At 29.8% G+C, this 144179-nt stretch overlaps 2 protein-coding genes and 1 long non-coding RNA gene across 14 annotated transcripts; 2 read left to right on the forward strand and 1 right to left on the reverse strand.

Moving 5' to 3' along the window:
* Positions 1–3903: 3903 nt before the first annotated feature.
* LOC142320432 (cyclin-L1) lies at positions 3904–110839 on the forward strand. 12 transcript variants are annotated; one of them, XM_075358646.1, is made up of 15 exons: positions 3904–4443; positions 15344–15528; positions 35519–35639; positions 36590–36654; positions 37942–38146; positions 39321–39451; positions 48295–48387; positions 49153–49266; positions 59756–59773; positions 66017–66194; positions 73448–73537; positions 75546–75671; positions 80709–80811; positions 86487–86628; positions 101385–101980. In XM_075358646.1, the coding sequence occupies exons 1-10, from the start codon at positions 4216–4218 to the stop codon at positions 66027–66029; spliced, it is 1173 nt and encodes a 390-aa protein (XP_075214761.1). In that variant the 5' UTR covers positions 3904–4215; the 3' UTR covers positions 66030–66194; positions 73448–73537; positions 75546–75671; positions 80709–80811; positions 86487–86628; positions 101385–101980. The 12 variants fall into 12 exon arrangements, with proteins under 12 accessions (XP_075214761.1, XP_075214979.1, XP_075214590.1 ...); XM_075358864.1 differs by having other exon boundaries at positions 73452–73537; XM_075358475.1 differs by lacking the exons at positions 73448–73537; positions 75546–75671 and adding exons at positions 90724–90863; positions 93288–93466.
* Positions 82136–94339, reverse strand: LOC142318559 (leucine-rich repeat-containing protein 51-like). Its single transcript, XM_075355115.1, has 4 exons — positions 94246–94339; positions 90819–90828; positions 88295–88499; positions 82136–82432 (listed from the first exon to the last, which is right to left on the reverse strand). Exons 1-4 carry the CDS (start codon positions 94337–94339, stop codon positions 82136–82138), a joined length of 606 nt encoding a protein of 201 aa, XP_075211230.1.
* Positions 110840–115213: 4374 nt separating the features above from the next.
* Positions 115214–123309, forward strand: LOC142318023 (uncharacterized). Its single transcript, XR_012754776.1, has 3 exons — positions 115214–115435; positions 120287–120427; positions 123126–123309. It is a non-coding gene; the product is annotated as an uncharacterized LOC142318023 (long non-coding RNA).
* Positions 123310–144179: the final 20870 nt, after the last annotated feature.

Here is a 144179-nt window from a genome sequence, read left to right on the forward strand (position 1 = left end):
AATTGGTGGTTTTTTCAGATGGACCACCAACCATCATAGTGTTTGTTATTGGAACTGAAATTTTGGTCCCACGAGTACCGGCGAAAAATGGACCACTCCAGCAGAGCGCACGCGTACTGGAGCTAGAGCTAAATACAACTGGGTTCGCCCTGGTGCCCAGAGGACATCGTTCGAGACTCACTACGTAGAGCCATTCACCCATCGGCACGATTTGTTCCCACCTTGGGTTACGGTTGCGTTTCGTAAGATGTCGCAGCACCACCGAGTGTAAATGTAAGAAATATCAGTGTAGGTTGTTGTTGTGTAGTTGTGTATGTGTGTATTTTGTAATTTATGTAGTGTTCTTGGTGTAGTATATGTGTAAAATGTAAAGTGTTCCGCAGCTCATTGTATAGTGGGAAGAAAAGCTGCGGAGGCTAGGCCCGTGGGGACGCCAACCCCCAAAGTCTTAAAGAATAAGACTCCCCGTCGGGGGTTGTTGGTTTGTGGGACGCCTCTTGGGTGCACCTTAATAAATATGTGACGCAATCTCTTTCCGGCCATGGTGATTTTAGGGACAGACTGCAGAAATTCAGCCTGGTAGATGTGTGGAAATTTTGGGATGTGGCTTCAGTGTGAACAATTGGACGACACCTATCATGTTCTTTATGTGTGCTCGAAGTATGAGTTAATGTGAACGGAGACCATCTGTGAGCTTGATCTTATCAGGTCGGCATTGGATCTCCATGTAAACTGGAGGAGCCAGGCTGAATGGACAATAGTGGAGAATTTTATAATGTACTTAGCAAAGGAAAGGATTGCTGAGGGGATCTAGAGCTCTGCTTGGATTTGTTTTTTATACTATTTTTGATGATGTTTTGTTTTATAAATTATGTTTTTGTTGTTATTCTCGTCCTTTGTTTTGTTTCAATGTTACTGTGTTGCTGTTGTTGTTCCGTATAGTATTTTTATGTTTCGTGTTGAACTCACTTTTACCTTCTACGGGTAGGTAGTTCAATTCCTTTGTTTAGTTAGGTATTTTCAGTCTTGCTTAAGACTCAGTGAGATGTGTTTTGTTTTTAGTTCATTAAGTAGTATTACACCAATGGGAATGTCACTTGTGACATTTGCATTGGCGGCATCCTGACCAAGGCGGACTGGAATATGTCAAAAGCCGAGGTTTCGAAGATGACCTCCAGTAAAGCACATAAGGGCTCAGAACAGAGGGGGTGACAGAGGGTGTCTTCCCCTACAGGGTCAGGATGGTTCTGTTGGAAAAGACCTGTATCACTCAGGATTAGACTTACATCCAGCAAACCAGTAATGGAAAAGAAGTGATCAAGGATAAGTAAAAGGGATGGAGAGTAAGAAAGCACTACCCATATTATTGATCTATCCAACAAGGGTTGACGGCAATTAATTTTATATCCAGGTATATAATACAAGATATTTATATTTTATACAAGATATGCCTACAGTAACCCCTTTATAAGTTTCATCCATCTGAAATCAGTAATACATTTTTTAAACATAAAATTAGTAGTGTCATAGGTAATTTGAATGTACATTTTATTTATTTTTGATCATCATTACTTAGTATTGGATTGGATGTTGTTGAAATCAATATGATAAGTATTTTTACCCAAAACTTTAAAAAATTTAACTAGAACACTAAAGATAAAAAAGTAGTAGTACATTTCCCAAATTTCTGTCTAGTTTTTTAAGAATGTTCCTTAAATCTGTCTTGAATTCAATTGAATTTTCTTGCATTTATATCAAATACAAATTTCTTGCCTTCTATATTTTTTGTGAATTACTTTTTATGCAGTTTTCTTACTCTTTCTAAATAATTATAGTCCTATCCTTAGTTTAAATAAAACTAAAAAATCTTAACTAAAATAAACTATAAACAAAATAATAAAACTAAGAATGTATTCAATTTAAAAACTTTCAGTTCTTTTAAAATGTGTAATTTTTCAACTTTGCACCAGCTTAAAATCCAAGTTTTAGCAACTTATTAACCCTTAATTTGACAGAAGTAAATTTTATTCTGTTTAGTGCTTTTTCTTTTGAAAATAGTTTATGATTATTATCAAGTTTATTTCATATAGCAGAATACAAAACTAACTGTTATTGTCAAAATTACTTTTCATGCATCATAAAAATTTACTACTTAGTAGCAATTTTACTTTCTGAAGAAATATAAATGCATATCGTTGGAAAAGCATGGTTATGGGCCATGCACAAGTACCCCAATGTTTGGTGCTGAGTGAGTGGGACTATTTTGGGAGCATCACAAAACTGGCATGGCGCACTCAGTGAATGATGTCGATAGCATGAGCACCTCTACTGTTGCTTATTATGACTTATGTCTCTTACTTCTCATATCACAGACCAGTGTTGAACAAAATTGTCGTTGAAATAAATATCAAGTAACATTTAGTGCTTTATGTTAAAATTAGATTTAGTACACAGTTAATGTCTCATTTTTATTTCAATCCAATACACTAGAATTGACTCGCTTACATACAGACCAACCAATTTATCTGTAGAGTTGGACAAATGAAGGAACTAAAATTTTCCATTGGAAATATTCAGTTTTGTTAAAAAAATACAATGGTGGCTCTTCCATTTAACTCTACAGATAAGTTGGGTGGTCTGTAACTCGGAGAAACTTCATCCAAGTTCTGTAACATTTCACGTTAAACCAATGGACATTATCTTATTCCAGCCCCACCAAATTTTTGGTTTGAAAACACCCCTAGTTTAAACAATTAAAAAATATAGTATATCATGAGAAGATAAATAGTATTTAATTTTTATATCAAATTACTTTAATTTGGCATTCTATCCAGATCACATTTATGAAGTACATCATCTCAACATCCACTAATCTGATTAAAGTTATACAAATTTGAACAGTGCAGTCCACATACATGTGGAAATTCTTATATTATCACCACAAAAGAAAAGGAACTTATAAAATGGTGTGCTGATTCAAATATCGAGTATCTTGATAAAAGCATGATTTAATTTGACAAAATGGAATTTCAAAAAATTACAAAATGTCACAAATATTATATTTTATTCTCTATAAGTATGGTGTGGTAATTTTTTGATCATTTATTTCAAATTAATCGCTAGTTCTTATTTTTTATTAATTTAAACATAACTGTAAAAGTCTTATAAAAGCAAGCTTTTCAGTAGCAAATCTTCTTATCTGAATAAGAAACTTGTTTATGTTTATGTATTTAGCAATAATTAAAATAACCGGTAGTTCTAAATAGAAAGGTATTAAGAATTGCACAAAAAAAATTAAATACATCGTAAACTGTAAAATATGATTTTATAAAATTAAACAGATAATATACAATAGTGGTTTATGCTTACATATTTTTAATTAATATATGCCACGTTTTAATTGTAGCAATATTTTATTTTATTCCATTAAATAATAGATAAAGAATGGTTTGACTGTTTGAATACTAAATTGAAGTTGAATGTTTTAATTTACGTAATGCCTACACAATAGCTTCTTGATCGATAAAAGTAGTCAAAAAAATTATGTAGGCATGTATTTATTAACGAAAAAACCAATGATTATATATATAATTATTATATGTAAAAATGTAATTTTATACAAACATTCTTATAATCGCTAAACAACAGCTGAAATACAGTTGCATATATATAATATCATACTTACATTATTTTTTTCATTTTTTGACATTAAAAGGAAGCTTTGATAATATATTACATTACAGTCTTATAGTTACAAAAAAATTAATTATTTAATTAATTTTGGGGATTCCGAAATATATGTTTTCATTTTGCGATGATGAAAAATACTTTTTTCATTTTTGCAATGCTTTGTAGCTGGTCATGAGTCAGTCGCATGCATTTGATGACGTCACGTGAGTTTTATTTAGAATTTCCAGCTAGCGCTGTGATGTTGAGTGTGGTATGAAATAGTGCTCTAATTTATTAATTGCATACTGCCAGCCGGGTTATCTGCACGGTTATGAATAGTTTTCTGTTTATTTGCAAAAATCTTTTACCTACAAACAGTGATTGATTGTATGAAGAAAATATTGGTTGAGAAAGGGTATTAACTTTGTAATATTCTTACGCTTGTGTATGAGGCAGAAGAGGCCATTTTGTTGTGATTGTGTTGTGATGTGCTGATGTTTCATATTGAACTCGTGGGTTAAATTGTGTATTGTATTGCGTTTTTCAATGGGTTCACAGAAACCTGAAAATAATAATGTTTCAAACAGCAACAAAACAACTGCAAAACCTTATGGTAAAATTATTTTATCGTTAAAAAATTGTCTTCTTCCTGAAGAAAAGTTATCGCCCACTCCGTCCAAATTAGATGGCTTGGATGGCGAAACTGAACTAGATTTAAGAATGCTTGGTTGTGAATTAATACAAACGGGAGGGATCCTTTTAAAACTTCCTCAAGTAAGTATTACTATTTCCTTTTTTTTAATGTTACTTATTCTTAATTTAGTGTTATGGAATCGTGTAGTACCAAAACTTCTGTAACGTAATATTGGTGCGTAGGATAACGAGTACAAATTTTGTTAATTTTAGTTTATTTATAAGGTTAGAATTATTATACAATTCTGTAATTTCGCCTAGCCGTGAAGTTATAAGGGTTCGTTTAGTAGACTTCGCTTTTTGTATTAAGTGAGTCAATTAAAACTTATGTAACCGAAAATTTATGCATCGAACTTTAATTTCTTTTAACTTTTTTTATTTCTTTGTTCGGTGTATGAAATGATTTACCGCCAAAATTATACCTCCTGCAAAGTTACAGTTAACATAAATTTTAATTTATGTTGCAGTTAATTTTTCACTTTTTGCGTTAGATCGTGTTCTAAACCCTTTAATAGCATTGAATGCTTTAGAGAGAATAAATTAATATTGTAATTATTAATATGGGGCAAGATATTTTATTCAAATGAGAAAACAGTTTTCTTTAAGAAGGAAAACTTGAAACTCTTTGAAATAAGCATTTTTTTAATATCAATGTTTATAAAAGAGCACTGCACAGTTTGTGTAAAATGTTTTCAATTTATTTATTTATTAAAAACATTTTGTTTCTGGTTTGATAAGATTTGTACTTTATAGCTTGTTGTAAAATACATTTTACTGTTCTTGTGAACTAAGTTATGCAAGAATAATGTCGAATAAAAAGTTTCTATGTTGCATAGACTTATAATAATAAAAATACAGCTCTGTGAAAGTATTACTTGTCAAAAAAAGCTCAATTGATGCACAGAGTGGGGTGGGTGGGTTGCTGGATAGGTCATTTTTTTGTTTGTATGCTTCTTCATACTTGTGATATCCTATTGCATTCATTATTTCCTCTGCTTTACTGTTATTAGTGCCAACATTATTTAAGATACTCCAGGTAGAATTATTGTTTGTGTGTCTGTTTATGCTTTTTAAAATTATAAAAGTAATAACTTAAATACATTTTTTCCAAAACAATCTTATTCTTAAAAGTAAGTTGTACTTGAGACTACCAGTAAAAATAAAATTGGGAATAATGACCTTATTTTTAATTTGTTTTTTTGACTATCAGGGACAAAACTGAGAAAGAGCTCTCAAGTACCATAATTTGTCAATAAAATTACCAACAACGAACAAAAATGTATGAGATTCCTTCAGAATGCATTTATCATTGCATATTGAGTAAGAAGTAAATAGCTTGGCCATCAAAAGCCCCAGAAATTATTATTTGTGGATGAAAAGGACCAAAAGCAAGTCTTGTTAAGTAAAAATCATCAGCATTTTCATTGTACAATTAGAATATATTAGGCATCTATATAGCAAGGGACTATTATTTGATCAAGCAACTACTGTTACATTTTTTCTGAATAGTAAAGAAAGAAAAATAGTAAAGATTGATTAATGAGTACCTTTTTTTTGTTTGTTGTTTTTTCAGAAAAATAAGTGAAGTAAATGGATAGATTTTAGAGCATATGGTTTTTGTGTATAGGTCTGTGGGGAAGGATGGTAGTGGGGGTTTCTTGGTTTAAAAGTAGCTAGCCCCTTTGCTATTATTTTGTTACCTATTACTTCAAATGAGATTTTCTCAAAAGTCTTTTGTTGAGTCTCTTGCTGCACAGAACGCTGAGATTTAGGTTGAAAAATTCTAAAAACGTTTTTATATAAATTGTTAATAGCTGCCTTAAAACAGCAAGTCAATAAAAATTGATAGTGCATGTCATGTATGCTGCCAGCAGAAAAGTATCTTACCACTTGTTTTATAGGCTGGTTGAGATAAGCATAAGTATATATTATGCATTCAAACATGACATATAGGCAATCTATTTCCCATTAGTCTTAAAATAATGGTATATTTATCTTAATTCCTTGAATGAAAACTTACAATTTTGAAAAACTCCCAAAGATTTGGTTTATTAACTTTGACATTTTCAGTGTTGTGTCCAAATTAGATATTTGCAGTATGTTTCTACCAATTTTCTACTTACTATGAGAATAAAGGAATGTGTTGAGTATTTATGTTTTATATATAATAGTTATTTGTAATTTTTAAGTCTCAGTTATTTTATGTTGGCTGTTACAGTTGAAAATATTTTAGAATAACTGGTTGTTCTTTAACATGTGGAGTAGTAGTAATTTGTGAATATTCATTGATAGCCAATTAACTCTTTTTATATTTAAAACATTCCTGTGGAATTTGAAACTGTTGCCTAATTAAAAAGTGTAAAATGTGATTGCCATCTGCCTTCATGGAACACACATAGTATCATTATTGTGATCATATTGGTAATTTTATGGCTTCAATCGTGTTATTAACACAAGTAAATCATATAGATTACATTTTCATTTAATAATTATGTTTGTAATATGATAATAATTATAATTGTCATTTAATAATTATGAAGCGTATTACAGAACAGTTATTCTTGTTATGTAAATGCTCTGCTTAATCTGTTAGATTGTAATCCAATTCTTAGTATGAATGTTCTCTCTATTCATTATAATAAATAATTGTACAAGCTTCAATTTGTGTATATAGAATGCTATAGAATGTCTAAAAAAAACCAATTTATGGGTTATTGACATTTATTAATGAAGTATGCAATAAATAAAATATAACATTCTCTGTTAAGTGACTAAGTTGACATGTAACAGTAATTTATAATCATAAATATGACTGTGGTTTAATAATATGTACATACTCAAATTTTGTTAAGGAATGTTATGTTTTATTTTGGAAGTGGCGTGGTGTATCTTTGCATTTCAACTATTCTAGATATGGTTTCTTAAAACTATACTGCCATATGTCTAGAGTTGCCCTAAAATATTCTCAGATGCAGTGTACACATTTTAGGTGTTAAAGCCAAATAGTCTTTTACTTGATATCCACTTAGAAAGTATAACAATCTCCAGAGTTTTGTCTAATCAATGTAGACTTACTTTTGAATTGGACACAGGTAGAGAATCCTGAGTTTATTTTCTTTAGTGAATAACAGCCTCCACAAAAAGGTTGAGAAGCTAAATATGATACTCCATAAGAGCTACTGATCTGTTTAACATAAGTTTGGAGGAAATTTAACTCACACTATTTATGTAGCATAAATTATGAAGTTAACATTCATTTGAGGTAGGTAAAAGAAAATTGTGAATGGTAGTGCGTCATATCTATATGTAAATACCTAGTTGATTTTAGAATTTGTTAAATTTTGCTCACATTACAGAGCAGAGTTTCTGAAAGAATATAGTTCTTTAAAATTTGGTTAAATTTTCATTTGTATTGTATGTGATAATGCGAATATAACTTGAGCTGAACTGAGTCAAAGAAAAAAATAGTTACAAAAAAAATATTTGAATACTAGATCATGGATACTGATGGTCTTCATCTAAGAATGGTCGACCTGAGACTGTACAACACTACACTTCATTTACATTCATACATATCATCCTCATTCATCCTGTGAAATAATACCTTATGGTGGTTCTGAAGGATAAACAGAAGAAGAAAGAACTAAGTCAAACAATAAATAATAGAATAATTGGCTCTTTTTACAACTTTTGAAATTGAAGATATAACGGAAGTGGTTCGTGGTATTTGCGGCTGGTTATAATCACAAATGTTTTGTAACTTATTAATCGTAAATTAAAAAAAATTTGGCTACTAATTTTTTTTTTATATGAATTCTTTTAACTTAATGCTGATTGAGTTGTAGCTTATCTCAGCTGAAAGCACTGGGTATTTGTTCTGTAAAAGCCAAATTTTTGGACTTGTGATTCAAACAAATAATAGAGACTGAGGTCTTCTGTTGGCATATTCAGCAATTACTTTTACTCATAATGCATTCATGAAGAAATTTTATATTAAAATATCAGTTTCTTTTACTTGTAAAATCTATTTTCTCCCATATGAAAGCAACAGTAATATTGATAATATAAATTACTTAAACAAATTCTTTGAACCTCTCCCTATTAACTGTATATACACTACCTTGTTATATGTTATTACAGTATGTTTTTAAATATAGTTAGTTGCATACAATTATATACTTAAATGTCTTTTAACATTTTGAAAAATGAGACGTTTGAAGGAGAGCCGTATTTATTTATACTATTATAGATATATATATTAATACATATATGTATTTATGTATAAACACGTATTTAAGTGTGCATGTGTACATACAATCACATGTGCATAGATCTACTTATTCATAAGCTATAAAAATAATGAATATAATAAAATTCTGTTAAGTATTTTATTATTACCTCAACTATAAAGGATTCTGCAATACTAAAATTGTTTGTTAATAAATAAAACACTCCCTGTGGTTATAAATCGATAACTTGTGGTATGAAACTGTCAGTTTTAAGTAGGCTCTTTGATTAGTAAAAAAACAAAATAATTTTATAAGTTTGATATGATTTTTACATTAGACTAATTCCTGTTGTTTCTCACATCATCCAAGTAGTTTAACTTGTGTAGTTAGATTTATCTTCAGGATATGCACTTGGTCTGTGAGAATGTTTTAGTATGACAACTGTCCCCTTAAAACCATTGACTTGAAGTTAATGGCATCTATAATGGCTATATATTTATTTATTTTGTATTTATTTTTTCAGTCCAATTTGTATGAAAATAATTAGAAAATTGTTTGTGCTTAACTTATTGACATGCCACTTCGAATGTGACTTTTTTGTGAAAGTGAATTTAAATATATTAATAATTTTTTTTTGGTTCCTCTGCATCACAAAAATAATTTCATATGTAGTAATACAATTTATATTCTTCAAAAGCCAATCGTAATACCTGTATTTTCATTTTCCCAACAAAACCTGCAGTATAATACTAATGGGTATCATTTTAAATGTCAGGTGAAAATTTGACATTTTTTTCTTTTTACTACCTTAAGAGTGTTTGACATTCACTGTCATTACTACTCTCATAGTGTTTGACTAACAGTATTATGTATATGATTGTAAATCTGCAAGGTATCATAATGTTATTGATTTATTGGTTTCTTGTCTCAGTCCTATGATACTATAGGTGTGTAATGAAATTTAAAAAAAATTCTTTTATTGCTTAACTTGTCAGAATGGTAAGGGCATGTTTTATACATTACAGCTTATTTTAATTTTTGCATATAATTAAAGATTATAGTAGACATTTTTTTTTTTTTTTTAATATGTTTTATTCCCAAAGTATTTGATTCAGTATAACAGAATTCTTATTACACTTTGTTAAAAAAGAGGCATTTCATCATTTTTGTAAATAAATGATGTTTTATGTTTGGTTTGACACAAATATTGTATCTTTTCCTATTATATTGTTTCTTTTATTATGCATTTAAATTAATTATGTAACTAAAGATTATACTTTAATTTATATGTAGAACGTGTGCATTTCTGTCAAAATTTTTGGGATTACTTGTTTTCTACATAAATTTTTATGTTGGGAGATTTTGTAACTTTGGGTAAAAGATTACCAGACTTTTCACTATGTTGTTAATAATTGTGTTAATTCATTAAAGAGAAGCAGGATCTCTGAGAAAAAATGACTTAACCCTGTTTATACAATATCCTAAACTTAATATTTGAGGTAGGCTGTTTTCCTTGAATATTTAATATTCATAAAATAATCCTTTCCATAAAATGGATTCCTCCTCTATATTGACCCAGTTGAGAAGCTTTTCAGTGGTTTTGTTTTTATCCCCCAGATATAGATACTTGTAAAAAGTTTATTATATTTTTTTGATATTTGTTGTGAAGTCCATACCGAAGTAAATAATTGTATGCTACGTTATGCATATACAGTTATCACATTTTAATCTTATAAAAGTGGGATTCAATGCTTTACAAAAGGATATTCACACGTGTATTTGCAAATACATGTGTGTGCGCACACACAAAAAGAAAAACCTGTTTAGGTCTTTGTGAACAATAGTTTTCTCTTGAATGAGAATATGGGAGATATATAAATATATAGCTTGTTTTTTTTATTATTATTTTTTGTGGGATTAATGATGAAAAGTTTCATCAGAAAATAGTTTGCAAAAGAAATGGCCAAAATGCAATAAAAGGTCGGTGGTGAAATATCACGTTTAAGAGTAAGTGGGCAAGTGCAAAGTTGTGAAAGTGTTATTGACAAAACATTTAATTGGTGATTGTCATACATAGCAATAACATGTATGTATGATTGTTTCATATTTTCCTGCTTATAATGTAGTGAATATTAGCCCGCTAATAATTATTACATAATTACACTGATTTATGAGACTGTATAAGTGACTTCATTTCTTTCAAGTAAAAATAAATGCACGTGGCATTGAATTAATTAAAAAGTACATGAATTAATTAAAAAGTACAGTTCATCGGTTCTTTATTTTAATGTTTTTATTAAAAATTAAAGAGAAAATATGGGAGGAGCAAAGTTCTTAAATATGTAATCCCAGCAGACATCTTATCTTGGCAGATTTTATTTCCCTTTAAAAATTAATAGTAATGATATTTTTTATTGTTTACTTGTGTTCAGTTACTATTGAGATTTTAAGAATAATAGTAGAAAAACTGACTAAGTTAGTCAGTGAGCATGAGATTAATAATTAATTAAAACTTTTTATTACTTGTAGATTTTGAAGGACAAAATTGTAACATTCAATTGTTTTTTCCATTACTAGAATTCTCTATGTTGGCACCTGAGCACAATTCAAGTTATTATTTTATTTCAGAAATGCCGCAAAATTAATGTTAATACTGTGTATAACAAATTATATACTGTGGTGGTGGTGAATGTCTGGTTGTGTGTACAACATAAATACATACAAGCAGCGTGATTATCCAAATTGCACAGCAATCTCTCTGGAGATGATTGTATAATCAAAGATAAGAAAAAAGTTCATCTAAACATAAGTCACAAAATGCTTCATAGCAAGTTTCAGTTTGTGAAACATTTAGCTCTGCTTTCTGCTCTCTCTGAGAAATTAAACTGTACTAAAATTCTTTGGGTAAAAATTGATAGGTAAATTTGGTGCTTCCTTATGAATTTCGATCTAAGAAATTGAATGAAAGTGTTCCCAGACATTTATCTCCCTTAGTTTTATGAAAAACGGGATAAAACATAAAAACATTTTCTCGGAAAATACACTTTTTAAATTTGGAATAAAATAACTGTTAATTTACCAGTAGACTAACAAAAATTTCTGGTTGAACTTTTCAAACGAAAATTTGAGAAATTCAACTTCAGTGGAAACAAAACACACAGATCTGAAGAGATCACGAAAAGTTAGATCAGAAAGGTGATATGATTTTATAAAGAACAATTTTTTAACAATCTTTGAACATTATAATGTAAATAAAAATGAATAAAAAATAGATTTAAAAAAATAATCGTACACCGTTTTAGTTTTTTCTAAAAATTATTAAATGTCAAAACAATAATTTTATCTATTATATAATGTCAAAATTCTTCCTGTGTTCCAATACAAGTGGAATAGACTAATAATGAATGACTTCTTCCAATTCCAATGGAAAAAGTCCTCTGGCATAAGATCGAGATGTCCATTTTAGTGGTCTGTTTCAACCAATCCATTGCTTACTAAACATTATTTAAATAATTCATCACATCCGACAGTAGTAAGCAGTTCACCATCATTGAAAAAACACCTGCAAGTAGAATATCTTCAAAGAGTTCCATCAGATTTATTTGAAAAAAATGTATTTACTGCCCTCCATTGAGCCTTGGTGGTAAAAAAGGGTCTATAAGATCACACAAAAGGGTCACAAAGAAGACCACACCATACATTCAACAAAAAAAGTATGTTGGAAATGACTTGTAGCAGTCTCATGGAGATATTTTCTTCTGCCCAAGTGTGAGTGTTTGGATAATTTACAATTCCATTTCTGGTAAAACAGAATTTATCAGTAATTAGACTATTACTTAGGAAATGATGTTCACATTTTCTTATTAACAATTGACAGAATTCTTCTGTTTATCAAGATCAGGTGGTAATAACTCTTATACATGTGTTTTATGAATTGTTGCTACCATAATGTTTTCCAATACTTATTGCAAAACATGGAAGCGATGTGACAGCCTTCTGGTATTTGAGGTAGAAGATAACTGTACTGCATTCAATATTACTTCTTCAGCGTTGACATTTCTCACAAAACATTTATGACCAGCATTGAATTATTGTGGTTTAAGCATACCTGTTTCTTGAATTCGCCACTCCAAAGCCCCAAATATTTTCAATCTGGATAATTTTCCCACATTTATGCACAGCAGCCAATCTATTTTTATTTACTTACCATAAATTAACTACATGTCCATCAACTCTAAATGAAAACAAATTTGTGTTATTGCCCATTGTAAATGACTGACCGAACAATAATAACACAAAGACTGTTAAAATGATTATTCAAATGCTAGACACTAAACTTAATTGTTGATCAGCTATTTTGCCAACCTTTGAAAAAATTTATTTTTATAATTTTTAGCACTTCTGGGTGAAGATTGTTCTGTTTAAAATCCAATCACTTTTCCTCTCCAGTTTGTGTTTTGTTTCTAATTAAAGTTGAACTTTTCAAATTTATGTTGATTTTAATATATTTTATTTTCATCAATTTTCATAGAATTAAATTCTAAACAAAGTTAACTAGAAACTTTTTTGTTTATTTGAAAATTAACACAGTTATTTTAATCCAAACCTATCAAACTTTTTTATGAGGTTGAGGTCTGGGACCAAATTTCTTAGATCAAAAACCATAAGGAAACCAAACTTACTCCTCAATTTATACCCCAGTTGTGTTTTTTAGCACAGTTTAATTTCACAGAAGGAGTGAAAAGCAAGACTAAATGTTTTGTGAGCCAAAACTCGCCAACAAACTGTTTTCTGACCTGTTTATATGAACTTTTTTCTTATTTTTAGCTATAGCATCAGCTCCCGAGAGGTAGTTGTGCAATTTGTAATCGCCAGGATAATTCATGAGAAAAGGGAAATAATTTGGGAACTGATTCTAGAACTTAAAATTAAGGGAAAAAATTCTTAGAAATACGTTATAGTTATGGCTAGCAAAATATTTTACCCAGATTTCAGTCCCCCATGGTGAAATTTTATCATACTGAAATTTTTAAGATGTTTTATAAAATCTGATTAAAACAGGTTCCACAAATTTTATTCTCCATAGTTTTCCTGTTAATGTAAAACAGAAAAATTAAATGATGAAATGCACTATTTTTTAGGTTTGAAGTACAATAACTTTGATAAATGACCAGTCAAAAAAATACTATTGTACTCTAAACTGTATCTACATTCGTCCAATTGAATCTGAATTTAAAAGTTAAATTTTCCCGTTAAGAATTCTCAACAATAATTACACTTAATTTCCACCATTCATACTATTTTTGGACAAAGCTACTTTTACCCGTAATTGCAGAAATAACACACAGAATTTAACATCATGGGTCTGAAGAAAACATGCTGCAGTCGAATCGAATTTTCGGTGAACATTTGGTGTGGGATGATCAACAACCAAGTAATAGGTCCTTTCAAACTAGAACATGTAATAATAATAATGATTATGTAAATGTTAAAGGTACAAATTTTATTATTAAAATTTGTAGAGAAAATTATTATTAAAACAGCGAAGAACAAAACGTAACAGAAATATGTTATGAATTTGTAAAAATTAAAAATGGCTTTAGTATAATAGATTTAGATCTTTGAAAAATTAAAATACTTTTTTACTCTCGTTTTTTTACATTTTTTTGTCATTAACCTAGCGATTGATATCTTCATGTTCCTTGATGAGGGCAGAGAATCATTGAGAATGCTGAGCGATCAGTTCATCATGTGTTTGTGCTCCATCAAGCTGATTACACATTTCAGTTTCACCAATGAGAAATTTCAAGTACTATAAGAAATTAATTAATTGTTATAAAATTCCAGATAATTTCTTCCCATGACATGTTCTATTTTGAAAGGTCCTATTTCACTTTTAAATTCAGATTCAATTGAAAAAAATGTAAATACAGTTTAGAGTACAACAAACAAAACATAACTTGATTCTCAAAAATAATTAAATATCAAAATTATGTCAAATACAATAAACTGCTTCGTGTTTATTATTAATTCACAACCACAAATTTATGATAACAATGAGTAGTATTCAAATTTTTCAAAGGTCTAAACTTATTGTAATAAAAAAACCTATTTTTAATTTTTAAATATTCATAACATTTTCTTTTTGTTCTGTTTTATTCTTAATAATAAAAGTTAATTTTCCTTGTTTTTCATAGACTTTATTACATCAGTTTTTTCAGAATTGAATTTTCTATGAGTTTTGATAATAAAATTTACGCATTTATTAGTCATTTAACAGTTGTACTTCAAACATAAAAAAATTTGTTCTTTTGTCATTGAATTTTTATGTTTTACATTGGATATCATGAAAACTACGGGAGATACAGTTGTATGATTTGTTTTATTCAATTTCTCAGGTCAAAAAACAAACTGTAAAGTTTACACCTTATATAATGCCTTAAAAATTTCAGTCAGACCTTATTTCACTGGGGGAACTGAAAGCAATGTGAAATTTTACTCTGTAAAGAAAAATAATGAATTAGGGCAGAATTACATTACTGAGTTTGTAATAAAATGAATATTTGATGTAACATTTGAGAATGAGTTCCTATATAATACTAAATGTACTATGACTGCTAATTTTATCATTGTTTGTTAATGTTTCCTATCATATTTATTTTTTTATATATTTATTATCTGACTGTGTATTGAATTTAGTGACATATTTTGTACATCGCACTGATATTGTTTGCTGCTGAAAAATGTTTCAGGTTGCAATGGCAACAGGACAAGTATTATTTCAAAGATTTTATTATTCTAAATCTTTTGTACGGCATCCCATGGAACCTACAGCCATGGGATGTCTTTACCTTGCCTCAAAAATTGAGGAAGCACCAAGAAGGATACGGGATGTTATTAATGTGTTTCATCACATTCGACAAGTGAAAAGTCAAAAGTGAGTATATTTCTGTTTTAGTATCATTAGTTTTATAATGTCTGCGCTGTAGAATGGAGTGTTAGTGTACTTTTTATGCCGCTTAAATTTAATCTAAATTTTACAGAATTTACTCGTTTAAAGATAGCTGACAGAATTGTAATTTAATGGTATTATTTTATTTCCTGTTTCTATATTGCTGTTGTAGCCACTGTATTCTTTGCTTTCATATTTTCTTTTAACTTTCTCAGAGATAGGTCTCTCATTGAACTTTTGTGTTAAAATATACCTATCCTCTTATTATTTTAACTGCAACCAGCTTTTGTGATCCACAGGAACTTGTTTATTAAATACGCCTTTGCCATCAGTTGTATTTTTACGAGTGAATGCTTCATAGCTTTGTTTCCTCGATTTTACTTTCAGAGAAAATCCTTGTGGAACCATCATTTTGTAAATAGATACGTCATTAAATTTTTCCAGTTTGTATACGCTGTTGTAAGATTTTTTTGGGATTGTCGTCTCTTATGCTAGTCATGTTATAGTAAATTATTTGTACTTTTTGTAAGCCATTTCTGTTTGGAGAATTAGTCTAATATTACTTATTTTATATGATAAAAGATATTAACAGGAGTATTACTTACATTATCTATTCTGCCTAAGTATTTTGTTGTTATTGGAGGTGCGTTATAGGCAAAAATGGCTAAAAAAAAGAAAAGAAAAAATGCTAAGGAAAAAGAAAGAGGAAATAAATCTTTTATTTTGAATTTTTATGTTTATGATTATTAGTCGCATGATTTCTGGCAGTTTTTTGCTTAACGGTAATAATCATTTACCATTAGTTCATTAAAAATTGTAACAAAAAAAAATTACATAGAAAACTGACTAACATTAGGTTTGTTTTTGGGTAAGCGTTATGATATTGCATTCCCTTTATTCTGGAATGTGATTTTGAGTAATTATAATGATTACTAGAACTAAAGTTTTCTAGTTTTTACAATTGACAAACCTGAATGAATGTAATGTATTCTGTACCGATTCCATTCTACAGCTAGACTTCACCATAAAGAAGGCTTTGAAAATTATCATGATTATTATTTTAACTTGCATGGATATTTTTTAATCAACATGTTATTGCTAAAAATGCTGATCTTAATGGCTTGTGAAATATATTACTGTAGTTCAAAATATGTTGTATCGATACCCTTTTAATCAGCATTCAATTGAAATTGAATTTTTTTACTGCAGTAAATTATTTTTGAGGATCACTTGTTCCAAATATCCAACAGCTGCTGCTATTAGAAAACGTGCATCGTGCGTTTAAAATACATGTTTAGTTCTTTGTAAAGGTTTTTTCAAATAGAACACTTTGCGGACAAGATTTTGATTTTTTTTTTTATATATACCCACACACTTATATTAGGGTTTCAGTAAACATATTAAAAACATGAACTTAATTTTTCATTTATAGTCACAAATAAGGGAATGAAAGTGTAACTTTTTTTTATTATAGTAGTTTCTGATGATTGATTTGGAGAATATTCTCTATTTATTTACAGCATGTGCACTTAATCTTTGCATTTTTTTTACGATTTTGTTAGGGTTATAGGTCTTTTTCATTATAATTTATTACAAAACTTTTATTTGAATTATTTTTCTGAAAGAAGCTTATTTATCTTAACTTCACCATTGTTTCAGAATTTTCCCCTGTAATGATAATGGTAGATAGGTTTATTATTATTTTTTTTTTTTTAGACTTTAGTATTAATCTCGAAGAATTCTTTCCTTTATCAATCAAACTTCTGTTATCTGTGGCAGTTATTAACTCATTGGTATCAACATATTATTTATTGTTACTTTTATAATATTTTTTCTTTTGTCACTTAATTTCAGTTAAGTTTGATGTGTGTATTGTGTGGTAATTTAGTACAGGTGTTAAATGGACGTTATCCCTTATCTAATGGCTTAAAATACAATTTATTATAGATGAAGTAATTGTATTAGTGCAGATGCTCTGACATTCAGTTTGATTGAAAATGATGTATAATTTTTACATATTTGTTCATGGTATGTAAATTAATCCAAAGGTCTGTATTAGTTTAGTTTAGTACCTGTACAGTTCATGAATACCTAAAACAGCTTAATGATATAATTTCATATTCGACATTCAGTTAATACAAAAGATGGGTTTTTCTATTTTCCTTAAAACTGTATGATACGGTGTTAAATCGTATTGGAACATTGTTTTCTTGTGAAACGTTTTTGAAGCCTGCTGTTTTGTCATATGGACTGTTTGTTGTTTTGTAATTTCTTATCTTTCTAATTTATGCAACTCTTCATCTCAGCTATCTCTTCTATCATTAGCTTCAGTAGTTTTTTATTTATAAATTAAATCTGTCTTTTGCAAACTAAGATAAAATGAACCAGTTTTTTTGAATTGTTTTAAAGTAGTTTGTGTAATATATATATATATATATTTGTAAAAGCTTTATTTGAATTCAACATAGAGGAAAAATTTGTCAGTTTAACATTATACATGTAATTATTAAATGAACCAAGAATGAATGCTGTGTCGCATTTCTATAAAAGTAGAGAATTTTAAATTGTCTTTATTAGGATATCAGCCAGGTTTAATTTTTTATTACGACAGCTGGAATAACCTAATATATTCCTGATCTTTAAACGTGTATAGAAATTTTTCATAACAGTGTAAGTTATGGAAGTATATGTTAATGTTATGTTTTTAAAACTTTTTCATGTTATAAGTGTAAAAATGTCAGGCCCTTGTCGAGAATCAAAATTAGAAGTCCAAGACAGTATGTTAACTACTGGTCAACCAAGATGGATATGTTCAAGCAGTATAGTTAGGAAGAAACTAAACATTCTTCTTGTTTGGATTAATTTGCATGCTATTGTAGTCTGATGCAAGTATCTGTATTTATTAAGAATAATTTCATATCAGATAATGTTTTTTATAAAAGATAATATAGATATTTATTTTTAGTTTTACTTTTTTTAATATTAAACTATTCCCATTTTGTTTTTATGTTTTAGTTTCAAATAATTTTTCCTTTTAATTGTTAAACAGTTTTACATATATTAAATTATATCTTTGCTTTACAGTTTCTGTCATTTAAATAATCTTCTAACTGTTGCTCTCTCATTAGTCGTTAAAATGATCATAAAGAAATTATAATTGTTTAAAAGTGACTTTATTTGAAAAGATGTAAAAATGATTATTTTTGTGGAAACAGTTAAATATAACATCAACTTGACCCTTTATATTAAAATAAATATTATCACTTTTAAAATAATAATTTTTGAAGTTTAGAGTTGGCCTGAGGAAAAACTTTATTATATGTAATCTGTGAGTAAATGAAAATAAAATTAGTAGTAGAAGATTGGTTTCACAAGAAGCATATTTTCGTTTAAACTATTTTTTTTTTCTTATGTTAAATAATCCACTGGTACTTCTATGATCCTCGCATTTTTTTTTAAAAATATAATAATTTCCTTAGTAGAAAATGTGTCTTGAAAGTCATTGGAAATGCAAAATAAGGGATTAAAAATAGTCATTCTAAAATCCATAGTACTTAGTGATACCAATGGGTTATTTATAAAGTTAAAAATGATTAGCTAGTTTTTTCATTTACTATTTCCTATAGTATCAACCAAGATTGTTAAGCTATTGAAGGCTTTTTTTTAGCAACATTTCCACTTTATGTGTTAATTAACACACTTTGTTTGATTTAAGTAAATATAATACAAAAAACCTTATCTGTTGCATAATCAAGTTTTTTAGGAGATCAGTAGGCTTATTGGAACTTCATGCTTTCTTCTGAATAAGTATGGATTGGTTTTGCATTGGCGTATCTTGAACTTTGATGAGTCATGGCAAAGGTAGGGTCATATTAGCTCGTATTATAATTTCTACTGATTGTTGCTTGACTTCCTCTGATGGTTTGAAATCAGATGATCAAATGTTACTGTTTGCTGTAATCTGAAACCAGAATATTCAGATGATATGAGAATGAAGTTTATCTGAAATTACCTTTAATATAGGAAAATTCAGTGTTACAAGTATAAAACCATTTATCGTAACTATACGATAAGTGGTTTTATTGCATCCAGTAGTAATTTATGTTTTAAGTTTTCAAGAAAAAAACCAGAGCAAAATTATTTACAACAGAATGTGCAGTTTTGCCCGATGGTGTTGTCAGAATCTTAATGCTGTTAAGATTTAAAAAAAGAATCTTTTTGTTCTTTTCTAAAAATACAGTTTATTTTTCTGATTGCTTTTTATGTATTTACACTGGTTGGTGAAAGAAAACACTGCAGATGTTAATTTCGTTTGTAACAGCCATTGCTAGTCATTAATGTTTTGAAATGTGAACAATTTTAAATCCTTCTGATTAATCATATTTTCTGGAGTTATTTCTCTTTTTTTTCATTAGCCGTGAAAGAGAATAATATTATAAATTCTTTAAAATCATTTATTGTTACTGTCATCTTATTGGAAACATATATAAGATATAGGAATGTTATATATGCTGTTTGTTAATTTTTTCATACGATAACATTTTTTAGAAGTTTTATGTTTAGTGCTTTGTATACCTAATTTATGTTTAATTTATTGGCTCATTATTTATTATTGCATTTCTGTATTAAAATGGGCATTGGTTCTCATTGGATTTTGTTTAAATTAAACAATTTTTAATTCTATTGTTCATATCCTCAAAATTTCTTATTTTACCTACTATTGATGATTGGAAATATATTTTTTATGTGTGTTTTGAGAACCAGTGCTCATGTTATAATAAAGATAATTGTTACATATTGAAATTTTTGCTCAAAGCCGTTTTTGCCCTTCCATTTTCACAGATGCTTTCCACAGCCGACAACCACGTAGTGGCTGACAACCCGATGGGTTTAGTCGGGTTTGGGGAGACGTGGGAATGGACCACTCCAACCCGGACTCTACCCGGACCTCTGTACTGTTTTCATTCTGTACTTCACTAAGAAGTATGGCTTGTGCCCATTCTCCTACCCCTTTGTTTAAACTCTTTACCTCTGCTATGGCTGATGCCATATTTTATTATTATGATCTAGTCATAATGAAGAATCTATTTTTAAGTTGAGTTTTATGCACTAATAAAGTTTTATCAGATTCTAAAGAAATGTTATTTTCATTTTCAAAATAATTTGCATAAATTTTTTGTGTTAATATAGTAGTATTAAATATAAATTGAACATTGTTTAATGGGCATACTTATATGCAAAATTGTTTTATTACGGAGTTTTATTTTGATGGCTGGAAAATGAAGATATAAGTAAGTTTTAATATAAGAACATAATTTTTTTATAAATATTTATTACTTTTATCATTAAACTGAAAATTTTATGTATATAAAACTGATGAATTTTCTACTATTAGTGCATAAATTATATAAGAATTTGAAAATCTATTTTCAAATATATTTGATGAAGTAAGTTAAAATAGGCATCCATTTTGTTAATACATTGTCATCCTATAGCCATGATATAATTGTGTATTAATCTTGCACTACAAGCTGGGTACGTATTGTTTAGGGATCAAATGTGTGATACTTTATTTTCTAGTATAGGTTATTGATGTTGTTTTAGTTTACTAATTTATTTTTAAGTTAATTTTATGATTTTTATCTGGTTTTTTTTAGAATCTGAGTTTTTTTAAATTAATTAGTTTTAGTTGGTATCTGCATTGTAGATATCGGTTAAATTTTTTATTTGTTTAATTTTTATGATTATGATCATTGTATAAAATCATTTGTTTTCAAATCAGGAATAATGAGATAGAACTAATTAGAAAAAAGTGAAAGCAACTTGTTTGGTGGAACAATGTTTATCGTTAATATAATTAATTATCAATATGATTAATATAATTTATGAATTAGGTTAAAATATAATATTGTTTCTTTCTATTATGCTTTTTGTATGCTATATTGATCATCGGTTTCATATGTATATGTAAGGTATACATATATTTGTGTTATGAAAACATTTTTTCTCATTTATTCTATATTTTATACTTAATTTTTTTATGCAGTATGTTATAATAATTTTGATGTTGTGTCAAGATTGTGTACCAAATCCATATTATCTTCTTTTATTAAGGTAATAAAAATTTGTTTCCATGGAAGGCTGTTAAAATGAACAAACAAATTAAATTATTTTCAGCTGTGTTTGTTAATTCACTTCATTTCTTCATGTTTTCATTTTAGACGTCAAGAATTTTAGGAAGAAATTGGTTGACCTTAATAGTGGAATGTAAAATATTATTTATTTAAAATCTATCAAAGAATGACATTTTTTGTTTATCCCTTTTTCTTCTAATACATTCCTAGTTGTAATTTTATTGCTTTTGTCTTTTATGATTTATTATATAAGAAAATTCAGTTGATAAATATTCGAACTCTGATTTCATATAATTGATTTATATGAATTTCTTATCACTGCAGTTATGGAAAATTGTTTTATATTTTTAATAGATCTAATTTTTTTATATGTATAAAAATATAAAGTTTAATCTTTAAAGTTTTAGTTCAAAATAGAATCTCGCATATAATATGAAGGATTCCTTTTGCAATTGGTTTATGTTGGTAGTTTCTATAATAGTATCGGTTTAAAATATCAGAAATTTTGTGTTTCACTAGACATTATGTTTTAGTTCTTCCTATTAATAATTGTATTCTTTTTAATTAATTAGCCGGTGAGAAGTTTAACTTTTAATACATCTATTTATGATTGTAGGGTCCCATATTTGTAGGTGGTCTCTTTCATTACTTATGCAAATATTTGAAATTGCAGTTATGCATTTTTGTATTACTTGCTGTTCTTTCATAACAAATGTCTTTTTCTCACAATCTATCCTTCTCTCTCCCTTTCTCTAACCCTCCCATCAACAAACAAAACCTTCTATATGTATTAATGTTTATATATTATTGTACATTAAAGCACATACCATTAGTCTTTATGTCTACCTATCTACTTATAAAATTTTAATTGCCTATGATTTATGATTGTGCAGAGTCTGTGTGTAAAATAATGTTTTATTTATTTACCTATTACTATTTGACATTAAGGTCAATTTGTAAACAGTGTATTTTCTTAATAATCGTATTTCTTAATAATCGTAATGTAATAAAGAAATATATATAATTAACATAATTAACTTTGCCTTGTAGGAAGTAATGCATTATTATTGAACATCAATAATATTAAAATATTTGGAATTTTTACTAAAAACAACTTCAGTTTTTCCTGTTTGGTTATAGAATTAGCTTTTCTTTTCTTTTTTACTTTACATGAATTAATTTCTGTGGTTTTTAATTCGTTCATAGTTAGAGAATTATTTGTCTTTAAATAAAAGTTTTGATTCTTGATATCATAGTATCTTCAAAGGTTATTTATTTTATGTTATTTGATATTTTTATTTTTTTGGAAACTAATAAATTTTTGTGAACTAAGTAGTTCTTTATGTTATTTGCCTGCACATGTGTTTTAAAAGCACATTGATTTATTGCACTAATGTGTGTAATGATGTTAATTAACTTTAAAGAATTACATCGAAATAGAATGTTAAATCCACTTCTTTATTAAAAATATTTTTAATTCCATAATCGGAGGCCAAGTTACCTTACCCCAAAAATGCTGTATTTTATAGCACAGTTATTTAATGATATCTTGAGTTGTTAATAAATTCGTGTGTTCTTAAAAAAATCAAATTTAAAAGAGACATTTATATTTTCTTATATATACATATATATTTTATTAATTTATCAAAATAAGATATTAATAAAATATGTTAATTGTTTTTTGTATTTAGGAAAGTAACATCATTTTTTGCAGCCATCTCTATGTAAACAACATTGAATTTATATTCTTTATAGCAGTTGTCTTTTGTTGGTGGAAATACTATTTTTATAACATTTTTAATGTTATGTATATCTTATGTTGCAGTTAATACATAACACATTTTTTTTTTATTTCATATATGTGAAAACCTTTTTGTTAGTGTAATTTTATTTATATATATTTGTGTATGTTTGTGTGGACTAATTGTAATAGTAATGAATACATAAACAAAAATTATTGATCTATATGTATTTAATAATAGCATATTTAACTCAAATTCAGTTTCATGCATACATTTTCTTAATTATACATCTTTGTAAATATTTCTCTTAAATGTTTGTAACTTATTAATTTCTTGCTAATATTCTAAAGTTTGAAAAAGTTTTTCACTTTATTATTGAAAGAATTAGTAACTAAAGTTAAAAATAGAACTGTTTTCTTTTAAGAATTTATTACTATTTTTTGTTGTATATTGTGTACAACATTGTAAAAACTGATTATACAGAATAGATCAGAGCAAACCAAACCTCCTATTTAATTATTAATTTTTTTACATTATAATCTAAGATTAGATTATTAATTTTTTATGTTGTAATATTATTCTGTTGTAGTTATATTCTGCAATAGGCTTATCGTTGAAAAATACTCTTGTACAGATTGGTATACAGTTTTCAAGTTCTAAATAAACTCAGTGATTAACAGCAGTTTATACATAAAGATTTATAAATAAAAAATGATTAAAAATTCAATTCGTAACTATATTTACAGAAGTAAATCTGACATTCTTCCCACAACATTTTTTAGGACTAGCAGGTATACCATGATGATACTCAATTACCCAGATACATACTTGCCATGAAATTCTATCTCATCAGTAGGATTAATCATTTCAATAATCAGAATCATAATATTTATGTTTATTATATGAGAAACGCCATGTTTTTATTTTTACTATTATCACACAAATACAAATTTCTTAATCAAGTTTCTCCCTTTGTTGCAATTATAAATTATTTGCCACATGAAATTGACTAATTGATAATTGTCAACATTATTACTTATTATTTTATTTCTGGCTGTGTAATTGACACCTATTTAAATATTCTTTCAGACAATTCAGTACATTCATGCCTTCAGCTAGTTACTGTACACTTCTCTATTGTTTGGAATTTTCTTCTACAACCTCTTCATGGCTTCAGTAGGTAAACAACATTATATGAATGCTGTGCATTCATTGTTATTCAGTTAATGCATTATCATTGAATGCATATCATTTTGTTATGGTTTGACTATCATGTCCTGTACTGTATAGCCAACTGGTCTGACAGCATCACAGAATATAATCTCATTAGTTGTTTATTTGCCTGCCCTGTTCCGCTACCTCAGTAGTTGTGCATTTTGTCTGGCCTGTTCTGCATTCTGGCCCAACTGGCAACCAGCTGTTATCCAACGTCAGTTTGGTTAATGATCCCATTGTCTACTCAAATCACTTTTTCACAGTTGAATATTATCTGCTCTTTACAATGATGTTGGCAAACTTTCATAAACCAGAAAGTAAATTTTACTGATTCTGATTTTTGGAAATGTGTAATTAATATACACTAAACAAATTTGAAAATTAAAATTGTGTATGGCTGTCTGTTAGATAATATATTAAACGGGTGGGCTTATTGAACAGATTTTCTTCAACAATTCTCAGGTACACTTCTATTCTTCTGTTATATTATTTCTTGTTTGCGTGACATTGATTTTTATTAACTAAATATTCTGCAGTCATAAGCCTTAAAACTAAAATGAGTTCTTTTATTTTTATAAGATCTAGCAATAAACATATATGCAGGATAATTAGTTACCTTACATATATATATATAATTTTTTTTATTGTGTATGTTCTGTTACGCACTAAATAGAAGCTCTTCAAATCCTTCTGCAGGTTTAGAATTCAATATATACTTTCTAGCCTGTAAAAATAATTTTATTTAGATTTTAATAAACTCATAGTGTAAATTATTGATTTCCTCAGTTAAATATTCTATTTTTGTAGTATATTCTATGTTAGGTACAGGAAGACACCAATATAAAAATTAAAAATATGGTATATAACAGTCTCAGTTTTTCGCATGTAAAAATACTGGATGTGTATATAGACAAAGTAAGTGCATAATAAAGTAGTTTAAGCTCAATAGACCTGATGAACACAGTTATTATAATGTATATCCAGTTTCTTAACTACATTATATTACAAAACCATCATATTTATTTACAATATATTAATTTCCCCATTTACATATTAAGAGACAAACTGGTCTATTAGAACTAATTGTGTTACGAAGTAGTTTAACAAAGAAACCAGAATTTATAAATTATTCTATTTTCAGTTCTTACAATATTCTTTTTTAAAATTAAAATTGTTTTACTTAAAAACCATATAAATTATATAATACTTAAAACTATTTAAATTTCTGTTTATAAATGTGTTTTTGAAAATTAAAATCATTTCTGTAAAAAAAAAAAAATATAAATTATGAAATTATTCTATTTTTGATTTTAATTATTTCACTGCACAAACAACAACACCGTTTAGGCTTTGATTGGGTGACCCTCATTAATTTTTTTCTTCTTATGAGATTATTTTCTATCCGGCAAAGGCACAATCATTTTGAATCTTATTGCCAATCCCATGTTGTTTTTTCAAATAATTTTTTTTAACTGTAAGCAGTCACATATATAATTAATCCACTGATTTGTCCTATGAAACTGCTTGGTGAAACATTGGCAAAATTTACAGACGAGAATATTTTAAATTGAGAAATTGTAGTGTTTTTTCAGTCTACTGGATCCCTTCTTTGACAGATGTGTTAACTGTGCATCTGCGTAATTATATACATCTTGTTATGCACGTGTCAATGTCTTCAGTTTATGTACTGAACAGGCCTATTATACACCATGTCTATTATCTACTGAACATAGTTAATTTTTATTGATCAAAATAGAATATGATTTCAATTTAAAGACAGGAAATAAAAATTCATTAATATAAATAGTTGACATTAACTAATAACAACTGATTGTTATCAGTATATTATCACTTTGCTAAGCATAAACTATCGATACTTTGCACATTGTAAAATGAAAATATACTGTGGAGGTAAATATCACCTATATTTTTTGTAAGTGGAATATTACTTTTATTTCATTTTATAAAGTATTCTCTGCCAAGTAAAGTTATACAAAGATAAATACATTATCTCAATATTAATTACAGTACATCTAACTGTATTTGTTCATTTAACAATGCACACCCAGTGGTGCATTGTGCATGTGCTGATTTTACTGGAAAGGCATACATTGCCAGGAATTTACAAACAAAAAACACACTAAAAGCTTTTGTACATGCAAATTCAATAAAATTTATAAAATCTCTAACATTATTACATCCCAATTTTATTATTTTTTTTATCAAAATCCAATTCAATACACTTTAAAAATCTTATCGCCCAATAATCTAATGGATTCAGATCTATTAACAAAACATTAAGAGGCTTCTTGTAACTCTTCCACAAATCTGAAACACCATCAGCTTGTTAAACCAAAAGTTGTTGAATTGTCAAATATTTTGATACAAATTGTTTTTATTTTAATATAATCGTTATACAATTCCGCATTTACAAAGTAGTTTTTAATTGTTTGTATTTTATTAAATCCATTTACTTATTCCAAGTTCACTTAAAATTCTGGAAGTGATCTTTATTGATTTATTTTTATTTGTACCACTTTTAAAAGATACATGGTTATGTCAGTTCATCAACACACTCAATCAGGTGTATAGTAGCAACAGACGTACATTCTTGCCCACCTTCGTCATGGATGTCTGTTCACCCTACTTTAATTTTCCTACACCGTCCGTTCCTGTACACTATCATCACAAGTTTTCAACATGCACTAGGCCCATTCTACGATGGATTTCAGTAGCGCTACATCCTTCTGCTTGCAGAAAACTTATCACATTTCGCAACTCACACTTGGCAGGAAATTTGATCATAGCAGCCATGTTCAGTTACCTGTAGTTCGTCTCAGAATAGAGCTGGCAATGGCAGATGGCAGAGCTTATGGGGAGGGGGAAAAGCAATCGCCCAACACGCAAATCTGGGCGTGTCAAATCCCACCTATCTCTTGTTCACTTAGATGCACGATCGGAGGTTGAAAAAAAAAGCAGCCCTTGTATTTATATAGTTAAATAGTTTTTTTTTTTTTTAACTTAATCCAATACTTTGTAATTTCTTATTAAAATTACTGTAAAAACTAACAAAACTGTTAAGAAAAAATATTTATTCAAGAAATGCATATGCCATTACACTTACATTAAAGAAATTTATTATTTGTAATTTGTTTGTTTTTAATACAAATTTTTGCTGTTTTGTCTGCAGCTTAAGTAAATTACTATAAAAGCAGTCAAACTTTATTTTATTGTAAATGATATTTACTTGAATAAAATCTGACTGACTGTGTAACACTGATGTCAGTGGGTTGTGTTATGATGCATTCTCATAAGATTTGGAGTTACACCAAAAACCTTATAAAAATTACAAAGGGAGCAGATTTCATCAATGTTTTCGTTAGTGTGCAACACATCTGAATGTTCATCTATAAAATTAGAGGGGTAAAATGTGTGAGCACAAGATGGTTTAAAGAATTTTAAATATGTTTTAATATTCAGTTTTAATTGTTATACTATTGTATTTGATTTTAATTTATTATCTCTGATAATTTTCCTTAATTTAGCAATAAATTAAAAGCTTTTCTCCCAATTTTAAAAAAATTTGATTATGAATTATGAAATAGATTATAATTTTTTTTTTCAAGTGAATTTTATGGCCACTTTCTTCATAACAGTATTAGTTGGATGTACTTATAACGTGTCTATTTTGGAATTGTTTTTCATTTCATTTTATATTTTGTTACTGTATTGATGGGAAAGAAGATGAGAGAGAAGAGAGTGTGAGGGAAGAAGGGAGTAGTAGTAAAGCAGAAATTAAATTTTTTTTCATTGGCTCTTTATAATCGTAATACAATATTGGATGTAGTTAGTTTCTTTATTAACTTTTTTTACCTTTGGTGCTTAGTTAATTTGAAAATTTATTTACAGAAGATAATATGGAAAGGTATGTTGGCATTATGACATCTTTTTCCTTTTAGTATTTTGCTACTGCTATTTAAAGTTAATTTTGTATTTTGGCAAATTTCTGACTTTTTGTACATTATTTCGTGATTTACATTTCAAACACAGCAAGAAAGCAGCTGCATTATTAGTGATACTATGAAAATTATGTAATTTCTGGTAATTATAATCTGGATAAATACTCATAAAATTATTTTTAAGGCTATAAATAAAATTTTGTTTTAAAGACAGTTTTGGAGTGTAATAATTGCCATTAGTGATTGTTGTGGACTGGTAATAAATTATATTATTAGATGTAATACTGACAGATATTCTTGCAACATTTGGTGTATTTAAAAAAAACTTATTTTTAATAGTGAAATTCATACTTTGGTATGTGTCAATGCTTCTTCATATGTGTTTTGTTAAAGAAAAATGTTTATTAGAACTGCATCATAAAAACAATAGCATCTATTTGATTTATGTTGATCATTTATTTTTTTAATTAATCAAAGTGTTATAGACATTAGTGAGATTTATAGTTTTGTGAACAATAGTGTTAAGAAATTAGAAACTGCTAAGAGTTACTATAATTTTTACATATGTAGGACAATTAATTAGTTTCCTGTTTCAGAACTGAATAGAACTCCTGCAGCTCCATAATTAGATTGTGTAATAGATTCCAATGTTATTTATTTATTTGGGGCTTATTTTTTGTGTTAACGATTCTATTTCAGCTTTTTTTCAGCCGATGAAGAATTGTCTACTGTGAAAACATTGAGTCGCTGAAATAAATATTTATCTATAAAAATGTGTGCGATTTTATGCTGCTAATTGTGAATGAGGAATTATTCTCCTTCAAGATCTTCATTTGAGGTAAAGTGTGGTAGAACTGTAAATATAATTGACACTGTAAACTGTTGTACACGGACTAAGTGAAATGGTATTATATACTGGTTTTTTGACTAAACAATGAATAAACATTTTCTTATATGACTTTTGTATATTTGAGATTAAATAAATTGAATAGCTTCTAATCAGCATAAATCTGTTAAAAATGTTGAGCAAGACACAAAAATCCTATTTAAGTAATTCTTACACTTTTACTAATACAGGCTTTTTAATTACATGAATTAAATAATTTATTATCTCTTGTTGAAGTTAGTAGTTCTGTTGTATTTAATGAATAAAATGCATGAATATATTTAATGAATAAAGTAAATCAGCACTAATTATAATTTGCACAGAATGTAAAATCTGTGTAATTTTAATTATATACTGCAGTCGACCTGGAAATCTCTGCCTGATTTTATTGAAGTTGAAGTAAAATAAAAGTCAAGGTATTGATGTATCATCAAATTACAGTTTTCATTTAATCGATTCTGTTTTCTATAATTTTTGTTCTGTTAAGAGAACATCGCCCATTTAAATTTATTCATTTACTACTTTTCAAGCAATTTTTAAACCCATTGGATCGGTTAGAGTTAAAGGATTTTTGCCAATAAGTCGTGACAGCTTCTCAATGGGGGTGCCAAGCCAAAGCAAAAAAGACTAGTTAATTATGATATGAATTGGAAGTGGTAACTTTAGTGATCTGTTTGACCATCTGAGTTTAACTAATGCCAGTAACTGTAAATTTTTGTATCTATTTTAAGCAGAAAGAATTATAAGAATAAATTTTTAACACCTACCTATCTTTAATTTATCTTTTATATTTAGGCCGCTGAACGCTTATCTTTAATTTATTGTTAGCATTTTCACAATGACCAGTGATTTTTCTAAACGTTTGCCAGAATGATAAAAATAAATGTATTTATTCTTACAAATAAATTTATGAGAACTGCATTTGTCATTCAGTTATCTTAGGGAATAATTAAATAATTAATTTTAAATATGTTACAGACAGTATAATCAAGCTGATCAAAACTTTCCTATGTTCTGAGTTTAGATGAGGTTTGCTGTTGTATTATTCCAACCAGAATGGATTTCTTAAATTCTGCTTGCCAAATTATTAGCCATCAAGTAAAAAAATGAATTCTTTTTTTTTTTTTAATTTTTATTTTAAAGAAAAGAAAAAAAAAATTTTAGGATTCACAAACTAATCAATACCTTGCATAAATAAAATTGGTGGTTACTATTTTGTAAATGACAGATTGGTGAGAAGGATTCATCAGTACAACTGTATTACCAATTGAATCAGCAACTTCAATTGTTTGTTTTGTTTTTTGTTTTTTTTTTTAACTGAATTTTTACGGGCATCGACTGCTAAGGTCATTAGCCCTCGTCACATTCTTTAAAAGAAATTATTATCTCCATCAGGATCGTCATATGTAAGGGTGTAAAGGGCCCTTACATTTTATTTAAAAACACAAACTTCACAATAAACATTAAAACATAAAAGACAAGGACAATCACAAACACTAACGGGGTGTAAAATTGTTTTGTTATTCCCATCTGTATGATTGATAGTTATGTGTTTGTTAAGTATCTGTGTTTTTATAACTTATAATAGTAATGTGAACAGAGTTTCTAAATGATATCATTTTTGGGCTAAAAAGCATACGTATAATTTTTAATTATATTATAGGTTTTTTTTGTAGTTACAGTGAAACTTGTTTAAATGGGTTATTTAAACCACATTAGCCCATATTTCAAGGTTCTAATGTGATACTATTGGTATCCTACTTTAATTCTGAAATATTAGATTCCATTCTGTAGATACTGTATTGATGAATTAGTTTCTTATTATGGTAGATAATTTGGAAATGAAAATAATTAAAAAAAAAAATTGTATTCAAAAACTGATGTGCGTAACCTAATTATTTCATGTAAGTTTCATTAATTGTATTCTGTTCATTCAAAGTTTTAAAGTTTCTTATTTACTTATTACTCATTATTATTTAGTTATTTCTTATTATTATGTATAAATTTACCCTTTATATTTCATCTTAGCATTATTTTGTACAAAATTGAACTCTAGTGATGAACAAATTTATTAAAAAAAATTATTTATTTAAACCAAAAACATTAATAAATTAATGGTATTAATTTTAGCCAGAATTTTTATAATATTAAAAAAATTGTCTTTAAAACATTGTTAAAATAGTAATTATGAAGACAAAAATCTGTCGAATCAAAAATTATTATGAGGAATTTAATATGAAACAACTTTTTTTCAAGTAGTGTCCTTTGAATTATAAAAGTTCATTTTCTCATGCGATTGATATATGTTTTTATTTTAAATTTTGTTCGGTAACTGTTTGTTGATTCTATAATTGTCATTGAACTCAAGATATTTTTTTTTGTTCAAATTGTTGATATGTCAACTACAATTTCTGTGTCCCATATTTTCAGATTTCATGAAGTATTGTCATGGCAAAAAATCTCAGATTTCAACGGTAATATCCATTTCAACTTGTTTCAGCATAATGTCTGTACGTAAATATGTATCTCGCATAACTCAAAAACGATTAGCCGTAGAATGTTGTTGAAATTTTGGATTTAGGGCTGTTGTAACAAAAAGTTGTGTACCTTCCCTTTTGATTGCAATTGACTGAACCAAAAATGCCCAAAATCCAAAACAAATATGGATTTTGGACTTTTTCTTAATTGTAGTAGTAAGCCCTCATTGAGAGCTTTTCAATGATATATCATAAGAGGTACTTATTTTCGTTAGTTCCAGAGTTATGGCCAAATAAAATTTTAATTAAATATTTGGATCTTACAAGTAGAAGGCACATCGATTCGAAAGACTTCATACAGTAAATTAAACAGTACAGTATCGACTTCAAACAGTAAATATACTGTTTTTTAACTTTTTTTTTTTAATTTATACTTATTAATAGTTAGTTATTAACCTATGATTGTAAAACTTTTTATAGTAAAAAAATAATTCAATAATAACAATAAAAAAAAAAAAATATGAAAAAATATCTAAGTTAATGAAATTAAATTTTATGTACTTTTCAATTTAAAATAATGTGTATATGCAATTTAATAGGCGTACAAGGAAGTTATATGGTGTCAACATCAGATTTTTTTTAAAGGCACTTCCTTTTGGCATATTTCTTTTTTATTTATTCAGAAGATATTGCCCTTAGTTTACCATTTTAATTATTTTATATTCCTTTTGTTTATGATTCAATTTTTAGTTTTTATTATTATTTCTATTTTGATTACAATTGTAAGATTATCTTTGGTTATTGTAAAATATTGTACCTAATAAATTATCTTGAAGAATTAATATTAATAAAGATCCATTCTACAGAATCTGTGCAGCAAACCAAAACATAACAGTCTGTGCTTCTAATCTAATTTAGCGCAGTCCATCTGAGAAAAAAAACCACTTAACATAAACATGAATTAAAATAACTTGTAATAGAAAAATTAGAAACGTGAGTTAAGTGATACATAAAAATTATAAATTATATATAAAAATTATAAATGATATATAAAAATTTTAAGTATGCTATATTAAAATTTCAAGTAAAACAAAAAATATTTGTTACCTCATTGTATTTCATCAATACCCGATCAATCAATTTTTTTTTGCAATTTCATCTACTTGATAATGAATATATATTTGTTAAACTGATTTTACCATTTTTAAAAGTTCTACTTATAAAATGTTTTTCAGTGTACACAATTTTAAACATTCGGCAATTCCGATTTTCAGGTCAAAGTGTTTGGAATTTTTTCAGTTTTCAGGCAGTGGTATGATAGTACTATGGTATTATATATTACTGTGATGGATACTTCAACAATTTCGACAATTTTTTTAAACCACAGCATAAAATAGTCACCATTTATTTCATCATAATACTCTTAGGAAGATCTGGATTCACATACCCATAACCCACCGTTCAAAAACCCATTTTCACTTCCTACTTGTATTACTATTAATAGTTTACCTTTCCAGCCAGGGTTTTCACCCCAGTTGACAAACCTTTCATAAAAGTGTCTTTTGCATTAATCTAAGTAGATAATAAACTGTCTTACCTCGTCACAAAATCGCATAATTCCTCTTAAGTATCTCCTATGCCATGAATTTAATATCTTCACCTTCATCAATAAACAATTATTTTTTCTGAACTTGAAACGAAAACTCATTGATTGTAAAACACTATATAATGTACTTCTAGAAAGATTTGGCAGTTCAGAATCTATATTTGTAACATTTAATATTTTGTTCAAGTTAGGAAGCTTGTTATTGAAATAAAATGATTGAAATTTTTTCTGATAGAAGTTTTAGTAAAATTCCCTGACTTTTCCAATTGTTTTCACATGCTTTTTCGAGTCTTTAGGGCTAACCCTCTAACATATTTACAATAAGTTTTGTGTGTCTATTATATTAAAAATTGTTCTCTCGCTAAAGACTATTGCACTACTTGCTTTCTGAGTAATGTCTCTGACTACAGTTTCAGGGTTATCTTGTTTTAAGGTTATGGCTGATTTTTTTTTTCCGGAGCTATATAAGGGTTTACATGGTTTATGTTTCACAACAGAGCCGCTCATTATTGATACAAAAACACTGTGTAAAACTGTTATAAAAATGAACTATAAAACTGCTGTTCCGTGTACTGTTCAGAGTAACATAACATACGTTGAAATACTTTTTTTTACTGAACTGAATAATCTTGTGAAGTGTTACAAATGATGTTATCGTTATTAAACATCAAATAAAGGTTCAACAAAATTTTTAATTGTTTATTATTGACAAGCCATAGCGCCAGACAAGCGATAGCTTACAGAACATTATTGTATACATAAAGCAATAATTACACTTGCAATGGGAGTGACAGAATGATTCAGCCTAAACTACTCTTCTGAAAGAAACATTCTTTGCAAAAAAAAATGCTGAAAATTGAAAAAATTATGTGGTAAGGAACATATCTTAAATGTTGTGGAATTATGATGATATAATAATAACATGATATTATTTTTAATGAATAGCACTCCTTTATTATTTAACTTCATAATAATTAATGAATTTTAAGAGATACAGTAAGGAAGATATTATTTATTTTATTTCATTAATTACTCTTGAATAACATGTTTTCAGAGGTTCGTTCATCTTCACTTGCTTTCTTTAAATGATGCTGAACTTTAAAAATTCTATTTTACATGTTTTCTATAAATAAAAGTTAATTATTAATAAAGATGAATGAGTTCATCAAGAATTCCTTGTAATTCATTGAATTTCAAAATAATTTATTTGAAGAATCGACACAATTATATACTTCTTTGATATATGTATCAACTTTTATCTTTTTGACTCGTGCAATTTAACATTAAATATTATTTATAAAAAGAAACTGTAGGTAACTTGAAAAACATACTCTTAAAGTATAAATAGTAAATAAAAGTAGTTAAGAAGATCTAATTTAATATTTTCTGTTTTAAGGCTGAATTCATTGATTCAATGCAAATTAAATAGTAATGTTATAAAGGTAATGCTTATTCTTGTTGTTGTTGATCGTAGTATTATTAAGGAACTGCTTAAAAAAGACATTTCCTAAAAAAGACATCATCATGGATATTGCATAGGTTTTTAAGTTAGTATCTGTAATTTTCAATTGTTTGTGATTTAATTGTAATTATGTTAAGTAATGTAAAACAATTGTATAAATGATATGATATGACTAGATAAAAAAAAGTAATAGGAATATCTTTGAGGATAGTTTTTGTGTCTTGCTTGTTTTCTGTTATTATGTAGTAATTATTCATAGAATGTTGTAAAAGTAGAAATGTAATAATACACAATAAATATACATGGCTTATTTTGTGACATAATATTTAAGTATACCAGACTTTTATGTAAAATATTGATAAAACACATGAATCAAATATAGACAGTTGTACAGAAATGCAATGATTAAATAAAGAGCCAGAACAAATGTTTAAATTATTTCTTGATTTGTGTCTGTAAAATGAGTAGAATATAAATATTGTTTTCTGTTTCAGGACAATCCAGCCCATGATTTTAGATCAGCATTATATCGCTCTTAAAACACAAGTGATTAAGGCTGAACGTAGAGTTCTTAAGGAACTTGGATTTTGTGTTCATGTTAAGCATCCTCATAAGGTAAGAGAAAAAAAACTTGTTTTTATATTTTTATAGTTCGGTGTGTTCCAACATTAATTTAATGTATGATATATTGAATCTTTATTGTTGTTCATTTTCTTTTTTAAAACTTGCATATGTTTTTTCTTTCCTGTCTTCGTTTTTTTTTTGTTAGTGTTTAATCCCAAAGACAATAATGGATGTTTTACACTGAAGAGCTTTGCAGTAAATGTTATATTTCTGTCCTTCAACTTAAAACCGTTTTTAGAGCTTTTGGGTTTAGTTGTTCTAATTTCTAATGTTACTTTTTGAAGATTAAGCCTGTCTTCATAAGTTTATAGATAATAGATTCGTTTTGTGGTGTAGGTTTGTTGTATATTTTTAATGTATTTATTAAGAATGTTATCAAATTTCAGTTAATAATATGTTGAAATCTTTAGGTTTTATGGGATCTATTTTGTAATCCCCCATGGTGGGAGGTCAGGGTGTCTATATGTATTTTATATTCAAATTAGCAGGCTTTATCAGCAACTGAAACATTATATTCATGAAATAGTAGTAATATAAAAAAATAATTATTTATGTTTCTATTAATTTGTAAACTATTTGTAATTTTTGTGAGTAATCTTTATTTTCACTTTTGTAAAAGTATATAGCCTTACTTTATGCAGTAAGTCACGTTATAGTGTTGCATTTTGTGTTGATAGTTTGAGTTAGACCCTTTCTGAGTATGACTAGTTTTTATTGAACTCTATGACCAAATAAATTGCCATAAAACATTATTTTTATGCTTTACTAGCTTACCTGGTGCATTCAAATCAAATTGTACAAAAAGAAATGTTTTTAAATATTTTGTGAAATGCATTCTTCAGATTGCTTGTTTAGATCTAAGATAAATCTCAACTTTAAAAAAATTAAAGAAGTTTTAATTTCTATCTTCTGTATTTTTATTTGATTTTATCTCGTTACAGATAATTGTGATGTATCTTCAAGTATTAGGTTATGAAAAGAATCAAGCTTTTATGCAGTTATCATGGTGAGTTCTGTTAATTGGTTACACAAAGTTACTTTAATTTATTTTTAAAAGTTACTGATTATTGTTATTCCGTTGCTTTTATAGGAAAAAACTACCTTCAGTTGAAATGCATTTAGTATTTCATAAATAGTACAGTTGTGCAGAGGGTAAATAGTTTACTTTAAAAAAAAATAGAAATAAAAAAATATGTAGATTAAGGTAGTCTTAATTAATCTTTTTTTTTTTTTTTTTTTTTTTTTGTATATAATGTTGGGACACTTTCAATGTAGAATGCAGATTAAGTGCTTTTGAAGGATTGTTTTATTTTTTCTAAGGAGTTGTGTGCTTGTTACACAAATACAGAGTCGGGCGTGCCCCAGTTCAAGGCATGTATGCCTCTTAACGCTCAGAATATGGCCCACAATAGTAAATTCACTGTGAGATGTGAGGTTAAATTGGAATGTTTCTTAAAACATAATCCATTTCCCAACCACCAACTGGTTTTTTTTCCATTTTCTCTGTACAATAACTGCCATTTGTGCATATGTTTAGTGATCTGTTTTAGATACTTAAAGTTTTTTAAATAAAATTTTGAGCTTAAATCATTTTCTGTGATAAATATATTGATCTTTAAAATTAAATTTATAAAAGAGGATAATTCAGTTTTTATTTTAGTTCTTAATTCATGATGTCAAATTTATTTTCAAGTGATATTGATATTTAATACAATGCTTGCATGTGCTGTTATGTTTCTCATGCTGCTTGGATAATTTTTTCATATTTTTTCTCTATTTTAATTTCTTTTTTTACGTTATACTTTTAATTTTTCTATTGCATGACAAGTTGTCACTTGTATTTTATTTTATTTTTTACTATTGTACTCAAAAGAATTTTGTGACGAGAAAAGTATTTTCCTGCTTTGGATGATATCTGTACTTGCTGCATATTATTATATACATGTAGTTTGTGGTCAGTTGTACTGTCGTCAGTAGTTGCAAGTATTGTTACCACTTGCCTTTTTGTACTAATCTCATTCTTGTTTATTTATGGTGTGCTTTTTATACTTTAGTACACATTTCACATTTATTACCAGATGATTAATAATTTGGAATAATGTTAAACATTTATTATTACATTAATATTTTATAGTTATAATTTGCTAAGACCTGGTGTATTGTCAAAATAATGCTTTTAATATTCTAAATTTTTCGTTTGTGAAATTATTGTTCTATTAAAGTAATTTGTAGTTTAAAGCAGTTTTCTTCTTTATTCTGCAGATTATAATAAAGTTATTCAATTTACTTTCAGGAATTACATGAATGATGCATTGCGAAGTGATGTGTTTGTTCGTTACGATCCTGAGACTGTAGCTTGTGCCTGTATATACCTTTCAGCAAGGCGGCTACGAATAACTTTACCAAAGAATCCAGCGTGGTTTACCATTTTTAAAATACCTGAAAGTCATATAGAAGATGTGTGTCGTAGAATATTAAGGCTGTATCAGAGACCAAAGGTTTGTCTTCTAGAAAAAACTTAAAATTTTAATTAATTAAAAATTTTTTTTATATAGATTTACCATACAAGTTGTTAATGATCAACACTTTTTGTTCATATGCACTCTGAAGATTTAACATTGCCTTTAAGATTATGATTGAAATGGCCAGACATTTGATATGTTTGGTTGTGTACATGAAAATTCTTGAAAAGTTTCTTTGGTTTCATTCTGTAGAGTTCCAAGAGAACTAAAATTTGAAAAGTTTTACTCTTGTTTTGAAGCAGTAGTATATTAATACAAGCTATGGTAGGATTCCTTACAAATATTTATTTGTAAGGATTTCATATCAAAGTTTTCTTTTTTCTTCATAAAATGAAATCCTCAAATTTGTGGATATGTTGTCTGAGAATTTCATGATATACACTACAAAGTTAATACTGAAAAATAAGTTGCTGTTTTAATATTTCTCTTCGTCAAATCTGAAATAAAAAATTGCTTTTATTTTCTTTTTGTTTCTTTTAAGTTTTCCTATTCAAATTTTTCTACTTAAAAATACAAATTTAATTCAAAATCATCTGTGCTTATTCGTATATATGGGCATAGTTTTCAGCTCATCATTCATGCTTTACAATGCATGACAGTTTTGACTGTATACATTTGATTATTCTTTTACATGATTACAAGTTTATTCATCATAAAAATATAATTAAATAAATGTTAACTAATGTAGTTAACATTTTAAAATAAAATTTTGAGCTTGATAGAATCATTTTCTGTAAACAATAAGTGTATTGATCCTTGAAATTAAATTTATATAAAAGGCTAATTCAGTTTTTATTTTAGTTCTTAATTATGGAGACTAAATTTGTAGTTTATATTTAATACATCGCAAGCATGTGCTCTTAAATTATGTTCCTTTACTGCTTGTGCAATTTTGTCATAATTTCATTTTATGGTTTCATATATACATGCATATATATTTTTATTTATATACACCAGCAGATAATCCGACCATCAGATATAGACCATCAGGTAATCCGACCATGCATTAGCTGAACAATTTTAATAAGCTTAGTTTTTGCTTGTTTTACTGTCACCATTATTTGCAAAATTTTAGAATTTTTATATTGCTTTAAAATATGTTTGTTAAATATTCATTTGTTTTAGTTTTCAATGTTAATTTTGTTTGTAGGTAAATACTGAAGATTTAGAAAGGCGTGTTGAAGATTTACGTAAAGAGTATCAGGAAGCCCGACAAAAAGTTAAAGGAGTTCTCTCTGGAAATAATACTCCTAATTCAGGAGCTTCACCTTCTCCTTCAAAGTAAGTTTTCAGTGAGTAAGTTATTTATGATATTACAAGAATATTGCTGTTTTGGTTGGCAACTGTTGTAGTCTTGATGCTCACTCAAGTATAGAATCCATGTTACCATATTTTAAAATTAATAGAAGTGGACCATTATAATTCTTCTGTTTCCTATGCTTACATTCTTCTTCTTGTTTCCTATTCTGAAAAAAATTTGCAATAATTTCAGATTTTATCAATTTATATTACAAGCAAATAATTTGTTTTCTTTGATTTTTTTCCATTGAGACAAAGAAATTGCTATCAAAGAAATTGAATATTATAGCTTTATTGTTTTTTACAAAATTACTTTATTTAGGAGCTAAATATTTATATTTGTAAAAGTATTCTTTTCTCTTATTTTTTAAACTAATTCTTTGCTGCAACCTTGAGAATACTTCAATCATAGCTTGTATCCTGGTAGAGTTACTTCAATCATAGCTTGTATCCTGGTAGAGTTATTCGTACTTAGTATTTAACATGTGCACTCAATTTTATGATAATAGGTAGGGTAGTAATTTCTTTGTATTTTGCCATAAAATTATTCACTTGTACAAAATTGAATGTTAGTAATAGTACTGAAAAAATTTGTATTTAGTTCAGTATGTATATTTACAAATTGATATACTTGATGTTCTTCCAGGTACCAATCCTTCCAAAAGGAAAGCTCTTGGTCAAAATTACAAAATATCTTTATAGTTGTTTAAATTATCGGGTTTATCTGTAAAATTTTTTACTTTTAATTATTTCTCCACCAAACAGGAAAATGTTAGTGATGATTTAAGCTAAAATAACAGTTGATTTATATCTCAAATTTTTTAAAAGTGTTTAAAATTATTCTATGTTCTTTAATTTTGATTTGTTGAATTGCATCCTTGGCTGTAAATGACAAATCCAATTTTTCCAAAAGAGGTTGGTAGACAATTTGACCCACTAACCAAAATAAAAACTTCCACGGACAATTAAAAATATAACTTGGATGTGAATTATAAAAAGGTCTAAACATTAGTATTTAACATTTTCAGTGCTTAATGCAGTGCTTCCCAATGTTTTTTGACTAATGACACACTTCACTGAACACCGACATTATCACAATACACTTATTTGTTTTTGATTAGTACTGATGATACCTGTAATAATATGTAATATCTAATTTTAAGTATCAGTCATCCAATGTGCGTAGGCCGCTGTTAACACAAAAACCAGGTGAATTCTTCTAAACACAAATCATCTAAATGTTAAGCAGCATCAGAAAAAAAATAAAGGCAAGTGCCTGGAATACTGATAACTAGAAGTCAGATTAAAAAAAAAAAAATTATTGTTTTGTGAAGTCTGTGCTCTGTTTCCGCAGAGTTTGTCGACATGTGGCCTTTGAAAACAGCAACAAAACTTATATGGTTCTCTTTGCAGTTGTGGGATACTGACATTGCATATAAATTCAAAAGGGCTGTACTGAAATGTCTAAAAATGCTCTTTCCACAGTAGAATCGCTTGACAAATCTGACAATTCATTTTTTTCATTGACAGTTAGGTTAATTGTATTCTGTATGTTAGTTTCATTACCTGTAACAAAAGGAGAAATATAACGAGGAATGGACATATTTTGTTACTGAAGTTTATAATGCATTTAGGTGTCTTATATTTAAAAAGTCGTAGGAGGTAAGAATTTACCTCCTACGACTGAATACTGTCAAAATTTCAATTTTTTAAAAAATACTTCCATTTTGTTTGTAGCTGAAATAATATTTTCAATTTTGTGTTTCATGCTTGCATTCAACAAGGAGTTGAATCAAAACTTTGGCAGATTAAAAATTATCTTCCAAAAGTGTTGTTTACTCTACTTTTAGTTTTCAAAAATAATTCGAAGCTCTACCACTCACAACAATTCTTTATCCTTAGAAAGCCAACTTGTTTTCAAATGCAGCAATAAATTGATAAGCTTGGTTCCCATCGAATTGCAAAGCTTTTCAGTCTTTTCTTTCTTTTTCCTGTTTAGCCTCCTCCGGTAACTACCGTTTAGATAATTCTTCAGAGGATGATATGTATGAGTGTAAATGAAGTGTAGTCTTGTACATTCTCAGTTGGACCATTCCTGAGATGTGTGGTTAATTGAAACCCAACCACCAAAGAACACCGGTATCCACGATCTAGTTTTCAAATCCGTGTAAAAATAACTGGCTTTACTAGGACTTGGACGCTGTAACTCTCGACTTCCAAATCAGCTGATTTGGGAAGACGTGTAGCTTTTCAGTCTACACTTAATTGGTAGTTTTTAAATAATTGATAATTTTAATAGTTGTTCTTAACACCTATTCTAAAGATCCCCCGTCAACAGGGGAAGCACCCGCCTTGTGATGCTTCCGGTCATTCCCCCCCCCCCACCAGTTCCTAGCCCTGTTCTGTAACATCCCCAACCTCTAGGTCACATCGGTAGCGAAATGTCTGACCAGGAGGTACCATTGTCTGTTGTGCAATGAGTTATAAACTAATTTCTTGCCAACAAAGGTTCCAGATCCTCTGAAATTTTTACTTGACTCTAGGCACAGTTCAGTGATATTAGCCCGTAAAATAATCAAATGTTTGAAGTATCTTGTCAATTAATTAGTTAATTATTTCTACTATTTACATTTGTGGGTCAAGCAGGCCGGGGCTGTGTTATTACTGTTGTGTGTCGTGTTATGAATTTTTACTCGTAATGTTTTGCATTTTTAAAAAATTGTGAATCTTTTGTATCATGTATGATTATCTCATAGTTATTGTGTTAATCATTTTCAAATTATTCAATAAAAAAACAATTGAATTACTAGTTGTACATGTAAATAAAATAATCATTTTGCCAAATGATTGATAGAATTGTGTATTATGAATTTTTAATTTTAATCAGACTATAATTTAAGCTGGACTATAATTACCATAAGCCTAATTTTTCGTATTTATCCTTGTTGACAGCTATATTTGTTTACAGGATCATATCAAAACACAAATAACTTATTTATATCATTCCTTCAAATTTATTCCTTGTTGCCATTTATGATAGATTAATTTTCTTATTTCCCTTTCAGCAATTAGTTTACACTCTTTTGGTGGTGATTTTAGTAATTGGGTTCTTTTTAAAGATATGTTTGAGAGTTTAAATTCATCATTAATGAACTAGGCTAAGGACCTTTTTGCTAGATTACTTATGAGCACAGCAGTGTACAAGAGCTATAACGATCCAAGGCAGATTGTTCAGAAACATGTTAATGATTTCTAAATCTTCCATCCACTTTGAAAGAATCATCTTGGAATCTGGAAAAATGAATTAACCATGTCAAAAGCAATGCAAATTTTATTGAAGGCTTTTATGTGTTATTAGATGACTTGCATTTTACCTAAAATCCAATTAATGTGGCTTTTTAGTAAACAGGCTTGGGAACACAATCATTCTGGAAGAGAGGTGCCAAGCTATTGCAACCCTGCAAGCCAATGATGTAACTTTTAAAACCTGTGTTTTATAATCAATATTAAAATCTAATTGTCCAGAATTTTTAAAAATGAAGGTTTGTCAATGAGAGATAGTTATTGAACAGAATTAACTTTGTTACAATTGTTTGTGTTCTAATCATTATCATCTAAATTCAATTCAAAACAATTTTGTCATAACTGTGGTTTGCTGCAACATATGTTAATTCAAAGGTTTAAGGATAAATTCAATATAGAAAATAAGACATTAAATGCAGATAAATAACCTGATGCTGGTAATAAAGAAAAATCAAATAGTTATTGTTCGTTCAATGGAACCAACTCACCCGCGTTATTGTCTACCACAATTGTTCATGTAAAACAACTTCATAAATGTAGGTTGTTTTTTGACAGTGGATCAAACTAGTGATCTATCTTTTAATATGTTTGGTAAGATAATCTGTTGATTGGAGCTGAATTGAATTAGTTAACTAATTCTGGATACCCAGCGATATTAGATACTCTGCTAGGATTGGTTTTATTAGGCACGACGTCTACTTCCAGTGTCAACAAGACACTTCACAAAAACCAAAAAATTTTCTTCCTTCATAATGACGAGATTGAAGATCATCTAGAACAATTTTGGAAAACTGAAGCAATCGGTGAAAATTTTTGGTGAAAACAGTACTGTGAAGATTGCTTTTTGTCAGTATACTACAAGAGATGATGATAGATACATTGTTCATCTTTCAGTACAGGAGAATGTATCTGACCTTTGTGATCATTAGAGGGTGCAATGAGTAGATTTCTTCAGCTGGAAAAACATTTGAATTAAGATGAAAAATTAAGGAAAATGAAAAACTAAGGAAAGGAGTACATTCGATTTCAAAAGAAATAACAAATTATTGGACACAAGGATGAAGTTTTAATTCCATATTAAAATTCTAGGTTAATGTTCTACTTACCTCATCATCCTGAGTTTAAAGAGAGTAGTTCAGTGACAAAAACAATACTTGTGTTCACACTTCTCACAAAACTACTTCGGATTGTCACTCTATGAGTATTACTTGCTACCCAACAGTAAAGATCTGTGTTCTATGGTACTTAGGTTTCAAATTCATGCAGATGTACTGCACATATAGTGAAAATGTACTGACACATTATAGTTAACGATGAAGACTATAATTTGCAATGATTTCTGTGGAGACATCATATGTACCCATCAATCTTGAATGGTTCAAGCTTGAAGTTAAGAGTTCAGCTTGAATTCAAACTAAAGACTCTGACATATAGGACATTATCCATTCCTTATTTAGCTATTTCATGTATTCAACAGTCAGATGAAGATGAAGGCAATTTATATACAAAGGAGTCACAAATTTTGTTGCTTATATTTATGTAGATGATTGTACCTCTGCTGCCACTATTACTGACGAGCCCATTACTGCAGCAATTAAATTATTGTTTTACTTAGAAAGGGTGGATTTCATCTTTGAATGATGTTCGAACAAAGCTGAGTTACTGTTGAATGTTCCTGAAGATGAAGAATGGCTACATCCTCTAGAGTTAGGTAAAGGGACTATTAGGACCTTATTGTACTATGATGCCCTAGTTCAAAAAATTCTAAATAGGGTTTCATGGTGTAAGCAATAAATAATGTGAAAAGAGAACTGTGTTGTCAGCGTTTGCATCTATTTTTGATCCTTAGGTTTAATCAGTCCTGCAGTAGTTTTTTAAGTGTAAAGTATTGATGCAATATTTGTGGAGGGAAAAACTCAGTGGGATGATGAACTTCCTGACTGCCATTCTTCTCTCAGTAAGTCAATTATCTCCCATTGAAAATTCTATATTGACCCATTTGGTACTCTGAAATACTTCATTAAAAGAAATTCACCTGCATGAAATCCCTGATGCTTCTGAACAAGCTTATGAAGCATGCATTTATTTACACTCTGTGAACATAAATAGATGTATAAGGTGAAGTTATGGTTCCAAATCAAGAGTAGCTGCTCTCAAGAAAATTTCTTTACCATGTTTGTGCAGTTCTCCTCCTTTTAACTCAGTTGTTTAGGAAGTTATACACATAATTTGTGTCAGCCCTACAGCAAGTTCATCAAACAAATGCAGACCTTGTGGCAGAGATGGTCAACTGATTACCTACATAATCTTCAAAAATGCAAGAACTAGAATTCTTGTCTTCCAAACTTAAAGCCGGATGATTTAGTTTTCATAATGGATGACAACTCACCACCACTTCAGTGTTAGCAGGTCTAGTCCTGGTCACATTAAAGTCCACTGCATTGTAAAATGCCCCATAAATAAGATATGTCTATTTCCTGAATATCATTGTAGTAATACCATAACCTCAGTATGTTTGTTGTTAATTCAACTTGGTCATATTAATTTTTTATTTACTTTTTCTTAACTTTACATAGTGTTCTACAGATTGTAAATGTATCTATCCGATACATTTAGGTGAGGAGCTTGTTTAATTAATTCATATTTTGCAGTGGCTGTCAGTCTTTTCAAAAGGGCATCATGGTGGGAAGGAAAATCTATTTAAATGATTTAGTTAGTCGGTTGGAGATGAGAGGCATTTGCTATGTGTGTGTTTGGTTTTACAGTCCATTACAATTTATATTGAGCACTAATAAATAGTTTATTTTCTTGAAGTATCTTATTAGTTAATTAGAGAATTATTTCTACCATTTACCTGAACTATTGTAGCATATAAACAGAGGTAAATATAGTCTTTCCAACCAACCTAATGTTACTTTAAAAGGGCAGCAGAATGAGTGCTGGTCTCTGCTCATATGATTTTTTTTTAGCTAACTGAGTTTTAGCTTGGATCCAGCCCTTCTTAGCTTTTGAAGCATTGGTTTTTTTGATTTAAGTTATATGTGCAGAAATAAAATATTTTAAAATATTTCAGATTTGTACTTAACAGTACATTAGTGCGTTTAGTTTTCTTTTTTAAAAACTTTTTCAATTCTTACTTTTAAGTAATAGTTACAGTTTATTAAACTTTTTTGTAACAAACTTATTTTAAATTTTCCTTTTTTACAACATAGTTTCTGCCATTAAAGTGAAATTAGTTGGATTATGTGGTCTGAAATACCAGTTACCGAAGTTTCAGTTTCATAATCTGGTAGTCAAAGCCAAATGTAAAATTGTTTTTTACAGTCTCCTTAGCCTTACACAATTTTTTTTTTCAACATATTTACATTCAAGTGGAGATAAGAGTTTTTATATGAATTCCATGAATTTAGTTTGATAATCACTGTCCTTTGAGACATCACACTATTTAACCCCCTCCAATGTAATAAGATGTTTATAGGAAACTTAATGTGCAGTATTTAAATATGAAATCAAATTGACAAATGAAAAATAACAGTATGAAATATGTACTTCTAGTATCTCATCACTCATCTACACTGTATTCAATTAGCTTACAGAGTAAAGAATAAACAAACGTTTCTGTGTGATTCACGTACTATGCATCATCATGATTGTGCTGAATTACATCGCTTGCATCAGTGCCGATTCACAACACGGCCATATCTATTTACAATACTACAATCATTACTCGTACATAGTCACCATATAATTAATTTGTCATTTAGTAGTCAAGATAATCAAAAGTTTATATAATGTTATGTCTTCTCAGTTCTATTAACACCCTTGATCTTTTCATATGATCACTCTTTCTTTTGTTCTCATGTTCAATTTTTGTATTTCTGTTACTGATTTATTTACTCTGTTATTTAAAGTTAATATGCAATTTTTTTTAAGCTTACTGGAATTTGAGTGTAGTGTATTCCTTGATTTGTGTTTATATGACTTGAGTTGTACCATTATTTCAAACCATGTCTGATGCCGATTCATCTGATAATAGTGTATAATTAGTGATATTCCGTCTGAAAAGAAGGCCATGAAAAAAACCTTTAAGTCGTGTGGAACGATATATCATATTAAATGCTTACAAAAGTGAATTGCAGAGTAATCCAATGGTGTTGAATTTTGATATCGTTAATAAACTGCTAACATAAGTGGAAGTTGTGCTGCTTCAGTGTACAATGTGATTTGCAACTATTGATTAATCTACTAATGAATTACATATTCCTAAAAACAAAACCCACAGATGAATTGAAGAAAAAATTGGCCATTTCAATGAACAATTCATAAAAAAGGATGTGAATTTTATTTATTGAGAAAAGGTTTAGCAATGTGTTTATTTCCTTTGGAAGATAATTCAGTAGTTGTCTTAGACAGCGCTCCTTATCATTCATGTAAGAAGGAAAAAATTCCAGCCAGGAAAAAATATCATTCTTTTTTTGAAAAAGAATGATATCAAAATGTAGCTAAGCTCAAAAGGAGTGATTTTGGAGAGGATGAACTTAAACTCTAGTTATTGCAAAGGGTTTCGAATATTAAAAGTAATTTTAATATGTATGTAATTAAAAGTAATTTTAATATGTAAGTTGATGAGTTAACAAGATCCAGTGGCAAAACCATGCTTCAATTTCCTCCCTATCTAATTCTATTGGGTTGTGTACTCAGCCCAATTTAGTTAATTTGGGGACAAACAAAAAGTTACATAGCATCAGAAAATACTGCTTTTAAAATATCTGCTGTTAAAAATTTATGTTTAAAGCCATCGATAAAACTGGCCAGCCATTCCCAAATTGTTGGGAATTGGGTAATATAATAGAAAACTAGATTGCGCCTCCTGTTGTATCTCTTAATACTGACAGCACTATAGATTTATTACAATCAGATGTCAAAAACTGAATTGAATTTATTATCATAGAGATTTAATCTAAATTATTTGTGAAATTTTACTGTTTGTGGACAGTTGACAATTTCATAACTCAAAGTATCTTAATTTATTTGAATTTAAAATATAATAGTTCTTGGTTACTGAATATTAATATCACATAGTTTTTTTGTATACACAGGATTTACAGGAGATGCTTGTGAATCGGCCACCTGAACACTCATACGTGCAATTTGTTTACTTGGAACTCTATAAGCTAACTGAATAAGATTTTGTAGTGAAATTATAAAAATCTACATCTAAAACCTTTCTGAAATTTTTAGTGCAAAAATAGTAAAAAAAATCATTCATATGGCCCACTGGCTTTTTGAGTTTTAACTGATTTTGGGTAGGAATAATACTCAGGATGTTTTGAGTTTGTTCCTACAAAACAAGATTGTTTTGATAAAATATTAGGGAGGAGTGAGAGATGTTAAAAATTTGAATAGTGAATGAATCTGTGTTATAAATAAATGATTAATATATCTTGATATGATTAATATATTTTTGCATATAAGGTACGCTAAAATTGTTTTTGTTTCATTTTATTATCTTTTTGTTTCAGCCGAAATAATCATTCTGACAAACGCAGGAGTCGAACACAATCTCGTTCAAGAAGTCGGACACCATCAAAACATAAACGATCAAAAAAGCACAGGTAATTGTAGTTTTTATTTTTATAACCGTGTTTAAATTTTTTTAATATTATTTTCATGGCATTCAGTAGTCACTTGCTATTCTGTATGTTCTATTTTTAAATTATTGTCATTGTTATAGATTTTTCCAATGATCGTGACTTTTTTTTTTATTAATGGTTTTTGTCACATCTAAATGGTTTTAACAACCTTTGCCGTCTCAATTGCTTTCATCATTAATAAAATATTTTTTCTGACAATACATCTCATTTGTATATATAATATGTGTTTAAGAGAACTGATCATATTTAGTGGAAATTATTATTATGTGAATCAGTTGCAAACATTACTAATTTATTTTTCTGGAGGAATTAAACCAAACATTTACAGTTGAAAGGTATTTATGAGAATTGAGTTTCTGTAAGAAAATGTTGACTAAATAATATATATAAGTAATAATATACATATATATGCAGTAATATATATATATATATATATTACTGCAGTTCAACATATATATTGGTAACAAACCTCGCATCCATCTTTGATAGATTTATCTTTAAAACATTTCATCCTCTTTTATGTTCATATGATTTTAAGACGTTTTCTAATGAAATATTGGGTATGATTTGGGCTTACGACCCATATGTTTTATGCATCTTGTAAAATTCTGGTAGTTGTTCATTAGTGAACTAATTAACATCGTTATCATGTTAATTAATATTCTTGACTTTAGCATTATTTAGTTAAATAATTTTTCTTATCTATATATGTGTATCTAATTTCAGTCGTGGTAGATCAAGATCAGGAGACAGAAGGCCCAAAAAGTCTCATAAGTCACGGCGTAGTAGTGTATCAGCTAGTCCATCACCTTCACATAGTTATTCTCGCAAACGCTCCAGGTAATTTTTTTTTTCATTTTGGGCTAAGGGGAATTTAATTGACATTAAAGGGTGCTTGTCCCAGAAAGTAATATGATAAATTTTGATAGAGAATAGTTCTAGAAATTATTTTTTTTTTGAAGGTTTAACAAATTTGACCGACATATCTCATTCATCATAGGTCAGTTCTCTTAACTAATGCTGCGTCAAATTTTTCTTTGTTTACACAATTTATTTTTTATGTCACGTATGTTTGTGGTGTCTTGAAAGTTATTCTTTGTCAACTTAATTTTCTTATCTTCCATTTATAACAAAATAGTAGGTATTCCACTTTTTTAATTACATCCACACAGATATATATTACCTTCTTGTCATTTATAGATTGTCTTGTCTTTTCTTTGAATATTTCTTTATTGTTAATGAAGTTCTGAACATATGCCCTAAGAGTTGGCTTATTACATTAGAATTTGCATATATTTTTTGAATAACTTGTATTTGGAAAAAAGAGAAAATTAATTAAAAAAACATTATAATTTCATTTTTAAAACTTACAATGTCAATATTAAAAAGGCAGAACAATTAGTTACTGCATCACGTATAGCAGAGTCATTCTAGCAAGGCACTTTTTCCTCTATGTACAGTTGCACATCTACTCCACTCCGCAAGCGCCTTGCTATAACTGCTCGGCTATACCTTAGCTAGACGTCATATTTAAAATTAATATATTTGGTTTCTTAATGAACTGAATAGTTAGTTCATTAGTTTTTTTCTTCAAACAACCCGAGTGTTATATTACCTGAACGCAAGAATGTATGAAAATCATCTTTCAACCGCAACAGTTCTGTCAAACTTAATAAAAACAGTCTTGCTTCTCCAATGATAGCATTAAAATGTATTATTCAGTAAACCAGGTCGAAAAGGAGAAGGCGGCTCGTTTATTGATTAAATGTATGTAAGAGTCATTATTAATTTTAGATATAAAAAAATATATATCCAACAAGTGTTTAACAATGATTTTAATAAGTTCAATATTGTGTCCATTTAAAAATTGTTATTTAATACTTTTATGATGCACTTGTTATATAATTTTAGTTCACAAGATGGAAAAATAGATTAAAAAGGATAGAAGTTTCATTAAAATATTAATCTGGGCAGCCTGTTTAAGAATATATGATCTCTTCATGTAAATAAAGAACATAGTACAGACCTTGTACTAACTTTTATTTTATCTTTGGGCTAGAGCTCTGTACATCCATCGGTGAAGTGATTATATTATTTTAACAGCCACATGAGATTATCAGCATATTTAATGAAAATTTATCTTTGCTTCACAACACTCTTTCCATCCCATTGTTAATTGAAATTGTACATCAAAAAACACATGCAGGAAAAGTCTTTCCTTTACTAAAAATTTTAGTATAATTTTTAAATTGTTATAATGAAACTGACTATTGGAAAAACTTGAAAAAAAGAACTCAAACAATAGGCAAAACTATTCTTACATATAACTATTTTTTTATATGATATCTTAATGAAGTTATGGTATGTTAAAATCACACTCTGTCAGAGAGCAGATGAAAAGTAGGATAATTTGTTAAGTTGCTGTGATTAATAAACAGGTTTTTAAAAATAAATTAATTCTCAGTAAAATTCAGTAAGAACAAGGCATAATATTATCAAATTGAATTTTTTCTATTATGTGGCTTCGTAAGATATCACTTTAAAGACAAGCTTTTTCTTTAGTAACGTACTGTTGGATAATGGTCATAGTAACATAATAGAATTTTCAAAATTTAAAAAAGGAAACAATCGATTTATAAGGATTAAGGAATAACTAAAGTCAGACTTTGATTATCACAAGATTAATCTTACAGGAAAGAATAATTCAGTTCTACAAAAATTTTTATTCCACAAAATCGATGATTCGCCTTTTTAATAAATGTTCAGAGCAAACATTTTAATAAAACATTTTAATTTTAAAGAAATCAAATTCAGGAAATCATACAAGAAAATTACAAATTTATTTAGAAGTTTAATCCAGTTTCCTTGAATAAAATTTTCTTTATACAGCAAAAAAATCTTATTTCATATATTGGTGTCTAGCTGTTAGGCTGTGTACTTACATCTTTCTTTGCATAAATATTATATTGCTGTACTGCTTTCCTGTTAAGATTTCATTCACTGTAAACTCTAAGCATTCAACATGCTTACAAAAGGTATTATATTGATTTTATTTATATATATATATATATAAAATTAGACATATTCAAGGGTCATTCAAATATAAACTGGAATTTGTTTACATCCTTTATTAATATTAAATAAAATTACAAATAAATTACCTTATTTTTCTGCATAGTTCCCTTCAATAGAAATACATTTTCTCCACCAGATAGGTAGCTTCCTGATTCTCTTATCAAAAAAACAAGATTGCTGCTCCAACAACCAATTATGCACATATTGCTATACTGCAACATTTATCTTCTAATCTTTCCTCTCCTAAAACTTCTTTCAATGAATTTTAGTGAGATTATCACAAGTCTGAGTTTCTATATATAGCCGTACATGGTCGTGGAGAAGGAAGACATTACAAATCAATTATCAGCATCATTTGTTGCAATAAACAGTCTTGATATCCATCAGTTGGCAGTAGTATGCCGCATTTACTGCCCTTCTGTTCATGTAGGAATTCAATCGGCATCACACTTCTGAGACCCAAAACACATTTGCCAGATGTTTTCCAGCTGATAAGTCTTTCTTGGGCATGATCAGTGTACCTATCCACATTTTTCCTCCACTCCATACTTACTTCTTGGTTTCTGGGGTGTAATGGTGAACTCATGTTTTGTTGCAGGTCACAATACGATCCACAAATACCTTTCCATCTTCCTCAGATTTATTCAGAAACCGCTAATGGATTTCCAGACATTTCTCTCAGTAAGAAGACGTGGAACCCACCTCTCTGACATTGCTGTATCAAAATGTCTGCTAACATTGTATTTACATTCTGAACACTTATGCCCACCTCTGATGTAATTTCAGTGTGGTTACGTCTTCCACAAAGTCATAATCAGCCTGACTGTTGTCATCATTGATGCTGGTTTGCGGACATTGTTCATGGCTTTTGTTCTCCACTAAATCACAGACATTTCAAAATATTTTGGCCCAATCAGACTCCTGAGTTTTTGACAGGATAGTATCTCTGAATTGTATCTGGAGTCAAGTCAGAATTTCAGAGGATTTGGTATTTTCGCCGGTGAGAAATCTGATTATAATTCGTTATGGAACAGATTATTGTACCTCCCACTCTGCTACTGACGTCTATATGACTGCTACTGACATGGGAACGTTATCTATGTGCCTAGCCAGCCAGTTGCTTCCCTCTACACATATCCTACTAACTACCCAGAGCATCCCACCACATTTACTGCTCTTCCTCAGCCCACACTGCAGAATTCTGGTTTATATTTGAATGATCTTTGAATAATTGATATGGCAGTTTGTTAACATGTTCACTATGGTACCGCGCATATATGTGTGTAATAGGGAGTTGCTGTGTGTTTGTCTTTGTTTGCATAATTCCAGTACAGTGTGGAATGGTACTTATTTAACTTAACTCTCGTGCTGTACGGGCCTCATTGTTGCTGTATTGTACTTGACGATTGCGCATTATGGCACATAATGTGCCGTTTGTAATGAATGTTTTATTTCTCTTTAACTAAAAATAATTTTTTTAAACAATTTTATAGTCTATGATATCTCTCAGAAAACATGTGAACTAACTCTAGTTGAAACAGTTCTTCTATACATATTCTTATTTAGTATCTATTTGTAACAATTATTGGGTAATTTTGCTGGATTGTTCCGTGCCAGCCATAATTTTTTTTTACTAAAATATGAAAAATTTTCTGTAAAAAAATTTTATTGTAATTTATAATGGTATATAATTAATTTAATAAAGATGAAAAATAAAATTAGAATTTCTGACAGTATAAATGATAAAATAGCATTCGATATCTAGAATTTAAAATAGTCAGTGTACTAAAATACAAAAATATAATACTATTACAATATAAAAATAATTTCATTATGTTCTGTAAGCATTAACAATAAAATATAAGTTAAAATACCATAAGAATGAGCAAAATAAGAATGAATTCTTATTGGTTCTTACAGTACTGCAGATTATTGTTTTGTGCAAAAGCAAATATTTTGCAACTTTGATACTTTTATAAAAATTGTCTACGTACCTACCTACCACCACATCCTGTTAAATCATTCATCTGGCCCGTAATGATAAGGAAAGCGTGACTTTTACCTGGAAGTGGTTCACTTTTCCTGTATATATTTTAAAGTTAAATACAAAACAATCTACTGTACAAAGTTTATATAATTTAACTCTATATCTATGTCGTTTATTTTTAATGTTGACAGAAAGAAAGTCTTCCTTGCCAGGGTATACCATAAACTCATCAATAACAACATTTTCCCCTGACTCAATGCATTTTTCTAAATTGTTTAATATGTTAATTTAATGGTCGTATTTTATACAGTTTATCATTGTTGCTGATCATGGACAAAATGCCAGCAATGTAGAAGAATAAGAAATCTTATCACATGACATAAGGTTTTCTATAAAATCATTATGGTAAATAGAGGATTTTTACCAATATAGTTGCAGATTTGGCAGACTCTTAAGCCCAATTATTATTAGAATAGAAACAAAAATTTTAATTCATTAATATATGTGTCTGTCCATTGTTTAATTCTGCTCTCTCTCTCTTCTTTTCCCTTCAAAGTTGTGGCGTATTTACTAGTTTCTCTCACCATCACATCCAACAGATCTTTGGTAATTAAAAGATTGAAAAAAATTGGTGAGTTCTTCACCAACAATGTAATCTGACAGAATTGGATCAGATGAACAATTACAAGTAAATGCAGTTGTAATGGAAATCTCTTCACATTAGTTTAGTACATTTCCAGGTGAAATATGGACTGCATTACTTGCTGATTATATATTATAAACAGGCCTATCTGCATTATTTTCAGCTGAATTTACTTCGCTTGTATTTGCCACGTCATTCTCTTCTTCACTATCTTCCTCTAGAAAACTGTTATCTGATGTTAGGTCTTTTTCAGCGTAATCACTATTTTCACTATTTCACTAGATAAGTATTCTAACTCACATTCACTATCTGATTGGCACTTTGCTAATGTAATTTCAAGTAGCTTTCGACCATGTTTACCCATTTTACTATTAAAAGCTACTTGTATTTAATAAATACAGATTGAATTATAATTGGCAAAACTTTTCTGCCTTTTTAATAAAGCTTTTTTCACAATGACATCGTAAAATATAATATATTGAAAAAAGTAATTAATTAAGTCAAACATAAACAAATTTATTTAATGATTTGGATGATGTTTACAAACAAGCATATAAACATTGTATATGAAGTGATTCAGACCCAATTATCTGGAAATAAATTTTATGTTTCATCCAGTGTTTATATTATTAAAATATACATTTGAATGTTTTATTTAAAGAAATATATTTCAATATATATTTATTTAGGAATAATAAAATGACAAATCAAAACAATGAGTAGTGGATTATGTGATGTAATATAATTAATTTAATTTATAAATAAAAACCACCATTTATAAGATTAAGTAATATTATTATGAATGTTTTGTTGAATAATTTATTGAACGTGTGATAAAAATATATGAAAAGGAAATAATAAAAAAAGAAATTAATAAATAATGTGATAAGTAGTACAGCTCAAATGTATACTGATTGAAAATCCAAGATCAAACAGTTCAGCATATAGAGTAAATCCATATAAACACTACATGCACAGTACAAAACCTCAGGACAGGCCAATATGTGCCATAACGTGACGTGGGTAATTGCTATACGTCATATTTACCCGTACAGCAAGATGGTTAAGTTCCCTATTTTATCTGCCATAGCGAATATGTTAATAAATGGGCTGTGTACACTGGTAGTATATGTGTGTGTGTGTGTGCAAACTATATATACAAACACCTACAAAGGTAGTATATACACTACACTAAAGTTACAAGATATATACTGGTAAGAGTTTAAAGAAGTGATTTATATTTATTTTCTTGTATTTGTTGAAAGTGAAAACATATATCTTAGTAATTATTATATCACCTTAATGAAACATTGTGATTCAGAATTCCATAAATTGTTTATAAATATTTATAATACATCATAACTTGTAAAGCTTTAACTAAGATTTATGTGGATCAATGATGTACAGTACATAATATTTTAATTAAAGATTGATAAAATTAAAAAAATTATTTTATTGACCTGTAGAGTTTACATGTATAACAAGCTAGATACAATATTATTTTTGATGTTCATCTTTTTAGTGTTGTTAATAATAGTGTATTATCTAATTAAAAATAACTGCCTTAATGTTAATTAGTTATTTTCCATAATTTACATACTTTGAAAAAAGATGTTAATCGCAATTTAGAAAATTTAATTTATAGAAAATTATCATTACTTTCTGAGTGATATTATTATTAAAGTATTATTTGTTTGTTGTGCATACTATCTTTAAGTATTTTCATTTTGCATATCTTTCCCCGATTAGTTCTCCACCTTTCCTCTCCTATCATATGTTTACACTTACAATACCTAATTTCTGCTTGAATATTTTTAGAATCAGTTAGGATCATCTCTCCTGTGTTTTCCCATTTGATTCCTCCTGTGTACTATAAATTCCAGTTCTGAATGTGGTAATAGTCCCTCTACTATCATATTGTTAAACACTAAATAAAGTCTCTCTTGACATGGCAAAATACTTCATGCTTCTCTTAACTGTACAGGTCCTTATATCCTACACTTGACCTTTTTTATCCTCTTTCTGTAACTCAGTGTAAATCTATTCATGATGTGATTGTAACTTTTATAGACTTCCAGAAAATTAAAAAAATATTTATTATTATAAAATACACAAGGGGGTGCTAAAAAGTTCCTGGCTTTGCCTAGAAAGATTGGAGCCAAAGTTTTGAAATTATCCATTTATTCAATATCTTCTCCCCTGAGAATGATACACTTAATACATCGTTGTTGAAGCTTTTCTAGTCCCTGCAAATGAAAGTCCTGTGATAGAATGTGAAACCAGCTCTTAGCAGCCTCTTTGACATCTTCAATGTCCTCAAAAAAAATACCCTTCAGGTGTTTCTTCAAGTTCAGAAACAGATAGTAGCCCGAAGGAGCTAGGTCTGGTGAGTAGGGAGGATGGTTGACCAGTTGGAAGCCCAAGGTTGTCAATTTGGCAACCACAACGTTGGATGTGTGTGCAGTTACATTGTCATGCAACAGAAAGATCCCTTTGGCCAACTTCCCGCAACGTTTCTTCTTAATTGCCTCTTTTAACTGGTCCAGCAGATTAGCCTAATATTGTTTGGTTATACTAAATCCCTGAGGTAAACAGTGCACCAACAGAATGCAGTCTGTGTCCCAGAAGACAGATGCCATCACTTTTTTGGCTGATTTCTGGGTGTGGATCTTATTCAGCCATGGGGAACTGCTGTGGTGCCATTTGTTTGACTGTTCCTTGGTTTCAGGATCATAAATGTGAAGCATTATCATCCTGTCACTAACCTAGCCAAAAAGGCCTCTGGAGCTTCAAAATGGTGCAAAACTGCTTTGTACATCTCAACTTGTTCCTTTTGCTGATCACAGTTCAAACATTTGAGCACCCACTCCGCTGAAAGATTGCTCATGTCTAGGATTGTGTTAATAATGAAACCAAACAAGTTTCCTGGAGATGTCCAATATCTGGGCTATCTTTTTGGCAGATATTCACTGGTCCTTAAGAATGAGCTCATGGATAGCATTGCATGTTACAGTGTCAGTTGCGATTTGAGGGCGCTCACTGCTGAGCTCATCTTTAACAGAGAAATGGCCGGACTTGAAACGAGATATCCAAGTTTCACAGTCCTGTAGGAAGCACACTTCTCTCCCAATGTTTATGACATGATGTGAATGTCCTCTACTGACTTTCCCTGGAGAAACAAAAACTTCTTGATGACCCATAACTCTACTGATGAGAAACTTGTTTGAGACTCTGCCATCTCGGCTTTTACCAGCAACAGAAAAAATGAATCCTGGACACCTGATATTTGCACAGTTACATACTAAAATTTCAAACTTTAAAATGGAACTTTTCAGCGGCTCCTCGTATCTATATATATATTTATTATAAATGATGTTAAAATTTCATATAACATTTTAATATTAATGTTTTATTGCAATATCTGCCTTATTAACTATTACTTACCATGTAGTTTTGATAATTACACATACATAGAATTATATGTATAGAAAAAAACAGTTTAGCATACAAAATATTATGTTAAGTATACGAATTGTTTCTATATGTACGAGATCTGTAAGTAAAGTAATGAGACTGGCTCAGAAAAACTTCTTATTCACCATCCAGTAATACATGGACTCTGATCACCTTAGAAACGCATGGCTTCCCAAGGGAAGCCATGCAACACTTCAAATGGCTTTCCCTAGCAGTGTTGAAACTCGGAAACTGGAATATCCTTCAGATGGTCATTAGATTTTTTTTTATATATTTTCTACTGTTCCAAAATGGTGTCCTTTGAGGTGTTTTTTTGAAGTCTATTACAGGAAAAAGTCGCAGAGACTCAAGTCGGGTGAATAAGGTGGTTGAGGAACTACAGGAATGTTTTTTTTTTCTTGCAAAAAACTGATTAATTGAGAGTGCAGTGTGACAAGGTGAATTTTATGATGCATCATCCAGTTGTCTTTGAAGGCTGATTTGACACGGGCAACTCTTTTCTACAGTCTTTCAATTATTTCTCAGTAAACATATTGATTTACAATTTGTCCTGTAGGCAAAAACTTATGGACAATGCCATTACTATTGAAGAAACAAATTAGCATGGTTTTGATTTTTGATTTACTCATTTTTGCCTTTTTTGGGATGTGGTGAGTTTGAAGTGTGCACCACTCCTTGCTTTGGCATTTTGTTTCTGGGTCGCACTTAAATATCCAAGATTCATCACTAGTAATAAAACGTTTTAGAAAATTAGAATCTGTTTCAATTTGCTCTAGATGATCGTGGCACACTTCCACCCTGTTGTTTTTCTGTTCAACAATGAGGTTTATTGGGACCACTTTTGCACAAACTTTTTTCATGTCCACTTCATTTGTCAAAATTTGATGGACTGTGGTATGGTTGAAATTCAATTGTGCAATCATTGATAGTTAATCGCCAATCATACCGTATCAAGTCTCTTGATTCACTCAAAATTGTTGTCACTTTTTTACGTTAACGATCTTCTAGAGTGTGGATCATCCGCAACTGATTCCCGGCCATCTAAAATGCTTTAAACCACCTGAAAACTTGGGTTCATGACAGAGTGTAATCTCCATACACTCCTTTCAATTTTGAAAATGTTTTAGTAGCATTCTCACAGAGTTAAACACAAAACTTGATTGCACAACAAAAACTCATTTCACAAAAAGTTTGTTTACGTCTCGCATGGCAACAGTATACTAAAAATATTAATACATAATATAAATCAGCTGTTCATATAACCATACGTTTAAAAGTAACTTTTCAGTGTTGTCACTTTGGTTGCCAAAAAAAAAACTAGTCTCATTATTTTATTTATAGACTTTGTATTATATGCAAGAAAAAAACAATAACATGGCATGTTTCTCTGTTCAAACAAAAATAAATTTTACCTACAGATTAATTATCCAGTGGTTCTGTGCATGACCGCATGCTGATTTGTTTGAAAAGATTGCAGTTATTGTTGAGAACTCCAGGCTTCTAATATTTTATCTACTTAATTTCAAGGTTTTTGTTTGATAAAGTTTAAAAAAAAAATTTATCCATAAATACAAAGAAAACCATAAAACAGCCCCAAAAAAGTACAAAAATTGAAATAACTTAAAACTTGTAAAAGGTAGCCAATCCTAAACATTTCCAAAGTCTTGACATAATTTATTTTTTTAAAAGTACCCCTTCTATTTTTATTCCTTTTTTTTTAATTAACTAATTTCTAGAGCGTAAGTAAAACATAGTCAATTTTATTTCGTTTCAAAATAATTAAAATTTTATATAATTAAAAATTGTTTAAATTAGAAAACATTAAAAAAATGATAATCAGTTTTTCATTTTTTTTTTTTTAATGTGAAATACCTAATAATAAAGAATACATTAGTGTTGTTCACTTTCATATGTTTTAAGTGCAAAAGTTTAACTGTTAATCTGTGCAAATCTGTTTACGTAACGAATTAAAAATTTATTTAAGATTGTTTTAATGTTTTTTAATCAAATCTGTTGAAGTCTACAAGTATGGAAAGGAATTATAACTTATGATCATATTGAGTTATTTAAAAATAGACTTATTGGATAATTTTAAGTATTTTTATTTATTTGAGTCATTTATTTACACACTTTTGTTTAATATGTTACAGGGATAAATCGCGTACAAGGTACAGATCCAGATCTCGTAGTCCATTAGTTAGATCTAGTAGCTATGATAAGTATTATAATGACAAGAAATCAAGATTAAAACATCGAGATTCCTATGATATTGATAGTCGTGTAAGAAGCAGACATTGACTTAAAACCACTTTTTTAAGTGAAAGACACTATGTTGTATGTATACAACTTACAAGTGCTGATTTTGACCAGTTTTTTAAAATGTCAATTTATAATTAGTGACTGTTCACTTAATGAAAGGGAAATTTACTTGGAAAAATCTGAAAACATCATATAAAATTAGATATTTATAATTTTCTTTAATTTTCTAATTAAAGGTTTTAAAAATTCATTTATAATATAAAAAAAAAGATTTTAGTTTAAAATTAAAAAGGAATAAAAAATGCAAAAGTGAGCTGTTTTATCATTGTGAAAGAATGTCTAGAAAATTTAAATTAACGCTTATGGATTAAAGGTTAAAATGTGAAATAGACTTTTTTAATGCAGCATATTACTAAAAAATATATATGTTTACAAATGTCGCATTTAATTTACCATTTCAATCTATTGCAAGTATAAGTTTTATTATTAATGTTCATGTTTATAAAGTTTTCTTTGTTGTTTTTTAAATAGGCCAAAAATTATACTGCTGTTTAAATTGTACTGAAATATTCCCTGAAAATTGATTAATTAAAATTGCTGTGTGTGATCAGCTGCCAGATGTGATATACCTCACCTGTTATAATAGATTATATGTAAATAGTTATTTTTTTTTTTAAGAAAAACATTTATTTGTATTTTCTATTTATTTATCTATGTATTTTTTTTTGTATTTTATTACTATTGTACAGTTAAATGTTACAGTTATATATTGAATTGAATATTTTATATTCAATTGAATTGGTTTTTATATTGAATTGAGAAATAATTCAGATTGATTGCAATTTTGTCATAAGTTATTTTCTTGGGAAAAAAATAATAATTCATATTTTAAGTTAAATTGATTTGTTCTCATTCTTTCCTTAAGCAGTTAATTTTTAGTATTACGATAATGATATTAATTGTAAGCTAAGCATTATCAAGGATTTCTGAATGTGCTTAATGGCACCTCTTATGCAACACCTGTTAATTTAGACGTCCAAAGAAGTAATAAGTGTGTGTGTGTGTGTGTATATATATATATATATATAAAAGTTTCTTCATTAAAGTGTCCAAAAACACGTGAAATTAATATAAATTCATAATTCTCAACTTTATCCAATATTTTTGTTCAGTTGCATGTCATTACAAGAAATTATAAGTTAAACTTCACGTCAAGTTCATTAAATACTTCAAATACGTCGATTTTATGAATTTGTATAAAGTATATTTTGTACACCAAAACTGGTTGTTTGTTTGCATCCTACTATTATTGTTTGACATTGTGACCTTGTAAACTAAACTTTCACGTTTGGCAAAAATTATTCTTTTAGTTACCATGGTACGCAGAACCAATTTTCCTTTTGCTGTATTCAAAGTGTAATTTATATTAGCAAATTATACTTTGCTAGTCAAATGTGAATAGCAAAGAGAGGCTTAGAATTATCCTTTTATGCTAATTATATTTGCATTATGTTGATAAATCTTGATATTTATAATATCAAAATTATAAATTTGATAATTTATAATTATCAAAATGTAGCAACCTGCTAGGCTTGATTAGAAGTTTCTTGAATTAAACATTATTTTCTATTTATAATACCTTTTATATTAATTAGTATTCTGTTTGTGGTCAGTCGTAGAATTCATTTTTAGCTATTTATTCTTTCGTTTACTTTACTTTGGGTTTACCGTGAGTTTACTTTATGTATTATTTTCCCCATTCTGTGAGGTTTGATTATAAATTTTTAGTCTATTTGGACAGTACATTTTATTTTTATAATTACTTTATTTTCCAATTATATTAGTTATTTTCTGAGTGTTTTAAAAAATGTTTTCACTATAAAATTACAGTTGTGCACTAGCTTCAAGTGGGGGATTTAATTAAATATTAAACATGATAGTTTGTCTACAGATATGATTAAAAGTTCACTAGAATGAAAAAGTAGTTATCAAGGATAATGCCATCCCTTGATATATATCACCCAACAAGTAGTTGATATATTTTCTTGTTGTAAAGAAAATATATTTTTTATTGTAATGTATATAAATTTTTGTGTAAAATATTTATAGTATCATCAAAATCAGTTAGTTAAAAAAAGTTTTATTTTGATTGAGATTTTTCATGCATTTCCTCATACAAATGCGTGAAAAAAGTGAATTTTATGTTTAGATATAGTCTTATTTTGATGTAAAATTTTTAAATATAGTATCTTAAGTAAATATTTATATTTGATTGTTAAGAAACAGTCAAAATAATTTTTCCCAAGTTTTTTGTTAATTATCTTTTAATTTTAATTATTTAAACTATCATGTTTTAGCAGCATTCATTTTGCATTATTGTGACTCATGTTTAGCGGGTAACATCATTTTTTGCTCAGTAGCAGTTAATTTAAAAGTGCAAAAGGGATCACCAAAATTACTTTAATAATAACAAAAATCAAATGACTGAATTAGAACATGAAGTGAATTTATTACTTCCCTTGTATAGAATGCTCTTAACTAACACAGTAATTTATTAGTGAGCATAGGTACAAATTTTTACTGATTGAACACTATTCTTAATCATCGGAAATATTCTTTATAAAAATTATTTTAATGAAAAGCCAGTTTTTGAATGAAAATTGAATTTTGCTATATATGTCAAGTTTTTATGACATAATATTAGTAATTGAAATATTAATTTCATAAAGATGTACTGCTTATTTCTTGACAGTATGCACCATAATGGTTTTGCGGCTCATCTGATTTCGTGTCCTGTTTGTTTTACAGGTGTGTTTATAAAGCATCACCTTGACTAAAATAACAATTGGTTAGAAAATGCAAACTTAGCATACTTAAGTCTTGACATGTCAAATTTCAAATTTACTGATGAAATAGAATTAGGCACAAAATCTATTTATAAGTTTTAAATAGCATTAAAAGTTTTTAATAAATTTGAAACAAATTTTCACCACATGAGCTAAATTGGCTGTAAAAATATGGGAAACATGCATGCTATATAGGTGCTTTGTGTGCACTTGTAATTTATTCATTTATAACTGTAGATGCATATTGGGTAGGTGCACTCATATTGTGTATGTTCTTCAATTACATCTAAGCTGAATGCTGTTATTCTTGTAACAATTCTAAAAAAAATACAAGATAATCATGAATTTGAATTAATTTTTTTATTTAAGAAGAGTTATCATTTTTTTACACTTATCTGAAGTATTTTTTGTCACATAAGATAGTAATTAATTTATTAAATTTTATGAACTCATTACTACAGTACATTACTTAACAATGTGTAATTTCTCTGATAGTTTTTCCTTAAAATATATGATGATTTATTAAAAATATTTCATTTTTATAAAAGAAAAATGAATTGTAATGAACCATTATAAGAATGGTCTTATGGTCCTTATACTTCTTTTAAATTCTGCAATTTGTGTCTTGTATTCGTAGTATATAACTGTCTGTTTATTGATTACAAAAGAAGTCCTGTTTTTTGCTTATTAAGATTTTTCCAATGGAAATTTTCACAATTCTATAGATTGCTCCCAAAGAAGTATGTTAGATGATAACTGAGAATAAAAAGAAAAATACATTAACTTCAATGTTGGCTGATAAATGGCATATGTAATCCAATAGATAATAATTCTCTTTGTACTTCAACAAGCATTCCAAAATTGAAATTGGGCCATGAACCCGGTACTTGTTATTGTTTTTGATGTTTTATTTGTATTTATAATTCATTGTGTTTTAAAGTAATTTACTGCCTGAAAATTTTTGGTCTTTTAATTGTATATTCATCAGTTTAGAGTTGATTCGTCATTTTGGAGACAGGTATTTGCATAAAAACTTGGTTTTATAGGTAGAAAATTATTATTTTAATGGATAAATAAGCAGGGAGTCTTAAGGTTCAACTGGGTGAGTTAAGCTTTTGTTGCCTCTTCAGTGTTCTGATTTTATTTCTGTGATCTGTTAATCTTCTGTAGGTGATATAGTATGAAAAAATCATTTTATTGGTATAGCAGTTAATTTCTCATTACATTAAGAATTAATGATTTCAAAGTTTACAATATTTTTAGATATTCTTTTCAGTAGAAGTAGTGAGCTGCTTCTTTTTTTTTTACAACAGTTCTGCAATTCCAGTTTCAGTGTTGTATAGATAATATGTAAATATCTTGACTTTTGCTTCTTTTTTTTTTTTTATTAAGATTTTATAGATTTTGTATATGATTATTCATACTTTGATATGAAAGTTTTATTTAATATAAGTATACCTTATAAATTCTCTCTTATGTGTATAAAAAAAAAGTTAATACAGTCACCCTTCTGTTGGATCATATTTTAAACTTTGATGCTGAGTTAGGCCAGATGGATGAACTGTTGGAAAGAAGGGTGTGTTTTGATTTACCTTAAAATGTAATTATAATTGATTTCAAGAAATTGTTAAATTTTATTCCAAGTGTACTAGTTTATAAAAAAGTTTCTTGTGAATTATTCTTACACCATCAGGAATTGTAATAGAGGATTAAAAGTCTTCATTATCTTTTATAGTTTTAGGCAAATTAGAATATACAATGACAAAATCGCTATAAATTAATAAAGTGTTGTACAAAAGAAACACATTGTCATCTCTGTCTCATAGAGATCAGATATCAGACTGTGTGTGATGTTTTTGATTTCAGAAGATGGCTGAAACTCTCCTACTGTTTCTCATCTTTGTGGCTTTTTAAAGGAGCATTAGTGCTATTATTTTGTTGTCGTTAACACCTCAGACCACTATTGCTTTTCCACAGCTTCGGTTGTTTATTATTATTAATTATGCACTCCAGTTGACTCAAGTTTAAAATGAAAATTTTTTGGTAAGGGTTATTCTGATGATCTAAAAAAAATTCTTTGATTAAGCATAGAAAATCTGAGCAGAACCTTTCCAGCACATTTACATTTGGATGATAAAAACACTAAGCATCTAAAAAAAAATTACCTCATGTAATGTTAGAGACCTGATTTTTTTTTAGGTAGGTCCTTTTTTGTTCTACATTGTCATGTAACGTGCAAATCTTAATATTTGTATGTAAATTGGATAAATTTACTGCTTACATTTATTTGAAGAAAATATTTTCTGCCATTTCATTTTAAAAACAAACCTGCAGTTTAATAAGACCAAAAACAGTAAGTTTGTTGAACAGGGTTGTGCAATCTGTTACCTTTTTTTATTAAGTAAGATTCATAAAGTATAATTTCCTATTGTGTACACTTATTAAGGGTCTTATGGCATTATAAACAGGGTTCGATCACAACATTAAAGAGTTAATAGTTAGGGTCTTAGGTATAATTATCAGATTGATAGGCTACAGTTGTTATTCAAAATAGAAATTGATGGTTCATTTTATTTCATAATTTTATTCTATTAATTTGGTTTCATTGTGTTCTATTTTAACATCGCTTAATTTTTTCACTTAACAGTTAGTAAGCTTTTCTAATGTTATAGTTTTTCTGTAGATGTTTGTCAGCGGGTCATGGGCATTAATATCACAAAGCACTCTTCCAAGGAAAAAGAAAAGAAAGGGATAATCGATGTATTGGGACCACCTCTGGTCAGAGTAGTGAAATAGGTACTTTCTTCCATGTAAAATTACCAGTTTATTTTTAACTGAATTATCTATTGTCACGTGACCAGACTGTTTGAAGTGTTAATTCGATTGTTGGCTTTGTCAGTATAAAGCAGCATTACATCTGGAATTACACAGAAATTTCAATTTAAAAATCTCTTCTTTTTAATTACTAAACAGCATATGTGAAATGCCATTTCAGATGTATAGTAAAATTAGTTGCTAATAATATAATTAACCGATTTAAATTAAAATCTGAAAGATTTTTTTGTTTTAACAGTTGAAGATGAAACCTTCGTTCAGATATTTCATTAAACTAGGTTATGCTATGGTTTTTCATAGCTTATCTTTTTTGCCCATATTACATACTTCACCTTAACTACTATCTATTGCTTCTAGTAGAAAATAAATGTACTGAAGTGAATTTAAAAATGAATACATTAAATAAATGCACTGTATTTTTTTAAAACTTTTATACAGAAGTTATTGACACGTATTTTTTGTAACAGACAGTATTGAAAACTAAAAATTGCTATCAACTGTGGTCAAGAATGAAGTTTGACATCTTACAGGTGTTATTCATTTGAAGTTAATTAAGCATTGGTGGATCTCTTACTGTGTTATTGATTAATTGTTATATAGCATCTGCAAAAAGTAGTTTATTGAAGAAAGAAACATTCATCACAGCAAGGTTAGTATTCTACCTTTTTTCTTTTATTTATGTAATAATGTACTAATATAACTAAATAAAAATATAAAGAAAATATATAATATTTCATTTAACATTGTTGTGCCTTGTACAATGTGAAAGTAAATTTCATTGTCTGTGTATAGCTACTTCGGTTGTATTAAAAAATCAACTGTTTAGTTCTAGTTATTTGAAATTGACCAACTATCTGATGTACCTAACTTTAAGTTTTTAATACTTCACAGCTTGAAAGAATATCAGAATAAGCATTTTGAAGAGAACCAGTTTCATGTTCCTTTAAATGAAACCTGCTTCAAGTTATCCTGACCTTGCTCAAGTTTCAACCAATGGTTCTTTTTGTAATTTGTTTCTTTTATTATTATTATGTTTTTTAAATTACTTTTAATGGAGTTTTTGTCATGTTAAATAAAATCCTCTTTATTGTTAGAATTTTTTTAAAAATATTCCAAAATTCTTTATTTTTTAAAATAAAGGTTTGTTTACTTAAATATGTTTAAGTAATAAAATTGTTTTGATATTGTGAACCATTTACAAGAATGCCATAGTGCTTGTATGTATTAAAAAAGGTTTTCAAAAAAAAAATTCATTAAACTGTTACTACAAACTAAATTGCAGCACTATTTCAATGAACATATTTCTTACAAATTATAAGTGAATATAAATCAGTTTTAAAACTAAGGATTGAAATTTGAATTAACTTAAAATTGCATAACTTTTGAAAAATATTTGTCTAATGTTATTTTAAATACCAGTAGCTGTAAATCAGATTGATAATAATAAACTTGTGTGAAATAAATTATATTTTGTGTATAGTTTTTAATGCTAAGTCATTTTATTTAACTCTGATACATAAAGCTTGAGCTTGGTCATCATTCATAAAGACTCTTTTGTAGTCAATATGGCTTATTTAATTTATAAGTTATTTTTTTTAAACCTTTTTTTTCTGCGTTTTAGTTCTCTAGTTATTGGTTTTAATACTAGTTACTTGTGCATTTTATAATTTTTAATGTTAGTTTTAATTAGCTTCTAAATAAGTGTGCAAAAATTCACAAAAGTGAATTTTCTGTTAAATTTTATTTATCTTTGAAATTATATTTTTTTAAAAATACGTTTTAGATTTTCCAAGGACTCTTATGCCCATTGTAATACAAATTTAAAAAACTAGAGTATATTTATTTTATACACATGTAATCATATCTGCAAAGTTAATTTTTTCCAGAAATAGGTTAAAAGTTTTGACTTAATTCATATTTTTAATTATGGTAGAATATACTTCTTATTAATTTTAGTTGTGAAAAATTTTATCATCATTTAAAATTTCATCTTGTAGTTTTCTTATAAAATTTACCTAGCCAGAGTTAAATTATGAATATGTACACTGTAAAATAAGTCATTTTCATGACAGCTATTAAATAATTGATCATCTAATGAAATCATAATCACAGTTATACAAAATTTATATAATTCTTATTCATTCTTGTGGAGAATAGAAGTCAAACACTTTATTTCTTCCTGAATAAAGTTTCAGTGCCAAAAACAGTCAAAAAACGGTCCTTTAGATACATACCTCATAAAAAATTAAAATCATAAAAAGAATGTATAAGTAAATAACAAAACTTCTTTTACTAAATTTAATGTAGTTGTATATGTACCAAGAGATTTCATCTATATTGATTGTCTTTGTCTACATCGATCGTTGTCTATGTCGATATCGACTTCCTCAGACAATTATTATGTGATTAGATTTTTCTAAATATATGAACTCCAGAACCACCTAGCGGGAGTCCATTTTTTGCAAAAATATTTCTTTTCACTTAACTAATATAATATATTCTGAATTTTGAGCCAAATCATACCATAAATGCAATTTTTCCAAGTATCTCAACCCCCAACGCCATCTAGCAGGTCCATTTTTTGCAGAGCTATTTCTTTCTATGTGAGGTAAAATTAATAACTGAATGCTCCATGTAAAATCCCTGCATTATCTAGTAAAAATTCTTCCTACAGTTAATCTTAGCTAGTTAGAAAAATTGAATATAACATTGTATCCATTGTTTTCTTAGAGTTGTTAATTTATCACCTTTTATGTTACTATTTATCCCATAAACACACAATCTAATTAATAAAGTAATTTGTGAATGCATGTGCTCTATGTGACAATATAATGTTTCTTGTGTGAAGTTCAAATAAATGGTGTACAATCTTCAACTTTTACTGATTATTATTGACCAGACCAGAACACATGCACTCAAATCCAATGTACTAAGTAATAAATAATTCTCTATAATAAATTATTACCGTGAAAAATACTCATTGAAAAATATTTGCTAGTCTGTACTAGCAAACTAGAGATTAAAAAATCTGAGATTATTAAAAACTTTAAAAAAAAACTGCTAATCGTTGAAAGATATTATTTTATCAAACATTGTAACTCTGTTATCAGTTGTAAATACGTAATGGATTTATTTATCAAACATTTCCATAATATCTGGTATTATTATAATGTGATTTAATTTTTTCTTATATTTGTATTACTGCTTATGAGGCAGTTTAATCTGTACTTATATATTTGAAAGTTATAAGTTACATCCGTATGATTTGTTTCTGTATTTGGCATAAATTATCCATTCCCTAACTCTATAACCTTGTAATCCATTTTGTCTGCAATGATATCCCATCTGTTAATTTTATCATCAGTTTTCTATAGAGTCAACTCGCCTAAAAGAACATTGTACATGCATTCTTTTCTTTTAAATTAGCACTCATTTTAAACAGACTTTTAAATGCATCACAAATAGCTAACAATGAAACAATACTTTAATGAACAGCTGATAGTTGTTACGAGTTATAGCAGAACAATCATTGTTGTCATACATGTGATTGAGAAGGAAATCAGAATTTCCCTTTACTTTTTGACTTACCCTTGTATATATACATAAAATATAATTGTTTTTTCACTGCAATCCTTTATGAGCCTTGGTCTCCACAGTAATTTATCTGTAATATTCTATCCCGAGCTATTCCCTTAGAGTCTTCTCCTCAACATAAATAAATCCTATCTCATCCAATTTATTATTGATTATTTACACTTAAACCTCCTTCACAAGGGAGGCTTTGTTTATCTTATCTATTTCAAATTGAGTAACCATCTGGTACAATTTTTTCATTTATATTTTCTAAATTAGGAAGCAAATTTGCCAACTTTAATTCTAATATATGGTTGTTTACAAAATATTCTGGCCTGCTGTTGTATTCTGTCTCAGCTTGCTGCTGAATAATTTCAGATTGGTTCAATAGTGTAAGATGTCATATGAACAAAAAGGAAATATCATATTGTATTAAATATAAGATATGCCTGTACTTTAAAATTTATTACTACAGAGTTTTTTTTTAGTCCTGTTACCCAATTTTAAATGTAATTTAAGTAAGGGAAATTTAGGTGGAATAAAAAAATGTATTTGTTACTTACAAAAGATATTTAATAAAAAGCTATTACTTACATAATTGTTAAAGAATATGCTCAAAATGCCCACCCCTTGCGGTTATACACGCACGAACTCTTCAGCATATTAGCAGAAACCTTTTTAAGAGTTGCATTGGAAAGATTTGTGATTAAGTCTGTAATATTGACTTTGTGTGAGGATTGTTTTTGAAGGCCTCAGACTTAATATAGCCCCACAAAAAGTAGTCAGGAAATATGAGGTCTGGGGACCTTGGAGGCCATAAACCCTTGCTTATTATTCGATCATCAAAGAACTGTTGCACAAAATCCATGGTTTCTTGAGGCATCTGGCATGTAGCGCCATCTTGCTGAAACCAGCAATACCATTCTTGAGGTTCCAGTAGGGACACAAATTGGCACACAATATTCCTGTATACTTCACCATTTACTGTCTGTTTGAAGAATATCGGTCCAACTATATGATGAGATATCGCACACCACACACCAATATTTTCAGGATGCAAAGATTTGTCTTGTTAGGATTTTCAACCGCCCAAATTCGACAGTTTTGACTGTTCACATAACCATCAAGATGGATCCAAGCTTCATCACTAAAGAACAGTGTTTAAAATTTTGATTCAGTTATCATTTACAAGAGACCTAAACCAATAGTGCAATATTTCAATTGCTTGTTTAAATCTGGAGGCTGAAGCTCTTGGATTAATCGTACGTGATACGGATACAATTTCAATTTTTTAGTAGCTTTCTGAACACTCAAATATGACAAACCAACTTGGGTGGAAAGTATTCATAAACTTTTCCGTGGAGAATTGAGCAATCTTGTTTTCTCATTCTCTAAAACGTCATCTGTCAAGTGAGTTGATCAACCACTGTGTTTTCTGTCGCAAACGCTACTTCTCTCAAAATCAGTTTGCTAGCCTAAAAATTGACGTGTTTCTGGCAGAGGAACACCAACAAATTTAATTTGAAATGATTCCTTTACACTCGCGTATAATTTTGTAGCAAAATATTGTTGAAGAATGAAAACTCGTCCTGTGGTAAAAGACATTCTGTTCGTAACACGACCGGAAATGGCACAAAGGTTTACACAGCTCAAGGAGAATCAACTCATACTGCCATATCTATACCAGTTGAGTAGCGCTACCAACTTGTGTCACAAAACAAAATTTCCCTTTCTTACAAAAAAATTACCAGACATTAACAATTGGGTAACAGGGCTAAAAAAATCACTCTGTAGATAAAATATTTTCTTGAAATGATAGTACATATTGTACATTCTTATTCTATCATATGCATATTTCGTTAAAAACAGGATAAATAAGGGGAGAGTGAAAATTAATTTCGGCAGAATTAAACTATTAAATGGTTATTTTTATAAATTTATCTGTTAAAAAAGAAATGTTAGGTAATGATTGTTTTTTAACCACTCATTTAATTTTTGGCTATTCAGTCAGTGCCAGAATTTATTGGATATTTTAAAGAGTCAAATGTCAAATCTACTTCATGTATGTCACCATCATTCCAAAGAACACTATCCCCAGACATCTTCCTAGTTAGATATATGTAATTTCAAAAATGATTTTTGTGAGCAACTCTCTTCGTGCTCTCAAAATGCATTCTACTTTCTTTACTGTTAATGCTTTTTTTTATTTTGCCACCGAGTGTAATTACGTGATCATTATTGCATAGTCCTTTGTAATGAACATGCGGATTCCACTGCTAAAGGTGTATGTAGTCAACCATCTTTCTCCACTTGTGTTACAACTTGCTGATTTCATCAATTCCATTAAACATACACTTTGAAGAAGGTGCAAGATGACTGGACTGTTACAGCAGATAATAAACTTCGACACATAAAAAGACACGGGTGTTACCATGGACTCTTAATGCAGGAAAATTCACCAAGATCCTGTATCAGTTGCGATTAGGACATACCAAACCTACTCGCAGATACTTGATGTCACCACTGCTCTCCACTGTAAATGCACAGTGGTGTACTGTGCATCTGATCTAACTGCTGCTTGACTGCACCACATCCTTGTGGACTGCATATGCTATGCAGCCTTACGTCACAAATTTAAATTGCCAAGGGACATACAGTACTAGGAAATGACAAGAATATACTAGACTGAATATTATTACTTCAAAAAAGAAATAATATACTTAAAAGATGGACGAAGCAGGAGCGATATAAAATGCTGAATAGCACAGGCGAAAAGAGCCTTCATTCAGAAATATAATTTGTTTACATCAAAAATTAATTTAAACGTCAGGAAAACATTTGTGAGAGTATATGTTTGGAGCGTAGCTGTATGAAGTGAAACTAGGATGATCAGAGTACCTGAGAAGAAAAGATTAGAAGTTTTTGAAATGTGGTGCTATAGGAGAATATTAAAAATCAGATGGGTGGATAAAATGACAAATGAAGAGGTGTTGCAGCAAATTGATAAAGAAAAAAGCATTTGGAAAAATATAGTTAAAAGAAGACAAATTTTTAGGCCACATATTAAGGCATCCTGGAATAGTCGCTTTAATATTGGAGGGACAGGTGGTAGGGAAAGATTGTGCAGGCAGGTAACATTTGAAATATGTAAAATAAATTGTTAGGGATGTAGGATGTAGAGGGTATACCGAAATGAAATGACTGGCATTAGATAGGGAATCGTGGAGAGCTGCATCAAACCAGTCAAATGATTGAAGACAAAAAATAAATACTTAGAAGATGTAACCAGTCAAAATTTTTATATTATTTTGTTACTCATGTTTCATGTATTCTCTCGTAATTGTTGCGTTTCTTTTACAGTTTCAATTGTATTCCTATTGTTATCTTGGTTTTAACCATATTTTTCTAATATTTTAATATCCAAAGCCTTTTATTATTATTGTAAACCAGGCAATGATAACGTGAAAATGTTTCTTGCCCCCCCCCCAAAAAAAAATTGCAGAAGCACTGATCATAATGTGTTCGAATGCAATCATTGGATTATTATTTGCTCCAATATCAGGGGCTGATGTTTGATGGTCATTACTCGAATTATGGCAACATCGTGATATTAATTTTTCTGGTTTTGACTTAAAATTATCAGACAGAAACCAGAAAAGGTGTTCTTTGCCAGAATACAGTTTCTTCAATTAAGTCATCAGATCTGTGCTCCCATGTACATTGCAACCAACCTCGCATTATTTCAGCTGTCATCCATGTTTGTTTTTGTGCTTCAAGTATTACATCACCAGTTTCTTTTTTTGGAATTGATTATCTTTTCTATTTAGTAATCACAAAAGGTAATATTTAATTTTATTAATATTATCATTTATGATTTATTTATTCATTTGCAGTCATACTTACAATTATGCCAACTCTTAATCATTCATAACTCCTTGTCTTATTCACAATTTTTTTTCACCACTTAATTTACGTCTAATTGCAGCAGTTCATGTCATCAGCATTATTGATTTGGCTATGGCAGTATTTTTTTCTGCCAGCATAGATGAATTACTTAATGTTAACTAGTTTTTTATCTCTATAATCCCCGTTTAATTGTTTAGTTATTCTATGCTGTAATCTCGGGCATTAATGTTTGAAAAATTTTTCTCACCGTCTATGGCTGGCTTTGAATAAAATAGTAATATATCTTGCAATCTCTTGTTGTTTTAATATTAGCTTAATATTGTTTTAATATTATACGTTTTAGTTTTTTCGGATTTAGTTATATTTTTATTTCAAAAAATTTGTATTTGGGTGAAATTTATATTAATCTCTGATTTTTCTTAGGTAGATTTGTTTTTAAACCAGGATTAGATACATACTCTGTTATTGAAAAATCAAGCCAAGAAATAATAAAAACATTTTATTAAAAATAAGGTATTAAAAAAATTATTATTCTTAAATAAAATTTAATTATCCATTATAGTACCAATTTATTAAATTAAAAAGTCAAATAGTAAGAAGAAAACACAAAAATGCTTAATAAAAAAAACCCAACTACGAAGCATTTTTCTTCTTTTGTTTTGTTTTATTTTACATTACCTTTTTTGATGATTAACTATTATGTTGTACAGTGAAATCTCCTTATTCACACTTCCCGTATTCATGATGTCATTATTTGTAGTGCAATATTTTTTGATGTCTTCTATATGTCACAGCTAAAATTTTCCATGTTCACATATATAACATTATGTAGTGACGTTAAAAAATAAAAATATTGTCACACATTAAAAAAATAATACAGTACAAATGTAAACTGTGATAGTGCACATACTTTACTGTGTAGTATAGTAGACAAAAGATGCTGTTACCCCATTCCAAGCTTCAGAAGGCTGGTTTAATGAATTTAAAGTCAGGCAATCTTTACACAACATAGAAATTGTAGGGGAAGCTCCATCATTAGATAAAGTAGCCACAGAAACTTTCCCAGCAAAATTTTTTTTAAATTAAGGATTAAAATTGAGGATAAATACAAACCAGAGCAGATTTTTAACACAGGAGATGCCTGTTTTGGAACGAATGACCAATAGGACTTTCATCTCAAAAAATGAACGATAAGCACTGGAATTCAAGGTTGAAAAAGACAGTAACAATTTTGCTTTGTACAAATTCAGCAGTGATTGTTTTAATTAAACCACTAATGATTTACAGGTCCCAAAATCCACAAGCATTGAAAAATAAAAATAAGATGTTGTTCAAGCTTTTTGGCGATCAATAAAAAAGTGTAGATTACAACTTCACCTTTCTTGGATTGGTTCAATAACGGTTTTGTATCCAAAGTTGAAAAATATCTAAAATAAAAAATCTTGATTTTAAGGCTCTTTTAGACTTAGAGAGTGCTCCCAGTCATCCACAGGAAATCCAAATAGCTCATCCCAAAATAAAATTAGTTTTTCTGCCGCCAAGTACTACCAACTTTATTGCAACCAATGGATCAGAGAATTATTCAGTCGTTTAAATTGTATTACATCATAAACATTTAAAATTACTTAGATGCGATGGATTCAGATTCTGAGCCAAATGTGTTACATGTTGGAAGAAATTTAATATTGCCGACTGCATTATATGCATCAAGTTTTCATTAGATGAACTGAACAGTCGGCTCTGGTGTCTTGCTGGAAGAAGCTGCTTCAAACAGATACGATGGAAAGTACTGGTGACATGGTACTCGAGACCCCAGGAAATATCGCTGAAAGGTCGTTCAGTAGGAAAAATGGGTTCAATGAATTAGGTGACACAGATATTGAAAATCTCATAAACACACAGAACTTAATGAACAAGATCTGGAAAATTTAATGACACAGGTAGAGAGAGTATAAAGGTGAAGAAGTAGAAGATGCAATCCCGGGAAAACAGTTAAACGTCAAAATGTTTAAAGTATTAAACTATCTCATGATCTTACCCAGTTTTTTTATAGATGTTGATCCATCTTTGAATAGAAGCATATTCTTTTAAGTGCAAAATTGAAGATTCCGTTCAATAATATACACAACCTCACCTTATTAGTATAACAGAATCAAAAAATGAAGAAAAATTTTAATAGTTCAGTAATTTGAATTTTTCAAGCCCAGATGAGACAAGTTTACATATTATAATTTCACCTGCTGTTATAATGGTAAATAATTTTTTTTAATACAGGTAAACTTAATGATCACAATATGTTTTATAAAAGCTCTTGCTAGTAATCCAGTCTTCTGATTGGTACAGGTCTTTACTGCTCAGCTGAAGCATTCAAACTCTATATTCTAGTTTTTATTAACTGTGCTTGTAAATTAAAAATGAGTTTCGTAGTAAAATTAGCGAAAAGAAAACCTATAAATTTATACTGTTAATTCTCTGTTTTAACAAATTTCATTAACTGTATTTTTTTCTGTTTATTCCTTAGCTGTAAATGGCTTTATTACACCCAATCTATTCTATAACTTCATGTTAGATGAATTTTGTAGCACGTGAAAAATACCAAGCTAAACCAGGATTTGAATCCAGAATCTCAGTTACGTGAATAATAGAGGTAGTAATAGAACTTGACAAATAATATGTGTAAAGAAATAATATATTTAAAAATCATCTTAATGGACATGCACAGATATTTCATTTTTATAAAGGATTTACATCTGCTACCACAACTATCCCTGGTCTGTTTTAATTTTATTTACCATGCATGAAACAAAATTATTTTTCTACATCTTATATCTAAAAACCAGTAAAACACTTTCCACCCCTAAGTTTATTTTGTTTTTATTCTCTTATTAAAACTTTTTCTATCTAATTCATTAAAATAAAAGTTTTTATTTTTTAATATAGTTTTCATGTGTATACCGTATACCGAGGTATATGATGTATATCATATACTGTATAGAAATTTTAAACCTATAACCAGGCTTTACATAAATTATGCTGGAGTTGTCTAGAATATACCCAAATAGTGAGTGGAGAGAGAATTTTCATCCTTTATTTCCTAATATGTACAGCTTTGTACACATGTAGTCTTGATAATGGAATTACTAGTAGTTAGAGGTATTATGTCACTATAGGTAGTGGTGTACTGACATAAATAGGAAAAAACTGGGTTACTGGTTCAGTAATCCATCTCATTTTTATAGAGATAAAAATGCCCATCAATTGAGTTTTGCCAAGTAAATACTTTGTCAAAAAGTAATATACATGGCCGAAAAACAAAAGCAGTAAGTGAGAAAAGTGTGATAATTATGTTATTGTCACATTTTAAAATATATAAAAAGTTATAAAACTAAATATTTTTAAGTTATAAAAAAAATTTGAATGGAAGTCCAACAGAAAGACATTGCCAATTGGATAGTTTGAGAAGATGGTCAAGATTTTATCAAGATAATGCTTTTATGTTTAGACAATAAAAAATTAATTAGGATAGTTCATTTGAGGAAGAAACTACTACAGTTAACCGTAGTATGTTGAAAAACTGATAATTAAAAGAAGATGATACACATCACCACTTATGATCATCAAAACTTATTCATTGCTTAAAACTAAAAAAATATTTTTGGAATTTTTAAAAACATTTTACAAACTTAAAACTAGTATTATAAATTTTTTTAAATAAAATCATACTATTTATCTAGAGCACTCTTCTGTACTCTAAATTTCTGCATTCTATTCCCAGATTTCTGAGTTTTTTATTTCCTTAAGCCTTCTGATTTGTCAAATTTGAATAACTAGTTTTTGCGCTACTAAAATAATTTTAAAATACTTCATTAAAATTCATGCTTTTTTGCTTTATATATATTGCTATTCTTAACCCTATGTAAGTTATTGCTTTTATTAACCTGTTGAAGTTGAATTTAATGATGCACTGTTCATTCCCCTGGACTGAATATTTTATCTAAAAATTTAGTATGTGATTTTTTTTTTTAGTGAATGTATATTTATTAAATGACAATATTGATCACAGAGTTACAGCAGGCATTTCTGTCTTTAATTTAGAAGGTATGAGTTGAATCTGTCATGCTTGATATTTTTCATACCCTTTAAAAATTTACTTAAAAGACTGTACTCTAGCATTAGCCTATGTAGTCTGAAAATAAATAGTTATTTATACTTTAAAAGCCCAGCTCAACCTGATCATCACACTACATTTGTTAGGCTTATTTGTAACCATGGAACAGGAAACGATATCCTTAGGTCAGTTAACAGGCAACTCCCTATCAGATTACAGGAAGAATGTACTGGCTGTACATGTCTACATCATCTGTTCGTACCTGTCAGGGTTAGATCTACTCTGATGAAATTGAAAATGGAAAAGAAAAATTAAGGAAAAAGTGCTATAGTAGGTAAAGGATAATTCTTGGAAGAACTGCAACATGAGATGAACAACCCCTCTTAAAGAATGCTCAAGCCTCCTGCTGAAGGATCAGCAAGTGCTGATCCGAGATATCATATCTCAGGAAATCGAAGCGGTTTAACTCATTTGGAAGTAGCACATCAATGTTGTGTTGACCACACTAAACATATATAATAAAAAATTACTTTTCCTTTAAAAATTAAAGAGGCATCCAAGACAGGTACTGGGTTCTCAAAAGGACAACCTCATTTGTTTCTGTAGGTGTGATATAAGTTTTTTATTGTAAAAGTTTTAATTGAAAATAATAGCTCTTATACAAAACATTTTTTTTTTCACCTTAGATCTTAGAAACCAATTGGAAATTGATCACTTAAAAAATCTCTTCTTTAATTCAGTTTGTAGTTAACAATTTTGTACTAAAACTTTATTCCTCAACAATAAAAGATTCCTTTGTAATGTAAATGTGGCCTCTTAATAAAGAAAAAAGTAAACAAATGAAGTTAACAGGCAACTCCTGCAAGTTATTGATAGAGACATCAATTAAGACAAGTAATAGTCCTCTTGTTCATCGCATCTCTCAAACTCTTTTCTCATTGAATCTGTCACTTTACACTTGTGTTACTGCATGGTCTAGATATTGATTAAAATCTGGTAATTAATTTTTTAGGTCATACAATATTTTATAACATGTAAAATATATGTATTATAAAATGGGAATTCAATTTAACATTGTAGCACTTTATCCATAATCTTTTTTCTTTCAAGTGATAAAACTATATAAGTGTAGATTCCACAAATTAGTCAAAGGTAATATCAGTATAGCTGAAACACCTTTGTTGCTTTATAACAGGAAATAAAGCTTGCTTTTGTTGTTAAAGAGAATGAAGCTCTACTTGTAGAATACATTACTTCTGAACTGAACTTGTATTAATATTTAGTAGTTTCCTGAATTAGTAGTGTAAATATACCAAAATTAATGCACCGAAGAACTTTTTTTTAAATTTACATGACTATTAATTTTTTTAAATTTAATTATGTATAACATGATTTTATTTTTTTCTCTAAATTTTATAACCATTTAGTTTTTTACAGTTATTTTAGTAGCTAAAGTATCAGTCTTTAACTACAATCATTTGCTGTGAAATCATATTGTCAATGCCAACATTATGTGATAAAACTAAAAACTGCTCCTTGTGTTAAATTTAACTGTAGATCAATTCAGATAACTTTGCTTCAGTTATTGGAATTTTGTCTGCTTCACACCTTTCAATTTTGAGGATGCTATCACTGAGAAATTCCATGTGTTAAAGAATGATTAGGGGATGCAGTTACAATTTTATCTATAACCAATGATTTTAATGTTTATATTTACTAATTTATCATGTTTTATTGGAGATTAGCATAAACAAAAAAACAGAGAATAGCATCAAAAACTTGTCCTTAACTGATGACTCTGTGAAAAATTAGTGTAATTCTGATGGTTTTGTTTATCTTTGTATTAAAAGGGTATTAGCATCGTGTCAAATTCATGTACTCATGCATCTGAAGAGTGTATATATTTCTTATTAAAAAAGGAGATTTTAAGATAAAAACATGAATTTTTTTTATTATTAGCTATGATCAAGTAATAGGACTTGTATCTAATCCTAAATTAAGCATGTTCTAAAAATGCTTTGTTGCTAATGATGAAATTGACTTATTTTGACTGAGTAGGCTTGGAAGCAGTATTTTCAAGCATAAACTATAAAACCATTCTCTATGTGGTTCCATGAACTGTATAATTTCTTTTGTAAATTTATGTAGGTCTTGTTGGATCTACAGCCTATGCCATTAAATAATATAATTACACATTGCAAGTATCATCCATTATTTACTAGTGATATTTTATTTTTTCTTAAAAACTAAAATGAATGAATTTTTTTTCTTTTTTAAGAATGACCACCCAGAGAGGTTATTTATTTTACTTAGAACAAGTTGAGTTAAAAATCAGCACATTGATAATTAAAATTAAGTCAAGCTTGATTTCTTACAACTTATCTTTACTTAAGCAGTTAATGATGTTAAAGAACAATTTAGATTCGGAGTAACAGTACAAGGTGAAAAGATAAAGATGCTACGATTTGCTGATGATATAGTAATTCTAACCGAGAGTAAAAAGGATTTAGAAGAAACAATGAACGGCATAGATGAAGTCCTATGCAAGAACTATCGCATGAAAATAAACAAGAACAAAACAAAAGTAATGAAATGTAGTAGAAATAACAAAGATGGACCACTGAATGTGAAAATAGGAGGAGAAAAGATTATGGAGGTAGAAGAATTTTGTTATTTGGGAAGTAGAATTACTAAAGATGGACGAAGCAGGAGCGATATAAAATGCCGAATAGCACAAGCTAAACGAGCCTTCAGTAAGAAATGTAATTTTTTTGCATCAAAAATTAATTTAAATGTCAGGAAAAGATTTTTGAAAGTGTATGTTTGGACTGTCGCTTTATATGGAAGTGAAACTTGGACGATCGGAGTATCTGAGAAGAAAAGATTAGAAGCTTTTGAAATGCGGTGCTATAGGAGAATGTTAAAAATCAGATGGGTGGATAAAGTGACAAATGAAGAGGTATTGCGGCAAATAGATGAAGAAAGAAGCATTTGGAAAAATATAGTTAAAAGAAGAGACAGACTTATAGGCCACATACTAAGGCATCCGGGAATAGTCGCTTTAATATTGGAAGGACAGGTAGAAGGGAAAAATTGTGTAGGCAGGCCACGTTTGGAATACGTAAAACAAATTGTTAGGGATGTAGGATGTAGAGGGTATACTGAAATGAAACGACTAGCACTAGATAGGGAATCTTGGAGAGCTGCATCAAACCAGTCAAATGACTGAAGACAAAAAAAAAATCTTTACTTTGCATATACGTTACTTAACTTTGCATATTCTATTCAGATTTTTTCCTTCTGTAATATTATGTGCTTCAACTCTCTTCCAGTATTATATTGAGTGTTAAAATTGTAGCACTTTAAGTAAGTGCTTGATTCAGGATTAAATAAGAATGTGTTTAAATTAAATTAAGTAAGTTTACGTTCAACTTACTGTTTCCTGGGCGCAAACCTTTTATTCAGTATGTTTTAAATTATTACAGTTAAGACTATTTCCATTGGTATTCACTTATTTATGTTAACTCTTGTATTGCCAGTTTTAATTTTTACAATTTGATTTATTTTTCTATTTAGTGACATAACTCCTGTGGGCATCATATAATCAAGAATTCTTCAGTCCTCTACACTAATATAAGCAATCATCATTTTACTAATTATGTATCTTCAGTTATAGTAGGTAAGCTATAAACATTATAAATCAAAATGATCGGTGACTTAAATGAAATTGTTAATTCTAAAAATGGTTCATTTATTTGTGATTTTCCATTCCTATTTTCAGTTGATATTTTTAAATGAGATTTGTCTTTTTAAATTATGCATTAGTTGCTTGATTTTCAGTCAGATGTAATGCATCCTACTTAACTGAGTTTGTACCTCATGGTTGAATCCAAACCCAACTAGCAATTTGTAATTCCTTGATTTGTAAGGAATTTATGAAATTAATCTTCTTGGATTTATTTATTTCCTTGATTTATTGAACTAAATATGGTTATTCATTGTTTCTTTTTGTACACTTTACGTGAAATTAAAATAAGTTCTATCTAGCTTCATCCTTTATTTATATTAGAGAAAAAGCTTTCTGCCAAAACGTAATTTTTTTAAAAATATATATGAACATTACAAAAATACCTACTTTGTAGAGTTCATTGTAAAATATATATGATCATGAGTTAAAACTAGTAACAACTTATTTTATTGGAGATCGACTGCAAGTGGTATGAGCTGTATATAATTATGTTAATTTTAAAAAGAAATTATTATATTTAATGATTTTATTTTTGATCCTTATATAATCTTTTCCCACTCCATTGTATTGTATGGTTGTTTTATAACCACATTTTAATGCATTTATATGTGTTGTCCTATAACCAATGGACAAAAATATTTTTACTTTTAAGTTTCTGGTCATTTTTATTTTTAGCTAAATTTATGACAGGCTGTTAATCAGTAGGCTTATAAGAGAGGAGCTTTAATTAATCTTCAAAGGGGGCTAAAAGTCAGGAAAAGCCTAATTTTAATATTCCTTTTAACATTTCTTTTTGACAGGTAAGATATTGTTAATTATCTAGGACAATGCTACTAAATTTTGTTTGTAATGTAGACACTGTACAGAGTGAAAAATCAACTTTCAAAGAGTAGAACACACTTGCATGCATACATACATATTTATATTTTTTAATTTTGAATAAGTCTTTTTTAATTTGAAAATATCACATACATAAAATTTAAGCAATTGACACAACAATGATTCTAGAATCTCAAGAATTTTTTTCAAAACAAATTGTTAACAAATGCAAAGCCTTTTTGATTTTGCATATTAAATTGTAAACAATTTTGTATGCTTGAATTAGGTAACAATAATGCCATTTAAGTTAAAAATTTAATAATACCAGTAATAAAACAATATTTCCTTAACTGTTCTGTTGAATTAAAGATGAACACATATTTATAAAATATATTTTATTACTAATGTCAATTTAAAAGTATTTTACATTTATAAGTTAATGCATTTGTCGAGTAGAAAATTTATTAAAATGATTAGAAAAAACATCTGACAGTCCTGGTGGTGGTGGCGCAAGTCGTTCACTGGGTGCAATTGTTACAAAGTCTAAATTAATGATTTGATCAAGAATTTTAACTAAATAACTTCGATAAGATGGTATAGAATCTATAGGATTTCCGTGCATTGTAAGTGTTCTAAGTGAAGCTAGTGGCTTTATCTTCAAAACCATTTGCAAGTCTTGAATGTTATTTCCATGAAGATATAATATTTTTAAATTTATAAACTTAGCAATATCCTGTAAAAAAAAATGATTGTAATTAAATTTATAAATTCATAAAAAACATGTGTAAAACATATATTTATTTATGGTAAGTATTTATATACATGTATTCCTAAAGAAACTTAATTTTAAATGAAAATTACTTATTTTGCTAGAGGCAAAACATCAGGCCTACATTTTTTGTGAAACTGTGCTTAGTATTGCTGTAGATGAGTTTGTTAGTGTTATTTAATATTAAGCTCACATGAAAGGGAAGAGAAGTTTGCAATAGAATCTTATAAAAATATAAACTAGATTGGTGAGATTTTATTACAGAATCTAGGAAATTTTGTCATTTTAATATTTGAGGAATGGTATACATTTTTAAGAAAAACAGATTATTAGAATACATTGAACTTAAGCCACTGAAATTTAAGTACTTTTAATATTTTAAAATTAAACTGTCTTCTACTGCGAGTGTATAAAATATTTCATTCAATGGTCTCTCAAAATATTTTATCAATATCTCATCAAATCAATATAAATCTGTGTCACATGAACGTGGAATGGTTTCTATACATACTTTTGGAAATAATTTCTTATGTCAGTAGTTTTTGTTTTTCTTATAGAAACTGATATCTTAAGAACATATTAAAGGTTTACAACAAATTATATGAATGATGTAAATTAATATTTACAATTAACATCACAATTCTAAAGTCAACAAATATAAATTTAACATTTTAAAATTTCAAGGTAGTAGCTGCAACCTCTTCTTTTAGATTATTCATTCATAGCTTTATTTTTTACATAGTAAAGTTAGGTTTATTTGATATATATTGAATATTCAAATAATTAATATTTTAACCATTGTGTTAAATAAAATTTAATATTACATAAAATAAAGACCACCAGAACTCAATTTCCATATTAATTTCCAATAACTGGTTTTCACGGTAGCGTGCATTTTCTGTTTGTATTAAATTTATATTTATTACATTAAAATGTATTCTTTTAATGATAATGTACAGTAAATTTACAGTTCACTTATAATATCACCCAAATTTCAAAGTAGAAAACATAATTTCATTAAAAAAAAGACAAATCATTAAAAGAATATGTTTTAGTGCTGTTTAGAATCAAAGTGGTGTAAAGTTGTGGTTTTGAGTTACTTAAAGGTTTATTAGTTATTTTAAAAATCCTTGTCTGATGTACAATATTACTCTAAAAGAAATTTTATACAAAAATCTTTATACTTCCTGAGAATATTGTATATATATTTATGTAAATCTGTCAAAAAGAGACCCTAATACCAATCAAAGATAGCATTTTTATTTTTTACATTAACACCTTTTTCCTTTATATTGCAGGTACTTAACTGATTGCCATTAAAAATAAAGTTAAATTAAATAAAAAATAAGGATTGGCTACAAAATATCAAAAGAATTATTTAGGTATTACAAATTAAATTGTTGTAGATTATTATTGTCCTTTATCAATCAACTTCGTGTTTATCATCATTTTGTGGGTCCATGCTGGTAGGTGGGGGGTGGGGGGGGGTCGTATCCTCTTCTTCAACAGCAGCTGTTGTACATAAGTTTTGGAAGAACCATTGATGGATTGGAGGGATGAATTGCAAAAAAACAAGCATAACTTGTTTTTTTGGTTTCCAACAGGTCTTTTTCTTGTAATCTTTGCTTTGTATAATCTTTGCTTTAGAATGTTCCGCATTTACTGGGTCCTTCCATTTTCTGCCTGTTGGAGTTATATCCGAAGTCTCAGATTTAACCATAATTTGTATGGTTTCTTTGTATTGAATTTTGTATGGTTTAAATTCTTGGAATCTAATCCACTGCATCTGAAAACCACTCTACTGGATTTTCTTTCTCTTGGATATGGTTTTTTTCCAAATTGCTTGTAGAAAAGAACTCTTAATTTCACAAACTATGAGTTTCTATTTTGTTGAGATGTAGACATGATTTTGTGCCAATGGTTCGGTAAATAAATTTTTGACCTTCTGCTGCCAACTCAACCAAGCCAGAATTGAGTCATTGGGCAAAATCAAGTGCTTAGACACAAAAATATTTTGGTCGATTACTTTAATATTTGTTTTGTAAAAATCTTTATTCATGTTATCACCGTTTTCATATTTCTCTACTGCTCAGTACTGGTGTAACCATTTATTAGAACTTTTTTTATTGTGAGCATGTAGTTGTAGTTGCTTGATAATACAAGAGGAAACTTCTTGAAAACCTCAAGAGAGATAGTTTCATTCCAGACATAGAAGGTACTGCTCAAAACCATGCACTCCTGAATTGTAACAATAAAGATTCCTCTGGTAATGTGTGTTATCAGTATGATAATACAGGAAAAGGCAGGGATTTTTGTAAGTCAACGTACAGACGTAAGTATCCTGATTCTATTTCATAAATTCTGCAACATTCCCTTGCCATCTCTGCTTTTTGTAAATCAACTTCGTAATCAGTATTTAATGTTCCAATTTCTCTTGGATTTAAATCAGGATTGCTGGTTTTTATTTTTTATTTCACATGTCCTTTATTGGGGTATAAAAATGCAAGTTAAATTTTGTTTTAAAAATATAATGATAAAATTGCTTCTTAATTGGTTTTTTTGTGCTCTGGTGTGAATTTTTCTAATGTTTTAAAAATTCACAAAGGTACCTTCAATTTTCATTCTGATGTCTAGTGTAATGACTTTGGTAGAGGGGAAGGACTGTATGTGTTTGCAGATGCTCAATGTCTTCTTCAGAAATTTTCCTTGAATGAGAGCCATGACCTCCTTTAAAGTCTTCCCCAAGTAGTTTACCCTTGCAGGTTTTGAAGAAAATACTGTTTACAAACTACAACAGATGAACCTTGGCTTAATTTAAAAAAATTATTTTTTTGATCTACCCTTTAAGAGCCCACTCTCCTTACTTGGCCTTATTTGTTTTATTTTGTTTCTTTGGATCAAGCCAGAAATTTAAGTATTTTGAAGTTTAAAATCGCCTAACTTCCAAAACGACTGAAACATAAACTGTCGTCTGATGTAATTTTTTCATGACCTTCATTTTACATTTACAATAAATATTGGAGAATGATTTATTTTTAATTATATCATCCTTTACATTGACATATCTTTCTCCAGAGTTCCTCAGTTTCTTACTAACATTTTTCTTGTTGACTTAAGGTTTCCTCAGTCTTTTCCTAGTTTTTTTTTTGTCCCAATTAATATATTTTCAAAAGAATCGGGATCTGATTTAGATAAATCAAATAATAATCCATTTCTCCTAATAGTCAAATTTGAGTTAAATCCATGTGGCCAACAATTTATCAAATATGTCAGCATCTCTCCCCAAATCATCAGTTGACTTTTGAGAGTCTGATTCAGTCAAGAAATCTAATCTATTATAAATTGTATGCTTAGGCTTACTCATTTTAAACAATTTGTTTCCCAAATTACGTTTTCCTTTAAAAACTACTGAAACACTTTGAATTTTCTTTGTTTACAAATACATAAGGCCATCAGTAACTGTCATAACCTCAAAATTGAAAAAAAATAGATTCAAACCACATAAACTGAAAATAGTAATGTTTTAAGCATATTAAAAAGACAAAAATCATGTTATACATATAAAAAATAATTTAAACAACATGAAAAGTCTCAATATAGCTCTCACAAGTTAGTATTTAAACACTAATATACACTGTAATAGATATAAACAAAACATCTCTTGATTTACACTATTCTCATTCACAACACTGTAAGAGTTTTGTGTGTAAGAGAAAGATGTGTTACCTCTAGCAGCCAATGAGGGTACTACTGAATAACTTCACTATCATACTAAACAAAACATTAGGTAGGGATAAAAAAATGTACTTAAGTAAAATTTCACAATTTCTTAACTTAGACCACTTTGATTCTAACTGGCTTAAATACAGAATTTAATATAACTGAATGTATGAGATACTACGAAAACTGGTTATTGGAAATTAATAGGGTAAGTTCATCTTATCTAATTCTGGGGTTTTGATGGTTTATATTTCATATAATATTAAATATATTTATATAATGATTTTTTTCTTTTCAGTATCAGGCCATTCTTGTGCCCTCTTTGCAGATAATACGTTTCTTTATTAGAAGGAAATTATTAAATAGAAAAAAATTCTTCATTAGCAATTCAAACAAAACATTAATCGAGTGGATTGTAACATAACTATCCAACATTTTTGGTAAGTATAACACTATTAAGTGTTGTGAGATAGGCATGTTATCTGATCTCTTGTAAGATATTGTATTGTCTCTTGTCGCTAAGTATCTTGCAAGATTACATTTTTGTGGAATGACTAAACTGATTCTATTGGTAACAAGAGTTTAATCGAATTTATAGTTCATATTTGCACCTTGAAGCATCTTAACCAGTATTATTCATATAAATAACAAGTTATTAGACTATTATTATGCCTAAGTGTATTCCTATGTATAATTTAATAATGTATTTAAATTTAATTGATTTTTTTTACTTGTTGGATAAGCTGAATTTTCGGAGTACTTGTTAACGTATATATAAATACATGGACAATTTATTTATATATATATATATATATATATAATTTAAAATTTTTTCAGTGATTTAGATATTAGAATATTCCTATTTTTTTAACTGAGAGAGCTAAGGGGGCTTAAAAGGGCAAAGGTCTTAAGAGTAAGGAGGCTCGGAAACTCAGATACTTCTACATAGTATCTTTTTAATTTTTCATGTTTGCAGATTGCATTAAAAACTGAATATTTGTGAAAACAAACAGTGAATACTGGAATATTCTAATTTTTTTAATGATTGAATTTATGATTTTTTAATGAGCCTCACCAGACCTAGTGGTCTGCGAGCCCCTAGAGAATAAAAGAGTCTCAACTTCTTGGACATCATTATGTTTGTTTTCTGAACAAACAACATATTTTAAAACAGAAAAGTTTGCAATATTTATTGGAGAAGCTAAGAGCCTTTGGAACATAAAATGTAACTAAATCTTTTGATCATCTTTTTTTTCTAATAGTGGTACACTATTTGAAAACTAAGGTTTTCTCATATCTAATTTTTTGTTAATTTAGGAGTCCATGGGAGTTTAGATATTTATGGTATGCTTGCTTTCCTTCATGGTTATGTTATGGGATTATGGCGGGATATTATTTAAGAAATTTTCATTTTAATTAAATAGTTCTTGAAAAATCATAAGCAAACATTTGAGTCAGTATAATCATATAGATTGTCATCACTTGAGACAGTCAATAATTAACAAGTTCCAAGTTTTAATAATTAATTTTTATTAATAACTATATTTAAACTAACAATTGTAATTTATTATAATTTTTATTTTTATATGGCAAATATTAACTCTTATCAATTTAATTTACCAGGTGCATTCAGTTAATAAACTTATTTATCAGTCTATGCATTATTGATAATTAAATCCTTATTTATTGTTAGTTATTTATCCTTATAATTGTTAGTATTTTTTTTTTTTTGGACTCGTGTGATAACTTGCTAGTTCTCTGAAGTGCCGGTTAATAACATAAAAAATAAATATGAATATAAATACTTTAAGAAGCTTAATGATTGAAGTACAGCAAGTATCTATATCTAGCTGATTTTAGAAATTACATATTTCCAGTAATATTTCTTCAGTTTTTTCTTTTAATAAATAGTTAAAGTAAAATGGGAAGAAATTCCAGAATGGGAGTTTAAATCCTTATGTTGTTAAAAGTTTGACATTTGGTGAATGTGTTCTCTGTAATTGATGTAATTAGAAGTTTTTTTATTAAAATTCAATTAAGATTGAAATTGTGATACTTCTAGTCAATAATTAATTCTATTGAAAAAATTATCTTACATGTGCTTACCGCAGTAATTGTGTCAATTTTATTGAAAGACAGATCAAGCCAGGCAAGTCTATGTGGATATTCAAGTGTATTCTCTACCATTTCGCTGAGACCTTCTGTTGTGTGCAAATTGTTGTTGTTTAGCCATATTCCTGCTGTTACAAAATGATTTTTTGGACCTCTGCTTGGAACACTTTTTACTCTACCACCACGTGGCTTATCATAGCTTGACATACCTGATTCACAGAATACTTTTCATGTGATTTTTTTAAACATTGTCTACTGTTATTTTTAAATTTTAATTAACAGTAAATGTTGCTTGTATAGTCTAACCAATAAGCAATACTTCCTTATGAGAAGGAAAAATTAGGATTTTGAAAGTTTAAGATTTGACAAGAGTTTAGAATTCATCAGATTTTAAAGCATAACATCATTTTAAATGATGGCATTATGGTTATGCATGTCAACATTTATTGAAGATAATTTACCTATAGAGACTGGTGTCATGTGAAAAAGGACTTTGCCAAACATAACTCAATCAATAAAGAGCATATTACTTGTTAATATGCAGTGATAGATATGAATTCTTAAACTTATACTTACATCTGCTTTATAAAAAAAAAAAAAATTAATTCTCTATGTATTAATTATCAGTTAAGATTAATAGTATGTGCCACTTTTATTAAATAAAATTCTAATGCTTCACTGATTAGATAAAAATTTAGTACCCACAGATGGACAAACCCATAGCATATGCTTTTTTTGAACACATTAAATCTACATTCTCTGTCAACTATCATTTTTATCACTTTTTTTTTGTCTTCAGTCATTTGACTGGTTTGATGCAGCTCTCCAAGATTCCCTATCATCTTTTAATACTGGAATATAGACTTCATTTTGTATCAAAGCATATGCTTTTTTTTAGTCTGTGAACAATTTATTATTTTATATTTATATGAGTTTGAGATTTTTTTTTACAGAGAGTGACCTCTGCTTTACAGAAGCTATATTAGTTTATACTACAATTCTAAGACTTAAAATTAATGAGAAAAATACTTTTGGACATTAAATAACTATTAATTTCTTTTGTTTCTTTATGACCGAGACAAATATTTTGTAATAAAGTCTAAATAAAAATTTTTATGCCCACACGCTTATTGAATGTCTATCCTAGGTGACTTTTAGAAACCATAAGATGGTTTTAAAACAAATATTACAGGCAACTTAACATGTGCAAAAACCTATTTTAAGGCATAATTATCTCATTCCATACTTACCAGAGAGAGCAAGTTCAATGAAAACATTGTTAAATATCAAGGTAGTAAATAGAAATTTCATTAAGAGGAGACAAAATTTAGAGGCTTATCAGAAAGAACATAGTGGAAAAATCCAGTTGCTAATTTTAAGTATCAGACTGAGAGGTTTTTACTTTTTCAAATATGCAAACTTTTGCAGTACCCGTGAATTTAAGAATGAAATTCATCCAAATGAATATAAAGCCATGTTTGCAGCATTGTTTTGTTGTAAAGTTTTTACATCTCCAAATGCTAAAGTTCTGTAAATCAGTAATTTAAATGTTGAAAAAGTTAGGAAAATCTTCAAGGAAGTCAAAAAATTACTTTTTGAAGTATCTGTAAAAGCCTGGTATTGACTTTTAATCAGAGTAAACCATTAAGTAGTTATGTGCATTGATAAAAAGATGTTTAAAAAACAGATGAGATCATCTTCTTAAATGGAAAATGGATGATCTCTAATACCTCATTATACAGTAACTTGAAGGAATGTGACATTAACTATACTGTCATCACTCATTTCACTGATTTGCTGCACTTCCATTTTTTTTAGTGCCAACCTCCAAGCTTCAACGTATCTCTTATGTATCCTACATTCTTGATTATCTGTTAAATATAATATATTATAAGTAATATTTTAATATAATATTCTAATTTTTATTTATTGTTTGTAACCTTTACGTTGGTTAAGATATCCATTCATTAGATATCTAAATATACTGCAGTTTATTAACCTTATTCTTTCATATGGTTAAGTTGAAAATTATTATTTATTTTATGTATTTTTAATTTAGTTTAGTAGGACATGCTTCAATGTGAAACAGCAATTCCACATCCTACTGTAACTTCTTAGCTATTAAAAGCTCAATAGCTTCCATAGTTTACAAAAAATAGTATTTTTAATACTGGTCTATCTGCAAAGTTTATCCTCTGCTACAATCATTATGAATCCTAGGCTCACTTCTAATTCACATTTTTCATTAATTAATTTTGTAAATAAAGTTTTTATGAAACAAGTGTTAAATTGTAGCTAAATTTCAACTCTTAATCTAAATAATTGTTCACAATTATTTAAATTGAACATTACTGAGTTATCTAAATGTTATTTAATAAAATAATGTTAGTAGCTTGTGAATCAAAAGCCTATATTTATTTTAGGTCGGTCCAGCTTTCATTAGCTAGTAGGATTTGTACTGTGATTATACCATATGGCAAAGTAGGACTGACTGACAATTCAAAAAGGAAAAACTGACAGAATGATTTCTCCCTCTTTCATTCAGTCTAAAATGATGGTGAAGGTAATGAATGTTATCTTGTATGTTATATAGATCCAAAGATAATATCGTTTTGACTAATTGATTAACAATTAAAAAATGCTGTAAGATATTGAGATAAAATTTTGTAGATGACAAGATAATAGAATATGGTAGCTTGTGAAAAATTTTAATTTAATGGGCAGTTGTTGCAGCAAAGCAGTTGTTTTAGTAACAAGCAAAGTGAAGGTATAAGATAGAAAGCGTAAATGTAATTAACACCGTAACATATCTTAAAAGAATGTAAATTTAATATCATCAAATACTGCATAAAGTAATGTAAAAGGTGATATAATTTGTTACAAACACTAGATTTTGAACCGTTCATCTGGATGGTTCTATTTTTTTAAAACTTTAATCTCGAGTATACATACTTTTTGCACCGTTAATATGTGGACACACTGGAAAAATGTTGGTAATTTATTTATCACGGAAGCAATACAAAATAAAATTTTAGAACAAGTAATTACTACCAATCAAATATAAGGAAAGCTCTAGATTCTTTATTTGATATAAGCCAAATTTAAGAATAAAATTGAGTTTTTGGAAAATATGATTTTTAACAAAATGACCTTTGCAGAAACATGTTAAATAATTGATATCAATTAAAAGAAAGATTATTGGTAATGTAGAAAGAATTTTTCTTTTGAAAAATGTTTGTGTTGTTGAAGTATTATTGTTCACAAAATTATTTTGCAAGGTATTCATCTTAAGATTGATCAATATTTCATTAAAATGGCTTGTAGCAGAGAATAAGTTAATAAGAGGCATGGTTCAAAAGTAAGGGTTGATGAGTTATAAATAGTGATTGGCAACATTGATTGGTTTGTGCATGTGCAGAGCATGTAACCGTCACATTGCTATCGGTTCATTGTTGTTTGCCTTTGCAAGATATCACTTAAAATGTTATTTTGTAGATTACGGGCTCAACTGGGATGGTTATATCAGCTCAGATGGAAATTTGTATGAAAAATGCCATGGCTAACCAGGATTCAACCTGCGCATGAAAGGCAAAGACAAATAACAAATCTCGCCAGTTGTGAAGTTTGATCAGTGATTAGATTTCTAAAAGCAAGTACTGCTGAAATTCACTGTCAGTTGTGTGAAACATACGGGCCTACTGCAGTGAGTGAAGGAAAAGTGAGGCAGTGGTGTCGTGAATTTAAGAAGGCATTCAAATATTCATGACGGACAGAGAAGTGACAGGCCTAGTGTCCAGACTGATAATCGTGTTGAAGATGTGAATGTAAAAGTGAGAGAAAATCATTCCTTCACAATTATCAATCTTTCTCTAGAAGTCTCAAGGACAGCATTGTTGAGAAACATTAGTGAGATTAGGCTGTCATAAAATGTATGCACAATGGATGCTGAAAATGTTGACAAGTGCTCATAAAGATCAGAGAATGGCATTTGCATGTGCTTTTGGCAACTGCTTTAACTGCGAGGGAGAAAAATTTTTTCCCATATTTTCACTGGTGATGAAACATGGATTTCTTACATCAATGCCGAGATGAAAGAACAATCCATGCTGTGGCTTCATTCGTTCACCTAAACCATAAAAATTCAAACAAGCCCGGTTTTGAAGGAAAACCATATCAACTGTATTCTGGAACCAAAAGGATTAGATATATTTCATGAAACCTGGAACATGTATCACAAGTCTGTTGTGAAACACTTTCTAAACTGCATTATGCTGTTCAGAATGAACAATGGACAATGCTGAGATCAGGAATTTTTCTTCATGATGACACATATCTACATACAGCTGCATGCACATTCAAAAATTTGGATGGAAGATTTTTATCATCCCCAAAGTACTGATCTTGCACCCAATGACTGCCATTTCTTCCTACACCTCAAAAACTGGCTTATGTCTCAATGATTTGAAGAAAGTGAAGAGTTGAAAATCTTGGAGAAAAATTGGCTACAATCCCAGGCAGCAGAGTTTTAACAGTCTGTTTGAAGAAGCTTATTTCACAATATCAAGAGTGTTTAGAACAAAATTGTGATTATGTAGAAAAAGTAAATAGGTAAGTATTTGAAACCATTATACATTTTTCAACTTTCTCAGTTTGTTACTGATAAGCCCTTACTTTTGAACCCTGCCCTGCCATTCTCACTAATGAGAATGAATAACATCATTCTCACTAATTTAGTAGATTGATGTCTTAATTTTTCATTCATACTGTGCAAGTACTTTCGTACTCATGACTTCATCAGACAAATGTTCTGCATTTTTTCAAATTATAAAAATTAAAAATAGTTGGAAAACAAATATGCTGCTATCATAATTGCTCATACATGTAATTAAAGTTGATAATTTGCTTAGTTATGAATTTTTTTCACACTTGTTACATTTAAGTACAGAATGAAAATTTTATAGCACATAAAAAATGTCATGCCTGATAGGGATTACAACACAAGACATCACTTCAGGATGAAAGATTGAGATTTTACTGAGGATGTTGAAAATTTCGTGAATCAGTGAAGTTCTAAATAAGTGGTCTTAAGATGAATAGAAGAAAAGAAAAATTTGTAGATGACTACATTTATAACCCCACATGTTAATCATAAGAGATTTATATTGGGTAAATATATTTGGTTATATAGAGACTGTTGTAAAAGATAAACAGGTAACTGAGGATCTAGGTTATAATGATTAAGTTAAGGTTAAAAAATTTGCAGAACAGAAAAGAATGCTGAGTATAGCATCGAACCAGTCAGCTAACTGGCGATTCAAAAGGTGTAGGTCTCTAGAACTATTGTATTTTAGTTGGTGTAGTCTGGTAGGAGGCCTACCTGTGAACCAACTTAAATTCCAATTTCCTATTTGATTACGTCACAAACTTAATGGCTTAAGTGTCTTACCTCTTTAGCCTCCTAATTCTTTCTAAAACATAGAAATGACATTCTACATTGTGACAAACATTTTTTAATTGACAAAATTTTCCTGTTGTAGAATAATTTATAAAATTAGACTTTCCAAAATTAAGGCTGCTCAACATTTATAATTAACTGTAATATGATTAGGTAGCCGTAAGTAGTGTAAACTAAGGCAAAAATTTGTTGGTATAATATAGAATTTGTCAATTATTTTTAACATAAAAAAGTAAAAATAAATTAGTTACTGCAAGTTAAGATCAATTCAAAATTGAAAAACTAGATAAAACATTTATATATAGAATATAGTATGTTAGTAAAGAATGCCAGTGTAACAAGATAACTACTGTAAAATAATTATTATAGAAAAATCTCATTGAAAACTTAATTGATCTATGTAAATGTAACTTAATTGACATTGAATTTTTTTGTGTATAACTTATTACACCTAGAAATGCTCTGCATTATTGTAATACTTATCTATTACCTATCAGAGTTTCAATTTTTTTGAATGAAAAATCCACTGGAGGTATCCGGTTTAAATCAATTTCTTTAATATTCGAAGATGAACTTTGAGCCATTTTTTCACTAAAATAAAATGTATATGTTATTAAATTATTTAAGGTAATTTTATTTTACTAGAATTAAAATTATATACCAGTGAGGGATAAAAATCACTATATAATTTATATATATATATATATATGACATCTGCATTAAAATATGTTTACCACAGCATTGGTGTCTTCGAAAAATTTTGTCTTAAAACTCATGTGAGAAAAGTATTTTTTTATATGAATAATAATTTATTGAAAATTACACAAATGAAATTATGAAAATCTTAATTTTCTTTGTATTTTAATCCTAAAGTTTATATTAAGTTGTAAACGTGTAAGACTTTCTGTTCAGATATTTATTGGAATTGAAATCATGTTAATGTATAATCTTGTGCTTAATGAAAGGATTATTTGTATGTACTCATGTTAAACACTTTTCTCTAACCATTACTTAAAAAATGTAAATCATATTTTGTTACTATTGTAACAAAATTTTTATTTATTTAATGGTCCAAAATTTTTCTTATAGTTATTTTTGTTATTTTTGTTTGCGCATTGTTCAAACTATATTTAAAGTAGTAAATCCTCTTATTTTTATTTATATGCTTTTTCATGAAAATTTTAATAAGATAGTAAAAGATTTATATCTTATGACTGGGAAATTATTGAAATCTGTTTTAGATTTGAGATTATGTCCAATCATCATTATCTTACCAAGTCTCCTGATAACTCATGCTAGCTGTCCAGATGTTTACATGATTCAGAACATCATCCAGCACAGCTGAGCACATTTATCTACTTCAAGTTCACATATATATTCATTGAGAATATAAGTTAATAGTATGGTTCAGTGTCTGAATATCACTGCAAATATAAAGACAACCATATGTCATCATCAAAGCTTCAGCAATTCATTTTACCTTACAGCAGAATCCTACAAATATTTCAGTCCAAACAGGTGAAAGCCTACTTGACTCCTCTAAAGTGGGTTATGCGAAGTCTGAGAGGGCACAATAAGAAAGAACATAACCCGCATGATGAATTTGTAAAATACATGAAAGAGCTTATCAGCATTATTGGTTGAACACACCAAAAAAAGTCATACGGCAAGAGAATTAAAATTTGCTGGTGATACAGAGAAAGTGGTCTCAGCCTTAAAGCCATTTGAGAGGAAGATGAAGGCCAAAGAGGTGGCATGTCAGACCAGAAAAGATGTGGACAATCAGAAACTGCTACGGCAGCTTGAAGAACGTGTTCACAATAATGAAATTGACGCCTGGTGGCTGCCAGGTGGAGCAATGACTGGTTTCAGAGGATGAGAGAGTTGAAAGAGTCAGTTTTTACTGAGAGGGAGAAAGACCAGGTGGTTGACTTTGACTTAGCCAAACCAAAGAGTAGGTTCTCTGAGGCTATAGAGTGGTGCTGAGACAGAAACGTGGCGTCTGCAGGACTCTTGAAAATAGGTTAACTGATTTTCTGTGCAGAGATGGCAATGGTTCTTCAGGGTGAGGACATTTTGGATTTTGAGAAGAAAGTGTTTGTGCTAATTATTGATTCGTCAGTGGGGGAGAGTAACATACCCCATATAATAAAAGGAATTTGGAACCCCTCCAAGCTAAGCATGATGCGGTTTTCAGTATGAAGGAAGGAGATGTGGGGCACAAGGAAGGTTCTAGAGTATGAGGGCCGTTGAACAAACCGCACTTCAGGGCTGTATGTTGAGAGAGAGGCTAGGAGCGAACAATCAGTGAACAGGCCAGCAATGGATAGGGTCAAAACAATAGTGGTTAAGGCAGCAGAAGACCAGGGAAAAAAGACCTTCGCTGACCTACTGAAGGAGGTCAAAGGTAGGGTCCGAAAGGGGAACCCGGAAATCCTCTCAGTTTGTCAAGGGAAGGGGAGGATCTTCTGATCTGCACTAAGGATTAAGCAGAAGGAACTGCTATATTATAAAGAAAGCTTCAGGAGAAAGTCAGGGGAGTAAAAGTTGCTCTCAAAAAAAGGGGAGGATGCGGAGAATCAATATATGGGAAATTGATGTCCTAGCTTGTAAAGATGAGGTTGTCCAGCCAGTGAAAGAATCTACTGGAGAGGAGGAGGATTTGGAGCAGATGATAAAGCTCAGACCAGCCCATTCAGGTACACAGGTGGCCTCACTAGTTACTGCAAGCAGAACTGCAGAGCAGTTTCTACAGAAGGGGCGTTTAAGATTTGGAGTTATCTCCTGCAGTCACAAAGGAAATAGATGTAGAAAGGTGCTATTATTGCTGGGACCTTGGGTACAAGGCATCCAAGTGTGAGGGTCTAGATCAGACAAGAAATTGTATCAATTGTAGGAAGGAAGGCCACTTTAAGGCTGGATGCAGAGAGCTGGCACTATGTACAAAATGTGGGGTGGAAGGCCACAGATCTGGCAGTTCGTTATGCAAGTATCGATCAAGATACAACTAAACGTGAATCGATCAAGGCATGATCTTCTGTGGGCCATGGCCAGAGATTATGAGACAGAACTACTAATGGTCTCTGAACCAAAACTAGGTGTCGTTAATGGAGGTGGCTGGTATGCAGACACGGAAGTTACATGCGCTGTTGCAATGGTGCCTAGAAGGAATGTATCTGGTGGTAGAGGTAGAGGTAAAGGATTTGCCTGGGTGAAGGTGGCTGGATTGTATTTCTATAGTTGCTGTGCATCTCCCAATATCTGCTGGAGGAATTTGCACTGATATGCTGGATGATTTATCAGCGAACATGAGGAAACGTAGAGGTCTAATAGTTGTATGTGAGGATTTTAATGCAACATTCCAATAATTGCGCTGTGAATCATCTGATGCAAGAGGATGCATACTGGCAGAAGTGATGTGAGAGAAGTCCAATGGCATGTCATGGAGGAGGAGATGCTCAGCGACTATAGGTGTATATAGATATATAGATTGTCATTGGGTATGGATGAAACTATGAAATTGGTATTGTAGAACCCAAGGTAATACATGAGATAATAGTAGAGATCTGCAGAGAGCCATTTGGAGATCAGTGTGCCAAGAAGGGATAGAGACTAGTATATTGGTGGTCCCCGGAAATCAAGGCAATTAGGAGTGTTACATTTCACGTCAAACCGTCCGGTGCTGCGCACTCTCCGGTTAGCGTTAGTGGGTGCTAACGCTAACCGGAGAGTTCTGCTCGTACTAGCATTCAGCACTCGAATCTGATCCAAGGCAGGCACGTCATACTCTTAGTCTGGATGGACTTCATTCTTTGTTCTGATGAATGTTAGTTTTAATGTTGTATTTAATTTTCTATATTTTTATTTTTATATGTCAAGTTATTCGTTGTTACAATTCATTTCATTAACTGTCAAGACGACAATTCATTAAACCATTATTCAACAAGCAACAAGGCATTGTCTTCATTCATCACCTATGATTATACAGTCCAACCTCGCTCTAAAATCTACCAAGGAGGACTTGTATTAAATACTAGCTACAGGCTAAGAGGCAAAGGAGAAGGGGAGACCCAGCAACCTATGAGAGTGATGTAGCACTACGGAAGCAGGCCAGAAAACAACTTAAACAGGCGATTATCAAAACTAAACAGGAGGTATGGAAAGAAATATATAATCGATTAGAAGGTGATCCCTTCAGAGATGCGTATCGCATTGTGATGGACAGATTTGGAAAAGCAATACCATGATTGTCGACTGCACAATTGGTCAAGGTAGTGCAAGAATTCTTTTCTCAGGACCAGAGTTGGAAAAGAAGAAAAATCATAGCTGAAGAGACTCCTCAGTTCACAATTGAAAAATTAGGATTCACAGCTGACAACTCAAACGTTGGAAGGAACCGGGACCAGACAGGTTGTCGGCAGAAATTATGAAGGTACTTGAGGTGTCACCATTGAGGTTCCTAGAGGTGTTTTACAGAGCTCTCTGCCGAGAGAAGATACTCAGGAGCTGGAAATTGGCCAGATTGGTCTTAGTATCTAAGGAGAAAAAGGGGTATAGACATATAATGCTAATGAATATGTTAGGGAAAATCTTTGAAGCCCTCCTGGCTCGTCAATTGGAGATTGAACTAGGAAGGCAGTTTGGATTTAGAAAAAAAAGTTTAACCATAGGAGCGATCAATGGAGTAATGGAGTCTGTGAATGTGGCAGTGGCAAGTAACAGATAGGAGAAGAATACCACTAATAATCTTTATCGACACAGAATGCATTTAATAGTGTTTTTTGGGATGCAATTTTGAGACCCTTGATGGAGTTACTTACTACCTGGTCATGATGTTCCAAGAGTACCTGACAGTTAAGGGAACAGGAGAGTGCCCCAAGGGTTGATAGTGGGCCCTGGAATGGGCTTTTGATGGACTGTTAAGCCTAAAAATTCCACCTGAAGGTGGAGCTAATGGTGTTTGTGGACAACCTGGCAATAGTTAAGGTATGTACAGGAGAGCAGGTGACGCAATTAGCCAACAGAACTTTAGAGTGGCAGGATGGATGGCTAAAAAGAGCCTAAAGATCTCATCTGATAAAATAGAGGCGGTGCTCATGACGAGGCAGAGAAGGATGCCAACCTTCATGGTTGAATGGAGGGAACTCAGATGACCCCCCCCCCCTCCACTGGGAGAGCCAGGTATCTCGATATCTGGCTCGACAGGACAAGGGAGTTCACGGCACATGTGGCAGAGGTATGCAAGAAGGCTGAAAGAGTCACCTTGGCGGTAACCAGATGACGGCAAATGCCAGGGGCCCAAGACCCTCTAAGAGGAAAGTTATAGCGGCCAGGTTGACCTCCACCATGATGTACATGGCACCTGTGTGGTGTGGTGCCCTTAAAATTAAGCACAATAGGCAAAGGGTGCACAGTATTTATCGGAGACTGGCACTGAAAGTAGTCTAGGCGAACAGGACGGTGTCCCTAGAGGCGGTCCTAGTGATTGTAGGTTTTTAAGTTTTTTCTTAAATACCACTGGTGGATCTCCTGGCAGAAAAGCATTTAGCTAGACACAAAGACAAGGTTCCCAAGTAGGTAGAAGGGACTTGGTAGATAAATGGCAAGAGAGGTGGGACGATGAGAAGACCGGAAGGTGGACGCATCGTTTAATACCATGCATAAGGACCTGGATCAACAGGGGACATTAGATTTTAGAACATAGATTTCTGGATCATCCAGTGACTTTCAGGCCATGGATCGTTTGGGGTCAACCTCCATACCAGAAGAAGACATGTATCGATGATGTGCAAGTATTGCAAGGGTACAGACGATACTGAGCATGCCTTTCTGCAGTGTCCAAGATGGGAGCCAGAAAGGCCATTCGATGAGGCCATTTCTCTGCAGGTGGTGGTGGCAACAATGATGGGGTCGAAGGATTGTTGGAATAGATATTCAAATTTGTTTCAAAGAGTATTCTAGACGAAATTTGAGGAGGAAAAGTTTGAACACAAGGTAGTGCTTAGCCTTGAAGCTGTGGTGGAAGGCCAGCCAGCCTTCAAGGGTGGATAGCAGGGTTCCAACAGGATCACTGTCGCTAAGTGCCCCTAGGGGACGCTAGATGCCCTCATGGAAGGGGGCAGCACAAGAAGTACCCGTAGACACATGGTGGTGACGAATACCTGTGGGTAGTACCGTTAACGCATGGTGGGAGGGGGAGAGTTTTTAGTGGGTTACTACTACAGCAGCAAACACCACACACCCAGCAGTACGGGCTGCTGGGGACGTCTGGTTACAGATTTTCCCTACTACGTAAAGCCCCGGAAAAGGGGCTTAAGGTGAAAGCCACGGGATTGAATAGCTGGGTCTTATATAATGATATGTGATTTTCTATTTAGGTCAGCAAGGAAGTTTTAACTCTATAGGGATGTATCCCATTTGTTCTGTGGAGATAGGCAGCTTTGTACTGTGTAAGAATGAAATTTGAGTTCAGTCAGCCATCATGTTTTATTTAGTACCACATCAACTTTTCAATCTTTGCATTTTGTGAAATAATTCAGTCAGTTTCTTTCACTACAGACAAAAAGTAATTTATAAAATAACTATATGCTTTTTTATATTATTATATGTAAACTGATCACAAAACTAACAAAAAGTTCATATTATAAAATTCAGTATTACACAACTTTATACAACAAAATACTAATCTTAAATTTGTTCTATAACCATACCTACACATTTAAAATGTTTTAGTTTAGAATGTGAAGTATTTTTTGAGTTTTTTCTGTATATCAAAATAATTATTACTCCTTCAGCCACATCTCCATAAAATCTATTTAAACTTATAATATATTTACTGGTTTTAGCTTCCTATTATTTAAACATCTCTTCTCTTGTATTATTATTGCATATTTAAATAATGTTTGTGCTTAGCACAACCATTGCCTCTTTTAGAAGAAGCAATCCTACTACCTCCACACCATTAACATCATTGTCCAATGTAAGTAATTTCTGTGGAGGATTCCTGAATTAAACATTGTAAAGGTAGGTTCACTTTCTTCTTCAAACCATTTATTACCAGATAATTTTTTTTCATTAATAAAAGATACGTTAATAATCAGTTTTGAACATGGGCAGAATCACAGTGATGGTTATCTGTAGTTACTTAAATTAATAAAGCAAATGTGTTAAGTAATAACTTATTTACAACTTGTTCAAATTTGTTAATACTGTCTCATTTATTTTTTTTTAAAACTCATTACAGTAGTGCTTATGGGAGACTCTTAATCATCAGCAGTTAGTTCTTAAAATACATGTAAATGTGTACACTATTATGAATAGCTTTAGATAATAAAGAAATGTTTCTAATTAAGTTTTTCAAATTTAGAAAAGTTAGCACAGAAACTTCCATTATGGCAGAACGTACTGAAAAATAATTTAGATTTACTGCAAGTGCGTTAACAGTGATGATAAAAAAATCAGCACATTTAAAAAATGCTTTAGCTGTCATTAATAATGCAGTAATATTCATTTTTCATTGATCTTATTAGTATGACCAGGAACAGTTCTGAATTATCTGACAAAAAATTTTATTCATAATAGTTTACATCTTTAATATTCTGGTGTATATTTTTGTATTCTGATGGATAGAGAAGCTTCCAGAAGAAGGGAGAGAAACTGAAGCATGGGAGTCGACAAGAATTGAAAAGTAGAAATCCAGAAGAAAAAAATTCTTTCTAGGATAAATTTATAGAAAACTGTAGAAGCTGCAGACTATAGAAATCATTATTCTTGAATCAAAAGAGCGGATCAGTTACTGTTAGTACAGGTCAAGCCCCACGCCTGGTGGTATAAATACAGCTGGACAAGTGAACTTCAGTTCAGTAGAGAGTGTGATAAACTTGAGTTTAGTAGAGTGTGTGAGAACATTTGAAGTAAGTGTGCAGTAACAAGCAAGCAAAGAGTATATCACTAATATTGAAAATATTAAATAAGTATAATAATAACTAGTATATTGGAAATAATACTAAATTCTCTTTTAATTCATAAAGATTAAAAGTAAATAATTCTTGTATAAAGTGAATTGATTTTGTGGTTGTTATCTTGCTGTTATAATTCTCTTGTTAATTTTGTATTAGCTATTGAAAAATTTATAAAAATGTTATTGTATTTTGCTATTTATTATATAATTGACCTATTTTGTACATTACAAGTTATTTAAGAGTAAATAAACTATATTTGTAAAAATTTTTACATCTGTTTTCAATATTCTTGTCGAACCATGAACACTCAACAGTGTATTTAAACTGTAAACAGGTGATGAGAGTACCCTCAGAAAAGGCTGTTGTTTTAAATGATGTAATTAATGGAAAACGTACTTTACCATCTGTTTGTGTTTTTTTATTATTATTAGTAGTAGTAGTAGTAGTAGTGTTTGTAAATAGATTTGGTAACATACCTCTTTCATTATTCATTTAAGATAAGGTAACAGCATTAAAATAAAATTTAGTAACATTGAAAAAATTATTTTTAAATGTATTTTGCAGTTGTGTTATGAATGATAACAGCTGAACTATTGTAAATTAAAATTTTTATTGGAACATAAGTTTTCTAAACGTGGATTACAGTTGACAGGAGTTACTTTCGAAGTCAATTGAAATATGAAAATGGTGAATATGTCAGCATGTTTTACTGCTGAATTTAAATTCAGCATTATTTGTTACGCATAATTTATAAGTCTAATATTTTTGTTTCCATAGTTTTTATTACACAAGTATACAGAAAATTATTATTACAATATTAATTTCTCTAACATGGTACTACTGATATGTTAAATAAATAAATTAACAATTAATGTAATCCACCTTACCAGCATGTTGATATGTTTACTAGATCTTTTTCGGCTTACTTGGAAGCCATCATCAGGAGTTAAAATCAATGCTTCGGTCCTACTAGTCCGTCTCAACTAGCCCAGTTCTTTTATTGTCCCGGTCCTACTAGTAAGTATACCTCTGCGTATACTAGTAGGGCTGGGACAGTCATGACTGTTTTTAAATTTTAACTATGATTTTTAAACTTTGACTTTAATACATTAATTTTAACTCCTGATGATGGCTTCCAAGTAAGCCGAAAGATCTAGAAAACATATCAACGTGCTGGTAAGGTGGATTATATTTATTGTTAATTTATTTATTGGAATATTGTTAGCTTGAATGTATGACCTAAAATTTAGATCAGCCCATTGTAAAATAGTACATATTTGTATTTTCTTAAAATTATTTATGTAAGGAAGGACAAAAAAGTAATCACTATCACTACTTTACTTATACCAGAGGCGGCCAGCAAGAAAAAAAAGGCTGCTGTGTAGAAATTTTTAAACTAAATAAATGCAAACTGATAAGTTTATTGTAAAATGGTTTTTGTACAGGCTTTCAGAAAAAATATTCCATTCACTACAATTTTAGCTAATTTGTTTTTTTTTTCTCAGATCCGCTAAATTCATATGCACAACATGTAAGGTGGTATTTGAAAACGGTACCATATGGGCACAGCAACACAAAAATCCACACTAACTCACACCACCAAAATAACAGCCAACTGTGCTTTCAGTACATGCTACATTCAACATAACTGTTTGTACATACAAAATCCGCACCAGCAACATAAATTTTATACACAAAAACCTTTTCTTTCTCAGTTTAGCCTCTGGAACCACCATAAGGTGGTTCTAAGCTACATAAACTTAACACTTTCAGCGCCAGGCATATATGGAAGTGTTATTACAGTAGCCCAAGATAGATTTCCCATTTTTTTTTCACCAGACCATGTGTATCAATGATATACATAGTCACAGTTTCACCCCAGGCTGTGTGTATCATATTGTCTCATGTGTTGTCCAAGTTGAGAAGGTTGTGTATCAATATTCTGCATGCTAGCAATGATTTGTGTGGGTTAATGTGTAGGTTTGGGCTGGGCTAAAAGTTTTATGGGTTGTAAGATTTAACACATTGGTAGCCCTGTCAGCTACACAAAATCAGCTGACTTTTTGAGTCCATGTGTTTAGCATTGCTAGTAAAATTTTGTGGTTATGATTGTAGTTTTGTATCTTGTGTGTTGCTATTAATGCAAATAATTGATAATGAATTCTCAAGACATTATGGACTTCTTAAATAATAATAGTGATAGTGACTTGAGTAAATTTGCCAATATCTCAGACTCTGATGACCCAATATTTGATATTAACAATGCTGAAAGTGAGTCTAGTGATTTAGAAAGTGAATGTGATGTTTTTGAACAGTTCGAACTTCCTGAGAGAGATGTTAGCAACTCTTCTAATTTTCAATCTAAAACCTCAAAATAATACACAGGAACCACCAAATATAATTCCAGCTGACCATCAACTTTTACAAATTAATAAAAGAGGAAGGTGTGTAATGTGTTATGCACATTTTGCTAAAATATTTGATAAAAATACTACTGCTAAGAAGACACCGCAAGTTACTCTTAAGTGTTTATCTTGTGAGGAAAAATTTATGTGTATGCAGTGTTTTTTAAAATCCATAAGTGTATAAAGAAGCAGTGAACTTCACATTGTAAATACCAGAAATAATAGACTAAAGTAACACTTATACTTTAGAATAGTTAGGCCTACAGCATTTCTTAATAATTTGTATTTTTTTATAGCAGCAGTCTACTGCCAATTATAGTAGAAACAATAATTAATAAAGTAAATTCTAAAGCACTTTAGGGTAACTTATAATTTGTATTTTTCAGAGAATCAGTAAACAGTAAATCAGTAAACCAATCATAAACAGTAAAAATAATAGTTTGAAGTAAAATACTGTATGTTACGTTTTGTTGATACATCATGGTACATTGATAGGCCTATAGTATTGCTTGTTATTTTATAATTTGTAATCCTAATAATTTGTTTTTCTTGAGAAGCAGTGAACTTTAGACTATAAACAGTGAAAGTAATAGAATAAAAAAACTTAAAACTTTAGGATAGTTGGCCTTTGTCATTCGTTGTATCATTAATTAGTTGTATCAGTTTTTCTATTTTTATATTAGGGAAGAATATTAAATATAATTGTATTGTAGAAACCAGTATACTTATGTTCGTAAATTTACAAGTACCCTGCTATATTTGTGGACATTTACCAATTTTTCTCCACAGACCACATGTATATATTTTATACACGCATTAAAACTAGACTTAAATTGATTAAAATGTAATTTTAAGTACATCAAACTACTTAACTTACATCAATATTGCTTGTTTTTGAAAAAAATTTGCTTGGGCCCAGGGTAAAGTTTTTAAGATAATGAGCTGGTCTGGTGAACTGGGTCTCATTTGTATAATATCTATACACATGGTCCCATAAAAGTCTTACTGTGTATAATAACTATACATATGGCGCTGAAAGTGTTAACAACTAAATTAAAAAGTCCAGTTTGCATTTATTTTACAAAGCCATTTCTCATAGCTACTCAAATTCAATCTCATTTCATGATTAGCATCACAAAAATGCTGATTGTGATTAATAATTCTATATTGAAGTTGCAGTATATAACAGCAGTCATAAGATGAACAGAATTTATAATTTTATAAGTACAAAAAAAAAAATAAGAAGAATAAAAGTATCAGAAATAAGAAACTAATAGCTACACAGACAACAAAGCAAATCCATATTGGTGTTATAACAATAGAACCAAAGATAACTAAACAATAAATGAAATAACCAAACAATTCCTTATTATGCAAAATTGAATAAAAGTAATCTAAAATTCTTAAACAAGATAAAAAATAAAATAAACAAAAAGATAAACAAGTGAATGAATTGGGAAAAAAGAGTGGGAGGTGTGTAATAGGAAAGTAAAAAAAAAAAATTATGCTAATACTAAAGTGTATGTGTGTATAAAGTATAAATTTTAAGTGGTTAAAAAGTAACACCCTGTCTAACTTTTATATAATTAAGAAAACGATGTGATTTGTGGCATTCTTACCTATACCGAGGAGCTACTTCAGTTAATATATATTTCACTCTTTGATTTTTGAGTGGCAGGTGAATGGAGGGCAACTTAAAAATTTCAAATTTGACTAACGGTCATTTGATATATCACTTAAAAGAGCTTGATGATATGAGAAAAATTATACAGTTAAAATTAAATTCTAATCGTCCAGTCAAAATGATGGCCAACAATGTGTTTGTTTCAGATAGCTAGAACTTTGTATGCTGCTCTTTAACTTCTTTATTACTTGAGGTATCCCAATTCTCACTTTGGAAATCTTCTCCAGTCAGAGAGGCTAATTCAATAACCCCATATTTATGTATTTGGCATTCAGGGTCGTCAGAGACCAGGGATGGTTCAAAAATTCTAAATGGGACATATGGTCATGTGATTTGTTGTTTTAAAGGTCTTTGCAAGATAAGCAAAATGGTATCAATAAAATTAAATTCTGACTATTTAAACCAAAATGGCAACCACAAATGTCATTATGTTTATTAAAAATGAATAAATTAATTATTACAGTTTTTCAAATACTTACTTTAAATAAACTTACAACCTTAAATAATTTTATTTAAATAAATAATAGTGCAATTTAATTACTTTTGAGTTGCCCCCACCCCAAAAATCAAAGAGTGAAATATACGTTCAGTGAAGTAGCCTCTTGGCGTAAGGAAAATGCCACAAACTCAATTATAAAAAATGTTTGGAGGGAGGGTGTAAGTTCCTTTTCAGCTAATCTGTATACATATATATATTTCTTTTTATTAAATAATGAGACAATTATAAAAAATGTTTGGAGGGAGGGTGTAAGTTCCTTTTCAGCTAATCTGTATACATATATATATTTCTTTTTATTAAATAATGAGACAATTATAAAAAATGTTTGGAGGGAGGATGTAAGTTCCTTTTCAGCTAATCTGTATACATATATATATTTCTTTTTATTATAATAATAATCTTTTTTTATATGTATGTTCCCTTCAATATAGTCGCATCTCTCATAGAATTGTGGTCTTCTTGTTCCTTTGGTCAGTTTTAATATATGTAATTTTCTTCTTTACTGCATTAACTGAAGGAACTGTGTTCCTTTAAGCACAGATTTAATTTTATGGAAAAGAGTTGCATGGTGCCATAATCTAGTGAAGGAAGTTGTTCCAGTATGATAATGTGTTTGTTAGCCAAAAACTGCATCACAGAAAGTGCTACATGAGGAGATATTGTTCTGATGAAGAATGAAACTGTTATTTCACAATTTTGTTGTCTCTTTTCTAATTATTCCACTTTGTTTTGGCAGAATGTAATTATAATAATTCTGGTTTATTGTTGTGCTTTCTGGAACTCATTCTTCCAAAATTACATATTGGCTTTGAATTTGCACTGACAAGATTATAACTTTTTGATTGTACTGGTGTTTTCCAAGGCCTCAACTTATTTCATCTTTGGATCATACTGGAAGATCTAAGTTTCATCACAAGTAATGATTTTTTTTTACAAGGTTGAGGTTGGCATCAAGTTCTGCAGCATACTTTTTGTGTTCTGGAGAAACCTAGGAACCAGCTTGGCAGAAATGTGTTTTTGATATTGAGATCCTTGAGCAAAATTTCCCAGATTGGTGTTGTCATCAATATTTCCAGCTTTACAAGCAGTCAGTCCAGTTGTTATACATTTTCTTCATTGTTAAGATATAAGGTCATCCTAGGGTAATCATCATCTTCCACGCTGTGATATCCTTCACTGAATCTTTTGCCCCCATTTAAACACATGCAATAAAAACTGGGTCTTCCCTTAAGCATTTAAAAACATCCCATTGGTATTTTTTCCTAACTCACTAAAAATAACAAACTGACTTAATTGCTAAACTTTTCAACTTAGTATTATTCTGGCAGACAACTGCACCAAACTCACCATAACTCATTCTGCACCATAACTCAGAAATCAAGCAGTCAGGAGGATTGTTATTGTCCAGGTTCAGATATGGCCAAGGTCTCTAGTCAAAAGAGCTTACAATTAGTTCTCACTTAAGAAGTTGTAACACAGTTTCATTATTTAATAATCGCTTCTTGTATATGTTATTAACTATCCAAATAAATGGTGTTATTAACATAAGAGATTTATGAATATACATCTAAAAAAAAATTCAGTAGGCTAGCAAACCCTCATATTTCATTCTCTGTTTTATAGATTTTTACTTTTCCTCTGTTTACCCCCTTTAAAGAATTATTGCATTAAAGCTAAAATATAGTACATTTTTTAAGTTCAAAATCTAATAATAGTTAATGGTTGCTTGTTAATTCCATTATGAATTTTTGGCCAAAGTCTAAAATTTATTTGATATTCTGTCTCGGTTACTGTTATTATTTGTCTATTAGTTATTGAATATTATTGTTTGTATTTAAGTTACTATAGACATTTTTATAGATAAATACTTAATGTATGTTACGTACACTGATTTATTAATTTTTCCTTTTGTTTCTTTTTCAAGTGTTTTGTAGTGATCATTAATAAATTTATGAATTTATTAATGAGTGAATTTTATGAACTTGAGAATAATCCTAACCCAGAATTTTCCAGAAGAAAGATAGAGATACATATTAAAAACATTGCTCTCATAGAGAGCTTAGTGAAATAGGGACTTTCTCTTATCTAATTCTACATTATATTATTGTATAAAGACACAAGAGTTTGTTTGTTCATCTGAGATAATCTCATGTTTTGCTGATGACTTAAAAATTACTTTAATATTTAGAACTTATATCTTCCTGAACACCATAGGGTAATATTAATTGGGTTATTTTACTCATTGTCTGATTACGTAATATTAATTATAAAGTATAAGTTAGTGAAAATTATTATCAAACATCCCCAATACTTTGTGATCTGAGTAACAGAAACTATGAGCAGTTTTTTTTGCTAAGGCTTTGAAATCACATAGGAAGATGGTCTCCGTGGTGAACATGTGAAAAAATGTTAAATTACAATATTTTAATTATTCATCTTCAAAACAAATTGTAGCAGGTACAAAAACACAAATTATGTGAAAAGTGACCAGGGGGTTTAAACATCTTAGTTCTTTGATGTCTATTCCCTCTAACAACAATAAAAATTGTTCTTGTTCAAGGAGCTAAAAACAAAAACCTGGAAGTGTCATAGAGTTTAACTCCACCTTTTTTTTTAAAGTGTATTTAACCTACCAGAAGCAAGAAATTTAATAGTGGCTATAAATTGTTGATCCTCCTCCCCCACTACAACTATGTTCAAAAATTAACTATTTATATTTTTTATAAAATACATTAACTTAAAAAAAATTAAAACTTGACATTCAAACCATTGTTTTTAAATGTATTCTTCCACACAGCAGAATAAACTTATTCACAGAGTTGGAACCCATGCATTGCTCTACTTAACAAAAAATAGAAATAATGCCATATCCAAACATTACTTTTTTCCTACCATTTTTTCAGAAAGGCATTATTATTACTTCAGGAACAAGTAAAAAACTTAATGGCATATTGTAGAAGCTTCAGTTAAAATTATGTAAGATTCAAGATGTATTATACTTTCAATGAAAAGTAAAAGCCATTGTGAATCGCAAGACTTTTACCTAAGTCACTTTGCTTTCTTACCAACCATAAACAACAAAAATTCAAATAACCGTATTCTAACATTAATTATAAAAAGTCTTCTAAATCCAGGGAAAAGCTTGATAATATAGAGTTTTGTCCTTGGCATCTTTAATGTGTAGTTCCCTTAAATTAAAAATAGATACTACTACATTTAAACCAATGTTTTTAAACACATGTTACTACTATATTGTAACATCTAGTTGTGCACCTTCTCTTTTGATTACAATCGACAGGACCAAAATTTCAAAAAAGCCCAAAATACAAAAAAAAATTGGAATTTGGACTTTTTCTTAACTGCAATTATAAGTCCTCACTGAGAGCTTTTCAACAATATATCATAAGTGGTATTTATTTTCATTGATTCCAAAGTTATAAACAAATAAAAGTTTAATTAATGAAATATTTGGATCTTACAAAGGGGAACACATCGGTTCAAATCCAATGTGTTAAATCTTCTTTTTTTCTTTTTTAATTTAAATACATTGATTTATTAAAAAAATTTTACAATAAAAAAATATAAGTTATTAATGAAATAAAATTTTATGTACTTTTCATTTTAAAAAATGTGTATATGTAATTTAATAGGCATACAAGGAAGTCATGTGCTGTATACATCAGATTTTGTTTTTCTCTTAAAGAGCAAGTAATAAAAGACCTATTTCCAAAATATGTGTTTTTAAAAAAAATGTTCAGGGACATATTCAAAACTCCCCCATTTCCTTTAATTATTAAAGTTACATAAAATTAGTAATTGTTGGTCATTAAATATTAAATAAAATTTATTTTTTCCATACTCTTAACAACTGTCTTTTCATATCTTGTTAAAAAACAGATAATGTTAACAAGCTCCTTAGTTTACAAGTTTGTAGCATTTCTATCAATTGTTCATCACAACAGCAGCAGTACCAGTGTTTATTTTTATGGAAGGGCACCCCATCAAACAGTTTAAAAAAGTTAATTATTCTAGATATATTTTAACAAAATAATCAAAACTGCAAAAAAAGCTTGTTAATATTTTCTGAAACTTGAAATGGAACACCTGCACCCCATTCCTGTTTAATAAAAAAGAAACTTTTTAATTTACTTGCCTAGAATTCATTTTAAAAATTTACATTTGAAACAAATTTGTGTGATGAAATTTTCTTAATGCCGACCAGAATATCTAAATCACCACACTTTGGTGAAACTTAGCGTAATCGATCTCTCAAGAGTAGTGATAACTGAGAAAGGAAGAACAAAACTAGGAACATTTTTCAAAAAATTAATTAGTGATATTGTTTTCCAGATGGTTAGAAGTAAAAATTATTCTTAATGATTTTGGTTTTAATTTTAGTAATGTAAGGTAATTACTATCATAAAATAATGTAATGTATTATTTATATTAATGTAGTATACCTTGTTTTGCAGCCACATTTTAAGAAACTGGACCAAGTGACAGAACGAGAAGATTAGACTGCAATTCACAGTAACCCATTAAACTTGAAGGTTATACTATATGAAGAGGTGTGCCTCTTAGAAAGACATAACATTAATAAATATGTCCTTGTACATGGTTTTATGTACTTTTTTTAGAAATACAAAAATGCTTTTACTCAAACTGTTGGTTTTTTGTTATTGGGAGTTTTATTTGAAGTGGAAGATATGTAGTCAGAATATGATCAAAAAGTTCTTTAAGTAGTCTTTCGATATTTAACGGATGAAATCATGCTTAGCTGGAAACACTTTTAACAGAACTCTATTACAGTTGAAACGACATTAATTTTGTTTTAAAAATAATCTTACGTAATTTTCACCTTTTCCTTAAACTTAATTTAATTATTTTAAAGCCTTCTAACACTTATTTTTTATTATTAAACAGAAAATATTATTTTTATTTATAATTCAAATAAAAGGAATTATGATTACCTTTATATTACTTCAATTTTCAAGCTACATTCATGAATAAATCTCATTCATTCTGGTTGTCATAAAATTTCAGGGATATGTATTTTTTCCCCTAATGAGTATGTTGCAATCTTTTCAACTTGTGAACAGTAAGCAATCCCCTCCACAGCCCAATGAAATAAGGATGACATGTAAATGAGGTGTAATTTTGTACAGACTCAAGCTAACCATTCCTGAGACGTGCAGTCAGTATATATGTACTGGGATATTATATATATAAGTGTAACAAGAATTTCTCCCAGTACTTTAACCTACTCTACTTATGAAAATAATGGAAAAAGTCCATATATGTACTAAAATGCTTCGTTTGCGATTTTGCTAGGATTTCAGCTACACCGGTAAATAAGGTCATCCTGAAATTTTTAAGGCATTACTTAAGTACCAGAATTAGTGATCTCCTATGGTTTTTGACCTGAAATATCGAATAAAATAGGTCCCAGAACTGTAAGTACAGTAGTTTTTTGAGAAATCGGGTTAAAAACAATAAATTGGGGTAATAAATCCTGTTTTTTAATAATTTTGTTAATGGGTAATAAACACAAATAGTTTTACCAAAAATTGAGGAGAATTTAATTCAGAACAAATTGGGCGAGTTGAATAAAACGAAGAAGAGTTAGAAAAATGGAATTTTATTTAGAAACAGTACATTTGACATAAAAGTACTTATTTAATGAAAACAAAACCAAATTCTTTCTTGGTGGTATGAAAAATGCGTTCCTATTCTGAAGAGAATTACCCAAAAAGCCCGCCAAAGTGAAATATCTTTAAGGAAAATATTACATAAAATGGGATTTAGATGGAAAAAACAGAAGACAACCAGAAAATACTGATAGAAGGGCCATGATATTAATTAAACTGCAAAGAATAAAATTTCTATACGACAAATTTACCTATTTCCCAAGAAGGAAGATCGATTGCCAGAGCATAGCAAGGTTGTTTTTTACCTTGAAAATTTAACATTTTGTCTGCTTCTGAATTGGTAAATCAACTATACCTAACCCATTTTCCAGATCATTATGAAATTTTACGTTAACTATTCTGTACTTAAGCGGACTGAAGTAGTAGTAAACATTTTTTCATAAATTTTTTTATCTCAAATAGCGACTGCCATTTTCTTTAGACAACCGAGTATGAGGGGAAATTTCCCCCACCTAGCTGCCAACACGTGTCCTCGACTCTTTATTGTGTCTTAGCGAATACAAGATGGATAAATATTTCTTTACTTTTTATTCCTTCATTTTTTCACAAAATAAAAAAAAGGAATTATATATATATACATATAAAATTTGATTACATCAAAAATTAATTTAAACATCAGGAAAACATTTTTGAAATATGTTTTAAGTGTAGCTTTATATGGAAGTGAAACTTAGACGATCGGAATACCTGAGAAGAAAAGATTAGAAGCTTTTGAAATGTGATGCTAGAGGAGAATGTTAAAAACCAGACGGGTGGATAAAGTGACAAATAAAGAGGTGCGGCAAATTGATGAGGAAAGAAGCAATTGGAAAAATATAGTTATTAAGAAGAGACATACTTATAGGCCACATATTAAAGCATCCGAATTAGTCGCTTCAATATTGGTGGGACAAGTAAAAGGGAAAAATTGTACAGGCAGGCAACATTTGGAATATGTAAAACAAATTGTTACCGATGTAGGATGTAAGGGGTATACCGAAATGAAACGACTGGCATTAGATAGAGAATCTTGGAGAGCTGCATCAAACCAGTCAAGTGACTGAAGACAAATAAACTCCTTCATTATTAAATATTTAATATTACATTGGCTTTTTAACTTTCTTGTAGACTGTTGTAATTTTGCGCCGATCACTTTCAAATTGTTCCCTAAAAAAAAGTTGAGTTCACTAAAAAAAAAAAAAAAAAAAAAAAAAAAAATCGCTCTAACTTTAAAATATCGAATTCGTTGAAGGTTCCTACTATTCTATGGGTATGGACCTAAAACTGTAAGTAAAGTAAAAGTCTTTGGATATCACCAACCATTGGCTCAAGGGGTGGAAAGAATGGGTTTTGAAACCCCCCTTTATAGGCACAGTATCGAATCTGTTTAAAGTGGTCGTTCTTTAAACATTACCTAAAACCTTTGTCTGAAACAATTTTTGATATGACCAACTCTTACAGTATGGGATGACCAAAACGTAAGAATTGCAAGATGGGGCTTGTCTTATGCTAAACATGTGAAACTTTTTCACTACAACCATTGTCGTGTTGACTAAATTTGAAATTTTTCTTAATTTTAAGGTGGAAATCTTTCCCTACTTAAACATTGATAAAATCTACCTCCGCCTTCCTGCGTGCCAAAAGGATTTTTTACATTAATATTAATCTCCACTTCACTGGTTTAATTTCAGTTTTTTTTTTAAATAAGTACAAAATAACCGTTTTACTTTTTATAGAATCACTAATAATTCTATTATAACATCAATAACAATAATAAACATATCAGAAACACAGAAGATTCTATATAATTTTTTTTTTAGTTTTGAAAATATAAGTTTTATGTTTCGATATAAGTTAAGCAAATCGTCAAAAAATAACACTTGTACAAGTTAGCACTTCAATATTATTGTATATTTATGGTAAAATGTCATCAAATTTGCAGCAAACGGTGTTAGAAAATAGTTAAACATCACTTTCCATTTAAATGTATTTGTAAAATTAAAAACATTTTTAATATTATATGTTTTAGATTGTTCATCATTTGATGTACTCTGAACGAGAATATCTAGGTCTATTTTTCATGATTAATATTGTTCATCGGCCCTATTTGGAAGTAAAGTACTTTTTGTATGTTAAAAAGTACTTAACTGAAAGTAGAAAGCATAAAAATATCTTATGTCCATTCAGTAAGATAAACCGATTTATCCTATGATATGTTACGTTTGTTTGGTTCAAAGCAAAATATAATATTCCTTTCCTAAGTCCAGTACTCACTAAGGATATAACTATTCTATCACTTTTGTCCTAAAGAGAGGTTGTGTTAGGTCCACCACTATTGCAGTTATGTTTTGAATTAATGCAGTTTCCCCTGTTATTATTACGTGATTGTAGTAAGCAGTAAATATATTTATATACAATCTTTGCAATAACCAAAATTTGATGTATGCAGTTGATCTCTCATTAATCATTCAAAAGCCCCCGTCAAAACTTCCAAGTTACAATGGTAATTTGGAAAGTTCTCGGCCTGTCGTGGAGGTGGCTCATGTGTGACCAAATGACTAAATTTTTAACTTAAACTTATCAATATTATTTTTATTTTACCTACATGAGGCAGAAATTAAAGTAGCTTTTAACAATCCATGTTCTTTTTTATTATATTTTTTAATTTTTCATTCACTATTATAAACAGTTTTGATGTTTTTATTTCTATTGGTGATTTATATATATACTTATACCCGCTGTTTGATCTTCCTGTACCACAAAACTGCAAAATACACTTTCTTGTTTCATAATCTTCTCTACCTGTTCACTACCCTAGTCACATTATCTTTATGTTTATTAGTTTCCTTATGCATTTGCATTAAAAGCAAATCTTTTCAGTTCATTCTTAGCCTGACAGCAGTTGATCCTGTGGATAAAAATGATCTTTTCTGTAACTTCAGCGATAACTTTTTATTTAGAATGATTGAATACCCAGTTACCCAGTCTTCCCTTCTTCATTTTGTTTATTAATCGGTATAAATTAAAATAATCACTTGTTAATCTTAGATTTTTGTTTTCATTTCACTTCACTTGATCCAATTATGTGCATTCTGTTAATTTTATGAATTAGATCATTGCATGTTTACAAAGAGAATTCAATTTAGATTTAGTATAAATTGTTAAAGAATAAAATTCAGATGTTAATAAATAATTTATTTTTGAAAATTTTTGTTTAAGATAATCGGTGACTGATGTTTCTTAGCATATAGAGTCATTGAAAGATAAAATAGCTGCACTAAACTCACAGTTAAATAGACAGTTGGAATTAACAGATTCAGCCAATAGTAGAATAAGAACTCTGGAAGATAATAAGGCTGTATTGAATCAAAGTTACATAAATTGGAGGTTGATTTGTGTTCATGTGAAATTACAAAAGAAAATTTGAGACGAGATTAATCAATTGTGAGTAAATAATAATTAATTTTTTGTTTAACTCGGTTAAAAAAAATAAATAAAAAATTTTTTGTGGATTTGTTGTATGTATTTGATTTATGGCTAAAAGAATTTTAGTAATTATACTCAGTAATTTTTCTTTTGGTGAAAACATTTGTGTTTAAACAATTTTGTTCAGCTTTTATATATAAATATATATACATATATATATATATACACACTAGCATTTCTCCGCCGTGGCTTTGCCCGTGATATCAGTGTGCTTTTTTTAATAGCAAACCTATTTATCTAACATATGAGTGCTAGCATCTGTCATGGCTTTGCCTAGGCTGTATGATTACTTGTGTTTCCTGTCACATTCAGGGGATATTTAGCCATCATGGCTTTCTTCACTTGCCCTTCCTATCTAGCTAGAGGGCTGTAACCATTGGACCCCGCTTTGTTCATTAAACTCATGCTTATGAGAATAATAATGATAAATAAAAATTAAAGCCTATTCAAATTATCATTGTATTGTAATTTCTTCAGAACAACAGTTTGGTCAGTATGGACCTGAAATTTTGAGTAATCTAAGATTGTGGGTTTCAAAACAGTTGGCCTCCATCTTAAAAATATTACTTATTGCTGGTTACCTGTAATTCATACAGGTAATACAGGTACAGGTATTTTGCTTGCTCGGTTCTTAGCATTACCTGACAAACACACTAGGAAATGACTATACTTTGTTTTTCAATTTAATCTTTTAATTACTTTTTAATGTTTTAATTATTTTTATTTTATGTTTTTTATTCAACTAACTGAAGGCAGGTACAACTAGTCGCTATGCATGTACAGAAACAGCGGATGTGTTGATTGAGCCACCATGCTGTACACTATCACACCCCTTAAAAAATTGAAAATAAAAAAACCCAAAAATGGTATTTAAATATTTATCTGAAGAGTATTTGCAAGCCCATTATTTTCACAAGATGTCATGAAAATAATGTAAGTAATTCATATAGAAACATATGTAAGAAACAGAATTTTTAGGCCGTAAATTAATAGAGCAGAATTAGCGGTTCATTTTGGTTTTTGATCTGAAAAATCTAATAAAATAGGTCCCAGAACCATATGTGCAGTAGTTTTTGAGAAATATAGGGTGAAAACCAATAAATTGGGGGTAAAAAAACCTGGTTTTTTATGTTTGTTGTGTAATAATTTTGTTAGTGTTAGTTAAGGGGTAATTGAAATTCATGCAAAATCTTTCTCTAGCTGTAATTTCCCGGCAAAAGATTTTAAGACATAGGTTTTTATAAATTTTTTTTTCTTGAGTAAATAGGTTGTTAAAGTCCTGGGAAAAATTTGTGATACACTTGCATATATAACATATGTTAATTACTGTGTCTTTGTGTGTTATATTTCATATAATATTAAATATATATATGTATACATCTTAACAGTAGAAAATTTTTCAGTAAATTAATTATTAATTATTGCAACTATAAAAATAAACATGTTAGTGTCCTGGCATGGTTCATAAAATTAATTGTTCAAGTTTACTATTTTACTCTTCCATAACTGTAGTTACCATATACCCTTCTACTGCAGAACTTACTTATTTATTTATTTTTTTTAATTTTACAGTAACGGATGATTTACAATTTTAAATTTACAACCTATATGAAGTACCGGTGAAGAATGAGCTTCAGTTAAAATTCTCCAGTAAACTGTCCAGTAAATTATAAAGAAAGAACTTAACCCTAGATAGTTCAAGGTGTTTCTGTAATGTGCAGGTCAAAGGGGAAGTCAAAAAATATTTACACTTATTCATATATTTTTTACCACATGTTTATTTTAATTAAGAAGTTTAATATTTACAGATCTGTTATAAAGTATGATTTTTTTTTTGTAAAACAAAACAGTTTTCTAGATTACATCTTGAATACTAAATTTTCTTAAAAAATAAATGTTCTTTTATCATCAGTAGATTTTTAAAATTTTTTACTAAACTACTCGCACTCTTTTGGTTCATTTTTACATTCAAAACAAGTGTTTGATTTTTCAGAATGTTTTTATGTATGTGTATATACTGCACTTTCCACAAGTAATAGTTATTTTACTTGTTTTTCTTTCTTTGAAGAAGCTTCACTGCAGCAGGTATAGCATTGATCTTTCCATGACTCGGTTATTTGCTTTCTTGAAGAGTTTGTTGTTATCTTATAACTTAAAATGTTTTCTACTGCTGTGATTATTGGTTTTTGTACTTTATAAGCTAAAGTACTTATTAGGTTATTAGGTTTTATAAGCTGTAATCCATGTTTCTGTTAAAAGATTCTTCTTTTATTTTTGTTACTTTTATTCCATTCTGGATAGTTTTGAATGTATATTGAAAAAAACATTTATACATATAATGTTAATTAGAGTATAAAAACATAAAGTGGCCACCTTCTAGTACTCCTTTTTGTCATGTACTCCATTACCATTTGATCGATTGAATCCATAGCGCCTTTTGTAGATTGTAAAATATCAGACGATTGTTTATATCAGACGTAATTTTTCCTTTGCAGATTAATATCATTATTTTAGTAGACAAGAAGATTAGGCTGTTTTTAGGCTTTTCGTTGGTTATGTACGATAGTGAGATCACAGGAGCCTATTAGATTCTAGATCTGTGAATGCAGAAATATTTAATTGCAGCGGTTGGTTTCCGGTTTCTTTTAATTCCTTTGGATTGAACTTGCCGTTTGACTACATGGTTCCTACCATCGCTTGATCATGTTCTTTGTAAACCTGTTAACTTAAAAGAACAGATGTATAAAACCAATCAGTAGTTGCTTTCCTCCTTGACTTTGTGATACAAGTAACCAGACGTTTTACTACTGATATTGAATCTGCAGGTATACTCAGCCTCTTTCCACAAGTTATATCCATGTTCAGTACAAAGCTGTTCATAATCTGTTAATAGTCTATTTGATTTAAATACTGTTATTTCTATGTTTTTCTTTTAAAAATACTTTAAACAGACATCGACCTCCGAACAGGGACAAGATTTCATTGATAGCTGTATTTACTGATTGATGGTGTATAATGTTTGGGAAGCTTATTATTGATTAGTTCAAAGAGTTTCCTTATTGGAGCAAATTTGTCACTCTGTCGTTTTCATTTGTTTATCGTCAAATTGTATGATTGCGAGCAAACTATGAAATCTACAACGACTAATAGGAGCAATATATTATGCTGTTCAAAATCATTTGACCACAAGTAATGATAGTCTAAATTATTATTATTATTATTTGCATCGACTAATATAAGTATTCCTAAAAATTCAATTATTTTCATTTCACTGGTCTTGTCTAAATTTTGTAAAACTGCCTCTTCATTCGAATGTTTCACAAAGAGTTACGATGCATTTTCTGAAAAGAAATTTCTAAGACCCATAAATACTTGTTGCTCTTCCGGTATCCTTCAAACCCGGATTTTCATGAAATACATTTGCTATCGTTCTACGAGTAGCCTTAATCTCATGAGTTGAATATTTCGAATTTATACTTGATTTCACCGTATATTTTACTTAGTTATTTTTCAAGAACCAAATCTAATTCTTGTTCATCTTGAATGCTAGGTTCTCCTAAACCATCACGTGAACGTTGTTGTAAGCAAAGTCTTCTGTTTCACTTGAATTGCACAACTCATCTTCATCAATATGTCATCTTAATGTAATATAATTTCTATATCACGGGTAGAAATATATTCATTCAATTTCAAAAAGATAAAACAACCATTTCACAAAAACTCAAATAAAACTAGCCTAGTGTAGAAAGTATTATCAACTACAAACACACTGACCTACTACTGATTGAATATAAGCAGGCATGCCAACTTACCGTAACAAAATAATCTCATTTAGAAAAACTGAAACATTTCAAGGAAAATACTTTCTGTTTAAAAAAATATTTTTTTTTAATAATATAAGAAGGGTCATTTGTTGGTCCAGGGGGGGTTTAAAAATAATTTGTTATCTAATTTCTGTTATGAAAATAAAAAGCTGTTACAAATCTGAACGTGAGTTTTCAGAAAAAAATGTTACCTTTAATGACACAAATTAATTTTTTCAGATTTTTTTACTGTATGGCATTTTTTAGCACAATATTTTTCTAAACTGTGACCATTTTTTGCCCTCCCTTGGTCCATGTAGGGTTAATGTACTTGAAATTCATGTTTTGTGCGGGATCACAAAAAGAGTGTTAGAAACTTTATTTGTTCAATGGAAATATAAAAGGGGATTCATCTCTTCAGATGTTATGAGATTTTGTTATTGCCGAGCTATTGAACAACTCAGTGTTAAGTATTACCTATTTTGCTGCCTATGTTAGGCAGCAAAATCAGGCATGTACTTAGAGACTATTGCAGTTAAAATTTTCCCAAACAAATAAGATGTTGATGAAAATTGAATGATCATGTCATTAATGCGGTGGTTTGATGCCTTATGATTTTTTTGTTATGGAGAATAATCAGAGATGTGGTACTTTCCTTAAATGCAAATGTCCTGAATTACCTGAAGCTTTTCTAGTTAAAAATTGAGTAGATTTTATAAATTGAGATAAAACTTTGTTGTAAAAATATGTAATCTACCAGTTAAAAATGCTGACACGAATAATAGCGCATTAGCATAGAAGGAGATTTTGAACAGTTCCTCTGATATGTATTAAAATTTACTGCAAAGTGTATTTTATTACTAATAATAGGAGAAACCAATTTTTAGTCCACCCACTACTTAGTAACAAGTATTAAAAATGTATAAATTTTATTTTACAGTAATTGTTTATAAATGGATTTTATAATATTTTGACACAAAATTTAACTGTAGGTTTTTTCTTATAGTTTGTAACATTTTTGGAACGCTTAGCAAATGTGATGAGTGTGGATGAAATTACAAAAGATATTGGGGATGATCTTCATACAGAATCACTTTTATTAAGAGTTAAACTACCAAGATTAGAATGTGATAAACTTGCTGATAAGGTATTTAAACATTTACCTTTTTTTACACTAAGTATTATATGTCATAATTTTTTTGCCATAAAGGAAATTGTCAAATTGATTCAGTTTCATAAATAATGTTTCTTAAAATATTTTGGTTCATAAAGTGTTTAATGTATTTAAAATTCTTTAAATTACATTAAACATTGTTTGTTTACAGAAAAGAAAGATTATGTAATTAAAGGGGTAAAATGTTTTTTATTGTACTCTTTTATCTTTACTTTCACTTGCTTTGTATATTGGCTATCTCCAAAAGAAATAGAGATGGATGTGAACTGATAAAACTTTGAGCTAAAAAAAATATTTAGCATGTCTTATTTTAATATTATATTAAAATACCTTATTGTGTAAAAATTATACAAATGAAAAAAAAAGTCAATTGAAATTAAAAAAATTGTAGAAATATGTTGTGTATTGCAATAATAAAGTTAAGAAATAATGAATAAAGAATTTGCAAATTCAGTTAGTTGTAAGCTGTTGTTTAAATGTTAATTTTTGGAACTTGTAAATAAATCCAACATGCAATAGTGTAACTTAATGTACAGTTCTTAGAAAATATTGATATCATTTTTAAGTGTTGTCATAAATTTTGGGTAGTCTTTTGTTTTTAATTGTGTTTAAACCCTTAGTAGTTATGTTTTTAAGCAGTAATGAGTGTTTCTTTTTTTTAAAATGAGCAAAAAGGGTAAAAACCCACTTTTTATTTAGATTTTTAACATATTTATCCAATAATGTTTCTGAAGACATTGAATCTTTTTATTTCTTCCTACAGACTTGAATATTTTATTTTTGATGTCATGTTTGCAACCATATTCTGTTGCTACAATTAATTTAAATAGTAAATTTTTCAGTATTATTAATGTTTGTTTTTGAAGGTCGTTAAGAAAGAAATGATGTAAAGGATTTTTTTTTAAACCAAGAATTAGGAACTGCTTTCAATCGGCTTATTTTAAAGTTGGTCATTGAATGTGTAGCATTAAAAAAAATAAAAAAAACATTGCAGACATTGTATCAAATAATACACTACTCTCTTTTCTCTGTATGTGTTTGGTTTTGTTAAAATTTGGGTATATTTAAGCAGTATTGAATATTGTATATTGGAAGAGTACTGAAAAAGGATGTGTTATTTGATTATAATTTATTTATTTGCCCTTTTTAGGAAGATAATAATTATACATGATCCATCATACTATGACTATCCAAATACTATACTTCCACAGTTGTAAATCTTTTGCTGCTGCACATGGTGTCACTCACTGACAGCTGCTAACCTGCACTATCAGTTAATATGTAGTATACTCGCCTAGTACTTAGTGTGAATTGCCATCGTGATCCTTGTTCTTCTGTGCGTGATTTACTTATTGTTTTAATTCTCATTTTAGTGAGTGTATTGTTTGTACGCATGTAAAATCTGTGAATGTGTGTATCTAAAAACTGTGTATGTCTGTTTTGGGCTTGAAAATGGGTGGATAATTTTACAAATTCAAAATGGTGTGTGCTGTTTTGGGTGGAATAACAATAATAATATTAATTATAAAAAACTCAAATATAATATTATAAACTTGATAAGAAGGATATGTTTCACTCATTCCCAAAAGATAGCGCACAAAGTAAAATCTAGGTAAACAAATGTAGCTGACAAGACAGTTTTAATATTGTCAACACAACAATTTGAATCCTACATTTTAGACCTGATCGCTATGAGCCAGCCTTACTAAGTCAACTTTTAAGTTATGAACCGTATAGAAAAAAAAATTAAAAAAGATGCTTCTCCTACTGAGCACTTACCTAAAACAGGAACTGACAGTAGTGACTGGTTCAAAGAACATACATAGTGAAATTAGAGAAAGAAACAAGTAAATGAGGTGCTATCAAGTAAAAAAGTATTCCTTCATCACCAGAAAATTCATCAGTGAATGGTGAAGAGGAAAATCTCTCCGTGACAGGATCTCAGAGAGCCTGAAAACATTGTAGTAAGTACATTTACAGAAGGTGAAAAACTCAAGCTGCTTAGTGAACTGTATTATATCAAGTTAGAAAGCAAACATTTACAGGAGGAATTGTCAAAATTAAAATCAAAAAATTATTCACTGAAGCGGCAAGATAAATACGTGAAAAAAATATTCACTCCAGGCCAAATTCAAAAAATAAGAAAGAGCGTTGAATTCAATCAAACTAAACGCATAAAGTGGTCTTTAAAGGTATTTCTAAAGCATTTTCTTTACACTCGGCTGAGCCACATGCTTATAGATACCATTTGAAATAGAAATATTCACTACCGGCAGTTTTGACTTTAAAAAAATGAGTGAGCAAAGTTACAATCATTCCGGGTGTGCTAAGTGTTGTCATAAATATTTTGAAGAACTGCTATTTGTATCTATTTGAAAAGGTTTGTGCCTCATGGCTTATGAAATGAAGGTGAAAGAACAATACGAATTCGATGAAAAAACCATACGCTTCTACAACTTGCTAAATATGTCCAATTGGTCAAAATTCATGGTTATTAAAAAAATTGGAAGCAGCCTGTTTTTTATGATTATGACTGCAAACTTACAAAACCCACATAATTTTTAACATAATAACTCAGAGACTATTGGATTCAACTTTGTGGTCATGACTTATGACTCAGGAGGTGGGAATGTAAATTAGCATTTTATTTATATATTTTTTAACATTTCAGTTATGCTGCTGAACTCTTGAAAGAAATTGTGATTAGTGACAATGAAAACATAATCGCAGCAGATAATGGAAAGATATTACTTAGAAAATAGCAGACGTATTATAGGCCTAATCATAACTTGAACATGAGGTGGCATTTTATTTGTTTTCCCATGGATATTTTTGATAATAGTCATTCATCATCATTTTTGTAAGTAGTCAACTTCATATAATATAAATAATCCAACGCTACTAAACGTCATTTGTTTGTGTGCCTCTCCCTTAGCTTAGCACTAGAATGTACTGATCACTAGTGGAAAATCCTGGTGTATACTACTAGTTACACATCGCTGTATACTTGTAATATTAAATATTGATATACCATATACATATTTATATATATATATATATATATATATATATATATATAAATATATATCAAATATAAACAGGATTTTATTTTTTTAAAAATTTGTTTATTGAAAAATAAAAGGAAAATTAATTTATTTTTCTACATAGTTTCCTGATTAAGAAATACATTTTTCCCAGCAAGAAGGAAGGTTTTTTATCGCAGCATTGTAGAATGAAGCTGGTTGCGTCAGGAGCCAATTGCGCACGGATCCCTCCTTGCCCTCATTGTCTTCAAATTGTTGCCCTCTTAGAGCTTCTTTAAGTGGCCCAAACAAATGAAAATCGCAGGGTGGTATGATTAGGCTGTAGGGAGGATAATCAAGTTGAGTCCAGTGCATTTCTTCTAGTTTTGAGACTGTTAGAGCTGCCTTGAGCAGCTTGAGCCAGTCGAGTCTTGGCTTTCACTGGGGCTGTCTCCCCTTTCCTCGGCCACTCCATACTGGCTTGTTTCAACTAGGGAACGTAGCAGTGGACTCACGTTTTGTAGCAGTTGACAATCCGACTCAAAAATGCATCACCTTCTTTCACAAACCTTGCTGTAAGACTCTGAGAGACCTCCAAACTTTTCAACTTCTGATCTGCAGTCAAACGGTGAAGGACCTATCCGGCACACACTTTACGAAACTGTAGGTCATTTGTGATGATCGCTTTACAGCTTCCATAAATTGTTCCCACTTCTTCTGCAATTTCAGATACTCTCACCTGTCGATCGTCTTCAAGATTGTCTCGAACCGTGCAAATGTTTTCCTTTGTAATGCTGGTTTGAGGATGGCGATCGTGTTCCTCATTTTCCACTCATTATCGCCTTATTTGAACTTTTTATGCCAGGCTATCACACAAGTCCTCGACAATGTTTGGTCCCTGAACTGTGGAGTCAATCTCCGGAAAATTTCCATCGCTTGAACTCCTTCAAGAGTAAGAAATTTTATAATTATGTTTTGCGCAGTGGAGGGTGCACCTGTTGCTCCAACATCATGAGTATTATTGATGAATTGGTTGGGAGTGTGGAACGGCTGACTCTCCACACTCCTAAGCATACTAGAAGCGCGGGCCCAGTCCTACCAACCGTAGATGCTTGTGAACAGAAATCCTGTTTATATTTGATTTACCTTCGTATTACAGTTGTTGCTGTTATTATTAATCAGATTTTTTCATAACTAAAAAAACAATTTATCTACATGGCCTTCAAAAGGACTAATCTGCATGAGAGTTAACAATATCGTACTAAATTTGTAATTTTGATTACATAATAATTACAAAGTACATGCGGTAGGTAATCTTGAAAAGCGCTAATAATATTGTGTATATAGTTTAAGTGCTCTGTAAATAATGTAATCATCAGCGCTTGTGTGATTTACCTTAAGATAAATTAATTATTTTTTAAATAGTTCTCTTATTTTGTCTGTGCAATTTACATTAACAATTTGCTTAAATTAGTGATGGTAACGGGGAAATTTTCAGAAAATTAATAAAAATTAGTTTAACTTTTTTTTTTTCATTTTACGGTATTGAAAATGCAGTAATAAGTTCAGCTGTTTTGCTTAGTAATATCAGAGAAGATGTTAAAAAAGAATCTAGTGGATTTAAGATAATGGGAAATATAAATTCAAGGGAAAAGATAAATACAAGTAGACACAAGACTTTTATAAAGTTTGTAAATAAACTTTTGAGAAAATTAGGAGCCTTAGAGAAGTAATTAGTTAAAAATTTACTAGTTTAGTTTTTAAATAAATTAAGGCCTCTCCAACTTTGTTACTGTTGAGATCAAATTGGTGGAAAATTTGATGTAAAAAATAAAAATATTTATTAAAAATAATTTCAGTTAAAATAATTATCAAAATGTAGCTTGGGTGAATTAGGATGTTTTTTATACTTTCTTTTACTTTTTTTATATTTTTTAGTGAACTTAAAACATAATACAGATTCATAAATTTAACTTGTATGTATTACTGTTTTAAATTTTACTCCCCCGTATGTTCAGAGAGTGTTGTAATCTATGTGACCTAATTCAGTAGTATGAAAAAAAGAAAATTCTATGTAGAACAGTTATAGTATATATAAATTTGATAATGTAAATTCACAGTTAACCTCTTCCTAAAAATGATCGATCAGATTTTACCAGTGAAAATCTTAATGTAATTTCCACTTGATTTCATTAAGCTTGTTTAATGATCTTTTGCTAAATAGTATTCTTTTTCTCTTCTGTTTTGACGTTCCGTTTCGTTTAGCCATTCTGTGGTCAGAGCTAATTCTGTGATCATTCAGCTAAGAGTTTATTGTTTTCAGCAACATTAGAAGTAACATAACTTTAATTTCACTTATTTTTATAGCGCTATAACCATATTTTCATGCGATGTAATTAATTTAACTTAACCCGTTTCTTATTTTGCATGTATGAAACTCTGAGAATGTTTAACACTAATAAAATTTGGTCTGGTGAATGTACTCTTGTACATTGCTCTCTTGTTTTGTGATGTCATAACATCACAAAACAAGAGAGCAATGAGTAGAAGGCATGTTGTAGTAAACCCCGGGTTGCCAGTCTGCAAGTTATGTCCAAGAATCAATGGACAAAAAAATCATGCCAGTGTAGTTAAGTTCAAGATCATATCTGTGCAAGTCTCCTCCTCTGTACTTAATATTAGTTCAAGAGTTAAGGATATTTTTTGTTTGTATCAGATCTTCACTTCAACTGGTATTCTATGAGGTTTATTTATATTATTGTGGATAGTGTTAAAGAAAAAATAAATTTCACTTTTAGCAAAAGCAAATGTAGATTTTTATTTTTTTTCCATGTTTTTAATTTTGTTTTTCGTAAATGACATTTTGCTTCCTTTAGTTGTTTTATTTTACATTTAATTTACTTTTCTTGTTAAGATGTAGTTAAAAATGCAATACCTATGTAAAAATTTATTATTTTATAATAAATTGATAACCATGCAATTTTTGTTAAATAAACACATTAATTGTCGCAAAGCCACAGACAGAGTTTCTGTTTTACAGTGATTCTTGAGTACCTGAGATAATGATAACTATTGAGGCTCGCATTCTGTATGTTTGAAAAAAATGATTAAAACCTGATTAGGTTTGGGATCAAGATGAGATATGAATCATAACATAAACAAATAACCATAAAATAAATAATGAATACATTAAAAGTATTAAACCATAGTGTATCAAAAACTGGACAAAAGATTATGAGACCTTGACAATAGAGACAAACATTCATAGAACAGCGATTGTGCTTTAAGAATGACCGCAACAATTACACTGGTAAACATGATTTTTGACTCATGATTATCAATATGTGTAGTTAATGCAGTTTTCAAATATTATTTGAAATTTCTCCATCACCCACAGTTTTTTATTTTAATTTTTTTAAATATTTTAAAACGTGTTTTTCGTCAATTTGTCGATTGCCAAGTAAAAGCTCATAGAGCATTGTAAATATGATGGATCCAATTGACCTAACTCAAGGGTAGTATTGCTATTGTTGTGCAGGTTCAGATGTGTATAGGTACAAACACGATCTAGTGTACCATATATTCATAAAAACGATGCCGTTTGTGAGATAATAGTGAACCAGTAAACACATCATTGTGAATGCTTTGTGTGTCTGAGTTATTGTGTATTGCATATTTACAACTTTATTTCTTTTAATTACTTATTAATTACAAAATTCCTAGAGTCTGTTTAAATCATCCTACAAATTTTTGTTATGTATCTGGTGAAGTGATGCTAAAGTCCCAAAGGCAAAACCTTACTCCATTAGTAAAAAGTGTAATGAACTTCATTTTGGGTGTAGAGTCAGGGACCAAACAAGGGCTTGGGCCCCACGTATCTGTTATTTTTCATGTTCTAGGCTCCTCACTGCATGGAAAAATGGCACACGCCACATGCCATTTGCTGTCATTATGATTTGGAGGGAACCCAATATCACTCTTGTGACTGTTATTTCTGCTTAACAAACATTAAAGGGATTACATCAAAATCAAAACATACAGTGTGTTGTACCCTAACTTGCAATCTGCAATAAGACCGGTTCCACACTGCAAAGAATTGCACGTACCAAAGCTTCCAGAACATGTGACATTAGAGGAAGAGAGCTTTAAGTCTGATGGAAGTAAGGAAGAAAAAGAAACAGATTCTGGTGATACAACTTTTGAACAAAGCGTTTCATCTGAGCTTCATTTACTCTCATATGATCTCTGATGACTGATCTCATATGAGATTTAAAGTTATCCAAAAAACAGTCTGAAATGCTTGCTTCCCGGCTAAAAGGATGAAATCTTTTTTAAAAGAATACAAAGGTATGTACGTATTGTAATCGTCATTCTGAATTTAAAGACTATTTTTCTGAAGAAAATGGCTTTTTCAGAAATGAAAAAGATGCAAAATTTAAATTTAACTATATCTGTTCCTGTATATTTTACGTTCAGATTTAATAATAACTTTGGTAATTATATAAGTTATGAACTCCCCTCTGTTTTTGATGAAATTTGGATTATACTTTTCGTAAAACAAACTTATTCGTTACTATTAAAATTACTCGTCGGAACGCTTTCCATCGAGTTAGTCTCTTCCAAGTTACGCAGCACCCTTACCGAAATTTTGAAATATTACAAATGTAATATGCTTTATTTTGGAACTAAATAAATCGGTTTCGATGAAATTAAATTCACTTAAGGTTAAATTAATTTAGGCTTAGCTTAAGATGTAGGTTTTGATAAACGTACAATATGCATTATTTGCGGAGTAAAATGCTTGGTTTAAATGAAATTTAATCGAGTTTAGTTAGGTTTATATCAAGGTTAATGTTAGGTTTACGAGTAAGTCGATTGAATTTCCCGTAGTTTAACGGATTAATTCACACTTCTGGTTAAATCGACTAAGTAAATCTAATCGTATTCTTAACTAAATTTATACGAAACAAAATTTTAGTCGGCAATTAATGTAGTTACCGTGAAAGATCGATATCTGACAAATATGAATTTTCTCCGGTGAATAACGTCACGTACCAAATACGTCGGTGAAAGATTGAAATATTTGCTTATTCGGACCTTCCCTGAATTCGTGACAACATAGATAATCCCTGGGGAGGGGGGTCGAAACATTAACTAGAAATTAAAAATAAAATCAGTCCATACCAGTGTCAAGAGTAAACAGATTACGAGAAATCCTCGTAAAACAAGTAAATTTAAATTTTCTCCAGACATAACCTACATTTGATAATCTCGTCTAATTAACGTTAAATTTACAAATTAAGAATGTTATTCTCCAACATCAGAGGCGATTAATCAATTCACCGCATTTATAAATAAATCAAATCAAATTTTCAACATTTTATATACCGGAAGGGCCTATCAGGATATACAGATTATTTTACACGAATGGATGAATAACGGATGTAAATGATTGTCAGATGGTTTGCTCTTCGTTCACTTTTTTTATAAAAATGTTTTTATTCAACATTTACCATCAGAGTGCACCCTGATAGCGGTGAATCTGTTTAATCGGCTCCAATGTTAGAGAATAACATTTATAATTTGTATATTCAATTTCAAATTCAAATCTATTCCGATAATACTTTTACAAATATATTCACGATGTTCCATTATCTGGAATAAACTAAAGCAACGAAAAGCTGCATTTTTTTTATTCTTCGGGACAACCTTTAGGTATTTCTTCAGAGGATGAGATGAATGACAAATTTTGTAGCGTGTGAAAATTCCACGTTTGACCGGGATTCGAACCCGGGTCCTCCGTATGAAAGACCGAGACGCTATCACTCGCACCACAGAGGACCGCAAAAAAGCTCCGTTGCCAAAGGTAATTCTATCCTACTTAAACGGCATATAGTTTCGGGGAAATTTAGACTTTTTTAACCGGATCCGAACTTTCGTATAAAAATCGTAAATATCTCGACAACGGCTCGTCCTAGCGCTCTCGAACCCCCCAGGTATAATTTTTTTTTTGTTTAACCTCCGGGTCCGCAGTCAAGTAATTCATACCGCAAGGATGAGATGAATGTTTTGTAGCGTGTGTGAAAAATGCCATGCCTGACCGGGATTCGAACCTAGTAACTCCAGGTGAAAGGGCGAGACGTTACCACTCGCGCCACGGAGGCCGCTCAGATATAAGTCTATCCGCTCCCGTTGGTATCCGACGATCGATAATATTTTCAATTCCCCCCGGGGTGCCGTTCGGAAATCGGTGAAGGGTTGCGATGGGGTGCCACCGTAATATTTCGGCAACCGCTCGTCCGATTTTCACGATTCAAATGGTGTATGTATCATCAGCAGGTTGAACTGTTTAACGTATCGGGGACACTGTTGTTTGACCGGATCTTAGTTATCCGGAAATTAAATCGTTTAGCCCTACGTTTTGATCGCACTCACCCGCCGTAAAGCGTACCGATACGATCTTTTGCTAAATACGCTCAAACCTGTACGCTAGCGCAGCTATAAAGTATAAACTTATGAAGATGAAATATAGAAAATAAGATATATATTAAAAAAAAATCTTTTTAAAAACCACTTTTATATTAAATGTATTAAAAAGTAGAAAATAAAAAGTATGGAAAAAATCTTTTTAAAATACCGCTATTAAATTAAATACACTAAACGTTAAAAAATAATTTTCAGGACGGTATACAAGAATGGATTTGACAACAAGTTTTGATAGTGATAAGCAAGATTATGTGAAAGTCATAGCTTCAAATTAAAAATTTGTTTTTGCCAATTTTTTCTTTGGCGTGTTTGCACCCCGCTCTTTAGGTCATTCACCAAGCGTAAGAAAAAATTAGCAATAACATCAAATTTTTAATTTGAAGCAATGCATTCAGTTTTTGATGAAGGTCGGAGACATAACGTAGTTTGAGACTTAGTCGAGTTGTTTGTTTTAGTCGACGTCGCATATCGGGCTAGAATATATCAAAAACATACTACGAAAATTACATCATCGATGTAACACAATATTATTTATTAATATTTCAATACTTTTTCCTACATCCCTGGGCCGGACATCCAATTAAGTATACTCGGCCCAGGGACGTGTACATTCTTTCAATACTGTTCAGAGTGGGGAGTGACGATGTGAGCTGTCAGTCTAGCTCAGGGGTGCCTCCTTAACATGATGGGGAAGCTAGTAGAAAAGATGCTGGCTCGCCGCATCATCAAAGAACTAGAAGAGGGAGCCGGAATCAGTCCTAACCAGTACGGGCTTATGCGGGGGCGATCCACCGTGCAGGCTATCTGCCGAATTTCGGGATGGGCCGACGAGGTGAAGAGAGGCATTTGGCGAACCAGGAGAATTCCACTGATGCTATCACTAGACATAAAAAACGCGTTCGGGGCTATCGGTTGGGGTCATATTAATGACGCAATTGCGGCTAGGGGCCTCAGCCCGTACCTGCGTAGGCAAATTGAATGTTACTTGTCCAACAGAGGATGTCTGGTGGAAGCACAGGAAGAAACAGTACATTTTCAAATGCACGGTGGAGTTCCGCAGGGCTCTGTTCTGGGGCCGTTGTTGTGGGTGGTGATTATAGATGAACTCCTTCAGAAGGAGTTTCCTGTCGGCGTTCAGGTGCTGGCTTATGCAGATGACCTTGCAGTCCTCGTAGAGGGAAGGACGGTCTTGGAGGTGCGGGAGAGGGTGTATGCGGCCATCGACACTATACAGGAGTGGTTGAGGTCCAGGGGTCTGCAACTGTCTACGGAAAAATGCCGGTGTATTGCCTTTACGGGTAGAAGAGTGCTAGAACCGTTCAATATTTCCATCAACGGTCATGCTATAGAAGAAGCGAATAACATCAAGTACTTAGGAGTTATCCTCCAGAAAAACGGTAGATACACCGAGCACATAGTCAATGTATGCAACAAGGCAGAAAGGATGATAAAAAGTCTAAACATCATTATGTCATCGCAGAATGCCCCTCGGGCCTCAAAGCGCCGTTTACTGGCGACCACCGTCGTGTCTTCGCTTATGTATGCCGTTCCGGCCTGGTGGCGCTCTATCGCCATCAGGCGCAACAAAGAGAGACTGGCGAGGACGCACAGGTGTGTGCTCCTAGGTGTTGTGTCCGCATACAGGACAGTGTCCTATGCCGCCCTGTGCGTGTTATCGGGTACACCTCCTATTGACCTAATCGCAAAAAAAGAGGGTGGAGAGGGCACAAGGCAAGCCAGAACAAGAGGTCAGGGATGCCGTTTATAGTATCTGGCAGGAAAGATGGTCGCAGGAAGCTGTGGGTCGATGGACGAGAACCCTCATCCCCAACATCAAGCCATGGTTGTCGAGAAGATTTGGTGAGATTGATCATCACCTATCGCAGTTTTTTACAGGACATGGTTCCTTCAATAACTACCTGCACAAAATAGGCAAGAGAGAAGAGCCAATTTGCAACTACTGCAACGAGATAGATGATGCTGAGCACACCTTTTTTGAGTGCAATAGGTGGGACACACTTAGACATAGTAAGGCACTCACAGGTATAACTCCAGAGACAACAATAGACTACATGCTAAGAAGCGAGTCAAACTGGAATAATTTTGCTAGTTTTGTTAGACAAGTTGTTCTACAGAAATACTCCGATGAGAGAAGACAAGGTGTTGGCTAGAATAGGACCGGGTGGACAGCCTTGCTGGTGAGGTCCAGCATGTTGCGGTGTGTTGGCACTGATGAGCCACCAAGGACTCCACGGGTAACAGTCAGGCAAGAGCACACTGAATACTGAAGGGACCCAGTTACCGCGTCGCGGCGAACTGGGTCTGGCGTGGTGTATTAGTATTGCCTTTTTGGGTCCCCAAGGGGCCAATATTGATAAAGAACTCTCAAAAAGAGCTAACCGGTAGGCCGACCTGCCTTGCCGGTATATAGCCGGTAGGTGGGGAGGCCTATTTGAATTTAAAGACACTCCGCTGGGCGGCGTAATACCAACAAGTCGGTCCGGCCCAGGGGAGCTGAGAGAAAAAAAAAAGTCTAGCTCAGGGGTGTCAAACTCAAAAGCTAACTTGGGCCAGATAAACAACGCTTAACTTTAAGTGGGCCGCAAAAAAAAATCGATCTTCATAGAAACAAATATTTTTATTTTGAATAGTACATTGTAATAAACATATATAAAGTTAAATTATTGTTTACGTCCTGATACTTGATATCCCTTCTCTGCTACTATCTTTCCTATTTCGGGAGAAATTTTATTGGCCGAGACTACTTTCAAAATTGACCCGACGTGAGCGTCATTAATACAGTTTCGGACAGGAGATTTATTTCCATTCATAACAGAAAATAATTGCTCGCACTGATGAGTACTTCCAAACGGAAATAATTTCTGTGTAAAATTTACACGGTTAAATAAATAATTTTTCATTTTTCGATAACATTTTCGATTAACTGTTATTTGTTAGATCGAGAGTTTACGTGATGCATGCAAAAGTTATCCTTCAATCTCCTAACAAATACCCCGTTCGAATCTTGAAAATCTGACGATTATTTAGAGAGATATCATAAAAGCATCCCATTGCACCTCCCACTGGACAAACTGGCGGCCATTCGTAGGTGGTGAAAATCAGTTTTCCAATTAAGTAGGACCAGGTAAACTTTCTAGAACCCACCGGGTTGGTCTAGTGGTGAACGCGTCTTCCCAAATCCGCTAATTTCGAAGTCGAGTGTTCCAGCGTTCAAATCCTAGTAAAGTCAGTTATTTTTATACGGATTTGAATACTAGATCGTGGATACGGGTGTTGTTTGACGGTTGGGTTTTAATTAACCGCACATCTGAGGAATGGTCGACCTGACACTGTACAGTATTGCACAGTGTCAGTACGTATTGTAATCGCGAAAAGTGTAGCTTTTCAAATTTCAACGGAAATATCCATTTTCATCATCCCTGATTTCATTTTGACTAGTTTCGGTGTGACGTCTGTACGTACGTATGTATCTCGCGTAACTAAAAAACGATTAGCCCGTAGGATGTTGAAATTTTGGTTTAGAACAGTTGTAACATCTACTTGTGCACCTCTCGTTTTGATTGGAATCAAGTGAACCAAAAATGTATAAAACAGCCCAAAATCCAATTTTTGTTTGGATTTTTGAGGTTTCTTAACTGCAGTAATAAGTCCTCATCGAGAGCTTTTCAACTATATATCATAAGCGGTATTTATTTTCATCGGTTCCACAGTTATAGCGAAATAAAATTTTAATTAATGAAATCTTTGGATCTTACAAAGGGACGGCACATCGGTTCAAATCTGACTTCATATACATATTTATTTATTTATTCAAATATGTTGATTTATTAATAATTATTAACCTCTGATTGTAATAATAATTTTACAATAAATATGAACGGCATAGATGAAGTCCTACGCAAGAACTATCGCATGAAAATGAACAAGAACATAACAAAAGTAATGAAATGTAGTAGAAATAACAAAGATGGACCACTGAATGTGAAAATAGGAGGAGAAAAGATTACGGAGGTAGAAGAATTTTGTTATTTGGGAAGTAGAATTACTAAAGATGGACGAAGCAGGAGCGATATAAAATGCCGAATAGCACAAGCGAAACGAGCTTTCAGTAAGAAATATAATTTGTTTGCATCAAACATTAATTTAAATGTCAGGAAAAGATTTTTGAAAGTATATGTTTGGAGCGTCGCTTTATATGGAAGTGAAACTTGGACGATCGGAGTATCTGAGAAGAAAAGATTAGAAGTTTTTGAAATGTGGTGCTATGGGAGAATGTTAAAAATCAGATGGTGGATAAAGCGACAAATGAAGAGGTATTGCGGCAAATAGACGAAGAAAGAAGCATTTGGAAAAATATAGTTAAAAGAAGAGACAGACTTATAGGCCACATACTAAGGCATCCTTGAATAGTCGCTTTAATATTGGAAGGACAAGTAGAAGGGAAAAATTGTGTAGGCAGGCCACGTTTGGAATATGTAAAACAAATTGTTAGGGATGTAGGATGTAGAGGGTATATTGAAATGAAACGACTAGCACTAGATAGGGAATCTTGGAGAGCTGCATCAAACCAGTCAAATGACTGAAGACAAAAAAAAAAAAAAAAAAAAAAAAAATATATATATATATATATAGTGATTCAGGAGAAAGGAAAAATAACATAAAAAAACTGATTCTACAACTTGAAATAAGGAAAAATGTTCATACAAAATTAATTTAGTGGCTTCTAAATCAGTCGGTCTTGGGTTTAATCCCAGATAAGGATTCGATATTTTTTACCTTAATATATTACCTTAATAAAATATATGTCGCTTATTGGTGAGCCGCGACTCAACCGACCGATATTATTATTTTTACCTTAGGCTTATCACCCGTTTACGAGCAGAACGATACCGGTCCTGACAAGCTGTTGCTTGCCGGTGAAAGATAAGAACCCGTGGCTCAGACGCGCGTCGGCGACACGCTACGATATAAGATTCGGATTATCTTAATCGCGTGCAATGCACGGCTAAGCCACGGCTTTTATCTTTCGGTAGTCACCCGGTATCAAGCGCCTTGACTGGGCGCTACACCGGAAACATCCTGCTTGTCACCCAAAGGTTCAATAAGCCCAGTGTCTCAACCGGTGCTCAGCCACCCGTTGGCGTGCAACGGTTTCACGGCACAAACCACCCTTCGACAAGCCCTGGGAACGTAGTATACGTCTTTACCTCTGTTCTGCTTTATGAATTTTATTTCAGTTACATGTTTTGAACTGTTGCTATGAAACAGTATTTATAATAATTTTATTGTTACTTAAATTTTATATACTTTAAATTTTTATTTATTGTTATTGAATTTTTTTTTTTTCACTAACTATTTTGTGTGTGTGTGTGTGTATATATATATATATATATATATATATATATATATATATATATATATATATATATATATATAATAATAATAATAATAATAATAATAATAATAATAATAATGGATATATATATATATATATATATAATAAAAACAATTGTAAAAATTAAAAAATACACAGGAAAAATATTAAAATAACTTTTTAAACGAAAAAGACAGTTGAATTTTATATTCAACTAAATAATATTAAAAAAGAAAAAAGATATTTAAATAAAGAAGGAAACAGGTACGCGGAAGGAAACAGTTAAATATTTAAATATTAAATCAACTTTGAGAAGGATTTAATTTTTAAATGTATTTCTCTTGTAGAAATAAGTTTTTTCGATTAATCGAAAAATTCAATTTTCAGAGAGCTTTAATTTTTAAACAGATTATGACGTTGTAGAAATAGCAGGTATTTAAAAATTAAATGTCCTCACCTGTCTTACATCAATAAGAAAATATTTAACTGCAGTTATTTAAAATTTAAAGAGCTCTTTAATACGATTAAACAAAAAAAAATACTTTCAAATAATTTTAATTTTTATACATATTTTTAATAGGGATGATTACGTGTGTGAATACAGAGTGTTTCTAAAATACTGGGCTGGTAATATTTTTTCGGATTCTACTTGTAAAACTAAACGAAAAATATCCCAGACTAATAAACTATAGAGCTTAATTTTTAAATGTATTTTTAATAGGGATGATTACGTATGTGTATACAGAGTGTTTGTAAAGTACTGGGCTGGCAATATTTTTTCGGATTCTACTTGTAAAACTAAACGAAAAATATCCCAAACGAATAAACCATAGAGCTTAATTTTTAAATGTATTTTTAATAGGGACGATTACGTATGTGCATACAGAGTGTTTCTAAAGTACTGGGCTGGCAATATTTTTTCGGATTCTACTTGTAAAACTAAACGAAAAATATCCCAAACGAATAAACCATAGAGCTTAATTTTTAAATGTATTTTTAATAGGGACGATTACGTATGTGTGTACAGAGTGTTTCTAAAGTACTGGGCTGGCAATATTTTTTCGAATTGTACTTGTGAAACTAACGAAAAATATCCCAAACGAATAAACCATAGAGCCATAATAAACCACATGAATAAGTCAGAAATAAACCAAATTTTACGCCAAATCAGAATATGTGAAAGACAGAAACTACTCGTTTTGAACGATTTAAAATTTAAACACATAGTGCAGTTCAAAAATGTCTTTAATCTGTAGTAGGTTTTTAAATTTTAAATACCATTTATTTAAAGCTGAACATTTAAATAGACTATTATTATATATATATATATATATATTTCACTTTCTTGTGGACGCGATAACTGCCGTAATATTGCGCCAATCACTTTCAAATTGTTACATAAAATATAACAATTCAAAATCTCGGTCGAGTACATTAATGGGCAAAAATGGACCATGCAGGTGGATATGGGGTGGTTTTTTTTCGAAAAAACCAAATATCGTTATAGCTTTCTTATTAAGTAAAATATCGAACTTCTTTAAAGTTCCTACTATTCTTTGGATAAGGACCTAAACCTTATCTTAGTAAAGTCTTTGGATATCACCAACCGTTGGCCCAGCGGGTGAAAAAAATGAGGTTTCGAAGACAAAAAATCATACCTCCCTTAATAGGCACAGTATCGAATCGTTTTAAAGTGATCGTTTTCCCTCTAAACATTACCTGAAACTTTTGTTTGAAACAATTTTTGATATGACCAGCCCTTACGGCAAGGGATGACCAAAGCTTTGATGGAAGTGTTAGAAGATGGGGCTTGTAGTATGCTAAATATATGAAACATTTTTTCACTTTCGATCATTGTCATATCGAGTAAATTTGAAGTTTTTCTTAAATTTAAGGAGGAAATCTTTTTTATCTCCTACTTAGCACCGGTGAAATCTACCTCCGCCTTCCGGCGTGCGAAAGGAGTTTTTTTTTTTATAATACTTCTGGAAGACAAAAAATTATACCCCCTTTAATAGGCACAGTATCGAATCGGTTTAAAGCGATCGTTTCCCCTCTAAGCATTACCTAAAACTTTTCTCTGAAACAATTTTTGATATGACCAACTTTTACGGCAAGGGATGACCAAAATATTGCTGCAATTGTAAGATGGGGCTTGTATGCTAAACATGTGCTTTTATCAGTCACATTCAATACGGTGTTACTTTCAATATAATTTATTATAAATGTATTTTTTAAATGTTATTAATAATTTTTTTCACAAAAAATGCTTTGTTGCCACTTCTTCCGTCGTGGTCCCGTAGCCGCCGAGCTTGGCATCAGACAAATCGCCGCGTTGTGTTTTTTCGTATTCAATACGTTTACATAGAAGATGAATAAAAATAATAATTTTTAATATTTTGGTAAAATTTTTATTATCTATTTTTTTTTTTAATTTAATAATGAATCAATATATTATAATTTTACAATTAAAAAAAAAAAAAATTTCTGCATTTACACCCTCGGGCTGCTGTTCATAAAAATATAGATCATAGGAAAGTAATTTGGAAGTCGTAAAAATATTATAGGCATTTTACTAAAAATGAATTAAACTTGCAAAATTAATGATTGCCTCCACCAGTAGTATTTTATGCATAAAATTTTTTTTTGGAATCTTTGTAATTTTTTTTATTATTTTAATTTCTTAGAAATTAAATAATAATAATAAATTGTACTTAAGTTGTATTATTTTTTATCGTTATATTTATCCGAGATATGATTAGGCGTAAATGTTCCTCAGGGTTGAACAATGAGCAGCGCCCGTGCGAAGTTAGATACGATAACTAATTGTACTACATTGCATCTTGAGTGAAAAATAATATTACTGTCTCTTTTGACAAATGAAAAATGAAAAATGACAAGTGACAAATGAAGAGGTATTGCGGCAAATAGATGAAGAAAGAAGCATTTGGAAAAATATAGTTAAAAGAAGAGACAGACTTATAGGCCACATACTAAGGCATCCTTGAATAGTCGCTTTAATATTGGAAGGACAGGTAGAAGGAAAAAATTGTGTAGGCAGGCCACGTTTGGAATATGTAAAACAAATTGTTAGGGATGTAGGATGTAGAGGGTATACTGAAATGAAACGACTAGCACTAGATAAGGAATCTTGGAGAGCTGCATCAAACCAGTCAAATGACTGGACAAAAAAAAAAATGATATGTAGGCACAATGAAAAAAATTACTGAATGAAAATAACATTATTAAATATTAAAATAATTTATGTTCATAAATCAGAAGTTGAATTAGACGGGATTATATTGTAAATTTTAGAACAAGGTTAGGTTTACCAGACAGATACCTTAGACTGGTTTTGTTTGCAACCTTCTATAAAAGAAACAAAGAGTCCCTAGACACTGTCATAGAGAATTTAAGAGCAATTTAGGAAAGAGAGAATGGTAAAACAAGACAACTTATAATAATACTTTATTATAAGTCGATCTGGACTAGAACATATTCTGTCTGCTGATTTAGAGCATATTTATGTTACAATAATGCTAACTTAATGTTATTAAATACATATTTCAGTCTACTTATAAATATATATCCAGGAATCTGTGAATTACAATAAATGTTTATTGAGAAATAATCAGACAAAAGAATAACAGATACCTATCTAATCTGTACTAACTAATTTGATGCAAATAAAATAAATGTCAGTGTGTTTTTTTTCTATAATATATTCAATAATAAATTTCAGACCGACAATACAAACTATGAGACATAATTTGATCGGTCTTCTGATTGGTTTCTGCGAATAATGAAATGATGCTATTTTGTGCGACGGTCCTCTACTAAAAGTAAATAATGACATACAATTAATTTTCTTAATTGTACAAAATATTAATGTGAGTTTTTGAACCTGTTTTACATTAATTATTTACAGTTGCACTGTTTGTAAATGACAGAATAATCCAAGATAATAATAACAGCGATAGACAAAAAAGATTGTTTTAATGTTTCTCTAAGTGCGATACTACTTCTTGAATTGCTTTTTTGTGCATATTACAGATCTGTAAATACAATTTTTCTTTTAAATAAATAATGCTTCAATAGAATTAAGGGAAAATATTGTTTAAATGTATAATTTTGCATGGCCATACCTGTGTTAGAATAATTTTGCTGATGCTTTTCTTGTATAACTAGCATCAGGCCCATCTCGAATTAATGTCTAACAGTAATCGGCTAGCATGTTAGTATTCCATTTCCCTTTATAATGACTTTCCATCACCTAATTGTCTTGGTGAAAACGTTCACTGTGTTCATCACTTACATCTCCGAGGTTGTCCAGGAAAAAATCCAGATGTGAATGGAGGAAATGTATCTTCAAAGATGTATTACATCCCATAGCTCTTAATAATTAAGACCTATGGAACGGTCAATAATAATTCTCTTTATCTTAAAGTAAAAGAAAGTAAATCCCTTTATATTAAAGTAAAATTATTATGGAATATTCTTTTGTTTTAAATAAAAAACAGAAGTTAAGAATTAATAAGGAAATTTACTATTATAATAAAGCAATGATGTGAAGTAAGAAGTTGATTAACAATATTGTGGTAATTGTTGAATTTTTGTTTGCCGAGAAAATTTTTGTAAATGTCTTTAAATGAAGCCCAAGCTGCACTTTCTACATTATTTAACATCGAGTTAAATACATCATCTTTCACAGACTCTCTTATTTGAGGACCAACAAATATTCCATGATGAAAGTAACAAGGTGTCGCACACCCAGCATTGCGCAGTGGCTCGTCCCAAAATCCTTTTCCCTCCATGATGTTTAAATTCGTTTATGCGGTTGGCGCACAAACAGAAGCAAGACATCAATGTGATTAAAGGCAGAATTATCAAAAATAAACAAACTTTTGAAACATAAAAGAATAAAATTTATTGACGTATATGAAAATTGGCGTCAAAATGTGGATTTTTACTCTAATATTTATAAATAGGAAGTGCCGTACTCACGTGTGCATGTACACGCACTTCCAAATAAATATGGAGTGTAGGTTTTTTGTTTATTTTATATAAAATTTAATTGACTGTATGTGGAGTCGAGAATTATGATCTGAATGATTAATTTCGTTTATTTCTTAACAATATAATAATTTCTAATAATTTTTCTTAATAAACAATTTACCTTGAATTAATTATTAATGTACAATTAGATACAGAGCGGTTCAGAAAATAATTAACTTTAATTATTTTAATTCAAAATGAAAATATAATGGATACATTTTATATGAAATAGAAAATAAAATAGTTTTCATTAACATAAAAACCAAAACCGACCCTTTTGCAATTGTTCTCTTTATTGCACGCGGTTTAAAATGGTTTACCTAGAAAATCCTTTGCATTTCATTTGACTCATTAGAAAAATATGTTTATCGAATATAAAATTATTTTTCACTAAACAACTTTTTATTTTATTTTTATTTCAGTATTATAAAGTAATATTCATTTTGGTATTTGTAAAAAAATAAGTAATATCTCATTTTCCCGTGTAAATTAGATTATTAAAAGCAATTTCTTTCAAAAATTGTTTTGCGTTAATATTTTTAATTAAACTAAAAAATCATCAATTCCGAAGATTGACCAAAATAAATAATATCAGATCTTTAGTTATAAAATTTTGAAATAAGTTATCTCCCATTTAGTTGAATTTCCATTTTAACAGCATTAAATAGTTTCACATAATAAATGGAAAATAATATTAGTAAAAAAAATATTTTATGAGCATAAAAAAAAAATTATCGGTGATTCTATACCGAATAGCAAAAGGAGTCTTTACCATAGAGCCACACACACTACATAAAGACTTTGTGTCAGTTGCACTTCATAAAATGTGTCCCCTGTTTGTTTGTTTAGGTTTTCATTCATTATTTTGAATTTTATCTTAATTAACAATCGATTTCAATACTCTTAAGAATCAATAAGACTTGTATAAAATATTTATTTTTATTAAGGATTATTAAAAAAAAGTTTTTTATTATTTTTAATAAATATTACAACTTTATCAGTACCAAATAATACTAATTCATATTGAAAGTGAATAATCATTCATAAATATTCGATTGTTAGCCCGTTTAATCATTATCATGTATTTAAAATTTTTGTACAACTAAAAACTTTTGTCCCAAAATCCCTTACTTATATGTTCAAATAACCCGGTAGAAAATGAGATTTTGGGACGAGCGTATACACATGCGCGCCGAATACTGTGCGCATGCTTGTTACTTTCATCATGAAATACATCACATGGCGTTGGTTTGCGTTGTTAGCGTCCTTTTCAACCGTATGCTTAACGGCTGTTTACTCAATTTAGTAGTGTAGATTAATTTGTTAGTCCAAATAATCTTACTTGAATGCGTACTAAGAGAAATAATTTAATAGTTCTACCGATTGGTTTTTGCGAATAATGAAATACTATTTTGCGCTGTGGTAAAAGTTAGTAATGGCATATAGTTAGTTTTCTTAATTGTACATAATATGAATGTGTGTTTCTGAACTTGTTTTACGTTAATTATTTACAGTTTTACGTTATACTAATTGTGTTAGCTAGATAATATAAAACTAAGTAACTTTTAAGACGTTATGGTTATAGTTAATTTAGACCTAAGTTTTTGGTGTATCTTATCTGAAACTTTTTTATTGTTTTAATATTATTTTTTTGTGTTTGTGAACAAAGTTACGTTTTATTATTCAACCTTGTCAGTTCTAATTTCCAGGTTAATTATTTTCAATGTTGTTAAGGCATACTCCTACATTGCTCTTGAATAAGAACTATGCATTTATTCAATGAATAGCATGACATAAAACTAAAGTTATTAATAATTGAGTTTTAGATTAATGTAATTTTTCTTCAAAGTCATTTGTAGCTAATTAATATTTCCTGCCTGCATTAAATAGGAATGAGACGGTAATTAGCTGCATAAGGTATTTTGGAAGAAAGAATTTCATTAATCTGAAACTAGTAGTCAAACTAACCTAATATAGACTCATTAATTAAAATTAAATTGACACGCAGCAAGTTTTTTAATTGGTAATTTGATATTAACTACATCAAACGCACAATAAAAATCAGTATAAATTGATCAAGATAATTACCATCATTTAGTGCATCAACAGTATCTTCCGTATGTACATACAAGTTTGTTCAAGTAGATTTACCTTCCAAAAAACCATGTTGTGCTGGAACTATATAAATTTTTTTTTTATGTAAGTTTATTTTCTTATAAATTAACTTACCTAAGATCTTTGCAAAAAAATTGTATTTGTCAAGGGCAGTAATTATTGATATCTGAATGTCACCATTTTTAAATAATCGACATATGTAACAAATTTTTGTAACACTAGGATGTAGAAGACTATTTAAAGAATGATTGAAGAGCTTAGTTAAGAACTGTATAAAAAAGGCAGAGCATTTCTTCCCTAAAAGAGGATGAATATATTCTGTGCTTGTCAAAGAGTTAGCATTCATTAAGTCAAATGGCCTCTTCAACATCATTTTGAGTTAACTGCAGCAATCATTACAACTAAATGTAATTTCAGTTAAAGAAAAATCATTGTTAATATAGACACTCCCAAATTTTTTAGCGAAGTTCTACGATATCAGTGCCCATACTCATTTCATAAAGAATACAAGATGGACAAGATCTACTGTTGTCATTTTTATTAACAAATTTAAAAAAATCTTTGGAAGCATCAAATTAAAGATCCTCAACTTTTAACAGTGTAATTTAATAACAACTCTTTATGACTGAGTATTGCATACACTTTGTTCTTAAATAATTCGTAATAATAAGTAGATCTATATTGTTTTTGAAGCTTATAGAACATTTTGTTATTAGTAATTGTGATAATAATTTCACTACAAAAGTACATTTTTTTTTTGCAATTAGTTTTGGTACATGACTTTCAACAATATTATTATAGTGGTTGCCATGAAAGATGGCACTTGAGTTTAAACTGTTGTATTTCAGTTAAAAAAATTAGAAACTGCAGTTTTTTTTTTTGCCAACTGGATTTGGCCGATTTTAGTTGTGAGAAATGGAAAACTTAAATTTTTTGCATTTTTTTTTTGAGAATGTCAACTTTGATTGATATAAAATTAAACCCGATGTAGATAAAAGCCTTCTGCTTTTGGAGGTAGGTTAAACGATTGTTTCTCAATAATTATAATTAGGATTTATCCCAAATCTAGTATTATGTAAGCATGCAGAGTGTTTTTTTATGAGACAGCCTGCCTTTAGTTTCAGTGAATATTTTATGGAAAAAACACATTGTTGTAATCATTGAAACAATTTGAATAAGATGACGATATTTTGAATATAATGTATTTAATATTAAGGTTTTAATTGAGGTCGGAAAGGTATGAAAAGTTCATTCAAAAAGTACAGCCGCAACCAATGCTTGGCGTGTGTCCTGTTTGTTGCTATAATAATCAGCTACATGTAGGCATGGTTTAATATTGCCTTTCACACAGTTTTATCAGATTACTTTATACATTGTTAATATTAACTAATAAAAAAAGTGGTTGCAAGCAACCACTTTTTTGTGAAGCTACTGTTGGATTTCAGCTTTCCTCCAGCTGTTGGTGGTAACTTTATTTACCGCAAAAGGGTGTGATAAATTGTGTTATATATTATTATTATTATTACATTCCCTTCTTGTAAGTAATTAAAAAAAAACACATTTGTAAACCAAATATTGAAACTGTTCCGTTTCATTTTTGAATGATAATCATAAGAATTACTGCTAATACTTTCTTTAGGAACCCTTTCTT

The sequence above is a fragment of the Lycorma delicatula genome, chromosome 1 (genome assembly GCF_047948215.1).
Source record: "Lycorma delicatula isolate Av1 chromosome 1, ASM4794821v1, whole genome shotgun sequence".
In the NCBI taxonomy this organism is placed as follows: Eukaryota; Metazoa; Arthropoda; class Insecta; order Hemiptera; family Fulgoridae; genus Lycorma; species Lycorma delicatula.

Coding starts and splice junctions, on each gene's coding strand:
- LOC142320432 (XM_075358229.1), top strand. CDS start 4,216: ATGGGTTCACAGAAACCTGAAAATAATAATGTTTCAAACAGCAACAAA. Junction 15,529..35,518: donor CGACAAGTGAAAAGTCAAAA/GTGAGTATATTT, acceptor TTTCTGTTTCAG/GACAATCCAGCCCATGATTT. Junction 38,147..39,320: donor GGCTGTATCAGAGACCAAAG/GTTTGTCTTCTA, acceptor TTTTGTTTGTAG/GTAAATACTGAAGATTTAGA.
- LOC142318559 (XM_075355115.1), bottom strand. CDS start 94,339: ATGGCTCAAAGTTCATCTTCGAATATTAAAGAAATTGATTTAAACCGG. Junction 82,433..88,294: donor AAATTGACACAATTACTGCG/GTAAGCACATGT, acceptor TTTTTTTTACAG/GATATTGCTAAGTTTATAAA.